The 144179-nt window shown below is 40.6% G+C and overlaps 2 protein-coding genes across 2 annotated transcripts; one reads left to right on the forward strand and one right to left on the reverse strand.

Moving 5' to 3' along the window:
* The first annotated feature begins 5738 nt into the window (after positions 1 to 5738).
* LOC117476312 (transcription factor IIIB 90 kDa subunit-like) lies at positions 5739 to 115359 on the forward strand. The gene is made up of 19 exons (XM_034122733.1): positions 5739 to 5994; positions 8866 to 9074; positions 11376 to 11459; positions 17451 to 17624; positions 21123 to 21154; positions 26749 to 26821; positions 35184 to 35333; positions 37560 to 37653; positions 37952 to 38078; positions 38793 to 38832; positions 39370 to 39462; positions 40585 to 40893; positions 64818 to 64879; positions 66242 to 66323; positions 66493 to 66548; positions 68878 to 69143; positions 98347 to 98398; positions 108938 to 109118; positions 113709 to 115359. Exons 2-19 carry the CDS (start codon positions 8891 to 8893, stop codon positions 113738 to 113740), a joined length of 2091 nt encoding a protein of 696 aa, XP_033978624.1. The 5' UTR covers positions 5739 to 5994; positions 8866 to 8890; the 3' UTR covers positions 113741 to 115359.
* LOC117476313 (BTB/POZ domain-containing protein 6-B-like) lies at positions 27454 to 32527 on the reverse strand. Its single transcript, XM_034122748.1, has 4 exons — positions 31550 to 32527; positions 30618 to 30708; positions 30303 to 30421; positions 27454 to 29773 (listed from the first exon to the last, which is right to left on the reverse strand). Exons 1-4 carry the CDS (start codon positions 31951 to 31953, stop codon positions 28741 to 28743), a joined length of 1647 nt encoding a protein of 548 aa, XP_033978639.1. The 5' UTR covers positions 31954 to 32527; the 3' UTR covers positions 27454 to 28740.
* Positions 115360 to 144179: the final 28820 nt, after the last annotated feature.

The following is a 144179-nucleotide window of genomic DNA, read 5'->3' on the forward strand; positions in this document are numbered from 1 at the left end:
CACCAAGCCCCCAGGAAGTGCGCCGGACTCTGATGAAAATATTCGTGCTGGCCAAACGGCGGTACTACACTTCCTTTTGGTTGCCAGGCCCGGAAACACTTTTTCCCATTGACTTACATGGGGAAAGAGTGGTCTGTAAATCGTTGGATAATTTTTTTTAAACTAAATTAACTACCCAGTATGAACACTTGTATAGCCCTTATTAAAAACATTCGTTCCTCAAGTTGTAAAAATGTGCTAATAACGTTATTCTGTGAGTTATTTCCCTCTGCATTATGAACGCGCATCTAACCCACGGGACCGCGCCGCCCGGCACGTTCATGTTACGATTTCAGCACTACATGCGTTTATCTTTACCCATGGATGCACAATAAGAACGGACCCATATCGCCTTACTGCCAGCCCACGGAGCTGTAATAATGGATATATTGCACATGTTTGCTGTAATTCATCATTTGTAAAATATTATACTACATGGGCTGTATGATTAAATCTTGTACCGTAAATGTTGTATTAAATAAAGTTAATATTACCGACGTAGATTAACGTCCCTGTAGCTTCTTATTGCACTAAGAAGCTTATTGCACTGTGTATATATATATATATATATATATATATACATACATACATATATATATATATATACAGTGCAATAATTATTTCATGCTAAATTAAGCTCTGTTGCTTGGATATCACTAGATCCTGTTACAGCGTAATATAAAAGTACATAACGATTGATGTGTAAATTAGCATAATTACTAGCTAACCGCTAGCTGCTAACTGCCGCCTCGTTAATATCAAATCTATCATAACAAACATTACCATGCTGTCATGAACGTGCGGTGCTGTTACGTGTACGCAAATTGACGTGCTTGATGTGAACAAGCATTTTGGGGGGCATGGTTAAAGTTGCGCATGCGCTATGAGCGCACATACGGGTACTTCTCAGGCATGCCGGGTAATCTGTGACGTTTCGCTCTCTCAAAAGTTGGGCCATTTTATCATCATGCGCGAATGAGCAACTCTCATAGGAATGAATGAGGCCCCGCCTCCCACGCTGTATCCAGTTCTTATTATACATCCATGCTCCACACTCGTTGGTTTGGAACAGCACTTAATGTGGCGGACCCTCCGCGCGAACGCGCAAACGGAGGGGTAGTGTGTAGGGGTAGGGTCATAGTAGTGTGTAGGGGTAGGGTCATAGTAGTGTGTAGGGGGCGGTTTGGGATTGGGCCGGAGTTTTGAGACAACCTTTCCGCCGGTCTCGGCTAAAATCTACTCGTGTCACTCGGTTATTTTCGGAAGCCACGTGATGGCCTGCTGAGGACGACATTTCCGCATGGTTTTCAAAGTAAGAGCATGATGGTTTGTTTAATGCGCTGTTTTTTGAATGAACAGCGGAATGCCATGGCCATGGGAAGTAGGGGTGCTGAGGGTGCTGCAGCACCCCCTGATGGAGGACAGGGAATCTGCACGTCCACAAGATTAAATGGAAATATAATACAAATATAATACAAAAAAAACTAATTTTCGGCATTGATGTAACAACATTCATAATTAAGTAAAGATAACACCCTTTTCACCCCGGTTACATTTTCCATTTCCCCTGAGAGGCTCAGTGAGGTAAAGGACTCTAAGATAGTTCACTTTAGTCTAAGTTATCTCAGTGGGTCTCAAACGGTTTGATCACAATTTATGTAAACAAATATTTCCAAGGCACACCTTTATAATTATTAGGATAAATAAAAACAGGTTTGAAATAATTCCAATGTATACTATAGACAGTAAACCAAAAATATCCTTTTAAAACTGGAGAGATTAAAAAATATGCATAAATAAATAAATGTTAACTAGGTAAAATAAGATATAAATGAACAACAAAAATAAAGTACGTTACATTTATTTGTTAATGGCTATGGTAGGTTATTGGTTATGTTCACATACTTATTTGATTATTAAAATGTAAACCGATCTTCTTCATATGGGTGTTTTAGAGTTGTACCCCCTAGATCCAGTCACCGGAACGAACGACACTATCATAAACAAATGCCCACACACACACACACACACACGCACACGCACACGCACACGCACACACACACACACTGTGGGCATTTGTTTATGAGTGTCGTTCGTTCCGGTGCACACACACACACGCCCTGGCGACCAGACATATTCTTCATAAAACTAATAATATGGCGTAATAATCGGGCAGTTCGATGTGTTTTACCATAAGAAAGTATCTCGTGCGAACGAGAAAGTATATCGTGCGCACAAATTAATAAAGCGTGGCCTCGTTTTATTTAAATTGAGGCCACGAATTACATCTCGTGCGCACAAGTTAATAAAGCGTGGCCTCGTTTTATTTATTTTTCTCTCTATGAACCCTCCAGGGCTCCGTAATTTAGAGACATTTTCACAAGTTTGTTATTTATAAAATTACTCGATAGTGAAATAAATCATTAGTTTGTTGCAGTCAGATAAATGTGCTTTACAAGTTTGAGTAGTCATTTTAGCTTTGATTTTAGAATATAACTGACCATTAAATCAATAAACCAGAGGGAATAAAAACAAATAACCACAACTTTTATTTATTATTTTTTACTTCAGAATAAAATGTTTAAATGTTGAAAATGCAAACTGCACTGTAAATGACGAAAGACATACAGGCATGTTTTTATCTCTACAATATTACTTGGTTAAATAAAGTTAAATAAACTTGTTCCTTCATCTGGATGTTGAGGACTTTAGTTGGACATTGATCACGACAGAGACAAAAGTACAGAAGACCCAAGAAAATGACCCAAAATGCTTAAACAGAGTTAGATAAAACAACCCAGCATTTGTTTAGGGTTAGGTCACTTTAATGTGACATATGCACAAACTGTGAGCATTGTTACGGCATCCCTATTTAAACTAACTTCCCTTTGTCATGCAGGTACAGGTAGAGGCTTGGGAGGATGAAGAGGTGGATTTTTTGGATCCTGACAGGCAATGGACGCTTCTTTGTGAGGTCAGAAAAACACTATCTTTGATTCAACCTCTGTTTTTGTTTTGTGAGCTCAAAGCTGCAGAAGAGCCAGAGTACCTGTAGACATTTTTTAAGCGTAAATGCAATCCCCATAAGTAAACAGCTAACCATAGCTATATACAAACTACTTAAACAGTAGGGAACACTGACTGAACTGCTCTGATGTCAATAGAGTCTCTGTTTAACCAGCACTTGCTGCAGCCCGATGGTTTAATGTTTTCTCTCTCTCTTGTCTACCTGAATAATTAGGCAAGGATCCTTTCGGCAGAAGAGACAGTCCGCCTCTATCCGCTGTGATTTCTGAGAAGCATCCTCTGACATGTAAGATTTTTAATGAAATTAGAATGTATTCCTGTCTCCCCTACTGACCTTTCTGATCTCCTCACAGGAATGAAAACTGCCACCTGCACCCTGGACCCCATCCCCTCCAGCTTTGTTAAGGCCTGCCTTCCTACTCTCTCTTCACTCATCACTACAGCAATCAACTCCTCCCTGTCTTCTGGCACCGTCCCACCATCTCTCAAAATAGCTGCTATCACCCCTATTCTGGACTCAACCCTGACAACCCTAATAACTTCAGACCAATCTCGAACCTACCCTTTCTGTCAAAAGTTCTGGAACGCGCTGTAGCGTCACAACTCAAGCATCATCTCTCTGCCAATAACCTCTATGAAACTTTTCAATCTGGATTCCGCTCAAACCACAGTACCGAAACCGCACTCCTCAAAATCACAAATGACCTTCTCCTCTCCTCCGACGCCGGTAACCTCAACATCCTCATCCTCCTTGACCTCAGCACTGCCTTCGACACCATCAATCACTCCATCCTCCTCACCCGTCTTGAAACCACCTTCAACATCACCGGCACTGCCCTCTCTTGGTTCACATCATACCTCTCGGACAGAAACCAGTTAATCTACATCAATAACTGCAAATCCCCCACCGCTCCCCTCCCCCAAGGTGTCCCCCAAGGTTCAGTTCTTGGCCCCCTCCTCTTCATCCTCTACCTGCTTCCCCTTGGTCACTTAATCCGCCGTCATGGACTTCAATTCCACTGCTTTGCCGACGACATCCAGCTTCTCATCTCCACCAAGTCCATCTCCACTGCTACCCACTCCATCCTGACAAACTGCATCACTGAAATCAAATCCTGGCTCCAACTCAACTTCCTGAAACTCAACTGCGATAAATCTGAGATAATAATCATTGGACCAAAAAAACTCACCACACCTATCCATAACATGAACTGAAAAATATTCGAAGGGCTGGGCCCCTCAGTAGAGGTGGGATATATTGCCTCATAAGTTAAGTTATAAAACTCAGATTGCTTATTATAAGGGGAAATAGGAAGGGTATATTTTAAGCTTGCTATGCAAATAAGTATTGGGCTTTTTTTTTATCAACTAAGATTTGTTAGAGAATGTTTTCAACTTTAATTGACGGAATTTATCTGAAAAGTGGGCTTACTAACACATGAATACTACTGTGTTTTATTTGTTTACACATATATTTATGTAGTACAATATAAGAAGAGTGCAAGTTTCAGGTGTGGGCCATATTCCAATATACTTTTTGTATTTGCTGAGGGCTTATTCAAAATGGACCGCAGTTGGCCCCCGGGCCGTAGTTTAGACACCCCTGGTTTACCTCCTTATTTACGACCAGTACAAGAATGACTGTGGGTAATTGCTGACTTGTGTTTTTTAAAAGTGCCTTATGGGTTGCAAAGCTATATTAATGGGATGAATTTGTTACCTACATTTTATTCCTGCCTCGACTAAAGAAATATGCTATAACACGAATATCTTTTTTGTAATCTGAAAAAAATAAAGGAAATGTAACTTTAAACTTTGTTCATGTTGGAGCAATTTCTTGTGTCCATTTCTATGTTTCTGTCTAAGTGGTATGTGTTGGATTGCAATTTGTGAGCAAGATTAGGTCCATAAACTATTTTGTGCTCTAGTCTAGTAAACAATTTTTTATAAAAAAAACAGCTTAATGATCACTTTCCTATGAAATAGAAGGTGGACTAAAATCCAATATAAAGAGGGGAGCCATACTTGTCCAGTGTAGTTATACAATGTTGCACTGGATTTGAGTCATTGGGTCTCATCACATGGAAGTTATTGAAAAAAATCCAAGAATTTGCTAATCTCTACAATGGAAATTTAAATTTTAAAAATACATTACATTTTTCAGAAATGTCAAATAAGACAAATTCATCAGATTTGTTTTAATTATTATTTTAACTAACATGAGACAGTTAGGGATGCTGTATCCTGTAACAAGCAGGGCCGTCCTTGGCCAACATGAGGCCCCACGCAAAGTTATATGATGAGGCCCTCTGTTTCGCGACAATAAACGTCACATACATGAAACTTGCTCCATTTATTGGTACTAGTCCTACAACTATACCCTCCAAAGCGCTTGAGGGTGGGATAAATAAGAAGCATATTTTTTTGGGGGGTGCTTTTTACGGCAGGCCAGGGGGTGCATTTCACGACGGTGGTGCATAATTTGACACAACACCGGTAATGATTCTTTAAATCAAGACACTTTTGTTGATTTTATATTTTCCCAACACCTGACATAACACTTTTTCTCAATTCTCCCTCACGTCTTCAAAAAATTACCCACTTTATTTTGATATGAATTAATCAACATATTGACAACCTGCCACCGCTCTGGCCCGAGTTGGTATCGCCCGTGTCTCCACAGCACCAGGCGCACATGTTGGGTGTGTTGTGTTGAGGATTGCAGCGATATTACAGCATTTAGCAAACCTCTGAGCACTGTCACGTTGCTGTTTGCTCTCTAACCACCACAGATACAATGCGATAAGCTTCACAGTCAATGAGAAGTCATTCAAAAATCGGTTTCATTGTAGAAAAACACTTGCGGCGAGGAGGCTGACACGTTTCCAAAAGCGTGGCTGGAAACATCTACTGTTCCCCGGACTGAAGGTATGCACACCTACACCCTCATTATGTGGCTCTTAAACCCCCTGTGAAGCTGCACCTTTTATTAAACGCGCTTTAAATCATGTACATGTTTGTTGAAGTCTGTGTTGCCGGCTAGCAGAGCCTCGTTAGCTTCCTCAGCTGTCAACATATGAGAGGTTCATATGGTAACTATCCACTCAATGACAAACTATACCAATTAAACGTGATGTAGCAAAGTGAAGTGACTCTATTCACGACTGGTTGTCAACTTTACCCCGTGAAATGACTCGTATTTCGGCTAGATGAGAAGAAAACGCTGAGCTAGCCTCCCAGTTGCCACGTAGCTAGCCGGCTAATGGGAGCAGAGCAGCGGCTGGAGCTCTGCAGAATCACTGCCTCTGTCTGGTTCATGCCATAAACAGAGTACTATGGTACTGTACTCAAGTTTAAATACAAGTACAACACTGTAAAGATACTCTGCTACAAGTGAAGTCATGCATTTTAAATTCTACAGAGGTATACAAGTATCAGCATCAACTTAAAAGTTTTAAAGGTACACGTACTCATTATTCAGAATGCACGTTTTTAGAATTATCAGTGAAGGAATAAGTAGTTAGACCTTTAATTGAGTAAAAGTAGTAATACAACATTCTAAAAGTACTTTATTACAAGTTCAAATCATGCATTTAAAACATTACTGAAGTTGTAAATTGCCAGTTAAAGTAATGCATTAACTCTTATAGACTACAAGTGAGTTCAAAATGATACAGTAAAAGTACAGAAGTATTATCAGCAACATACTCAAGTATCAAAAGTAAAGTACAGTATGCAGAATGGCCCATTTTAGAATAATCAGTGGTGTGAAAAGTACTTTTGCCTAAATAAAAGTAGTAATACCACAGTTTAATAGTTCTTACCTAAAGTAAAATACTTATTTTGTTTTTACAGAAGGGCTTATCGAAGTAATCAGATAATTAACTAAACTACATTTGTATTGTATTTGGCTTTTTCTTATTTAATGGTATTTTATTGCATATATTTGGCATCAGGTGGATTTAATTTAAAAGAAATGTTGTACTGTTTGGCAGTGGTGAAATGTAATCAGAATACTAAGAATTAAGAACTTTTACTCAAGTACTATAATAAAGTACAGTATTTTATTTGTTAATTAATGCACATATTGTACTTTTTACTCTATAATTTTGTGATCTGAAAAGAAAGCAGAAACTACAAACGCCCAATAAATATAGTCGATATGCAATATTTTCCTGTAAATGTACTGTAGGCATGGGCGTAATTTCCACTGGGGACAGGGGGGACATGTCCCCCCCACTTTTCAAAATCCCATTTGTGTCCCCCCCACTTTTTATTTATTTATTTATTTTTTACGCAAGCGGTCATCGTCACGGAGGAGCGTGTGTGTGTGTGGCACGAGCGCATCTTGTGAGAGAGAGATAGAAAGAGAGAGAGAGACAGAGAGAGAGAGACATAGAGAGTTACAGGGGTTGTTGTTAGCATTTGGTGCTAGCTCGGAGCTAATAGAGATTAGTAGCTGTTTCAACAATAAGGAGAGGGAGAGCTCTTTCCTGTCAGACTTTGAGAGACTGAGAGAGACAGAGAGAGAAATAGAGAGAGAGAGACAGACAGAGAGAGAGAGACAGAGAGAGAGAGACTGAGAGAGTTACGTGGGTTGTTGTTAGCATCTGGTGCTAGCTCGGAGCTAACGGAGATTAGAAGCTGTTTCAACAATAAGGAGAGGGAGAGTCCTCTCCTGTCGGACTGAGAGAGATAACGTCAGCTCAGGGAGGTAAAGGACTCTCTGAGTGATTAGGTTGTAAACTTTAGTCTAGTTATCTCAGTGGGTCTCAAACGGTTTGGTCATCTATGTAAACAAATATTTCCATCTATGTAATATATAGTTGTATATAAAATAAGTTAAGAAATCCTTCCAATGTGTACTATAGGTCAGTACAAAAATAAAAAACACAGTTTGAAAGGGGAGTGATTAGTCAAATATGCATAAATAAAAAGAAAAAATGCAGACTAGGTAAGATAAAGATAGGAGAGAGGAGTTTATCAATGATTTGTTATTGGTTGTGAGCATATTCTAATGGCTTTTTGATTATTGAAATATATACAGTTCTGTTTCATACGAGTGTTGAGAACTGTATCCATAAATCTCTTAATGTTGCCCTCAAAGTGCACCAGATTGATGCATTCAACTTCAATTTAAAGAAACAAATCTTCCCGGGGTGCATGCCCCCGGACCCCCCTAGAGGATGTCAGGTAATCACAAATAAAACAGGTTCACATGGATAGGATACTAGATAAGTGTGCACACTCATTATATACACTACACATTTTTCTTGGATTTGTTAACACTATAGTCCCTAATATATTTGTAGAAAGGCAGGAAATGGAATTAAATTGAGAAAATATTTCATTGCGGAGGACCCCCTGTTTTGTGTCCCCCCCACTTCTCAAACCAAAGTTACACCCTTGACTGTAGGAGTACTGTATGCAGGTCTTTAAAATAAAATACTCAAGTAAACAAGAAGTATGTCATTATAAGAGCATGTACTTGTGTTGATTGCAATCTCTGTAAACTGAAATGGTTTTATTGATGAAAAAGTGTCAAACATGTAGAAAAACTTGAATTTCGAGAGGACCTACGAACCTGAACACATTTCTGATTCTTGTCTTTCCTCTCTGCATTTTGAAGCTGAAGTTGAAACTTGCTTCAATAAAGAATTATAACAGAGAAAAACATTCGTCCAATGGAAATGATCGTACAACTCCATTAGAGACAAATATTTAAAAAAAATATGATTTTATTAATTTTGTTGCGGAGTCTTTGTTTTAAAATGTCTCTCTTTTGTCTTTTCCCATCAGGCTTTGCGGCTCGCTGTGCGCCACCATGAGTTCGAAGGTGTGCAGGAACTGCGGCAGCTCGGACATCGACGTGGACCAGGCCCGCGGAGATGCCGTCTGCATGACCTGCGGCTCCGTGCTGGAGGACAACATCATCGTCTCCGAGGTGGAGTTCGTGGAGACGGGGGGCGGAGGCTCGTCGGCCGTCGGACAGTTTGTCTCCTCTGAGGGTGAGAGTCACTGACTAGAGCTGTACAATTAATCCAAATGTTATTGCAATATAAACTAGTGCAGTATGAAATGAAGTATTGTGGAGCAGCAGACCTATCGCAGCCTGCAAATCTTGTTTAACAGTTTTAACAATACAAATGTGTTTGGTACAGAAACACAGACCATAATAATTGGATATATTTTTCAATAATAACGTGAATAATGTTTCAAAAATGATCATTCCCTCCAATATCGTGGAATTGCAATATCAGTCAAAAATAATCGCAATTACTTATTTTTCCAAATCGTGTCGAAGGGGATATCCAACATATTTAATGCAAGATTTTTATTGTTAAACTGGTATATTTACAGTGTTGCATTAGTGTTTTTAGGATAGGAAAATTATAAGGAATCTGTTTTTTTGTAAATGTAGTACTTTGCTAACTTATTTTATGCAGAGGATGGGAGAAATTGCTATCGGCTTATCATTTCATGTGATTTAATTCATTTATAATAAGAGAGAATGATGGCCAGCAAAGAAAAAATGTAAGAAACGAGTGACCTTCCAGTGTTACGTTTAAAAAAAAAAAAAAAAAAAATGGATTTATTGATTATTTCCTAAAGATATCTTTACTGGAATTCTTCTCTGTGGTGATTCTGTAAGATGGACCTTCTTCTTAAAGTAATTCGTTTTTTAGTTGATTTTTCTGGGTTGTTTGTTTTTATTTGTAAATTATATAATTGTTTATGTAGATAGTAAAAAATGCACAAAAACTAGTTTGCCCTCATAAAAAACCTTGAATTTTACTTTTTCCTTATACTTTTAATGTAAATTCAGATTTCTAATAGGAACTTAAAGGTGGGGTAGGTAAGTTTGAGAAACCGGCTCGAGATACACTTTTTGTTATATTCCATGGAATGCTCTTAACATCTCGATAGCAATGAATATCTTAAGTGCTTTGACAAAAAATCCATAAAAAAATGTCATCTGTGGAAGCCGTAGTACTGTAAAAAGCACGACCAATCATTTTAGCCGGCCCTGCTAAAATAACTGGATGGCCTACCTGCCTGTCAGCCTTCCATCTGTGCACAAACTTATCTCGTGCCCTCATTGGTCATGTGCGCGTTCGTGTGTGTTGGAGGAGGGGCTCTGTAAGGAAGCGGCAGATTTTCTACGGTTGTGTATTTTCAAATTCTAGTGATCTCGAGCCGGTTTCTCAAACTTACCTACCCTACCTTTTAAGGAATATAAACATGAATCATTCTTAAACTATCAGCACATATTTGTCCTCCTACTCGTCAGATGTGTGTGTATCTAACACACTCGCTCTGTGAGGTAATGTTAATGTGTGTGTTGTTCCACAGCTGCTTATCAGTGTGTGACATTTACCTCCAGATTATGTTTGACCTTCAGCCTGCAGGACGTCTCCCTCCTGCTGAGCCTGCACCAGACGCATGTTACATGTTCTGTAGTTCCTCTGAGTGACCACTAGAGTGCGCTGTCAGATTACAATGCAGTACTTCATGCTGATTTCGGCAGGGTGTTTCGTTTTTTGCATCATGCATCACTTGGGTTCAAAGCTGAAACAGTTAGTTAAGGTTATCACACAAATGTAATAATATCAAAGTATTTTTTATTCTCTTTGAATGTAAATTAAACATTTTTTGGTTATGGCAGATTAAACAAGACAATTTTGACCTAAGGGAACTTTTCTTTTAACACTTTCAAAACATTTTATCAACTGAACCAGGATTTCCAGTTCTTTTTATTCACAGGACCCCTTCTCTATCATTGTGCTTAGTGGCATATTTTATGGAAATGTCATGTTATATTTACTGCATAACAAGAATAGAGCAGAACAACTCACAAATTGTACAGTAATCCAAATAGTGAACACAATTACTGTAGGAGGTTGTGACGAAGGTAACTTTGTCACTGTGGACTGACGGCTTCGGGCCTGGTAACTCAGCACTTAAGTGAACAGTTTGCACTTTATTAGCTTGATTGCACAGTACAGTTTGGCATGACATATTTGCACATTTTACATAATTTATACTAATTATTGAGGTAGTATTTATTAACTGATTAAATCGTATTGATTGGAATGTCGTCTGGCAGGTGCTGGTCGGGTCCTCGGCTCCGCCTGAGAAGATAGGGGAGTTAGCGAGAGCGCCGATAGTATTTATGCTGGTGTAAAAATGACAGCGGTTGAGAATAATCAGGGTGCAAATAATATGTTGAGGGTGTTAAAATATCCAAGAAAAATAGTTGTTGTTGTTCTGATCCTTATCTGTCTGTCTGTATTTTTTTTTGTCTTCAGGAGGAAATGTCAACCCGAGTTTTGGAGAGAATAACCACTACCAGGGCATGGGGAGGGAGTCCAGAGCTCAGACGGTGCAGAGAGGTGAGTGACCTGCAGGGGGCGACACGTCACTTTATCATCACTGTCTGCACGAGGTTCAGCTGTGCATAAAACTGCTGTTTCATCAGTCATGTCTAAATCCTTCATAATGTAGCCCATGTTAGTCAATGATACTTTGGCGTCTTCCTATTTTCACGAATACAAGTTAGGGAGTTATATCTTTATATCCACATATGTCAAGATTATCGAAATATACAGTATTTGATTTTGCTTTCTATTTTACCTCATGTCTTCTTTACTTTACGTCTAGTTTACTTATTTCTGTGTTGCACCTCGCTTTAAGTATATTGTTTGTTGAATTGTTGGAGGTGCATAGAGGACATATTATGCACATTTTAAGGTTCATAAGTCATTATTCATACACATTGAATGCACTTGTATTTGTTTTTATGCACTTCAAACATCTACTTCAACATTTATTACAAAGGAGGATGACTTCAGAGGTTAAACATTTCGCAGAAGAGGCTGAGACTAAGTAGTGTCAGGAAAACATCCCTAACATGTTTTTCATTATCAGCTCTTTTCAGCCTTAGTTCATGTGCTTTAATATATATTTTATGATCTACACTTGTAGTGTTGCGTGCAAATGTTCTTCAGAAAGCAGCAGTGTTGCAACATGCTGGATTTTATAACCTCGTCTGACACAACTGCGAGTAATTAAAGGCTTTTTCGGAGGCGATTTACCTTAAATCTTTTTATCCTGCTTGTTCAAAGAGCTCTTACAGTGAGCGCACCTTTAAGTCACAGCACCTGTGTTTTTCCTCTTTACTGCATAGGAGTTTGATTTTGAAGAACTGTTATATCATTCAAGTGTTTCTGGGTTAAATTTCAGCTTTTTAAAAGGTGATCATAAAGCATTTTTTGGTTCAGATTAGTCCTCATGATTCTGATCTGATGCACGGTTGCCAGACAAACACTTATGTAATATATCGGCGGTTGTTAGGCTGAAGGTGGAAAAAGTTAAAGAGGCCGTAAATAGTGACAGTTGCAGGTTTCCCCCTTTTGTTATCTTTTTTGTGTCAGCTGATATCTTTGGCCTTGTTGATGTATATCTCTCAGGGTCTAAACTGACCCCTTCCTCGTTTCTCTGTGGCCCCTGAAGAGCCTTGTCTGTGTCGCTGGAGCTTTATCTCAACACCTTTTTATCTGTAAACACATCAACAACAACTTGTAGAAAGAGACAGAAAATAAAGCAAGATGGCTGGCTGGCTGCCGGCGGAGAGTCTGAGCAGCCGGCTACTGCAGCGTCTGATGTTCCAGCAACGCAGAGTCACAGAGCTGTCACTGCAGCAGACGCTGAGTAATGAGTGTGTGTCTGTGTGTGTCTGTGTGTGTGTGAGAGGGAGGATAGCGGATTAGTTGAGTCCCGGTGTGAGAGAAATATGAGGATGAAGATTGGGGAATACTTCAGTTTTATTGTTAGCGTGGTTCTTTGAATGCGGGCATGAAGAACGAGTTTTATACTTCTGTGTGTTTGGTTATTAGAGGCTTTCTTAAAGGATTCATAAAGACTTGAACGTTTGAAAAATGCTTATTTTTTACCAGGAATATGCTTGAAATGGAGTACATCATTTAACCCTTAGAGGACCACCACGATCATTTTCAGTTTTTTAAGTGGGAGACAGATGATCTTTAGGGGGAGGGTAGCAGGTCACCCATAAATGTCACATAGTAGTGGTCAACACCATCGGAAAGCTGCGACTCGGAGTAATCATTTGAGCAAATCTTCTATTTTACGATACGATAATACAAAATGTCATTGTCAAAACAAGTCAGAAATGTTTCTTGCATCACAGCAACATTTAACTGCTATGTCAAGTTCTTCTTGTCATAAATCTGTTATGAACATTGTGTTGTGGTCAGGCGTCTAGTCAAATTTAAAGAGTGCGTAAAGGGCTTAAAACATTATGATAGAAGGATATATAATGCCATCTCCATGCTCTATTATGTCGCATACGTTTTTGTAAGACATTTTTGTATATATAGCATTTGTTACGCAATTTTGGTAAAAAGTTTTAACCAACTTTGACCGTTCAAAAGCTGATAGAAATGGGCAAAAATCCCTTACTACTAATGCTGGGATTTGGTATGAAAACGTTTTGGCAAGCGATCACTTCTGCCCTGGTAAACGTCCGAAACCCTGTTATTGTCAATATACCTACACAAGCCATACATTATTTGAAAGCCCTCTGTCTGTTGTTGTACAGTTTCATGAGGCTAGGATCACCCTAGAAACAGTAATTTATGTTCCTGTGATTCCACGTTATTCACAGCTGTAAGAGCCTTCTGATCTCTTACAAGTCAAAATGTCTGCTGTGAAAAAGGTCTGTTATCACGTTGTATCTCCTTTCTTTAATATGAATTGGGACAAAACAGGGAGTGTTTAGAGGTGCTTGTAGGTGGATATTGGTTTCCTTTGCTAGCCGTTTCCCTTTGTTTCCAGTGTTTATGCTAAGCTAAGCTAACCGGCTGCTGGCTGGATCTTCATATTTACTGCTCAGGCATGAGTGTTATTGATTTTTCTCAAAGAATTCCCAAAGTGCATCACTTTTAAGTGTGTGTAAAAAGTGTGTTATACCTTCTGTCTTCGTGTGCAAGTGTGTTAGTAGATTTATGTCCGAGTCTGCAGGCATCTATAGGAGAGAACATCTCTTGTTGTTCTTTCTGTCTTCCCTAAACTTTCCCCAGTGGCCGTCTCCCCTTCCTCCCCCACCTCACCCTCCTAACTGATTCATATCTGGGAGCACACCCCCCCCCACCTCTTCCTGTGTTTATGTTGGACATTAATGTATCACCAGTCCCTCATGTACTGGTGCTCTGCTGTGTGTGGACGCTATGACTGGAATTTAAATGTAGCTTTAAAAGGGGAGATTTACAGTATGTGAGAAAACACACAAACTGGAGCTGCAGCAAAAAGTGAGTTGGCTGGAAGGCGTATGAATATATTGATAAGGGGCCACATATCTTCTGTGAGTGTAGTTATTTTAATCCTAACAATAGATCACTCTGAAAACAATAGCTTGTAGCAAAGAACACAGAAAATCGGTTACCTCTGCATCTTGGCTGAGCTTTTTGGCCTCTTTCAGCTCACAGTGTTGCTTCAGTAGCACATTTACGAGCTCTGATAAACCCACTGTACACTTTACCTGCTCAGCAGCAAACAGCAGACGGGCAGTAAGAGACTAGAAGGTGAAGGAAAAAATGAGTATTTAGCAGCAAAAGAGCCAGATATCACCCTCTAGAGTTGAAGTACAGACTCCTTTGACACCAAATGTATTAGCTAGAAAAAAATAAAGAAGCACATTTTGTTTTATTTCTGCAATTGTAAAAGCAGGATATGTTTTGCTTTGGTATTTTGAACCACCAACATGTCTAAATGGGAAGAGTGATTCCACTCAGCAAGTCAGGCTAGTTGTTTCAGACGTAGAGCAGCACGACTCATCAAAATGTTATCACAAATATAAATTATAGTAAGCGCAACATTTGTTGTATTTAAGCTGTAAACAGAAAAAGCAGCAGAACTGAGTACACTTTAATATTTGTACTATTTAGATTGTTGTATTCTTTTATTATTTATATTGGTGTTTGTATGAAAAGCTCACCAGATTTTCATCAGATCCTGTGTGCATGTTTCAGTACCGTTCTGCTTCAGGGTGTCCTAGTTTTTGTTCATGTAAATATTATGAGGTGTTGTTGTTTTCATATTCAAAAGGCCCTATTAAAGATTCAGTCGTTCTGAGATGACGAGTTGCATAAAGGGTAACGTTTTTATTATTTGTTTAAATGTCCATAAAGAAACAAAAGGCTTAGAGCACAGGATGAGGATAAACTTGTGTGAGAGTTCGCCTGTAACTCTGCATGTTTGTTGTTTCACCTTCTGGAAAACCGCCTATAATAAAGGGTGTGGAAACAGGATTCTTTGTGAACCTGTGTGCCAAAAACAACATCAACAAGCTTGACTACGCACATGCAAACACGTCATTTTCAGTGTCAGCTTTCATGTGTGTTTCATGATAATACGTAGTCATACTCATCACTGGGATTCCTCATGGTGAACGGTCATGTAGTCAGTCGAGTGCCGCTCAGTCATTTTGTGTAAAAAACCACAAGACTCTCCATTACAAAATAGCAAGTTGCGTAGTGTAAACTTGGCTTAAAATGCAGTTTTATCGTCTTTCATGTCTCAACTCCAGTGACGAGACACAGACTCAGAGCAGAGAACTGAGCTCCAGACGTGGTCAGGATGAGTGTGTGTGTGGTGTGTGGGTGTGTGTCATGCTGATGATGAAATCTGCTGGTTTAAGATCTAAAAGTTAAACTGAAACAACGTGGTGAGTTCAGAGCCCCTCACATTCCCAGACAAACACACACACATCATTCTGTATACGAGGATTTTCTTTTGCTCATCTGAGGGTCATGAAACACACACGCACACGCACACGCACACGCACACGCACACACACACACACACACACACACACACACACTGCTTGTTGACAGTAATTACAAACTGTTAAGGTTCCACTTGCTGCTACACCTGAACTGGTCTGAACAGTGTGTTGTTGTGTTTGGTGTGTGTAATGATGACACAGTTATGCAATCTTGTGCGTGCACATCTCAACTCGCACAATAGTGTGTGACATGATTTATGGCATACTTTCCATTCCAATCTTAAATTTAACTTAATGATTAACCGCCGTACGGAAAACCGGACTGTCTGGATTTGAAAATGTTTGCTTCAACCACCGAACAGGTCTTCACGACCTTCCTTCCACCTTCATCTAGCAACCTATCCACAAATGTATTATAAATGTGTGTGAGTTTGAACAAATGTGTGTAACGGCTTTGTGCTCGTCTGCAGGCGTGTGTGTCCCGATGTGTATGCAGAGCTTTGTTTGAAACCCGGTTATATGTTTACGTGCGTGTGTAATGACCTAGGTGTGTCTCTGCACCAATAACAGATTTATTTTTGGATCGGGCTAAAACACATTTGTGTCTTTAGTAAAATGGTTACCAACAATGTCAGATAAGATGATTATCATGCAATTATGACATCTTGTTCTGTACGTAAGAAATTGTAAATCAAAGTGGCCGAGCGTGGTCATACACCTAGAGCAGTGTTTCTCAAACTCTTTCATACCAAGGACCACTTAACCAATAAAAAAACACTCGCGGACCACCTAACTCTACAAATATCCAAAATCACATCGTTTTTCTAGAACAGATTACAAATCGCCTGAAAATGGTATAAACAAGTTGCAACATTTGTGATGAAGGTGTTGCGCTGGGCTATATCATGCAATCAAAAGTGAAACTTAAGCTCGCTCCATTGCGAAGATATTCCTGCGAGAGTGCAGGAAACTTTAATTTATTTATTTCAATGTGAAATTTTACCAATATACTCGCGGACCACTAGGGGGCGCTCACGGACCACCAGTGGTCCACAGACCACACTTTGAGAAGCACTGACCTAGAGGAAAAGCCTTTTACTAAATCAGTCATGTCTTCTGTATTATTCGTTGCTGGTATTTCTCCTACTTTTTCATTAAGCTCTGATTATTGCAGTCTCAAATGACATGTCAGTTTTTCCATTGCATACTGTATGTTTCCTCTACTATCTCTATCCATTGCTCTTGAGAAAGAAGTGCCACTTTAGTTCATTTCCTATTGATGATTTGTTTTGCCAGCTTTTAACAGTATTTTGAAAGATGCTAGCCCTCATTTGTACCTTTTTAGAAGATGATAATAAATTATTCTCATGTTTATTTACTGGATTATTCCTCTGTTGATGTATTACTCTTACAACTCAAAATGTCTGCTTTGAAACAATCTATAAAGACGTATCTCATATGTTAAATCTACATAAAAAACAAAGTTTAAAAGCTGCAGTTTTGGGGGTATTGTGTAATGTCTAAAATTGTTGTATTGTTTCTGTAAACTGACTTGCTTTTTGTTATACGTGTGTCCCTGCAGCGAGACACAGCATCAACACTCTGGGTCACCAGCTGCAGATGAACAAACACTGTCTGGACACGGCGCTCAACTTCTACAAGATGGCGCTCACCAAACACCTGACCCGCGGCCGCAAGTCGGCCCACGTCATCGCTGCGTGTCTCTACCTCGTCTGCCGCACAGAGGGAACGCCACGTATCCTTTGTATTACCTACAAAAATATGAAATGAACTAAAGTAAGCTTTTAGTACAGCTACCAAGTTAACCATCACCCATCACACAATCACAATCTTAAAGGAAACCCGATCAAAGGCTTTAACATATCAAGAGCTGCGTTTCCTGCATGCATCAGTTCTTCTAATAGCTGAGCAAAACTGTGGCGTCAGCTGAGACAAAGTTGCGTGTTAAAATTGCAAACCTCCGTCTAAAACACATCAAAGTCTGCAGGTTACTTTTGATGTGAGCCAACGGAGGCCTTTCTTAACGTCTCATAATCTGCTAACGGCAGTTTATTGAAGTTGGGAGCGATACGTCATCGTTGGGATAATGGGACTTTTAGATTCATGCTGTTTTAATCAGCAGGGCAGCTCGTTGTGTGTTGTCAGATTACTCCTGACTCATATCGCCTCCGAGGATGGACGTGTTACGTAAGATCAGTGCGGACGGGATGGGTTTACCTAATGAAAGCAGGGCGAGGAGGGTGTAATGCCTTCCTCCTGCTGCATTGTTTACTGGGCTTTTGTGTTTGTGTGTGTATGTGTCAGTGCAGGCCTGTCTGTTTGTGCATGTTTTGGTGCAGTGAGGACGGGGTAAAAATAGCTCCGCTCACTTCCTTTTCCACAGCTGGGTGAGTCTGTAATGTTGTCGCAGGGGAGAATCGGGACAAAGATGTAGGCAGAAGAAGAACAGAGTGCAAAATCAAAACATCCGACTGAACCTTGAGTTTTAGTTTAACGCGCATCCACTGCACGGAAAACCGGACTGTCTGGATTTGATATCTTTGCTTCCTTCCACTTTTTTTTAGTCTTGACGACCTTCTTCCCACCTTCATCATACCAACGTTTCCTTCCTTCCTTCCTCTCCCTCTGATTTCTATTCTTTAATCCCCCACTTCCTCTTTGCTTAAGGAAAGTCAAATATCCCCAATACTGACACAACCGTGCATGCAGCCATTCAAACTAATCAAAACAAATGTCATGTAATACTCGATCAGTTCCTGTCCAGCTGGAGCAAGCTTGATGAATGATAGTACATTTTTCATACTGCATTTGTTGATGCAGAAAAACCATTTCCTGCATTTCCATAAACCATAGCAGCTGTAATACCTTTATATTGTACTCGTGTATGCAGAGATCTGTGAACACAGCAACTTCACTGGAGGAAAGTCAGACAAGGAAAGAAAACCGGCTTAGTCAGACTTCACTAACATCAAAGTAAAAACGGCAAAATAAGATATAATATACAAGTTCAAAGAAAATGTCCCCTCCTACAGTCAGCTGTTAGGAGATGAGTTGAGGTTAAAACCGTTTTTTTTTCTATTCCTTTTTTAGTTTTGGACCAAAAGCAAAAAAATCAAGATTATTTGTGGTAGTGTGGATAATCCTCTTGATGTTGATTTATAGTTACAATAGATTTGTAGAACCTTATCAGTGGGAAGCATAAAGTTGACCTTGTGACCTGTGCGGTGGTCGAATCTAAAATGTCCACCAGGGAATAAACGAAAAGCCTTTCAAAGGACGCGGAAATTAATACAAAATAAATCAGAGAAGGAAGGTAGACCTTTCCATGGTTGTCTCAAATACAACTGTCTTTCAACCGTAACAAAGATTTAACTGATGTTTTAATAATGCCATGAGTCTCTTTGCGTGGTTAAAATGATGTTATTATAAATGAGAGACGCAGCATTTACTTTGGTACAGTTAGTATTTTGGAACAGTTTGTGACGGTGGTGAAAACACATAGGTTGTTCGACTAATTTATGAAAAACTGAGAAAGGCCTAATAATTGCCAGGCTGTCAAGAAGATGCTGTGATGTTTAGCATCTCCATAAGACGAGGAGTATGCAGTCTGAATCAGAAGATCTTCATTGTCAATATACTCGAGTACAACCAGATCTGTCAGGCGTCTCTTAGTGCAGTTAAAAATAGAAACAAATAAATAAAAGCAGTAATGAAAACGGTGAGTTCATAAACTGAAAACCAAACATTGACACAGATACCTTCTCAGCTCTAAGTGCAGGTGCTTCACTTTAATCATCCATTTCTCTGGATATTGAAATAGGCGAGTCGTAGCGATGGTGCTTTCCTTTGTATTTCCTTACCTGTTTATGAACATGCGTGACCTCTCTGAGTGGACCCAGATGTGTTGAAGGACCTGCTGCTGTTTGTTTTCCTGATTCAGGGAGTCGCCTGTAATCTCCAGACGGCTTGCGCTGGGATTATCTTTTCCATTTCATCTGAGCTGCTGCCGCTAATTCCATTGTGAGGCCTTTTTCATTCAGAGCAGCTAATCTGCCCTGCAGCCGGACAGGTGCAGCGTCGCCACGGAGACGGGTCCAAGTGGGGGCCGGTCATTGGGAGAGGGGGGGGGGGGGGCTGTCCAGAGGCTGACGGGGGTGTGTGTGTCTCCGAGTGTTTGTTCCAGTATGTGTGTGTATTCCTGTGTGAAACTGTGTGTGTGTTTTGGTTTCCATGTGTGTGGACTTAGTGTTTGTTTGTGTGTGTGTGTGTGTCTATATAATGTGTGTATTCATGTTTCTCCATGTATATGTCTCTGTTGGTGTGTCTCAGTGTGTGTGTTTCCGTATGCAAGTGGATCTCTGTGTGTGTGTGTGTCTCTTTTGGTGTGTCTCTCACTATCTGTGTTTGTGTGTGTCTCTCAGTGTGTCTACATTTGTTTTCATGTGTGCGACTGTATGTTTGTGTGTCTCCGTGTCCATGTGTGTTTCTCTGTTTGTGCGTGTGCATGAGTGCCCCTTGTGTGTCTCCATGTGTATCGCAGTTTGTGTGTCACTGTCTGTCCCAATGTGTTTATGTCTCTGTGTGTCCGTGTCCACGTCGGTATGTGCGACTGTATGTTTGTGTGTCTCCGTGTCCATGTGTGTTTCTCTGTTTGTGCGTGTGCATGAGTGCCCCTTGTGTGTCACTGTCTGTCCCAATGTGTTTATGTCTCTGTGTGTGTGTCCACGTCGGTATGTGTCCATGTATGTTTCTCTGCAAGTGTGTGTCCTTATGTGTGTGTGTCCGTCAGTATATTTAGCAGTGTGGTCTGGTCAAAGGTTGTGTTCAGTGTCTCGTTAGATTTACTGTCTCAGCTGCTCACTTCATCATCGTCACACCGGTGTCCACTGTGCAGGTGGAGAGTCAGAAAATACACTTTCGAAAGTAAAAATAAAGAAACACTATTTTATAGAGACAGACAGAAAGAGAAAGAGAGAGGATGTTGTGAGCAAAGGTCCGACGGTCAGATTTGAGACTTGTTATTTTGTCCATGTTTTAATGTGAGATTGCAGGCTTCAGATCAACTGTTACACTATTAGTCTGATTCAGGCTCGGTCACAGAACAAATAAATGGACTTGATATGTCATCTGATACTGTATATGTGATTGTTCCACTATCCTAACTTGGGAAAATGGCAAATAGTTTTTTACCTGTGATTTTTAATGTTTATTTGCCTTAACCTGTTTCTCTCAGACATGTTGCTGGACCTCAGTGATCTCCTGCAGGTACGTTCAAAAACTCCAGTCAAATTTAAGATTATATTCTTTTATTTGTTGATAAATCTGCAGATTATTTCCTTGATTAATTAGATAAAAAATGGGAAAACCACCCTCCATTTTTTCTAGAAGGTGATGCCTTTTACATGTCTTGTTTTTGTCCAATAGAAAGTCCAAAACCCCTATTCGATTTAAAAAATGTAAGACCAGAAGAAGCAAATAAACCATAAAATATGTGCTTGAAAACGGGCTTAAAGTTAGTGAAATAAATAGTTTAGTAGTTGCAGATTTATTTTAATTCTTAGATTCATCACCTGTCGTTGCAACTCTGAATTTAAACAGGGCTATTTTTGATTGATTGACCATTTATTTTCATTGATTCATTCCACAAAACTGTGAATATATGGTTATAAAGCCATTTAGAGTAAAGGAACTCCTAAACTTAAAATAACTTTTCCATACTTTGAACTCTTTAATGTCTACTGATGCCAACCCTGTTACAGCAGCCACTTAAATACACACTGCTACCACAACTCCCATCATGCATCTCTGCCCAACCACTCGGTCCTGCAGTCATCTTGCATTCAGACTGTCACCCATGTAATTAAACCTGAGTTGTATGTGTGTGTGTTTGTGTGTGTGTGTGTGTAAATTTAGAAAGCCCTCCATTTGTCTGCATATTTAATGGCAGCAGATTCACGGTGAGTCAGGGGTGTGGTGGAGCTGGTGGTGGGGGGGAACATTTCTCAGAGTCACAGCTGGTCAGGGGCTTTTATTTTTATGCACCCAGCTGTCCTGCAGGAGCTGCCCCCCCCCACACACACACACACACACACCTCCCCTCCCCCGCGGTCCACACCCCGGCATGAGGAGGCTGGGAGTGGATTAGGAGTGGATTTTGGGTGGGTGGGGTTATTAATGTGCAGCATTTAGCCGGCTGCGGGGTGGAAATACCACCAATCACTCCTTTTCTTTAACACATCCACACCCAGGGTCTGCTTTGCATTGTTTGGATGAATGAGGCGTTAAAGTGAAACACGTAGAATAACCATATGGGATCAATACAGGCGGTGAATATCAGCTGTTCTCTGGCGCTAATGTGATGAGCTCTGCAAGATCTTATTCATGCTCTGAATGTGTTTCACATAAGATGCATTTCTCCACTGCACACATGCAGGGTTTGGAGTAACAGATGCAACACACAGATGATCCTGCACACTGTTCATTGCACATGCTCTCTTAATAGGAAGCAATGCAACACGTTTTTTTCATGTTGAGATGTGGTTGTAAGGTTTATTTTATAGGAACAATGCTCATTTATGTACAATGTTCTGTCCGGCTAGATGCTAACATATCTTTAGGGTGTATTTTATCTGTTGGAGTGTGAAGCTCTTGCAAACTCTGTCTCATTCTTTATTGGAGATGCAGAGTTGAAATGGAGAGATTGAGGGGTGGCATGTCCGGCAAGCCAGCTCTAACCACTGAGCTATCCGGCGGCCCAGTTTTATTTATTGTTGAATACCTTTTTAAACATTATTCGCAGAGTGTTGCTTCTGAAAGGTGGAAGAAATGGTTTCAAAGAGGACACATGTTGAGCTTTTCTCCCATGTACTGGGTTGGAATTAGACTCTTCTTACTGGTTTGGGTTCAGTATGTCACTAAGGAAGACCCCTGGACCAATTAGCTTCAGTGTTTTCTTTTTAAACAATATATTTGCTCACACTTATGTGAGGCCTTTTCATCCTTAACCATCCAGAGTAGCTGAAATTGGAAGAAAGCCTCTATTTTGTTCTTTATAGTTAAGATTTAATTAGAGATTTGGAAAGATTCAACTTTGAAACTAGATTCTAGATTTAAACTCTACTAACGTTTTAAACCACTTAACACAAACAAACCCACATTAAATACGTCAATTTAAGTCTTTTTTGCTAGGCATGATTATTGTTTTCCAACTGAGTAATTTAGACTGAGCACTTGTTGCTATAATTACATTTGAATTTGAAGTGTATTGGCAGCATTTGCCACAGAAAGCTTGTTGTGTGAACATCCAGTCCTATATTTCTGCGAGGGGAAAAAAAGCACACTGATTTCAGCTCCCACACTTGAATATAATTAGGCAGGAAACAGCTTTTTATCTGGCAATAATCAGCTTTATCTTTTCTGGTTGATTTGACTTTTTTCCTCTGGTAACAGTCAGCTGAAGATGTGCAGACTTGTTTCCAGCAGCAGTGGTTTCTGTAGTTTGCGTCTTTAGGAGAAAGTTGTTGACGCTCCCAGATCGAACCGGAGCTTCTCGTCTAATTGAAAGTTTTCCCCCTCCACCTGTTGAGCCTCTGCTCTGAGGTATCGAGTGACCGCACGGTGTTTCTAATGGTCGAGCGCTTTTGAGTTTTGACCTCTCGACCCGGAAAGTTTCACTTAGCGCCGCATTGGAGACGAGGGATTATACTCTTCTCAGGTTCACCACAAGCAGCTCAAAGGGATGATTTTAAATTAAATGTAAACAATTGTCCTCCGTTTGCAGTCACACTGGAAACGTTTTGTCTTTGCCATTAGAGTCATAATCAAATGTAGCAATGTGTGCAGGATTAGCAACATTATTTTGCATGAATGCACTAAGATATTAGACTTGTGTTTGATACACACAATATCTAAAGTTATAGAAATGTAAGTACTAAATACAAATGCATGGAATATTGGCAAACTTTTAGGACAAGTAGGCTTCATATTTGAAAACAAAATGCATTAAATCACCTAGAACTTTAACAATCATTAAAAAGGTGAATGGGTTAAGCAGTTTAGTTCTTGTAGGTCTTATTTCACATTAGTTTCCGATCCAGTATTCCTTTCCTTTTTATAATGCATGCATTTTTGCACATTGGTTTTGCAATAATTCAAGACAGGGCAGTAAACTCTGTTTGTGGTTCTGTACATTTGGTTCAGTATCACTTTGGCTAAATCTGACTTTGTTCAGAGCTTTCTTTCAGCAGAGACTGGTACCATGTCTGTGCCCATAAGGAGTCCCGTACTGGAAGCATTTAGATTTTTGGTGTGTCATTTTCAGGCTTGTACACCAAAAAGAACATTGCTTTATATGGCCAGTTGAGCTGGAAGATGCTAAATCGATCCATACATTACACCCATCATTGAATCCCCAGTTAAAATGAAACTATGGATTTGTGCAGCTTGACTATGCTGTAAAGATGTTGATTTAGCTCCTGAGCTCCTTGAGAATAACCATCATGAGTGTTAATCAACATTTGTGTTTCAGCTGTAATCATGCCATCCTTTTATTGAAAGCGCCGGCACTTGTTCCACTTCCTTCTTCTCCACCACCGTTTCTGCCTTTGTGTATAAATTCCTTGCTGGAATCCACTTCCCAGAATAGCTGAGGAGCATCTGCGTCTCTGCGCGACTCCAGAGGGGGGCTGAGAGCGAGAGTCCGTCTGTCTGCTCCTCACCCCTTCCTCATAGGTCTGGAGGAATGAGGGAGATCTAACCCGAGTTCACGACCCGGTCCTGCAGCTTTCACCGCCCGTCTGCTGCAGCTCTCGGCACCAGAAACCTAATTCTGAGCTTATAATTTGTGAGGGAAATGATAGATGTGCAGCCCTGTGGCTTTGTTATTCATCATCAGATCCTTTCAGATAGTGTGTGGGGGTCGGGGGGGGGGGGGAGAGAGACAGAATTTACTGCCGAGCCTTCTGGAGGTGATGTGGGTTAAACACAATGAAACATCTGTGAGGGGAGGTGCTGGAGTGATAACCCTGGTGACACACTTGCCCTCATCCTCCACCAACATCCTGCTACAAACCAGGTTTCTAGTTTAACTGCACAAGGGACATACTCATCTGATCCTTTTCTAGATCCTTTGAAATGTTGTTTGAAGCTAACACACTTGCAAGATTCTTAGTTTGTGTCTTCATGGTTGATTACGCTCATTCCAAGTTTCTTTGGATAAAAGCGAAATGAAATGTAAACGTGTTTTATCTCCCAAATCTTTAAGTGTAATACTCGAGCCATGTGCAAGGTCTCCCTGTTTTTATATATTATGTGGCACTTAATATTGGTGGATGTGAACTGGAGCTTTGGGCTTATTTGGGTTTTGGATGGCATGGATAGAGGGGGGGTGAATAGGGAGGCGAAATGTCCAGTTTACCCCAATTTCTTCGCACTTTCCACCACAATATGCATCACAATCTCACTTCCTCGCTGGTAGGATTGGAGTGCTTTTGTTGGAGTGCGTCAAAACGTATTTTGTAAGAAAATGTGCTCTTATTTGAAGGAATATAGGCATGTTTTTCTCCCTCAACCTCTTATTGTTGATACAAATCGAATTTGCAACAGCAGTGGTGGAAGAATAAATTGTCTTTTTTCGAATGTCAATCTAACAATGTATCTTAACCTGCTTTAGAAGGTATAAAACATATGTTCTCTTGCTTGCTATAGTCGGTAATGCTAGTTTTAAAAGGTTTGTATCCGAATGCAGGTACGTGTTGGCTATCTGATGATTTTTATGATCAAATACTGCAATTTAAATATCGTGACTATATTGTTAGGTAGACTTTTGTTGCTTTTGAAAAATGGAATCAAAGATATTTTATATTAATAATATATATTATCCATATATTGCCCAGACCTAATTGCAGGCTGTCCAATGTTACACACTTCTTAACCAGAGGTGATTTCAGCAGTGGATTGTGCATCAGGTGGTTAAATACTCCTCTCTGTGGAGGTTGTCACCATAACACCTGCAGCTAACAGCAACTAGGAAACTTTAATGACCTTAATGAATAGATAAATGCTTGTTAGTTAATCCTACCATCCATGTCCTGCTGCTTCTCTGTGGCATACATGTAATAACGTGTATCATGAGGAACTATTGCTTATATAATGCTGGAAAGTACTGGAAAATGTGATTGAATAAGTAATTCTAGGCTGTAACGTCCCTACTGGTTTAACATCATACCCTGGCAGAAATGTGGCTTACATTGCTGAGTTAAAATTAAGCCCTTTTATGATCGTGACAGTTTAAAGAAGTATTGGTGCATAAGGCCACTACTGTCCAAACACTGATGTGGTCAGAAATGTGAGTTAGTTACAGGAAATCAATCTGAAGAAATATAATGCTGGAAGGGAGAGTGCAGAGGGGAATTGAGCGGAACATATTTTGATTAGAATTGAATAAAAAGAGCAACAAGGGAGGAAAATCCCTTCCAATGGCCCCCAGCTCAGGTTTTAATCACACATATTGAAATGAAACCATTATATAACCACAACCCTTAACCTGGCGATGACGCAGCAACCTTATTAAAAAATCGTAACAGTGTTTTTCTCTCTCAAACACACCAGTCCTGGTCAATCATACCCAGACATTGGTGAGGTCTTAATGTCAGACCGATGCTCGGGCTCTAATTGTATAAGTGGCTCTGAATGGATCTAATGGCTCTTGGAGTCACTTGCAGAATCACGTAAACATCCAAATCCAGTTAGAAAATCAGACTTAACTGGCAGCACAAGGTTTTGTTTTGACACTCTTTGCTTTTCAGTGTTTTTATCTTTGCTGTTTATCATTAAAAAAAAAAGATTTCTCTCCTTCACAGGTGAACGTCTTCATCTTGGGAAGAACGTTCCTCGCACTGTCAAGAGAGCTCTGCATCAACGCCCCGGCTATAGGTACACACTTTATTTATCTTCACAATGTGTTACTGGATTCACTCTTTAAAATCAGCTGTAGTCAAGCGCAATTTGGTAAATGCTTTTAGGTAGATGAGTAATTGTTATAAATATGGCTTTAACTAGGCCTACTGATTATTATTAATTAATCTGTCTTTTATTCTACCCATTTTTAAATAATCATTAAGTGTAAATATCACCAGAAAAAATATTGCCACAGTTTCCCAGATTTCAAAATGACGTCCTAAATTCCGATACCCAAGAATGCTGAAATTACAATGCCTTAACTCTTTAAAAACACAGTGAAAATCACTTTTACTAGCTGGAAATTGTGAATGTTTGGCATATTTGCTTGGTAAATAACTTGTAAGTACTCCAGGGATTTAATCTTTCAACTACATAATGTTGGCTGTAAGCACAGCTACTCTGCTGACTAGGACTCTCCCTGTCTGTTCAACTCGTACGATTTTGTCGACTTATCGATTAGGTGACTGAATCAGCAGACTTGTAAAACTGATTTTCTCCAGGAACCATTCAAAAGCACCACTTTAAATATTATGTTGACCAGATATGTGCCCATACGTTTGTTCTAAATGGTTCAATCGGTATGAAAAAAAGCACACAAAATGCTCTATCATCCAAAATCTTTATCCACCGAGATCATAAAAGTCAGTTTAAGTTAACTCTTTGACCAAGAGGAGGCAGTCCTACTGTGGTCAAACACATCTGAAATCCTTTACTAATATTAATGTTGGTTTTCTGTAGGTTAAGTCAGCAAGTTCTACTGTCTGTAAGCAGTTGCTAAACATATTCAAGTTACTTTACTTCAATAGTGTCAAAGTGAAAAGGAGCATAAGGCTATAATAAAACTTTGTTAAATTGCTTCATCCCCATCAAATATCAATAAGCATATATCAAGTGCTTATGTAGGTTTACTGTAGGTTAAGTATGTGCAGCTCTTGGGTTAAATTGGACAAAACGTTCACGAATAAATCTGAATTTGACCCACAGTTGCTCAATGTTAAAGGATCTGTGTAAAAACACCACAGGAGCATGTCTACTTTGACTGAGCCCTCGGACTTCCCAACTAGATGATTATAACAGTGACTTTAAAAAGATGCTCTTGCTGAGGGGCCCAAATGACTCCTCTGGCCCCTGTACTGTACCCTACTCCTGGTGACTAATCCATCCATTGCTGCAAGAACTTTATGTTCTCGTTAAAAACCCAAGTGTAGCTCCCACTGCAGTACCCAGGGGGCGCTGCAGTCCCTCGAATCCCCTCACCCTCACTCACAATGATGTGACATCTGAAGCCTCAATCACATTATAACCGTTATGTTTTATCATCAGGTGTATAAGCATTCTTATACAGAACACATCTGTCATCTCTAACAGCATCAAGCTGTTAACATTTAAATTGTATTTTACAAAAAGACACAATGTTTCTGAGGCCGTCCTCTGAAGTGCAAAACAACTCTGTTTTCGACAAGATTTCTACTTTTTTTTGCATTTAGAATCATAACACTACATAAAGTTGCTCCTGGTGAAACATTGCTGCTTAGACTATAGTAACAACATTGTGTAGACTTGCAATTTCACAATTTGAAGCAGTCCCAACTTGTTCCAGTCGTGGCGCTCAGCTTGATTACATAACAAATCACTGTTTTAATGTTGTTTCTACAGCAGCCGCAGCCTTTCAACACAGCCATCAGAGCACATAACGTTAACCCAGTATTTAAATTAAAAAATAAGATTAAATTAAATAAGATAAAACAACAGCTCCTTGACTCTTAAAATAGTCTCTCTGAGAACTAACCAGGCCATTTAGTGTGACATTAGTCAAGTGTCTTTTATGCTACATTACTTTAAAGGCTGGGAGGCAGGATAAACCTAATTTTCCATCTGCAGTCCAGAGCAGCTTACGCATAGAACACCAGCTCTGGGATCTGTCCTCCCTGTACTCCGGTCCCGTTGGTGCTGTCGGAGGAGCACTGGAATTGAAATGTCACCTTCCCGCACTGCACTTCCGTCATCCCCTCCTGGCCAAAATAGCTCAGTTCGTTCCCGTCCAGCACGGCGCTCACCGTGTAGAAGGCGTCCTGCTCCACCTGAACAGGATGCTCGAACCACACGGGGAACGTGCTGCTCGACCCATCCGACACAAACTTTGTCATGTTCTGCGCCAGGGTCACCCCTTGTCTCTTAAGTTCGATTTTGACGATGTATTCCGCTTTACCGCCGCTTGACCCGTACAGCCCCAGACCCGCGATAAACATCCTCTTGTCCACCGCAAACTGAATGCTGTCGCAGCGGCCGCGGTAGCGCCACTGGTTGCTCCGGTAGGCCGAGGACTGGAAGCGGTGGCACCTCTGAGGCGCCAAGCCCTCCCTCTCCGTCAGAGGGAATTCCAAATCGGGCTTTTTCGCTGCAGTGTACCACAGGAACACATTGTGCGTCTCTTCCAGTGTCAGGATATCACATTGCGCCGCCCCGTCAGCAAACTCCTCCAGGCTCATGGAGGGGATGTGCACTAAGAACAGCGCCTTGCCCAGGACTTCTCTTTTGTTGCGGGTTGTGGGCCCCAAACCTTGTCTCTTGCACTCTGCTGTGGCCCAGTTCATGACCGCCTCAAACACCACCACCTCCTTGGTGTTGAGCGTCTCCCTCCGCAGGATGATCTCAAGCGTCTGCAGGTCGATCTCGCAGAAGCCCTCGGAACAGAGCGCAAGTTCAGCCTGAGCGTCAATCACCTCCCAGCAGCGCTGCGTCAGCTCGGGCTCCTCGAACAGGCGGCTCTGGGAGAGCAGCACGCAGGCGTTCTTGGCCTCCAGGCTCGTTTCCAGGAAAGTGACGCAGGCCTTGGCCAGTGCAGGAACTATGTACTTCTTGGCAGCATACAGGGTGGCCAGCACCGTGTCTGCTTCCAGGTCGATCTCATCGCTGTACATGTACCTGGAGAAGCAAAATAACCTTTTAATCACATGTGCATGAAAAGAACTTCAACTTACTGGCATTGCTGGAGAGACAACTTTATTTTAATATCACTTCTAAGATGCATTATAGAACCAACTTTTTGAAAAAACTGTAAAAAACTAACATAATCGGGAATCTGTGATGACTAAACTCATCCTGGGTCTTTCACGAAAGCCCTGACATGCTACAATCTATGGTGCTGGATTAGCCAATGCTGCTGGAAGAGGAACAAAGGCAGGATATTTATAACTACCAGACCCTTCAATGAAAATTGCCAGGCTGTAGATGAGTAAAAAGAGGGGGAAATGTTCTAGTTGGACCTAGAGCATTGAGAAAAACCAGCAATTACAGAGCAGTGGGCTGCTGCCCCTGCTTTCAGGCGCTCCCAGCATTTTGGCACTCGCCTCTGCTTAGCTTTGGATGAGTAATAATATGCTTTGAAGTGACACTGACTGAGCTTGTCATCTCTCCTTCTGGTTGGCTGTGTGAGGGATGGTGAGTGGCTTACTTCAGCAGAATTAGAAAAGCAGCAGGTTCCACATCTGGGATATGGATCTCAGAATCCTCCTCTGCCAGATCGCCGTAAAACATGGCACAGAAGACGGAGCTTCCCACGGCCAGCACATACTGGGAGGGGGAAAGGGAGGAGCAGACCGATGCGTCAGAGACACGTAACCAGAATCACTCTCAAGTTCAATAAAGGAGCAGCAGTAGCTCCCTTTCAGTAGCACTGCTGTAAACACAACTTCTCTTATCATCACACATTAATATAAGATGAAAAACACACAATTTATGGTTTGATTAACATGTTAAATCTCCATACCTTGTGTGCTGGAACCTTCTCAGACCCCCCCAAGGGGCCAACAATGAAGTGGACATCAGCCATCAGCTCATTGTTAAACATCAAGGCATTCCTAAAAAGAATAAGCATTGCAGTTTTCAGGAATAAGCCTCAGTGAATTATCTCTTTCCGTAACAATTCGCTTTCTCAGTTTGCCAATGTTTTCTTCAACCATCAGTCCAAAACCAAAATAAACTACTTGCACAAAATACACCAAAACAGACTGTTTTTGGTCCTTAAATGGTTAATTGATTATCCAAATTGGATACATGTAAATCTGTAAATCGACCTTCTGATATAGCTCTGCACAGTATGTGGCTAGTACGGAATGCCAACTGTAATCAATGCTTTTAGGCAAATTTGGAAAAAATATATGTAAAAATAGATGCTGCAGGAATGGTTTTCAAAATAAAACCCCACTATCCAAGTGTGACTAGTGTGAGTATAGGTGGCGTGCTGTACTTTTACTATCGTATTAGCAAAGCGTTGTAAATGTGGCCTGTCGTTACTTCAACTTGGTTTTAATGAACTTTATGGTCTTTTTTAATCACCTTGACACATCCCTGCAGGAGAAGAGATATTCTGTGCTTACTTGTGAAAATGACAGTGGTGGAAAGTTACTATGTACATTTACTCAAGTATTGAGTGTGTATATAAGTATGAATCTTTTTTTACTCCTACTACTTTAAAGTATATTTTCCCAATCATACTTAAATACGTAGATGTAGTACTTTTACTTGAAATTGAGTATTTTCACAGTGTGGTTTTGGTACTTTTACTTGAAAGTTAGTATTTTTACAGGTGTGATATTATTACAGTATAGTAAAGAATACTTTTTCCACCACTGGAAATGTCCTCCAGCTTTCCTGGAGATTTTGACAAAAAGATGATGATTATTTTGTGTAGTATTTTACCTCTCTCGGAGTGTGGGGTGGCTGCACGGCCAGCTCGGGGGGTCTACGTTGTTGTTGTTGATGTTTTGATGGGTGGTCGGGGTGGTCGCCGCGCTGCTCCCCGCCTGGCTCACCGACACCTCCTTGGGTTTCTCGGTGTCCGCCACCGTGGTGCCTCTGGAGGACAGGTTGGTGTTGGCGGCGGGGTACAACTCCGCAGCCATCTTCTCCTGCTCCTCTTCCTGCTGCTGCTTCTTCTTCTTGCTGGTCAGGGACAGTGTCAGGATCTCATAACATAACGGCAGCCTGCCCGGGAGCTTGCTGACCTTCTTTGACTTCTTCAGTGTTTCTGGAAGTAGCAGTAGATAAGTCAAACACCTCATGATCCGGCCATGATGGAGCAACCTGCAGTCTACCGTTGGCATCGACACAACCAACCGATAGTGTTAAATGTCCCGTGAATTCGCTCGGAAATGAACTAACTGATGCGGGGTTTGCTCGGTGTAAAATGTAATTATGGGTGAAATTCGACTAATCCGAACGCCGATTTAAAACTGCATTGACGGCAAAGTTTCCACGACAACCATTGAAATATACGCGAAGAACCGTTGGTGTCCTTTACTTCGACCACTTTTCCTCCGTTTCCTGGCGGTCACCTCATCCCTGTTTTCCCTTTTTCAGCGAGTGGGTAATCCGGAGCTGGTATTCAAGTCCCTTTTTTTTTTTACGCCTCTGCGTTAATCCTCACCGTTATTTCTCCCCTCTTTATCTGCACCGACTGTCGAGCGAAACGAAGCCAGCTATGATGTTTCGTTGCGGCCGTTCGTATCGGAGGTAAATAGTCATTTGTAGGGAGTTTTTAAGGTCTGCTCTATTTTTTCAGCTTTTTTTCTCTCTCGTCGTGATCTACACGGACGCCCAGGGCTCGCTGAGAACCAATCAGATTCACGCACGGCGGTGACGTAAAAAGAGCCGGAGCACCTCCCCCGGCAGCTCCGCAGAGTGCGTCACCGGGATCAAACCGCTCCGCCTCTGTCCCGCTGATTAGACCCGGTGGAAAGATAAAAAATAAATGTTAAAAAAATGACCTTGCAGTACAGAACATTAATAAGGAGAAATAAGACAAGTACTTAAAGGAAATAAATGTATGTCAATGTTGTAGAAAGTGTACCACAAAATAAAAATAGTCCATTATGGTACAAGAATCATGCATTGAAATGTTAGATAAGTAAAATTATGTGAGAATAATCAGGAAAATGGGCTAAAGACGGAATAAATAGAACATCATAAACCTCTTAGTTATTTCTACTGACATAAATTACATATTACATAAGAATAAACAACTCAAACTACTATTGTTATTAATACACAGTAATAACAATACACTTTACCCAACCCTCAGAATGTGACAGACAAAGAAAATCTGAAAATAATTTATTAATGCTGTCTCTGAAAAACAATGCCCATATAAAGTTTACGTCATTTTGATAATATCATTAAAATCTAAAGACATCTACATTTTAAATGCGAAAGGGTGCAAAAATATCTTCTAAAATTACAGAAAAATAAAAACAATAGAAAGATGTATCATCACTGCAATCCACCCCTGTATATTGGTAAACACACATAAACCCACCCTTCATTCTGTGATCTCTACAAGAAAAATGTATGCAAACAATCAATAAATTTCTGCTTTTTACCATGTAAAAACTAAGGCAAGGCACATTTATTTTTAAAACACAACTGCAATTCAAAGTGCTTTACGTAAAGCATAAAAAAAGTATAAACAAACATAAATGGATACAAATAAAAGTAATTGAACAAAGTGCCCTTAGGAAAGGGTCAACTGTCAGCTATAGGAAGAAGTCCATCAGAGAAAAAGCAAACTCGGGGAACAATTTATTTCACCCACAGTACAATTCTTTTTTAAAAGACCAGAATGCATCGCAGCTCCAAGTCCATTTCGGGTTTTTTTTCAGGGTAGGGCGAAGCTTCCCCACAGCTGAATGATGACACTTTAATGGTATTCATGCATCCCTGCTCCCACATTTGATTGAATGGAGAGAGTTCACGGCCTTTCTCTGGGGGTGGTCGGAGTAATTTTGGGTAATGTGGAGAACGGAAGTAGAAGCAGGTTGAGGGGAAGTGGGGACACGGAAAAAAGTAAACTACAGCTCTCCATCACAGAATGACTCCTGGGCTGTTTCAGCATCACAGATTGATTATACTCAACAGTGAAAGTGGATTTGGGGTGAATTTCTCTCCCTAAACAGCCACTTCTCTCTTTATAAATGTAGATATTGCTTGGGCCAGCGTTTACAGACACTCAGTAAAAGTTGGAGCAGTGATGGCGAGCGCTGCAGACGTATCATTACATGGTGCGGAGGGGGGAGGAGGGATCGGCCTGGATCTTATTACCAGCCGGCTCTACCAGCTTTCCACTGGACCGCTCTTCAAACGCAGCTACTGACTTCAAAGATATTTGACTCCACTGTCATTGCCGGGGCACCAACCTCTATTTTTTTTGTCTCCCGGTTGCAGCAGAAAGATTATTCCTCCTAATTGAAACATTACATTTGATTCGCTTAGCATGGTAAAATCATTTTTTAGAGGTCAAACGGGCCACCTGCCAAGCCGGTTTCATGGCAAACGCAGGTTGTTCTCAACATTTTCTTCTTCATACGCTGTAGTATTTTCCATAAAGTTTATGATATGACACACTGTACAACTTTCTCAGAGACATTCGAGAAGGAAAAGGCTTGTGATTGGAAGATTGCCCGTTCAAATCCTTTCGCCAGCTGCAAAAATCTGGACAGAGACGCTGAATGAGAAACAGGCTGCTTCAGGGTGCACTTCAGCTAAATGCTAATCCTCAAGTTTCTCCAGTGGAGCTAATTAGCAGCCAGCAATGGGATACTGGTTATACTGGGAAGATCACAGGTGCCAGTTGGTTTAAATCGGTATGAATTCAAAGCAGACGCTAAGCATTTCCTTTGGGCTGAAGATTACTTTTTTTGATTACTTGATTAGTAAGGTTTCCATTTTTGCTTTTGGTTTGTTTACTTCTCAGATGCCAACTGGGGCTTGTAAACAGAAGTCACATGGACTCACACGCAGGTTCTTTATTGGATAGAGTTTCAGTTAAAGTGTCATCTTAAGAGAATTTGCCCACAGAGCCAACAAATCTGATTGATACTAACAACATGAACTGTGTCTAGTGCTGCAGATGCTACAATTACATTATAGATGTACTCATTGATCCTACACTGATAAATTGTTTTGTTACAGCAACATGTTAACAAGGCATTGCATATAAGTTCAAATAAAAAAACTGTACATTTATATATTTATATATATATTTATATTTATTGAATACACAATATGAAATACACAGAAAGACAATACTTGTATATACTCACAACTGCAATATTTCAGTATCTGTTGAAATGACCGTGACCTCTTCTCGTCCATTACCTATCTTTCTAGCTATACTATGAGATGCAGACAAACAGAAAAGGTCTTATCACAGTATCCACTTGGCAGCTGTACCTCAATCAAGTGCACCAGACTTTGAAGGAACGACTAAAAAGATCACACACCTGGCATGTCTTCTTTCTGCTTGTTTAAAACTGAAAGCCCTTCCTGTCTCCATCAGACCCGTGCCTGTACATCCCTCGCTTCGCACAGCTGCTGGAGTTTGGGGAGAAGAACCACGACGTGTCCATGACGGCGATGAGGCTGGTGCAGAGGATGAAGAGGGACTGGATGCACACGGGACGAAGGCCGTCGGGACTCTGTGGAGCAGGTAACCATTAGATGATGATCTAGACCAGCGTCTTCCAACCTTTTCAAGCCGAGGTACACTTTTTATGAAGTTTATACTGTTACCTACATTAAATAAATGTCCGGAATTGACTAATGCTGCCTTATTGTAATTTAGGACCCACTTGCAGTTTATTGTCATTACCTGCAAGAGCGGTTTGTGTTATTAATGCTAATTGCACACATTCCTGTGTTAGCTAGCCCGAGTTGACACATGTCTTTCAATGTAAGGGAGAAAAAAGCTAGTGTCGCGCACACACATTGACCTTTTAAATGTACTTAAGTGATTTCCAGCAAGTTTTTCCATTTGTAAATATAATTTTTTTTCCATATCTAAGATATTATAATGTTGTGACATATTTCTGTCCCTGACTGCGAAGGAATCCCTGATGGTTGGCACTTGTGAAATCTATTTAAGCTTTTCAAGGACACATTTTCTCAAGTCCTGAAATAGATCTGAAGAGAGAATTGTTGCTGTTTCATGTACTCTTCTTCTAGTGAGACACTGTTTTTGGACAGATCACATAAGCCTTGTTTCTACTCTAATTGCCTTTTTTTTTTTAATGTTGTGCAAGTTCATCAGTTAGTATATCCCATGATCGATAATATGTACTGTAGGTAACATTAAAACCGTTGTTTGCTGCAGTGTTCTCCCTCTATATCTGAAGCTGCCCTCTGACCTCTTCCTGTGGGAGGCAAGTGAAATGAGAATTTCCTCAAACAGATCAATAATGTAACACAGGTGCATTGACTCGAGGGCAAGCCTGCTCCGTAACACTGTGAGAGGCGCAAGTGAATGACAGGATTTATCTGCTCCTGTTCACGGTTTTTGCTGCCAACTGGGTTAACAAATGTATCTGGGCTTTTTCACTACCATGCCAAAAAGACGAGTGTTTGAGGCTACCCTGATAGAAACTTACGGCAGTTGTTGATTTTCCTTCCTGCTCATCATCGTCTTTGTTTGAGTTTATGTGAAATAGCTGAGCTCAAAGCTTCTCGTGTCCCGCCGGTGTCGACCTGACTTCCCTCGGCTTTGATGCATTAGCGGCTAAGACGTCCTGAAATCGAATCACAGGGCTTCGCGCATGTTTACGCTCACAATTTCAATATTCTCTGTTCTTCTGCTGCATTGCCTGAATAATTAATTCCCCATCATAAATCATTGAAAAGGGTCCAGTCAAATGGAAAAGGGAAACGTTTCTTCCTAAATATTGCTGTTGATGGAGTTGAAACATGCATCTGCAAGAAAAGATTGAACGACATGAGGTCATGGGTCAAACAAGTTAACTACAAATTGAGAAGAAGCAGCAACTTTGAAGTTCTGTGGTTTTAAGGTAAGGGCAGTCAAATGTTTGAGGGTTGTCAGCGGAGCGAAAAGCCATCGCTTCAGTCCTAAAGGCTGTTGGAAGTGTGCATGTAGAAGTGGAAGCATCTATCTTTTATCAGGCTCTTGAGCAAGGCAACTAATGACGGTTATGTAACTGTTCCCCTTCAAGGCTCGCACTGCAACTCATTGCATAATATTAATGTTCTCGTTACTCCTTTTAGAAAGTGTTTCTGTGTGTGGGGGGGAACCCTGTTGCCCTTTTCCTGCAGTCTTTAATGTGAACACGCAGAGAACCCACATAAGTCAATATACAGTCATAACATGTGTGTTAGTTAGTTGTTTTTGTCAACAAGTTTTCATCATATTTAGTCAACTTCATCCTGGTATATATTGGTCGAGCTGCAGTTACTAAAAGTCATCAAATTGTTCTCTTGTCTTAGTAAATAAAACTGGGACTACTTTCTCTTTGTCAATGAAAGTGGTTGACATTTTAGTATTTTTTCAAGTCATCAGATTTAACATTTCCGTCTAGTCTGTCAAAATATACCCTTTTTTTTCCTTTCACCAAAGCACAGTCTCTATTACATCTCTTTTTTAATTGAAGATAATAAAGACATTTTTAGTAAATTTTTCAGATTGCATGTTGATATAGTCACGGTGTTTGATAAAGTCGTTGCCATCTCGCCGTTGTCTCGTCTTATCCTTAGAAAAATGTGGATGACGACATATGTAAGTTCAATAAAAGACAGACACCTCTACTTTCTGGGTTTTTGTGTAAGGATGACACGTGTTGATTTATAAGTGATGTGTTAAGACGGAGCTTATATACTAACCAATAAGTTGCATTTAATCAATTTGCATTTGTATTTTTTCTGTTTTCAGCTCTTCTTGTAGCCGCTCGTATGCACGACTTTCGCCGCACCATCAAAGAAATCGTCGGCGTTGTAAAAGTGTGTGAATCCACGCTAAGAAAACGGTGGGTGGTTCAAGTTCTTGATGTTATTCACTTTGACTTTTCTCATTTAAAAGTTCACTTTTTTGGTAATGGATAACGTTTGATAGTTGTACAATTTACAAATAACCTTTTGCCTGTAAACGTATTGAAGATGATGGTTTTTCTCACATCTGTTGTTTCACAAGATTAATTATGTTTAGCTTGTTCATGCTGATGTACCAAACTATCCTACAGTGAACACATTAGTGGATTCATCTTAATTTGTTCGTTCTTTTCATTGGCACATTTTAACCTAACATTTACTGTTTTCCGGCATCAGACTGATAGAGTTTGAGGACACGCCCACCAGTCAGCTGACCATCGAGGAGTTCATGAAGATGGATCTGGAGCAGGAGTGTGACCCGCCCTGCTTCACAGAGGGTCTGATCAAGAAGAAAGTCAAAATTGTATGAATGAACAGATCCACACTTTTTCATCTATGTTTTTATAGATTTTCATAATTGCTTATGAGATTTCGCCCTTAGGGAATATTCACATTTCATTTTATGATTACCTACAGCCTGCAGCCTTTTTTCAATAATTAAAGGAGGATATTAACCTCAAAAGTAAAACTGTCAAGGATCAATGTTCTTGACATCCCCACACTTAACAGAGAGTTAGCAAAGAAGTGGGCAGGCTAGCGGTTACCTTCCCTTTTTAACTTCATATTTACAGCACAGACACTTTTATGCAATAAATGTAATCACTATAAAGTGTTAATACGACCTACAAATATTATTGAATGCTTTAGAAACAAGCACGTTTGATGATTTGCTTTCTTTTAAAAAATATGTCATGCTCACTCATTGCTAAAAACCTTTTTTGTAACAAGGGAAAGAACAAAATAATCTTCAGCAAGAGACGTTATTATTACTTTAAGCAGTGCAGAGAAAAAATATGCTATCGTCTCATGCCAACAGCAGCAAATCAAACTCATACCTGGTGTTCTGTACGTTATTGAAGCAAAAGTACTTCTGGAAATTGCCGTCAACCATGCACAGTCCTTGTGTTATGATGCTGTTCTTTTCTGAGATGTTTTACCGGTAATTCCCTCACCCTGAAGTCACTAATAAACATGTTTGTTTTTTCTCAATGTCTATTCTTTGTGTGCCTCCCTGCAGCTGGAGATCGAGCTGAGAAAGAAGATGGATGAAGTGGAAGGTATGAATGCGATATCCTTGTCTGTTTGCCATCACATCAAAGGCAACTAGACTCACAGACTACTTGCTTTTTATCCTTTTATAAAAATGAATTATGTTCAGGGCAGCCAGACTTATTCAATCCTCTGACAAAGACAGGTTTGGTAACACTTTCTCAGTGTGTCTGCCACTTGGCTGACCTCGACTAAATGCACATCAGTGTTGGATGTGGTAAAAGCGAGAGAAGAAACTGAAACGCTCTGCACATAGAGAGGAAACAGCTCCCTGTTTCTTTTATAAGATTTCATTTCAGCCCGACGTGTAATTAACCCTACATTATGTAGCATTGCTCACATATTATATCCTTATTATAGGAGATGTAATTTAAACGGTTGGCACACAAGAGAAGTATCATTTCCTTTCCTTGCGTGTTTCATGCACAATAATTTCAGGGAAATGGGGAGATTTACTGCACTGGACTTTCTTCTTTTTAGTGTTGCATGTAAAGTTTTTGATTCAGGAATAATTCTAGGTTTAACTTTCTTATCGTCTTCAACAGATGAGATCAGTAGCTACCAGGATGAAATAGATGCAGAGCTCGAGTGCGCACGACCCAAACTGAGAGGAGTGTACGCTGCCTACGCTAAAGAAGGTACGGAGAAGAAAACGTGTTAAAGTTCATGTTTTGTGAATTGTTTTGTCTCCATTGCCATGAGTGAAACCATAAAACAAAACAAAAAACATGATTCCAATTATAAGGAGGGTAAGCAAACAAATCTAATAATAAAAAGAACAACGAATTTGAGGTCATGCAATAATAAGTATCAAGGACACACACACACACACACACACACACACACACACACACACACACACACACACACAGAGAGACCGAGCCCATCCATGAAAAACAACACATCAGAGTGCTCTCCTCGTCACTCTTTCTTTGTATCTGTTTTTACCTTTGACTCTTTATCTCTGGCCCTCTGTCTGTTTCTTTGTCACACACACACACACTCACACACACACCCTTGTTTCCACACAGTAGGGGGGGTCGCAGGCTGTCAGTGATTTCAGGCATGTTGCTCCTCCAGCTGCTGCAGTGCTTTCAGATCCGCCAGCATCTCGTTTCTTCTCCAGCTGATTATCCAGTTGCTTTTCTGTGACTTGTGGGCTGAAGTCTGTGTGAGGACATTTTAATTGAGGCTGATTAAAGGACACATTTTAATTAGACACCAGGGCCGCGAGAGGATGGCCAGAATTATGATCCCAATTATTTTGTCTGCATGTGATTTATTTATCAGCATTTGGATTCTCAGAGATTTGGGAAACAAACTTATCTCACTGCTCTTGAGGCATTTTAATCAATATCTTTTTAACAACAGTGGTTCTAAGTGTAATAAAACTGTTTTTTATTTAGTTTTTAATTGGGAAACTGAAATGTATACCTATAATTATACCTAGCTAATTACACAACATTACAACATACTCTGCTTTTTTAATCCTAAGGGACTAGTGAAGAGAAAATGAGTGTATAATAAGAGACTGCATTGTAAAGATGAAATACATTATTGTAATTTTTAGAAAACATGCAGTTTTGTACAATGACACATTTCTCATCAAACATATGACTATGTTTCTGAAAATGTTGGTTGTTCATATTTCTCACTATACCAACCTTTTTATAAACAAAACAACAAAAAATAATTGATTTAGTGAAACCTGTAGCACACATCACACTTTGATTCCATAACGATCTCTGTCCTTCTCCCAGTCGTTGTAAATGAGGAACCCAACTCCACTCCTAAAACTGAAGAGTGTGAGGACCCAGAAGAAGAGGACGTTCTCAAGGCTGTGGCCAAGCACTTTGGCAAAGACATGGAAGAGCTCACACTGGAGGCTCTGCTGAAACTGGAGCAGAGGAAGCCGGGGCAGGAAGAGCAGAACGACCAGGAGCTGGAGGGGGACATCCCGAAGAGAAAAGCCCCGTCGCTAGAGTCCATCCTGGGCCCGATGCCCACGGCCGCCACGCTCGGCCTCCCCGAGTCCATCAGCAGCTGCATCAAAGACGGGAAGGAGAACGGTGAGTGCAGCTTAGTTTTTTTTTTTATCTTGTTTCATCCATCCACAGGTGGGAGAAGTACTCGGATCTTACTCAGAAAAGTATCAGCATCTTAATATACTTTAAGTACAAAAAGTACTCATTTTGGAATAATGCGTAATATGTTTGATTAAAATATGGAAGGAATAAAATGTTATCCAGGCCTGAAAGGTGCAGCTAGTTTGAATGACTTTGTATACTGCATGGTAGCTTGTGGGTTTACTCCAGGTGTAACTAAAGTCTGATTTAAGAGATGATTATATTTCACATCTTAAAACAGAATCTGCGAACAAACTAAAAGTATTAAATAAATGAAGTGGAGTAGAAGTACTGTATTGACCTCTGAATTGTAGTGGTGTAGATGTACAAAGTAGCATACAATGTAAAGTACAAGTCTCTCAAAATTGTACTCAAGTAAAGTACTTGAGTAATCTACTTCACCACTGTATCTTTCATACGAAATACCCCCCTTTTCAGGCAGAACAATCACATTTGGTATCACTTCACTAGAAATTAGATTTACGAGATCAGAGTTTTTCTCCCTTTTGTCACAGATGGCTGATTTCTGGGGCATAACAATCTCATTTGTTGGGGAAAAAATAGCTCGAGTTTCTCTCTGTGCTCTGTTTTTAGATGAGTTTTTCTGAGACGTCATCTGTTCATGCTTTGTTATACTTTTCCCTTTTGCATTTTTGATGTGTCATGAATATGATCCAAGCAGAAGGGGATGAAAGATGGCGGGTTTATTTATTAAATCTCTACTGAACACACAGTACCAAGAGAATCTGGTGTTTGTTTTAGGAAACATATTTTTTTTTTGGTTGAACAAACCTCTTTCTGAAAGCAGCAGAAGCCTCTGAGGATGATCTGATTATGAATGCTGCTGAGATACCGTTCATCCTTGACTGTGTCTGGTACCTACTGTAACACCATAATAACCCATAATCAAGTTAAAGAATGCTCTCCCAGGTTTAATTGTCGTAATTAACTCTGCTCCAGGATGAAATTGGCTGAGCGGTGTGTGAAATTTGTCATCCCTTATTATGTTTCACCCTTTTTTAGAACACCGCAGACGAGCAGGGAATGTGTCGGCAAAGGTAGTCAAATGTCTTAACCCTTGAGGTGGTTAGCGTGTGGATTGGTGCCAAAATACTGCGAGTTGGGTTTTTCTTGTTGGCACAATCGTGTATCTCTGGAGGGTTGTTTGTCAGTGTTTAGTGCAGGAGCAAAAGAAGGCATGGTACACTTGATTTAGACTCAGATCATGAATCGTAAGACTATTAGAATTTGAGAAAAGGTTTGCCAAAGTTTGGAACAAGTAGCACTATATTTTCCTTAATAAATAAATGTACTTTTAATTTGTCGTTTTGGCAAGGCAAGTTTATTTATATAGCACCTTTCAAGGCAATTCAAAGTGCTTTACAAAAATGAAAGACATTAAGAGCATTAAGAAACATATTATAAAATGGCATTTAAAAACAGGTACATGAATTAAAGGTACAGTGTGAGATACACACATCTGAAATGTTTAGGTCTGACTCTCAATCCTTGCTAACTTTTTTAGCAGAAATAGATTTCTCTGACCTCACTTTCTTTTTTAACTTATCCTTTAGTTATTTCAAGTGTTTCATGCTAAACGAACCCCCCTTTGGAGAAATCCTGCCCGACTATGAGGTATAGGTATGTTTAAGATTTGAAATACAAATGACATATTCTAACCCTTAACTATGGCTTTAATCTCATAGCAAAGAATAATCACAGCTACTGCCGTTAACAGCTGGTCAGTGTAGTTAAACTGTAACAAACAGGAGGGAAAAGCATATTTGTTGGGGACTATTTTCAGTGGCGGATTAATCCACATTTGATTCTTTAGCGAGTGTTAGGGCTACAGGACCGTGTTTATGTTTTCGAGTAAAAAATACACTAGCTTGTGTCTTAATGATACTGGAGGAACAAGCCAACCATTGCAACAGCGTGGCTCATTGATGTGTTTTAATAGTTATTGGACAACAGTGGAGCTCTGTCATGGAGCAAGAAGATGTCAGGCTTTGATACCCAAGCTTTAAAGTGCTTTTCAATAAATATAATTGAGCAAAGACATGAATAATTAAATTCCTGCATAAAAGCACAATAAACAATCCATCATACGTAGAAAACAAACAATGTCAAAAATCATTGCAATGGTGTCAAAACGTTTTAGCTCTTATATTTTCAGAGAGACTTTTTCAAAATCCTGGTGCAGCCTAATTAGAGAACCCCCCCGTCTCCAGAAAGTTTTGGGGGTGAGATCGTGGGATGGTTACCAGCCCTTGATCAGCAGATCTGAGAGGCGCGGCTGTACTGTATGAGGGCAGCAGTTCTGTAGTGTCGCTAGGGGCCAGAACATACAGGGCTTTAAACACAAACAGAAGACTCTTGTAGGGAATTTGATACCGAACAAGAGCCAGCGCACAGAGGCGTGCAGGAAGAATATGTTTTATGTTTGCATTACCATACCAGCTGCAAGTGGTGAAGAGAGGCCTGGAGATTACACAAGTATAAGGAGTTACAATATTTGAGTCTTGAAGACTTTTTCTGAATCTTTAAGCAATGACAAGTTCCTGATCTTGGATGTAAACACACAATAGTTGTAGGTAGGATGCTTTCGTTGTTGATTTTCATTGATGTGTTGGGACTTGTAGACGGTAAAATACAAACAAATTGACAGCTTTATCTTTTAAAGGGGTCCTATTATGCTTTTTGGGGCTTTCCCTTTCCAGTTTTCCCCCTTTTTAAGTCAGTGTGAATGTTGTTCACATGCAGCCAGGTACCTAAAGGATTCAGACTGAGCTTTTCCGCTCTGGTTAGAATGGTAAATCAAAACAAAAAAATCAAGCGTAGGAGTGATCACAGCCTCTGTCAATGTGACTTATTAACATTTGCAAAAATATAACAACTACAGGGATCCATCATGCGTTTCCTATAATTACTTAATTATAGGATGTTCGGCGCCCCCCCAGCCCCTGCCTTTATCTGGGTGTGCAGAGGCGGTGATGGATGTGAGGTAATGGTGCCGTGCAGCTACATCAGGGCTGATGAGGAAACCTGTGTTTTTATGGTGGTTGGGGGGGATAAGGGGGGGTGAAGTGTGTTTTGATGGATGGATGTTGTGAGTGAAGAGGCGGTGAGGTGATCTAATGTTTGGACAACATCCTGAAACTTAAAGGTCACAGGATTGAAGCCTCTCTGTGTCCATAAATATTGATCTGGGACTCATTACAGATTACATCACATGTTACTGTACACACATGGCTATATTCAACCCTAACTAATGGGGTATCTCTCGTGGTTGACAGATCAGAAGAGACTGGGCTCTGGTTTCAGACAGAGGGGGAAAAGAGGTGCTGCAGCACAGGCAGTAGGAGAAAAATAAAGCGCTTTTTGAACATTAAAGCATGGAGACATGTCACAGTAGAGACACAACTTACATGAACCCGAAGATGAGCAGAATAGGGTATGAATAGATATGGAAATGAAAGACGTTTTTCTTTACTTTACTATACTGCTTTAAAGTGGACCTATCATGCTATATTAGAAACATATATTGTAGGGCCATACCTATACAAAACATGTCTGTGAAGTTTTTTTTTTCAAAATACCAAACAGTTCACCCATTGTAGCCATCCTCATACTGCTCATACCCCTCTTTTGAAGCCCTGTTAGAGAAACGCAACACATGTGCTCTACACAGTACAGGTTAGCTCTGAGTGTTAGCGAGGCTTGCTAATGTAAACAAAGACGAGATTACGTCCAAAACACGTGGGTCTGCTGCCGATTTGACGTCAGTTCGGATGGAATCTGTATCCGCTCGTTGTACACCCGTTTTTAAAAGATTTGGGTACGGAGGAAAAGAGAGAGGGTTTTATTTTCTGACGCTGCGTGAGTTCCCCGATGCACCGGGGACACATGTATGTATAAAAGACATCACAAAGTGCATTTTGCATGATAGGTCCCCTTTAAGGTTTACCTTCTTATTACCTTGACTTTAAGCCAGAAAAGGAAGACAAAGATTATGATGATAAAACAATTATTTTATTATATCATTTTACATTACATTTTTACTGAGCGTATCAGTGCACATGATGATATATATTGACTTAAAAATAACCCAAACAATAACGACTTGTAAATCTATGATCATTTCTAAGAGATGACATCAGAAAACGCATCCCTAGCTTGGAAACGTTCATATAAATGGATTTTATGACAATCCGAAATGATTAACAATAAAGATGTTTTTGAAAACAAGTCCTCTCTCCGTGTTCCTTTTTAGAAAGACCCTGAACCCTTTCAAATGCTAACGACACTTTCCTTTTTCATAAAGGATGGCCTCTGTTAAAATCCTGCCACCGTAAAACATCCATCACTCAGGTCAGAGCACCCATTAACCCGATGAAAATGTCCCCCAATAATGCCCCTGACCTCATCTCATCAGGGGAATACACAACGGGGACGAGAGGTTAAGAGGGAGAGGAGAATGGATCACAACTCTCTGAATCACACGCTCTTAACTTGATTGTAAATGTGTCTCTTTTTCAAAAATAGTCCTGTTTATGGAGTGATGTGAGCTGGAGTCATCCTCTTCAAGTCCGAGCTTCATGAGGGTCATTGTACTGCATGTGGCCATGAATGACAGAACGGGCATTTAAAGATGAGGCATGGCTGTTATTAAAGGGTTTAATTGTTGGACAGTGGGACTCGAGGCTGATCTCACCGAGGATATTTGCGATCAGAGGGGAGATACTCGTTTTTTTTTAATTTACAGTATGTGACTGGTTCACCATAAAAAAACCCTCTCTGAATGATTACTGGCAAAACAGTGTGAATATCTAGGATTCTATTCATTTTGTTCCCTATTGCAGAAGGTGTAAATGACAATTTGACATAATTTCTAGATCTGCAGCTGAAGAAACATAACTATCAACTATTTCGATAAACGATTAACCATTTTTGAATGTAAAAATGTCAAAGTGCTGTTTTCTGCCCCTCAAATACAGAGAAGTCCTACTTTTCTCTCTTTCATATTAGTACACTGATATTTAACGCATATCTTGTATGTTTTTTTACTGACAAGACAATTAAAGATATTACCTTGGCCTTTACCAAAGTTAAATGGAGATTTTTCGCAATTTTTTTTAGATTTGATGGACAAAACACAGATTAATATATAATCAAGTTAGCTGTTGTCATATCATTTGCTGAGAATAATCGGTACCACTGCAGTGCACCGAGACACTTTATCATCTACTCATCTACTATGGGTCTGCACAACAGGACGATTTAGAAAAGCTAATTGCAACACTCAGGCCGTGTTGCTTCATTTCACTAATCTCTGCCCCACCCATGAGCCCACATTAGCCATTTTGAAACGGGCAGCTAATTGTAACAAAGCAGCAGCAGGGAAAAACAACATGGTTACATCACCCTTAATCTCTGACATTAAAGCTGTTTGTGCTCCTTGACTATGAAACATTTCAACAAACATAAGTGAGTGTCATTTCCTGAAGTTCCTGCATCTTATGGGTATCTGTGAAATCTGTTTTTCCTCCCACTTTGTAGCTCTCTGTGCAGAGATACAAACATTTGAGGCACAAACATATTCCAATATACCAGCTGCTATCTTACATTAAAATCTGCCTCCTAGCTGTGGCTTATTTGTTTACATTTGCAAGCTTGGAAATCTTAATTTCTAGAAGCATATTTCTGTTTGAATTCATTTGTAACCAGAATTTGCCTTTGAGATGTTTTCAGTCACCTCCCTTTTCTAACATGGATTCAACTATTTAAAGACGTCCTTTTATGCTTTTTGGGGTTTTCCCTTTCTTCTAGTATGTTATATAGGTTTTCATGCATGTTAATGGTCCGTAAAGTCCCTGTGTTCCCTCCCATACACCCCCCCCCCCCCCCCCCCCCCCCCCCCCCCATATGTCTCCATTGGACTACTTTGTGTACTTCCTGATATAGTGACATCGCTATGCAACTCATTGTTCGTGATAGGCTAAGGGCGGGACATCACTAAGAGGTTGTCCATTCACAACGAAGCCGGCCAGCTAACCAATCAGAGCAGACTGGGCTCTGGTCTCAGACAGAGGGTGAAAAGAGGTGCTGCAGCACAGGCAGTATGAGACAAATAAAGAGTTTTTGGAACATTAAAGCATGGAAACATGTCACATTAGAGACACTACATACTAGTATGAACATTTGGAAAGTCTGGAAACAACCTGTTGTTTTTCTGGTCTGTTTGAAACAGTGAAAAGGCAAACCAAATGTCCTTAAATAACTCCATGAGTCACTTTGGTTTAATTCCAGGACTGTTTAGTTGAACAATTGATGTTAATTAGTGTGTGTTTACCATGTGTGCTACTCTGTTTATGTGTCTGTCATTTCATCATGTGTGTTTGGAAATGAGCACATGTGTCTGATTACACTAGATTTATTGTGTGTGTGTGTGTGTGTCTCTGCAGTGAGTGTTTTCCTGCCTCTGTGTTTCTGTTTGGAGATGCAGACGGAGGCTCCGTGGACTCAGGCTGCTCCTGGTCTGCTTCAGTTATTTCGGCTAATTGTGGTGGGTGAGGGAAGGGCACGAGGGGGGGTTATCATGGCCCCCCTCCGAGCTCAATCTTTGAAGTATTAAGTGGACAGGGTACCTTGTCATTAGGGCAGAGTCTTTCATCTGCACGCTTCAGAGAGTGTGTGTGTGTGTGTTTGTGTGTAGTTTTTGCGGACATTGTTAGTAGAGGGCAGGGCACTGGAGGAAGAGAGAGGGTGTAATTTTGGACCAAGAAAGGAAATCAAGTATAAAGAAAACATAATAGTTAGGAAAAAGTCAGTGGTAGTTTTGATGATGATGGAATTACAGACGACCCCATGGGAGCTGTTTGATTATGATTGAGTATTTATTAGCATAGATAAGTCAATAATTTTCACTGATTTTCAACAAAAAAATACCCAGATTTGTTTAAGGTAGTCGAGATTTTGTCCCCATCACCTAACCAGAGATTCACAAGAAAATCACAGTTGTTAAATAAAAAAACAAGGAACTTTGATAATGTAGTCATGATTGTTTTGATCAAATGTGTTTTTTAATTCATTGTTCGGTCTATAAAATGTCAGAAAATATAGAAAAATAGAAATCCCCAGTACAATCTAATGTCTTTAAATCTCTTATTTTGCCTGTCGGAAACCCCAAATAATCAGTTTAATGTGATATAAATCATAAAACAGGACCTCTCTATATGTAAGAGGCTGAAATCAGAATTTTATGCCATTTTTGCATGAAAAACAATTTTGTTTTATGATTAATCAATTATATAAGCATTTAGTGATTATTTTTCTGTCCATCGACTCACCGCTGTAACTCTGATGTTGACATTCAAAAAATGACATTGGTATCTTTGATCTGCTTCTCGTGACATTTAAGGGAATGACGTTTATTTGCGTCACTGTAAATATTCTTTTAATAAAAGAGAAACACAGACTGAGCCTGTACAATTAAACTGTAGTCGCTTCAAATGTCATCTGAATTCACAGGAGAAAGTAAACATCCATAAAAATGATCCTCAATTTTTACCCACTCAGCAAGAGTTATAAATAATATTAGCACTTAGCAGACTGCTTAAGCTGTCAGCCTTCGTTTCTTAATTATCAATTAATGAATTAATAATGTTGTTTCTAATCAGTAAAAGTAATTAACGATGTTAGCAGTGAGTCCCAGCGGACGATTAAATAGATGAACTTTAAGAGAGATTATGAGCTGTTGTCATCAAACAGCTGTTCCTCCGCAGTTAAACTCTTTCTCTCCGTCACCCCGTTTCCCTCATCGATGGCCTGTCTGTGAGTAATGGCATTTTCATTAACTTGTGCCATGAGACGAGGGCGCAGAGCTGGCAAAAAAGACGTGACTCCAACACCTCCAGATGACTTTGTCACATCGGACTAAAGCCCGGGTCTTGGGGGAGCCGTGCCCCGCACCATTAGAGTCGGCATTGATTGAGGTCCACAGTTGTCAGCGCAGCACTTAGTTCAATCAATGGCGTTCGCCCTGACCTTAACTACCTCAGTGAGCACTGTTCCCCAGCTCTTGTCAAACCACTCTGCCAGCTTTTTATTGCCCCAAAACGTCTGGGGTAAAGTGCCAATTGAAGTGTGTGGGTCTTTAGATTCCAGCCAGGCCTTTTTTTTTTGTTGCACTTTGAAGAATCATTTTTAAAGATCTAACTTGATCTCACACCCCATTTTTGTAGCTCTTTTATAGTTTAGTTTAAGGAAACAGTCATTGCTCCCCAGACAGGATTGTGTTGACTTAAAAACATTTATATACCATCCATCCTCCTCGCTTACGGCAATTACCCGGCAGTGAATCGTAGCTCTCAGCATTTCCGGGCGTGGTACAAAGCTTTCTGACAGATCTGCGTCCTGACAGCAGCTCTGCTGAGTCAATTATAGTCTTTTAAATGAGCAGCATCTGTCTCATCTCTCTGTCCACACAGGAGTCGTTCAGGGATGAAAGAAATGCAAAGTCTCATCCTGTGCTTCAGTGGCAGCACACTTTACCTCCTCAGCAGTCACATCTGTAGAAAAAACACTTCCTTTGTCTTCTTTTTTGGCATGCTAATGAGGAGAGATGCAACCTGGAAAACCATGAGGTCACTGGTTTGATACGAACAGCGTGTCAAACTCTGACTGTGTTTTTCTTGATACAAGTGCATCAATCTGCTTTGTTCCATCTCTTTTACTTAAACTATGAGATTGATTTCAATGAATTCCTAAAACAAAGGAACTAACACTTGAGAATTATCTCGCCAAATGTTATGATTTTGTATTTCTTGTTCTGGTTGAAAGTAAGTGTTAAAGTCTGTAACAAAATGACGTGTGAAGGACAGCCATAGTGAGCTGTGAGGAAGTGAAGCAGTGAGGTGTTGAGTTACTACACATCCATTTTTCCTACTTTAGTTTAAGATTAAATAATCCGCGACCCCCTTAAACCAAGTAAGAGCTTTCACTGTATGCCACCAAATTGTAGTTTTTATTGCTTTGTCGATATGCAATGACATTCATTTTGGCCAATAAATAGTCTGACACCTAACATCCCTGCTAAGCCACAACATGTCCTTTTTACACCTTCAGTTTTGTACCGATTGATCCATCTATATATATATTTGTTTTTAGGTTAACATGTTAATCTGTGAGATTTAGAGGTGCCAGCCAGGCTAGCTGTTTCCCCCTGTTTCTAGTCTTTATGCTAAGCCAGTGGTTCTCAAACTTTTTCTGTCAGGCCCCCCCCTTTGGAGAAAAAAAAAAGTCGGACCCCCCCCCAACACAAATAGTCACGTAATGGGCCAAGTTAACATTTATTAAAATACATCAATATGAACATGAGCATTCCTTTAAAAGAAATAGAAGAAAACACTTGTGATAATAAAACAATGCTCCATAAGTCTGTGGTCAAAATAATAAATACATAATACAATTGTGCAATCCCTTTGCTAGAACAATAAGTTATAATACTTTGCCACTTTGCAATCTGTGCAAAAAAATGAAAAGAAAGAAAATGCGGATATTTGGCAAAAAAGTGTGTCTTATCGCAGGTGGCTGCAATGAGCCTGTTTTGCACTGCACATTTCTTCAAAACGGGGTTGCAGGCTCAGTGGCGGCGCCAGAGATTTCTTTTGGGGGTGCTGTGGGGTAGCTTGACGTTTCATAGAGGGTGCTCAAACATTTAGGGTTTCCCATTAATGTACCGGTCGCTACAGTGGAATCTTCTACTGCAACAATCCCCACGCAAATACACAGTGTACCCGCGACTGTTACAATGAAGGCTCGATAATCAGCTCACGGCATATAGGTGTAAGCAGGGGTAAAGTGCTATTTTTATAAGTGGGGAGTGGACCTCACATAGGGGGGTCCAAGGGCATGCTCCCACCGGAAGATTTTTTTTTAAAATATTGAAGTTAAATGCATCAATCTGGTGCACTTTGAGACCAAAATGAAGAGATCTATGGATACATCTCTCAACACCCATTTGAAAACTGTAAACAGATTTACTTTTTCTTTATGGATATTTTACAAATCACTCCCCTTTATTCTTTTTTTACTGTCATATAGTATTTCATACCTGTTTTTCATTTATTCTCTTGTTTTTTTATAACTATAATGATCATATAAACATGTGCCTCGGAAATTGTTTACAATAATCGTGACCAAAACGTTTGAGACCCGGCCACTGAGATAACTTAGACTAAAGTTAACTATCTAAACACTGAGAGAGTCCTTTAGCTCACTGAGTCTCTCAGTCTGACAGGAGAGGACTCTCCTCCACCTTGTTGTTGAAAAAGCTCCTTATATCAGTTAGCGTAGCTCGCTAGCACCTGAAGCTAACAACAATGATCTCCGGTACCGGTGCGCTCTCTCTCTCTCTCTCGCTCGCGCACGCACACAAAATGGCTCGCGCACGCACACAAATTGGCTCGTTCCACACACACACAGAGCCGAGCTTGAATGAAACAGAGACCCAGACGTACTTGTACTGTACTGTATCATATTATTTTCGAATCAATAATCTTTCAAATTATGTTTTTTCTCCCTGTCATGCCTTTGCGCCCCCCAGAGAAACTTTGAGAAACACTGTGCTAAGCTAACGGGCTGCTGGCTGTAGCTTCGAACTTCTTAATCTTTTTATTTCCCCCCAAAATGTCTACCTTTTTTCTTTAACATGAGTTAAGAGGTGAGTTGTGATGTTAAAGGGTTAGTGGTTGTTCTCATTAAGATAGTACAAAGTGTGTGTGTTGTGGGGGAGGGGTGTTCAAAGACATGAATCTCAGCACCTGTCAGATAAATAATTGATCTAGTGGTATTGTAAATCAACAGTTTCAAACCTGTGGCCTATATTCTGTAAAAAATCAAGTGTATTGCCCCTTTAATTAATAATGACTTATTACATATTTATGCAGCAAATGCATTGACAAATGTATTAATTTCCTCTTTGGTGCTGGGACAGCTGGGCAGGCCTGAAAGAGAGTGTGTGTGTGTGTGTGTGTGAGGAGAGGGGGTGTTTTACATGGCCCGGGGCGGTACAGTAGAGCTTGATGGACATATGGCCGGATGGACACTTCCTCCCAGAGGAGGGGAGTGTCAGTATGGCAGGCAGACAGACACACAGATTGACAGCCAGACAGAATTACAATAAGTAGGCTGCGATATGTGCAGTATGTGCACATTGTACATGCTTATAGAGAGGGAGAACCTGAACAAACTATGAAGCAGCAGAAAACACCAGAAGAAGAACAAAAGTCTGATGTTTATGTCAAGCTCAGGCAGCCCTCTGTGGACGTCCAATCATACGCTCTCAGTTAGTCAGTACCAGCTAAGCTGCCTCCTCAGAAGCAGCGTGGTGTGGAATATGAAATCAGCGTGTGTATGTGTGAGAGCAGCAGTTGGCAGTCAGTCTCTCTGGTGAGATGGCTGCAGCGGCCCGTCACTGTGATTGGAGATGATGTGCGTCGTCTGGCCCGCGGAGGGAGAACGAAGCTGTCTGCCGCCGCCAGCCTGACGGGAGATGACAGCGAGCGTTTAGCAGGCAGGCAGAGGCAGGAAACGCTCGCCCCTGGCTGTTACGTCACAGCACATTTCACTGTCTCACAACCGCCCTCTCCCCTCTTACGCAGCAGACTGGGGATTTTACCAGGGGTCCCAATCAGGTCAGGGATTGGCGGCAAATGTACAGGAAAGGATTTTTGTGGTAAAAGGAATTTGTTAATCCATGTCTGAATATCAGAACAGCTAAAGATGAATATCCTCCTACAGACATATAATGCTTGGTTTATTATTTTGAGTTAAAGTCACTAAGAAAAACTACCATTAATGTAATTTTTCTAGTGAAATCCATCAGTCTGAAATCGTCTAGGTTTATGCCTGACTGATATTCCTATACCACTGAAAAAGGTGTTCGGCAGGAGGTTGAAACAAACTTAAAGAGGTCATATTCTGCAGATTTTCAGGTTCATATTGTATTTTCTGCCTCTACTGCGACATGTCTCCATGCTTCAATGTTCAATAATATATTTATTTTTCTCATACTGCCTGTGCTGCAGCACCTCTTTTCACCCTCTGTCTGAAACCAGAGCCCAGTCTGCACTGATTGGTTAGCTGGCCGGCTTTACTGTGATTGGTCAATCGCTTAGAGATGTCCCGCCCCTTTCTATCACGTACAGTGTGTTGGAGAGCTAGCCAATAGAAGCATGAGTGTTACATAGTGATGTCATTTTTATTACTTATTTTTTTATGTTATTATAGTTTTCTTAAAATAGTTTTCTATCCGTTTTTAATTTTTGTTTTACCTTTATGAATGCACCACAACACCAAGTCAAATTCTTCGTACGTGTCAACCTACCTGGTAATAAACCTGTTTCTGATTCAGAAGTCCAAGTCCAATGGAAGACGAATTGAGAATGAAGTACTATAAACTAAAATGAGTAACGATTAGTCTAAGCCATAGTGACCAAATGATAAATATCTCTAAGCCAGGGAGGATGAGTTCATTTAGCAGGCTGCAGGAAGGATGCTCACAAGAGATTTACAGATAGAGACTCTGAGTCCGAGACCTGGAATCTCCATATCAAGATTTGAAATTAATATATATTTACAGCGAGTCTTAAAAGCAACAGACTTCCGCACAGTTGCATAAATTCAAATCACATTTAAGTCTTTAGACAAAGTGGACTCTGGCTCGGAGCTGAAATAAGAGCGCAGCTACATCAAAGTTAATGTGATGAGACAAAGTGTTTTTGCTTCCTCTTTAGGAGGCAGTGGCAGGGAGACTGAGGCAGACTCAGTTTGATGTTGCACACACTGCTTCTTCAGGGTGTCAACAAAACCATTGTTTCAAATAGGCAACAATTGGTAGAATTTTGTTTTTGACCTTGGGAATAGCCGCTCTCCACATTTAGTAGCGTTTCAACTTCACGATTTTTTCAGCATTTCAAGGGCTTCTTGTTCATCTTGGCTCTAAGGTTGAAATTGGGTGATACGATTTGAAAGCTCCTGACCCTCTAATAAATCTTGTTATGAGATTGTTTTTCCAGCTGTTAAAGTTTGAAAGATTTAAATCATCAACAATAAGTCACTTAGAAAAAATCCATCTTGCATGCACCCACGTCCCTCCATCGAACAGACAGACAGAAATCCATTAATGAAGAGGCGTAGAGCCTGATTTCTACACCCACAGTTGCTTAGGATATATACCAGAATGCCTTGCAGATACAAGACATGTTCTGCTTTGAGGCAGAGATGTGACTCCTGCTGATTCTTTACTGAAAAACAAATATAGAAAATCAATATTGAAAGCAGAAACACATGTAGAAGCTGGTTAGAAAAGTGGGTCTGCCAGACTAAGCACAAAATCATTGCTGGAGCTCTTTGAACATCAGACGCATGATGCGGAACAGCAGAAGGAGATCTGAGGGCGGATTTACATCCATAAGACAGTTAGTAAATATTTTCATGCAGATGAGTGAGTGGTTTTGGTGCGTGTGAGACACAAAGCGCCGATTCATTGCAGCAAAATAAACATTTGGCAAAAAATGCCTGTGGTGGTTGTCTGGCATTTTCCAATGATTGATTCCCCTGCAAAACAAAGCACACATTAAATAGCTTTTATTTTCATGACGGCATTCACAAATTCTTCCTCTGGACTGCTGACAGACTAGACGTGTCCTCCTTATACATCAAACAGTCATGCAGTCCCTCTTGTGACGGGAAAATAAATATTGTTTTGGAAGTAAGCCCGAATATTGACGCAGGGCAAATTGACCTCTCATTTATCAAAGACATTTATGAAAAAAAGGAAACTTTATCACACACTGTAATAAAGATCTGTCATCTATAATACAAACATTTGACTAAGATGACGCACGGTTCTGGTGAAAGTGTGTGACAGAAAACTGAAAAACAATATGGCTGCTCATAACAATGGAAACAAAAGGGATGTAATGTTGAGTAGTCCGGTCTTAAGTCTAGTTTGTGTGCTTCTGTTTGGGACAGTTTCCATTTTACTTGGAAGTGTGTGTGCACGTGCAACATCAGGGTTACATTTAGACACACACACATCTGATGCTTCTTCCTTTAATGCTCCATATGGACTGCGAGTTATCGGCCATTAACCAAAAGGTGTGTTCAGAATGATCCCTATTAAAGACAACTTCTGTCCCTTTGTTATTCATGGGAATCTGACCCCCTTACACTGCATGTCAGGCCGTTGTCATGGCCTGGCTCTTGGCCATAACAAAAAGCGTGGGAAGGACAAGAACATATATGAAAAATATATTTATTAACAAAAGTTTAACAAAAAACTAGCACAAAGGAAAAGCAAAAAGGCTAAGCAACGTGGCTGCTCCGCGGTCAGGTCCTCTGCGGGAGAGAGAGATCGAGAGTCTGGCCCAGCCCTCTTAATCCTCCGCCAGCCGTCAGGTGTCCTCAATCAGGGCGTCAGGTGTCCTCAATCAGACGGACACAAGCAGAGGAGGAACATTAAAGGGCCCTACACACACACACACCACAGGAGACCTTAAAGCAGGGGTCGTCACACCGTCAACTCATCAAAAATAGAAAATGTATTGTGTACAACCATCTTACTTCTAGATCACTCTCCTCTTTAACAGTCTCCGTATGAATTCTAGTCAAAATGTACCTTAATATGCGTGGATGGAAAAGTTGGTGTAGTGATGAAGGTAGATGGAATATGATTGTGCTGCTATATATTATCCAATAACTTTTTTTCCTCCACAAAGATCAAAAAGTAAATGAAAAAACTAGATGTGTGTCCAGGTGACCCTGTGGCCGGTGACATTTGTTGCATGTGCGCACAAATTAATTGCTTCAAAAATCCTAAATGCCATCTTATATAAAACGATAATTAAATGTCATGATGTACCACAGTCATTGATGCTCGTTTAATAATCTAACATTGTCACATCCTCCTGACTACGCTCACATAGTATAAGCTAATGAAAACAACACATCCAGTTTGCATTTTAATTGACCAAGTCTTTAGATTTTCACTTGAAACTTTTCTCATTTAAATGGAAACACAAAAGTTAACTCGTCTCAAAAGGTTAGCACCTCTGCCCTGAGGTTATGTTTACTGTTCTCTGTGTTAAGAAGATATTTATTTTTCGGAAAAGATGGTGTACATTTATTTTTGCAGCTCTTTATCATGCGCAGTAGTTGTTTTATTCTTTACTCAAACAAACGGAAGGAAATAATGTATTTGTCTGGGACTATTTTCATTGGCGGATTAATCCCAAATGTGGTTCTCGTGTGAGTATTTGGGGCAGTAGGACAGTGCATGAGGATTGTGTGTTTATGGTAATGAAGCAACAGGTCATTCAGTGCAACTGTGTGCTTCATTTAAGTGTTTTTAATTGTTGTACAACAGAAGAGGATTTGATACACAGACAACACTTGTTTTAGGCTTTTCTTATGATTTCCCGACAAGATAAATCCTGTAAATCAAGGAATAAAAACATGCATATTTTCTCAAATGCACCCCAGTTTGCCTCCTGGACTCTTATCGTCCAGCATATGCACAAATCTCACCGCTCCCCATTCTGCTACTAGGGGGGGAGGAGGAGGAGGGGCAGGTGGTGGAGTGGGCGTACTCTCGGTCTTCTTCAAGGTCGGGGAGGTCGCGTTTTAATGGGCTGGCCCGGCCCGCCCGTGTCAGCGAGAATCTAGCACTCTATTTATTGCCTCGCCTGGCTGGTTATTTCTCCGGGCCGAGCTGGCACCGAGCCCTGTGACCTCACAGGACTGCAGGGAGGACTTCCACACCGAGAGCTGGAGGCTTTCTGTGCATTTTGAGGAACTTTACTGATAATCTGATCCGTAGATGTCTAAGCATGAGTGCAACAATAGAACGGGAGGAAACGTGAGCGCTGCAATATCCTGCCGCCAGATAAAATATGGCTTCTCTGTGAAGGTCTTTTTTTCTTGAATCTGTAAAATAAAGAGTTGAAGGAACTTGGGGGTTTTGCTGTATGCAGGCTTATATCGGGTAATTAAAAGACTCAAATTTGTAGATATAACGGTACTACTTTTTGATAATCAACAGGTCAAAAAAAATGACAGTTGTGATCTTATTTATTTGATATAGTAATGCAACAATTTGCATATTTTTTGATAAGGTTTCTAGATTTGCCACATTCTGATTTGTTACTAAATAGTTCCAACACGTAACTCCCTCTAAGTCCACACTTTGTTGTTTAGTGTGCAGATTAAACAGACGAGATTAGTGTTCGTTACTCAGCTTGAAAGATCTTTAGAAGTGCCAGGCTAGCTGATTCCCTTTGTTTCCACTCTTAATGCTAAGCCAAGCTAAACACCACCACTCTCAGCTCCTCACTTAGATGTGACACTGATTATAATCTTATCATCTAACAATCGTAACAAAAGCAAATTGTCATGTTTTCTGAAATGTTGACTACACCTTAAACTCGGATAACCTGAGACAAACATTTGTTGTGTTTTCTACTTGTTATAGACAGATTCATCCTAAATGAGGCATGATTAAAATAATAATTTCTCAGCTCTGCTTTCATGTCACTTTCATAGCCATGTTTGTAGAACACCAGTGAGTTTTACAGAGGACATATGCTCATTTTCAGGTTCATATTTGTATTTTGTGCCTCTACTGCAAACCTGTCTAAGGGAAAACCCCAGAAAGCATAATAGGGCCTTTTTTTTTTTTAGACATTTGTCATCTAGACTCCTTTCCCAAAAGTGTGTGTTGGAAAGCCAGCATTTTGTAGAGTGCCAGCCAGGCAACACCTCTACACACTATCCATCATTATATCTCCTCGCTGCAGTTGATTTCACTTCACCTTCAGCCGCCACCGTCCCATCTGAAAGCCTGAATCCTGACAAATTGAAATGTCTCCCTTCATATCTCCCTCTCCTCCCTGTGGCAGAGCTCCCTGCCGGTGGAGGGGAGAGAGGGGAGAGTGGGGGGTGGGGATGGTTTCAGGTTTGTAGGAGAGGATCAGGATTGTTGCTGACATCAAGAGCTGTGAGTCTGGATAATGTGGGCTCCCTTTTGAAGTGTGGATGACGGGTGATCCTGCTACACAGCCTCATTCATCCTGCAGATCTCTCACACACACACACACACACACACACACACACACACACTCTTTGTTTTTCTGGAAAGGGGATTGAGTTGTGAGCTGTGGAGGAGTCAGCAGACTGATGCTTCCTTTTAATTTAGCCAGCATGACTTTTCTCCATTTTTTGTCTTCCTCCTCTCTCGTTTTCCCCGTTCTGTCTGTCTTCTCGTTAGATCCCCAAATGAAACACAGGATTAGAAGGAGATCAGAGAGCCTCCTCTTTTCTCCCTCTTCCATCTTTTTGTCTTCCCATTATTAGCTTCTTTCTCTCAAAGTCTTACCTCTCCTTTGTCTCTCAGCTGCTCTCCGCTCATTCCTCCATGTCTCACCTCCTGCTGGGTTTCTCCATCAATCTCTTTGTCTCTCAATCTCCTACCTACATCATTCTTTCTCCGTTAATCTTTCCCCGCTCAGGCTCTCTTTGTCTTCCTCTGCCTACTTTTCTCATTCTTTCACCCCTACTCTGCTGCTGTTTCTGGCGCGTTCTCTTTGGCCTTTTTATTTGTGCAGTTTCTCCATTTTTCTTCCTGTCTCTTAAAGGACACACTGGCAATATTGTGTTTTTGTCATCGTCAACAAGTCTCATGAAAAGAGCAAAAGCTGTCGTCTTGTTAGCCTGACAAAGTGATTTTAGACTTACAACCTTCAAACTTCTCCCAAAAGTCACCTTCATCAAAAAAAGAGTGCGACATTATTGAGAGAAATGAAGCAGTGTCCAGAAGCCACTTTTCAGATGTCCCACAAAAAGACCAAAACCAACTATTAATGTATCTACTGAGCAAACTGTATGTTTCCCAAGTCTGATACAGTATATGTTATTCCTACATGCCATATAGCTCAATTGCTGTCAGAAAACTATTTAAAAAAACACACCCATTAGCCGCACAAAGCTCCAACAAAAGCTGGCAAATCTCTTATCTAACCTTTTTATCTTAAGCTTTCAGTCTTTCTACGAAGAAGTGACAGTTATCTTCTAACAATCGTAAAGGAAGCAAATGATCTGAAGTGTTTACTATACCTTAAACTCTGATAACTTGAGATGAACATTAGTGGTTTTTTTGTACTTGTTATAGACGGATTTATCAACAAATGTGACATTATTTAAATACAAATGTACAGCTCCACTTTCATATCACTTGTCGCTGACGTTGGATAACAAAACCACAGTCATATGCTGTTTAAGCTTTTTTTTTAAGAAATAAAACTATATATTTGTGGGATTTACATCTTCATTAGGAACCATCGAGCTTAGAAACAAAAGACTACAGACAGAAAGTCAGGAAGTATTGAGAGTTGAACACATTGTTAGTTTTGGTCTTTACCTTGGATTTCCCAACACCAAGGAAAATAAAAAGCACCAGCGGCCTTATCCTTTAATATATCTGTATCTCTTACTTTCTCTGTTGGGCTCAATCTCTCACCTGTCAGCTCTCCCTCCCTCCCTCCCCTCCCCCTTATATATCTTGTTCTCCCCCCCCTCCTCGCCCCCTTCAAAAAGCCGTCTCCTTCACCTGTTAGCCACTATTCCTGCGGGGCACATTTTCTCTTTTTCTTTGTGTTTTCTTCTTTGGTATCAGAGAGCCTCTGCAGTGAAGCATCTGATTCTCCTGACCACATCAGACAGGCCTGCGATGTGTGGGAGCCGGGGGAGAAGGGAGGGGATTTTTAAGGGTATTTCTGCAGCGGTAGGGGAGGGGTAGGGAGGTAAATCTGGGGTCAGGTTACTTGTCTCTGAAGAGCAGGAGAGAACAGGGTGATAGAGTTAACACCTTCAGGGTACGCCAGCTATGCTTTCCTTACAGATGGATCAAAACGCTGCTACGCTGTCCATGGGTTTCTTCCTGGATTTATCTACTCGCCAAAAGAAATTGAACTTTGCATGTTTTTAGACTGCGGGGGCTGAATCGGCCAATGTGAGCAAATGACAGGATTCTCGCTGTGATGGCAGATGCTAAAACTGTAGTAAATTGCAGTAAATTATAAACTGTTTTACATTGGCGAATGTATTACTTCCTATACTCTTTATATGTATTGCTCTGTTGTGTGTTTTATTCTTAAAAAGTTGCAATTTTTTAGAATAATACTGTTTCTATCTCTTCAATATTTATCTTTCTTATCTTAAGATGTTGATTAAATGCTGGCAGAGGTGGACTGACAAACAGGGATGAGTAAACACGGCGGAGATTTGTTTTTAGGACAGAACATGTTCATCTTATTGGTCAGTTCACCCCGTTGTGAAGGTTTTTAAAGGGGCCCTATTATGCTTATTTTTTTAAAGTTTCATATTTGCATTTAGTGTCTCTACTGTGACATGTCTCCATGCTTTAATGTTCAAAAAGCTCTTTATTTTTCTCATACTTCCTGTGCTGCAGCACCTCTTTTCACCCTCTGTCTGAAACCAGAGTCCATCTTCTCCTTTTGCTAAATGTTGCTAGGTGCAGCTTACATATATTAGCTGGCATTAATAGTGTGATGAACTTAATGACAGGCTAGAATAATACTCAATATTTTAACTGTGGTCCTAAATGAACAAAAACTAAAGTGCATTAAAAGACACCGCTACAGATCACTGATTCTTTTGTAATTTTGAAGAACTGGCCCTTTAAGTGCTAAGTGAGAATGACTCATTTCAGATGTTCAAATTCAGTACGATGGATGAATATTCATGATTTATTTGTCCTCCATCTTTCCTCTCTCCTTCTTTTGAAATATTTAACTCCCTCAGTGCATTTTTTCCCATCACTCTTCTCTTCCCTCGGTCATGGAGTTGGAGGTTTGTCCCAGAGAGAGTTGTTGTTGGAAAGCAGAAGCACCTCAGACAAGAAAGAAAACTGATTTTCTGTATTGATATGCAGTCAGAGCTGGAGTTGTGAGTTCCTGACTTGCACCCGAAAGACCTCGCGCTGCTGTCAGTGTGGACAGAAAGAGGAAAAGTAGTTTCTCTGCAAACACAAGGTCATCAGGGAGCTTCGGTTTGGGATTCCCAGGTTTTTTTGCACTTTATATCCTGCTAATGAGATGTTGTAATCCACTTCTTCTTATTCAGAGTGATGCAAAGTGTGATAAGCCTGTAGCTGTTTCTATTGATTAATTTACAAAGAAATCTCTCGACAGGCCTTCAGATGGAATTGAAATATATTTCATTTTCCTTCTCGTCTCTTCAAATATTGTTTCATTAGGGAGAGAAATTGCTCATGAACAAGAACAATGAATGGCAAGAAAACGGCAAGTTTAGTTATTTCATCAAAACATTGAGGATTAAATCATACAACATTTGAAAGTCCTTCATTATTATTAGTTTAAAGTGGCCCTTTTATACTTTTTGGGGATTTTACCTTTCCTATAGTGTCTTTAAATAGTTTTTTATGTAAATGGTCTGCAGAGGCTAATGGCGCATTTCCACTACACGGCCTCGCTCGGCCTCGCTCGGTATGGCTAGGCTTCGTTAGGACTGGCTCACTTTATGGCGCATTTCCATTACAGTTTAGGAACTGGGGTAGTATCTATAGTAACGCAGTGTAGGCGGAGCCGTGACGTCATCTTCAATGAGAACCCCAGAAAAAGAACACAGCCGTTAGCTGTTAGCACTCAGAGCTCACAGCTCCTCATATATGTTCAGAAACTAGACAAAAGTTAAACAAGTACAAACCACAGACTGCCTGTGTCATGGCGAGTACAGTCGCTGGTTTATTTATGTCTGTATAGGCCGTTGTTGTGAGTGTGGACGGTCGGAGCATATACTGCGTTAGCTTAGCCAATCTCCATTTAGAAAACACGCATTTTAAAAGGTTTTTCGCCTGCCGTCTGTCTGCAGACTTGTCAAAGCATTAATTCATGGTTTTTACTAACCGGTATCAGTATGTTGTTACTTCGGCATCATTTTGAAACGTGTATTACAATTAAATCACGGTCAAATATGTCCATCTTGTTGTAGTTGTAGCCCCCTTGCCAGCGATTCTCTCTCTAGTTTAGCATACTCAGCCCGACTCAGCCTCGTTGTCTCTGGCCCTAGACCCACGATTTTATGAGGCCAGAAAAACTGAATTAGGACCCGCCGGCCGGTACTAGGCCAAGTGGAAACGCAACCAAAGACGGGCCGCTGACGTCACAGCCCTCTTAAACCGTGCTCCGCGCTGTAGTGGAAACGCGCCATAACATCCCTGAGTTTCTCTCCAAAATTAGCATAATAGGGCCCCTTTTTAAGTGTTCAGTTTAGAGCAGGCGTGTCCAAACCTTTTTCACCGAGGGCCACATACAGAAAAATATTCGAAGGGCTGGGCCACTCACTAGAGGTTAGGTTTATGTTCTCATAAGTGAAGTTATAAGTTAGCAAAATCAATCAAATGTAAGTAAATAATGCTTGATGCAACAGTCTACATCACAGCTTTCCATAGGGTTTAATTTATTTTGTTAGCAGCTCATTCCTTAGAACAGAAGCCTTAGATTGCTTATCATGAGAGGAAATAGGAATGGTATATTTCAAGGTTGTTATTTAAATAAGTTATTGGGATTTTTTCTTGTCATTATATTTTTTGAATTTGCTGAGGGCCGATTCAAAATGGCCCCCGGGCCGTAGTTTGGACACCCCTGGTTTCGAGACATTTAGTTGAACAAGTGGAACAGTATGATTGAAATGATGGCTTGCTAACACCAGTTGAAAACATACTTGCACAGATTCCAAACGTTTTTCTGCATGTTTTTTGCTCCTCTCTGTCCTCAATAAGCCAACTTGCATCTTACAAGAAATGGAGCTTTTCCAAATCTATTTTATACGCTCCAAAGTGCAGAATGCAAAAAACACCAAAAAAGAATTAGATAACTCCTCCAATCTCATAACTCAACTCTACCTTCCTGTCTACCCCCACCTTTGACTGCCAATATAAGACTCTGATCCTCAGGTCTGCACATTCTTCTGCACGCTCACCAAGAACCATTTTTATGCATTTGATCAAATTAGCCCGAGTAGATATATCAAAGCCGGGCTGAATAATAACTCGGTAATTGCTCCCTCCCTCCTCCCCTCTCTGGGGTTGGACGGGTGTTATCAGCTCTTAGTCTCGCTGCCTCTCTGCCTCCCGCAGCTGCCAATCTCTCCCCGGGCTTGTCTCCATCTTATCTCCCCCCCACACTTCACGCAGAGGAAGCTCTTAGAGGGCTGCGCCCGACAGATAGCGGCTGACCTGTCTCTTCCCTCTGCGGCGGCTTCTTCTTTAAGGAAGCTGCAATCTGCTAACTTAACTCTGACTAGATTATCCCCCCCCCCCCACCTCCTTCCTCACCTTCTCCTCTTTCTCTGCTGTAGAAACACACCCTTTACTGTCTGCAGAGGTGGGAGAAGAACGCAGATCTTGTACTTAAGAAAAAGTAGAAGTACTAAAGTGTAGGAATACTCTCTTATAAGTAAAAGTCCTGCATTCAAAATGTTACTCAGGTACAAGTACAAAAGAATTGGCAACATCAAAGTACCAAAAGTAAAAGTACTATTACGCAGGTTGGCCCATTTCAGAATAATATATCATATGTTCTGATAATTATGAATGCATTAATGTGTTCAAAGATGGTAAAGGTGCAGCTAGTTTGAATGACTTTGTATACCGCAGGTGAATTTACTACAGGTGTAACTAAAGTCTTATTTAAGTATTGATTATGTTTCACATTATTAATCCAAATCTGTAAAGTAACTAAAGGTAGTCAATAAATGTAGAGGAGTAAAAGTACACGATTCACCTCTGAATTTTAGTTGGGTAGCAAAACATTTAAATACTCAAGTAAAGTACAAGTACAGCACTTGGTTACTTCACACCCTTTACTGTCTGAGGTGTTTTCCTCCTCCTCGTCTCCTCCCCCCCCCCCCCCGGTGCACCTGTATCTTAATGAAACGGGGAAAGCTGCTCTCAGGACGCCGCGTCTTTGAAGCTTTTGGGAGTTTGAACTCGAGGAAGGAGGGCCCCTGTGAACGAGTCAAAGGCAGAACGCTGACAGAAGTTAAACGAGTCCTGTAAACCTGCGACTCTTTAAAACATTTCTCTCCATCTGATGTCTGCAGGCAGCCGGGAAAGAGTTGCACTTTGTTCCAAAACTGCTAATCAAAGTGTAGGATCTTTTGGAGTGAAAGCTGATAAATGTCTACTGATGGCTTTTCTTCTACAGTCAAAGCTCCCGTCATTTTTCTTTCCTTTATCAAAGTCAATCACATTTTCTTTGAACATTTCTCTTCCAAAATTGAGCTGTGTGCACACATGGGGATTTCAAATAGCTCTTTCTTTTATCAACACATTAGAAAAGCTGTTGTTCCTCTCTTACAATCAGCGCCATCGCAAAAGAGGCGCAGGTAGAAGCGGCAGTCGGGGCGTCGCAGCGTGACAAATGCAAATTGCCATTTCAGCATCCCCCTGTTTCCAAATAAAGCGCGCTGCAATCTAGGGAGCGTATCGTAATTGAAAAGAAAGTGTGTTGAAGGTAGATCGGCTTTAACGCGAGTTAAGCCTATTAACGTCTTATCAGAAGTCACAGTGCGTTTTTATTTGCTGATTAACCCTCGATGGAAGATGCTCCACGAGGAAGAGATGCAGCAGGATGTTGGAGTTGCATGTTTTTCTCTAACCAGCTGCTGTTTCCTGTTTCTCCCCCTCTGGGACGGGGAAGCTGCCGTGAAAATGTGCATTACAGCAAATTTCCTAAGTGTGTCCGTTCTGATTTTGTCTGTGACAGATGGTGATGCTGAAAGCGGGGAACTGGACCTGAGTGGGATAGATGACACGGAGATAGAGCTGGTGAGAAGCTGCTGCTTAATGAGAGAGCAACACTGAAGGAAACACAAGTTCCTCAAATGCAACATCCAGGAATCCCCCTTCTACTGTTGAACTAAACTCCCTTTCATTAAGATGCTTTAAAAGTATTAATAACAATCCCATTTGTCAGTGTGTGGAACTCTTAGTGTGCAGAATTCATGATGTTAGTCTGTTTGTTAGCAGGTTATTACAAAAATATAACAGATTTGTTGTGAGGTATGGTTATAAACGTGATCACAGTGCAAAGACGAATCTTTTGGAGTACCTTGAGAAGAATGTATTATTTATTACTTTTAGAAGGGACATTTCCAAAATGTTTGCTCATTTATTCCAAAATCTGATAGTTATTTTAAAAGAAAGATTCCTCTTGTTAAAACACACATTTCCAAAGCCAAGTGAGGAAGTGATTCACAAAATGAAGCAAAGTGAAATCAGTTAATGATAAAAATCGAAACTGAAATCTAATCTAATCAAATGTAGCGAGACAAACCTACACAAAGGAAAAATAAATATCAACCTGTGTGTTACTGTGCATTTTTTTGTAGATAAAAAAATCTGTAGATATCTAACCTAGCTGATGTTACAGCTCAGTCGAGTACGCCGTTCATGTTCATCTCCAGCTGTGAGAAGCCTCTCCTCCATGAGTACATGCACAGGGGTGCACACAGCTTTCTCAGTGAGGTACTCAGATGAGTACCTGGAGTCAGTGTTTGGTACTCCAACTTCTGGCTCCCCTCAAAGTTCCCATGAAGCCCTCTGTATCGCGAATGTCAACTTGGGGGGGGGGGGGTGGTGGAGTACAGAGCTTTGCGAATGTCAACGGGGGGGGGGTAGTGGATTACAGAGCTTCGCGAATGTCAACGGGGGGGGGGGGGGGTAGTGGAGTACAGAGCTTCGTGACCACAGAGCGTGTGAACGTTGTGATCAGCTGTTTTAGCGCAGCCCTGTCTGTGCACACGGAGACCGACTCTGTCGTCCGGTGATCTAACCGCCTTCTGGAAAAGCTTCACAAGTACGTCGGTACGCAAATGCACTTTGTGACACAAGTGACGGTACGCATTTCAGATTGTTGCCGTGCATGCGTACCTGCGTACCAGTTATGTGCACCCCTGTACATGCATCCTAATCCTAATGCATGGAGTTTGATAGAAGCTGCCTGAAACTCCTTGCAACAACATGAGTATATTAGTCTTGATTTCTGGACATTGCTGTTGAGCTGCCTTTGAGCCCTATGTCCCTCAGGCTGATATCTCCAACTTAGATTAGGAGATAAAGCATTTGACCTAATACACAACAACAAATGTCCCACTTTAACTCTCCTGACGCTCCCTCTCCTCTCTGCAGTACCTGCTCAGTGACACTGAAATTAAAGTGAAGACGGCGCTGTGGATGGCGGACAACTCGGACTACCTCAAAGAGCAGAAAGGTATTTTTTTATTATTGTCCAAAGCACCACACTCGTCCCAAAATGTCCCGTCCTCTCAGTATTTCATTCTAAATCTGCAGCTGAACTCACGGCGTTTCCCTCTTGTGTCGTGTTGATGTTGTTATCTCTGAGTTTGTGTATTCAGACTGTTTCTTACTTCTGCTTTCAGAGAAGGAGGCAAAGATAGCGAAGGAGAAGGCACTGGGGATCTACAAAGAAAGGAAGGTAACAGCATTCAGACTTTTAAAAACTTTGAGATAAGGAAGGAAGTTTGTCGGAGTGCGACACAGACAGGAAGCTGATTCGAGGCAGAGCGATGGTGTGTCGTGATGAACAGTCAAATGTTTTAGTGTCCAGTATGTAGTGGCTGAGCCTGTCCACCTTCAGGTGTCGATCCCCGACTATTTCAGACTACAGTTTGTGAGATGTTAGTCATTATATGGAAAACTCATGGACACCACAGAGGATTTGTGTAGTGTTTATTGCTTGGAGCTTTGAGACCCCCCATTGCTGCTGTATAAACGTGTAGGTACCATAAATGTGTGCTTGCCACAGATATTATTTTCCGCAATATTCCAAAATCCAATGGAAAATTGCATCTGCTTTTTGTGGCAGGAACCAGTGCAATGCTAATAACAAAAATAATTCATCCCTTATTTAAACAATGAAAAACTGTCAATAAACTTTTGAAAAACTTAAACAGAAAATGACTTTAAAAACAAGAAAAAAGGGTAAAGAAAAGTCAAACTAATCAACAGAAAATACCTGAAAACAGAGATGTAAACAAACTAAAAAAAGCTGGAAACACAAATACATGTTAATCATGAAACTGCACCGCTCTAAAATCTGATGTTAGGAGGTGGTCTCTCCAGAAGTTCAAATGGACACCTGTACAGTCAGGTAAACAGATACACAGCGGGACAGATGCAGAGTGAGACAGACGGAGGATCAGACAGACTAAACACAGACAGACTGGCAGTCCGTCTCATCAAACTGGCTCCCTCTCATAGCCCATTACTGGTTTTTTGGCACAGGCCCTTTGTTAGACCCAACATCTGTTCGCTGGTTTTAACTAGCAGAGGAGCAGAGATCTAATGAGACATGCAGCCTCCTGACAGCGCCGATCCAACCAGCAGCACGCTGTCATTTCTCTGACAAATGAGTGAATAAATGAATAAAATGAAGTACATTCTCGTTATGTTCACGCGTGACAAAGTGAGCTTCCTTTCGTGGGTTCCAACACTTAACAACCATGAGCTGATTAACTGCTGTTGTGGGGGTCGAATGCCTGAAGGAAGACACCGTGTCATTGTTGCGTGAAATGTGTTTAAAAGTTTATGTTTCCAGTAAAGAGAGCTGATCTGTAGCCAGAGTTTGCAGCGAGGTGAAGGTGGATGAGGAATAACTGAAGCAGGGTGATAACCCCAATCTGCGGCCCTAATTGAGATAAATGGCTGATTACTGAAATGTGTTCGGCTGCCTGCAGATGATGCTCCTCTGTTGAGCCTTTTCCCATCTGCGACCTAATTGGTCTAATAAAAAGACAATATATTTCGAGATAACCTTTGACCCGGGTCTGCAGAGTGGAATTGGAGTGAATAAGTTGAAGTTGGATCAACTGCAAGGCCTTTCTCTTGACTTTACAATGTGTTTCAATGAGTAAATGGACTGTACTTATATAGCGCTTTATCCATACTTTAAGACCCCTCAAAGCGCTTGACATACTACATGTCATTCACCCATTCACACAGAGCAGTGTACCTTACTCTAGGACCTAAGATTCACACACATTCGCACACCGTTGGCCATGCCATCGGGAGCAACTCGGGGTTAAGTATCTTGCCCAAGGATACATCGACATGTTGACTGCATGGGCTGGGATCGAACCCACAACCTTCTGGTTGAAAGACGACCGCACTCCCTCGCAGCCACAGTCGCCACAATGAGTTGTCGTGAAAACAATATAGAGCGAGGCAGAATTTAGCTGAATGGTGGATGTTTCTGTTCAATTATTAGCATAGTAAAGGGGTTAACTGTGGATAGAGTGGGAGATTGTTTAGAAGTAGTATCCATCTTTTAGCTGGGGAGGAAAAGGACTTTTTAAACAGATAGAGTTAAATTATATAAGATTTTTATTCTGCTTGAAAAATATTTTGTCTTAATATATCAAATATCTTTTTTTCTCCATCCAATGTATTTTATATATCCAGATGCCTTGAAATCAGAATGAGAATACGTGATATGTCCCGGAGGAAAATCAAATTTTATGTCAGTTGCTCGTTATTGGAATTAAATAAAAATATTAAATAATAAATAAATATGTATATAAACATTTAAAGTCAAAGTAAACATTTAAAATAATAATAAATATATTTATATAAAATGCAGTACAGCACACCTCCCTTCCAAGTTTGTCCAGAAGACTGTTACTCAATAAAAATGAAATTTGGCTTCTAATCTCCAATTAAATCTCCGATGTTTTGCTCATTATGATAACGGTTCTTCTTTCACAGCAGCTGATGTGTTTTTTGTTTTTTTCTTCAAATCCCGACAGCCCAAAGGACCAAAGAGAAAGCACCCTCCGATCTCAGCCAGCACCGCAGACGAGGCCATCGGGAAGATGCTGGAGCAGAAGAAGATCTCCACCAAGATCAACTACGACGTCCTGAAGGACCTGAACATCAAGCCCTGTCCCAGCCCCGCCCGCGTGCCCCTGACCCCGAAGAAGGAACCGTCCGCCACCAAACTCACAGGGCGAAACCGCAATCCTGTGAGAGCTCCACTCAGCCTCAGCACGCCGCTCAGCACCCTGGGAAAAAGGTAGGTGGACGCCATGTTTTTGTACTAAAGTGGATGCATCAGTCAGGTTTGATCCAGTGTTTTTACTAGGCAATCTAAACTTTTAATCGCATTGCATACAAATATAATATGAGCAATAAAACAAATACAGGGGTGGTGTTGAAATAAAGAAATGCATAACAAACTGGTGACAGAAATCAGAGGGTTTTTTACTTTCTAATACGATCTCATCTTAGTTTTGATGATTTCTTAATTATTGGTATGAAGTCTGACAGTTTTCTGACATTCATGGTAAAAATCCACAGTGCAATTATTGAAGGAAGTTGTGGTCAAACTTCGAAATGTGATTCATTTGCGTTTTTAAGATTTACTGATTAATGTCGAGCATTAACGTTGACCCTAGTTTTTACATGTGTATTTAGATGAATCCACCAAGTATTTTCACGTATCATCACAACCGTTTATTCAGGTGTGTGTTAGCAAAACATCCTGGCCTCAAATGACCAAGAGATGCATCTACAGCTTTCAACGGTCTCACTTTTCCTCGACTGGAAAAGCTCTTCAATCCGTATTTGATGATATAATCACTGTCTATGTACAAGAAAAAAGCTGCACGCTGTTTCTTAGAGGTGCTGAAGTCACTCTTGGAAACATCAAGACTCGGGTCAAAGAGGAGAAGTTTGTGAAAGTGGTGAGGCTGAAAGGAAATCACAGCACTTAGTGTTATTGACTGGTGACCTTTAACAGTGTGCTCGTGTGTGAATGTGTGTGTGTGGTTTTAATGTTGAAGGCAATATCAGCCTCTTTTTGGTGCACAATAATTTATTATGTAACATAATTTAATGCTGAAAAGATTTGTGCAATAGTTGATTAGGTGATGACGGAAAGTTTACAGGGGTTTAGATTATGAATAACAAATGTCATAAATTCTGTGGTTCCGGTTTCTCCAATTTGAAGTTTTTATGTCGTTGTAAATTGAAAATCGTTGGCTATCTGACTATTTTGGCTCGGAAGTCTTGTTTTGGCCTGTTCTTGAAATAGTTTTTGACATTTATAGACCAAATGATGGATTAAACGAATGCAGTTGCACCATAATCTGCTGCTGCAATAGAAAAGAAAGATTGTCCGCTCGTTGTTTTTGACTTTGACTTAAAACCGTCTAATCAATCTATAATAGGAAGTCCTTATTAAAGGAGCCCTATTATGACACCTCTCCGTGCTTTAATGTTCAAAAAGCTCTTTATTGTTCTCATACTGCCTCTGGGTGTTTCTCAATGTCGAGTAAAGCTGCTCCAGAGCCACTATTTCAAGCATACTACGTCATCGAGTGCCGCCGAAGGACTGTTCCAATCTCCAGCATACTTGGAATTCCACCGAGCCCGGCGTACTTCATAGCGAGAAATGTCGAGGCTGCACATATGTAGACTCCGCGGTCTTAAAATCCCCACAATGCTTTGCGCACGGACGGACCAATTTCCCCAAATCTGTGGCGGAAAATGTAAGGCGGGGCCTCTCATATGACGCACACCTACACACTTGCTCGCCTGTTCCACTCTTCGTTTTCCGAGGCTAGGAGGTATTCTTGCCTCGCTTCTGAAGCAAGTGACTCGGAAGACGGATGTGCTACCAAGCAAGCGTCCTCGACATTGAGAAACACCCTCAGTCTGAAACCAGAGCCCAGTCTGCTCTGATTGGTTAGCTGTCCGGCTCTGTTGTGATTGGTCAACCGCTTAGAGATGTCCCGCCCCTTAATCAAGTACAATTTGTCAGAGCGCTAGCCAATAGTAGCACCAATGTTACATAGTGATGTCACTACATCTCAAACTTGTATAAAAACAGACAGTAAAACAAGAAGCATTAAAACAACCATCACATAAATGTATCCTATAAAATAATCTTGTATATTAAACATTGTAGACACAAATCTGATAAACACTTTGTGTCACTTTATTACACTTGTACAATCTAATGCACTTGTAAACAGTCTTTAATGTGTTTTATTAAGAGTTCCCTTTGATGAACAAATCCCCTTTTTAAATACTTATTTTCTCATTACATCTTATTGTGTTTTTCCCTTTAGCATCAGATCTGATATCAAGCATATTAAACAGCTCTGATGTTTGTTGAGTAAACAGAACCTCGTAGAGATTACAGCTGTTGGCATTAAGAGGTATTGTCCTGCCTATCAACTCTTCTGAATTTCATCAGATATTTACTATGTACTCTTGTTAATACTCTTACCTGTAATGTCAACCACCGGCGCTCCCCTGATAAACAACCCCTAAAGTACATAAATCCATATTTAATTGAGTTTGCTCAGCCCCTCAAACCGGTGAATAATCCTGAATGTAAACAGCAGATGCTCGATTGAACGAAAGCGAGATGGATGCAGAGTGTTTGCTCGTGTCTGATGCAACACCAACCGTTCTCCTCCGCCACCCGGGTCAAATGCACCCGGTTTTTTTGTCTTGTTTTTCTGGCACGTGGCGGTGGATTCACTCCATAATGATGAGGCGGCACTTCTCCTGTCGCCCAGAATAATCACCTGCGACAGGAGGACAGATGCTCAGTTTTGTGGGGTTTTTTCTCAACTCTAGTGGGATTTTCCTCCACTTTCTCTGCCAGGATTTGTGTCTCTATCCCCCCTTTCTCTCATGACATGCATTCACACCAAGTCTTTCAGATGGATTTAATGGGTTTTCTGCAGAGAGGAAGAAAAGCTTGGTGTTTTTTTTCATTGGTGTAGTTGGGAATTGGTTTCCTATGGTTTTAAAGTCCTTTCAGTTATTTTTTTAGGTACCATCTTAAAGCTTAGTTTAAGTCCTATAGAGCCGCTAGTGCAGGAATGAGTCGTAAAACCCATACGAATCAGCTTTTTACCCTACATGGTTCCTTCATTTGGAAGTAAACTGTTTTGGTAAGATGCCTGAAAAAAGGTCTGTGTCAAACTTGTATTGTCTGTGTCTTAAAAACAGCAGTTGCTAACAAGTGACTAAATTGGACTTCTGAACGCCATCACACCAAACAATAGCCGCCTTTAGCTTAGCGGTGGTGACGTGAAGTCAGATGAACGTGCTGTCGTTTTTTTAGCAGCATAATTCTGTGCAGATTGGTGTTACTATATAGAAATGATCCTGCTAAATAAAACATGTAAGTATCATAAACGTGTTTGCCACAAAGATTATTTTCTGCAAACCATTGCTTTTTGTCGAGGGAGCCCTTGCAACGCTCACTTCTGGGCCGACAACATAGCGTCCCGACTGCACCACTCATGCATCTGTTCAGTCTTTAGGAGACCCTGACCCCAGTTCCTCCCTTGTTTTGGTTACATTTCTTGCTGCAGTTTGCCAGGTCTTCCTAAACCCCTGCCCAGAAATCTGCGATAACTCACTTCGTTTGATTTTATCAGAATTTCTCATTGAGTTTATTCGGTAGTCTCTTCAGTGCCAGTTTTTATTCATTTCACATCAAATGTATTATTAAATGTTTTTTAATTGCATGAGTTTGTCACTTGGCTCGCCACAGAGTGATGGGAATAAAAACATGAGAACAAACACATGGCATATTTAAGGAATTGAGGCCAAAGCCTGTTTGTGTACAAAAGAGTGGAAAACAGGTCATGGAAACAAATATGCAACATGGAATTCACTTTGTTGGAAACCCTTCAAGCATTTTATCTGACAAAGAATTTGAAAAATATGTTCTGAGGTTGTATTTGGAGCGCTGTGACTCAATATTGCGTCAGTATTTAATCAAAGGATTGATTGTATGATCATCAGCTCCTACAAACAAACCGAGACGCCATGGGTTTGTTTTGCATTTTTTTACCTCTCAAGCGGCCAACTAACTATTCAATGGAACATTTTATTATAGACTGGCAAACAGAAAGAAAAACAGAAGAAATTTGAAGAAGAAACAAATAAATAAAGTCTAAATCAATAAATGAAGAAATACAAATAATAAAATAGACTATAATACATTAAATAAAAAAATACTAAAATTATCCTTAAACAGAATACAAAAAGAGCTGAGAGAGAGAGATTAAGAAATACCCCAAAACTAAGAAACTTAAATTGAAAATAAAATAAAGTACAATAACAGAGAAAAATAACCCTGAAAACTCAGATTCAGGGTCTCGCGGGATAATAAAAAGCGCACACTCTTCCTCCAACAGAATGATTGATGACACAAATTCTGACACATTACAGCACTTCCCATTTAGAGGGTGGTAATGGGATGCTTTATTGATCGTCGTGGGGAAATTGTCTTTTGTGCTCACGCCCTTCCACAGGGAGGTCAGAGGTCGCGTCAGCACGGTGAGGCTGGCAGTCTGATACAGTGTCGGGCTCGAGGACTCTCCATCACAGAGTGTTCGAGATGAGGCTTTAATCTGCATCCTGCCGCTCAAGTGTCCATTCATTCCTCCATACAATGCTCAAGGACGGAAAATAACTTGAGAGCTTTTATGACAATAGGAAACCCCTTTTTACGAGTGGATCCTCAACGTCTCAAATACAATGGGTCGTTATGGAGATGCGCTAGTAATCATCTGAAGATTGCAATCCAAACTTAAGTGATGATTTGTCCCTTTTGTTTAAGTGAAGAGATCCATTTTTATCAAACTAACAGTTTTTTCCAAGTTCCCCCATCTGTAGAGCGTTGGTCACAACTCGTACTGTTGGTCACCCTATACCTCATTTTTAAGGACATTTTGTAGATTAAACAATTTACCAATCGAAACCTAGATGTAATCAGCTGTTATATTGTTGGTCTTCCCCTTCATTAATGGTTATTCAAAAAGATGTACATAAATGAGTACTTTTGGATTTTAAACTTGTAATTGTTTTGGTCCAGAAAAGTGTCAGTGACCCTGGATCATTAAGTGAACCACAATGGTGCGATTTGGCTCCAAAACATTGAGGTTGTTCGGTTGTGTTTTGTTTTTCCAGCATGTGCTAACCCTAAACTAACCTTCTATAGCTACATTATTGTGGGGTCAGCCATCCCTGAGCCACAGGGTTTAGGAGGTAGGGGGTCGTCCAACAATCAGAAGGTCAGAGGTTTGAACCTCGGCCCCTGCAGTCAACATGTTGAGGTTTCTTTGGGAAAGATATGAAACCCCTAATTACTTGCTGTGGCGAAGCAAACGCATTTTTAGTGTGTCTACCATTATTGTCTATTTGAAATTACAATATTTTCTATTTTAATCTGCACACATTTTGGTGCTAAGCTTTCGGTTCCTTTACCAACGACTGATTTCTTCTATTCATCTTGAACTCTTGCTTTAGGTATCGTTGGCTAACCCATTGTGGTGTTTTGGTGTTAAACCCCTTCAAAACATAGCATCTATTTGTAAAGGCAACTTTTTATAACCTAAGAGCATTGAAGACCACTCAGAAATATAGAATATTCCTCCTAGATATCAGAAAGTACACAATTAAGCCTTGTTTGAAGAAGATTCCAAACTTTTGATCATTGTTATATCTTGATGCATACTTTGATCCCGGTATTTATCAAAGTTTGCAAGCGGAAGCCAGGATTACACCAGATCAACAACAACAACAAGAACAACAACAAGAACAGCAGACTACGACATGGCTAAGAGGCTGCTGGATTTGAGCCGCTCCAGTTGGCTAATGGCTGCTGCCAGAATATCAAATCTCTTCCTTGGAAAGCCGACATGCTCCATGAATGAAGGAACATCTCCAGTTTCATGTTTTGGCTTTGATCGGTCTGAAGAGCTGCTTCACACAAGACCTGTCTGGTTGTTTCTTAAGAATGGACTCTCTCTTCTGACCTGTTTTTGAAATGTTAAAGCGCATTCCTGCCTCGTCAATGAATCATTCATTGCCATCACCGTTGTGAATCATTCATTCTTTTCCTGAATGGAAATGCGCTCCATCCATTTATCCGGAAATCGCTGAACTCTGCACTTTGTCGCGTTGAATGCACAACAATGTTTTCAACCCCTGCGGTTTTTCAGTTTTCAGAAGCTCTACCCACAAGCCATTAGTAGTAGCAAAATGCCCCGCGGCCTTGCGTGCAACAAGATGGTGATAATCCCCCATTCTCTCGTAGCATGTCAGCGTAGCACTGCAATGAAAAAGAAATCTGACAAAACACCATCTGAAACAGCGACGGTTGAGCGCAGAATGGTCTCTTTCAGGCCGCAGTGGAGGAGCAGACCGTTGCTCCGGCCTCTGAAAAGGTTGTTGTGCTGGTTATTGAAAAAGAGGAGAGGCCTGGTGTCAGGGAGACCTATGAAAGTGCGGGAGAAGGCCTGCTGACAGTGCAGCCATTGTGCCTTGTTTGGAGGCTCGCTGAGGGGCTACACTGAGGCATTGTGCAGCGCCGGCCTCCCCTCTCTCTCTGGTTCCTCCTCCGGGCTCTGGCTGCTCCCAGTGCTCCACTCGAGGGTTTCTCTCTTGTAGATGCTCAGCGTTGAGCTCTGAAGATCAGCCTGGATTTAGTCTTCTTCTTCTCTTCCAATTTTCCCTTTGTCTGTTGCTCTTAACACTTTTGTCTGCTTCTGTCTCACCATTCAAGGCCCTCAGTCGGACACTCCTTGACTGATCTTGTTCAGCACTTGAACTACTCAAAGTTTAGTACAAGTGGATCTTGAAAGAGGATTATAATATTCAAATCAAAAGATAGGTGTGGTCTCGATTGTTTGAAGCTACTTTGTAAGATTTGCTGTCGCTTGAGCCAACATAAATAGCCCAGTCATCATAATGAGAAAATGTAGGTATCTTTTGAATAACAGATATAATAGCTTCATATGCAGAGATCAAAATATTCTAGTAACATTTTTAGATCAAATACAACACATATCTCAACTTCAAGGCATTACAATTAAGTGTCCATCTCATTTTGAGTTTGAAGAAAGCCTCAATCTTTGAAATGTTTAGATGGTCTTGACCTAACTACAGGCCCTCAAATTAGCCAGCCAGTGTTGCTTTATTAGCACATTCAACTATTTTAAATCTTACTTTTTTTATTTTACTGTTTTTTGTATTGCACCTCTAAAGGATCTGACCTTTTGAAAGAATAAAACCTTTATGAGAAATGTTTATTTCAACTTTCTCCTAATGAACTCAATTAATACATTGTCAATGATTAAGTGTACATGACCTGCTGAACAGCACTTTCAAGAACAGAAGTCTGTCAGACTTTGAGTTATATTTCTTTCTTTGAGGGGTCTTGACTTTCCCAATTCCTGAATGACGGATGCAATCATGCAAGACGGTAAGCTGTTGGATGCAGCCATGTTCTTCTTTAAAACAGCCCCCTTTAATTTAAAAGTTTTAAAAGGATGTCAGCTTCTGATTTGGTAATTATATACACAAGAAGTCGTGATGGAGCGTTGCAACGTTCCCATAGCTTTCATAGTCTAAACCCGTCAAAACAACAAATCTGTGCACATGTTGACGTCTTCAAGCATTGGGCATCTCGTCTGCATTCAGTGAACATGTTCCCAGCTTCAGATGATCACGGTTTGTCTTCTGTGCTTAATATACAATCCACTTTCCTTGTTCCTGCTCCCATCTTGGCCTATACTCTAAAGAAGTGCCCCCACTCTCTATCTCTACCTTTTCCACCCATTTACCTCTGACTATCTTTCCTCACTTTCCTCTTTCAGTCTCGTTATTGCTTTCTTGTACTTTCCCCTCCATTTCCTCTCACTTTATCTCCCATCTTCTTTCTCTCCCCAAGTTTGTCTCATCCCACTTTCATCTGTTTTCTTTGCTTCCCGACCTCCTTCTCTCTCCTCAGCCTGGCTCGATCATCGCACCTACTCTTCTTATCCTCCCTTTCGCCTCTCAGTTAAAAGCCTTCAGCAGCAGCTCCAGGCCTCTTGTATCACTCTGCACCATCAGGGCTTTTCTTGCTTTGGGCTGTTGCAACCCGCTAACGAGTTCTTCGCTTTTCTTTTCTTCTTCTGTTGTTTTATCTCCTCCTCCCAGTCTTGTCTCTTTCATCTCTTCTCTTGATCTCTCTACTGAAGTGTTTGCACAAAAACAAGGGGCAGATTTGTCTCACTTCACTTGGACAAGTTTGATCGCAGGACTTCAAAAATGAGCCGGAGAATTGATGTGACGACCGACTGGCGAGTTTGATGAGGGCGCGTCGAGTAAACACAAAGGGTGAAATTGTTTGCCGTTACAGCTTGGTGGTTTTGGCTAATATCTTACTTTGCTTGCTGTTGTTTGAAAAGGTCAGAGGGAATTTATTTTTCCATTCATTTAGTAGCTAACAAGAACCCTAAGCTAAACTGTCTTCTTTAGAGATACAGAGTTGTCAAATATTCTCTTAGGGGATTTATAAGCACTGCTCAGTAGGTTGGAATCTGTTAAGTGAGATTTCTGGATGTAACACTCAGCTGGAAGAAGCAGCTGCTTTTTCAACAGTAATAACGTAACATTAGCGTTTAAAGTCGCTTTCCTTTTAAGTTTTGATTGGGCTCTTTTAACCCTAAGGGAGATATTCGTCTCTTTAGCTGCTAAACGCTCCACTTTTCTCACCACTACTGGGTTTATTAGAGCTTGAGAATAAGAACAGTGAGAGTGAATCAAAACAATAAGCTCATAGAAGCTAAAACGCTCCATTGAGTTGAAGGGTAATGATTCTCTGTTAATTCAACACAATGAGAAATGCCTTTATCAGAGGTCATTTGGTTAAAATGCATACTCTATATGAAGTTTTAAAGGTTTAAGATGTCCTACATGGACTTAGTCATTACATGACCTTGTGCTTTAGAGGTCCAGTTAAGAATTTTCACAGTAAATCTTGAAAATTCCTTTTTTTTTTTAATAATAGTTTCTCCACTTTATCAGATGTATATTTCGACCTGTTGAAGGTCAGGTTATCTCCTTTTCTGTTTGTCTTCTTTTTCACGTATTTCCTCTCAGTCGGGGATTATGGATCACCTTTATCCTATTGTAAACTAATATATAAAGACCTTTTTGATTACCCTCTGTTTCTCTGCATCAACCCTTTATTAGTTTTCCCAACAGTCTTGAAAACAAAACTTGACTTGCTGATGAACACACTTCAATAGAGGCAGGCCTGCAGCACTTTTCTCTTGGCGTCTGTCCCACTGTTATCTGGTCTTTGTCTATTTACGTCACTCCATTTCACCTCCGCCCATCCATCCCTTCCTCCCACTGCTTGTGTTTTATATTTCACTCTGTTCTCCTACTAACCCTAACCCTTCAGAGCCCTGCTGTACTCACTGTACTGGACAGTTTTTTTCAGACGTCCCGTTGCACTCATTCACTTCTCCCTCTTTCTTTTTCTACCCCCCTCTCTTTCTGTCTTCACCCTCCACCTCCTCCAGCCAGCTGCCAAACAGACCCTCCCTGTTCCCTCCATCCCTACTGGAGGATGGAAAACAGTCTTCCAGAAATAGCCCAGATAATTGCCCTCCAGTGATATTTTTTCCTCCTCTGCTCCTTTCCCCCCCCCCCCCCCCCCAATTCAAAGCTTTCTATTTTAGTGAACTTGTTCTTTTAGGACAAAGAAAAGCAAATTCCTGACTGCATTTTTTTCCTCAGAAAGAGGGGGAGTCAAGGCAACCACTTTGGTCTGTGTTGGTTTTTCCAGGAATGTAAATCGGGTCTCCGAGGACAAACTGGTGTACTCAGCAGTTTTTCTGTCCAGATGTTGCCGCTGCCACCACTTTTCTGCCAGAGCAAAAAAAAAAAGGGAAAATACTTCCCTTTTTGGTTTTTCAGCCTGTCAGAGCAGGTGTCATGAGAAAGTCATAATAAAAAAAACTTTACAGGAACAGGAAAATCTGAGAGCAGTTAAATCTCCACCTGCAGTGAAGGGGGAAAAGGAGGGTTGGACTTTGTATCACATTTTCCTGCCTGGCACACTCGATGGAGGAGGATGTTTTCCCTTGTTATGCCACCAGCTGTGCGAGGGGAGGGTTCATGATTTGTCTGTGGTTTGCAGCTCCTCCCTATCAGCCTCTGTTCTCCCATCCTCCCTCCCTGCAAACAGTGACCAATGAGCCGTTGGATGCTGGTGGAGGTTATCAGACAGACAAACAGACACACGGGGGTTCATGGGGATGCCTGGCCCAACCCACCACACACACACACACACAATCCGCACACACACACAGGAAATCTCCACCAGCCATGTGACGTGCAACAGAGATTAAAAGCTATGAAACTTAAGCTTTTTAGGAATCAAGGGTTCAACAGTTGTTCATTTTAAAAGCTGATAGTTGTAGCAAAAGGAAATAAATGTTACTGGGGTTTTTAATTTAATTCCCAAAAAGTTTCCTGGAACGAATAATGGAGAATTTTTATATTTTCTGAGACCGTTTGAGTTACAGATAGTTGTTTTGAGTTTATTTTGGTAGAACTGCCTAAACACTGTCCTCAAGATAATTTTTTTTACATATTTGCATGTTCTGCTAACCTTGTCCTTACTGTTACACAAACAAGGATGTTAAAATCAAACAACTTAAAGACTTGCAAATGAAATCACATCCATTTTCCTCATTAGTACCAAATGACATCACTATCATTTAGGAAATGTGTTAAGATGTCCATGTACCTTTTGTTCGTTGGAGGAAACAACTTGACCCTTAAATCAAACAGTAATAGAGCATTTTGGTATCCTGTACATAGAGGATAATCCACATTTTAAATTCAAGGAAGAAAGCCACCTACATGAGGAATTATAAATCTGTTCCTTACTGTAGCGGCAGTCATGCATGATGTTATGGCTTGATGAGATAACATTTTAACATGAGCTCCCAAACAGAGATTTTGAGTGTCTTGCCTCCCAATTTTTCCAAATTACACACATGACGGTACATGCCAGAGGCTAACACGCCTGTGGAGTTATCTCACTGCTGGTTGCATTTTAAATGATGTACATTTCACATACATTTAGCTTTAGCCAAATCCAAAGAGATGATATTTAAATCTCACCCCCACCCCCCCTCAGAACGAGCCCATTCCTCGTGAAGCTCTGAGAAATGAGAGCATCTCTTTGATTCTGGCCATCCGGCTCTGCAGCTTTCTCCCTTTTTCCATCCAAACAGCTTTCAACGGCCAAACCTTTGTTCTGCAGCGCGCCTCGCACTGTAACTAATGGGACAGCCAGGGATGGAATTTCGAGGGGGAAACTCTAAAACTGGGCCATTTGGAAAACATCCCGGTTTTATCCACGGCTTAGCCACGGAGAGAAAGGAAAAAACAGCCCAGCCAGCAACCGAAAATGTTGACACTAAAAGAGTTGATACTAGTGTGGTAGTTCATGGCCTCTCGGAGCCGCGCCGTAGCTTAACAGCTCAAGACTCCCCCCCCCCCCCCCCCCCCCCCCCAGAGCCACAGGAAGGGACGCTTTAACACTCCACTTTTGTCCCTCTTTATCTTCACTTTTAAGTCTCCACTCTCTTAAAAACCCAAGATGATATATAAGTTTAATTTTTATATTTTATTCCTCTTCCCAGCTAAGTTTTATTGACACCATCCCCCAGCTATTGCCAGTTGTCAGCCAGTGGCTAAACTGCCTTCCTCAATCGCCTTTTCAGCTCAGGCTTAGTCTCATTGGCAGTAAGCTGATTAGCAACGAGTCGCTAAGCTCGGCAGAGACTGATAGCCTAACAGAGAGAGTCGTGGATGAGTGAGAGACTGAGGGTGAGGCAGACGAGGGGGAGAAAGGATAGAAAGTGAGGCAGACAGACAGACAGAAAGGGGGAGGCTGTGATTAATAGATGGGAGAGGGTCAAGAAGTTTGCTGGTTTGACGTCTCTGTGAGGTGGAAATACTCGGGAGGAAAGTGGAGGTTATGCTTAGGATAAGCGGCGGAGAGGGTGTCCTCGTTTGACCCCCGCGCCGAAGAGGAGGAGAAGTCTGGACCGGCCAACAGAGAGTCGTGAAGCGTTACTGAGGCGATAGTGGCCGAAGGGCAGCAGAGGCGAAGAGATAGTGAATGCATGTTCTTTAGTTGTCATAAAGTACGTCGACAGAAAGAAAAACATGAAAGATAATGAGTAAATGGTATGCTCTAAAATGTCAATCAATCAATCAATCAATCAATGTTTATTTATATAGCCCAATATCACAAATGTTACGTTTGTCTCAGTGGACTTCACAGTTTGTACAGAATATCAGTATGACAATACGATGCCCTCTGTCCTTAGACCCTCACATCGTACAAGGAAACACTTCCAGAGAAAAACCCCACAGTTTAAAGGGGAACATGGGAGAAACCTCAGGGAGAGCAACAGAGGAGGGACGGACAGACGTGCAATAGATGCCGTGTGTAAATAAAATGTTGAAGGTAAAAGAGGCTGAATAGAAAGTAGTAAAAATGTACCAGGAATACAAAAGAAGAAGCACCTTTTAGTAGTGAGGTGGCAGGAATAAAGGCCCTACTGACACTTTTCTGACTACTATTCATGCAATTCAATTCACTTCCATGCACTTAAAAGGATCATTTCGATGGTTTGAAGTGGAATTGTATGAGGTACTCCATGGTCAGTGTATTTCTTGCAGTAGATGGCGGTCTGCACGCCCCCACGTAGGCAATATTTAGAATAATTTCACTGCTTTATCTTGCTCTGACAGCCTTTTCCAACAGGAACTGAAGACCATGTTCTCACAAAAAAACGAATTTAACCTCACAAGAAAAGGAAGTTGCTTGTTCACGGCTGCATCAATTAGTTGTTTGAGTTATTGTGAGACTTTAATACAAGTTAGATTTACTGTTTATTAACAGGATATTGGTTGTTTTGGCAAGAGCATAGACAGATATGAACTGCTTCATCTCCCCTTTGGAAAGGGCTCTTTAAATCCTACATTAGGCGCGTTCACACCGCAGTACTTTTCCCACTTTAGTTCAGATATAGTTCCGAAATGTCGCGTTCACACCAAAAAGAGCCAGAACTAAAATTAGTTCATGAGAACCTTTTACCCCCTTTTCCGTCCCTGCTAGAGAGCAGGGACTTTCGTGGGAGAAAAAGGTTCCTATGTCTGATTGGCTGGCGGAATGCAAACCACGCCCCGTAAAAACTCCCAAAAAGTTTTGTGATGCCGCCATTTTATTATCCTCGCATTAGCATTATTAGCATTAGCATTAGCCCAGCGCAGAAACGCAGAGAGACTAACTTATGGCAACACAAAAGAAAACATGGGAGCGGTGGAGATGAGGAGGTGTCGGCGTTCTGGCGATTTACTCGGAAGGCTTGAGTAGAAGCTGCTGGGACTCCCAGCAGCTTCTACTGAAGCCAGTCCCCAACTCCGGGGACTTCCGGCCGGGGACTTCGGTTGGCAGTATACGCCGTGAAGTTGTTTGTGGCCTGCCAGTAAACCCAAAGCAGAAGAAGAAGTGACGTCAGCGGCTTAATTTGCCTAATCCTTCCCCAGGGACTTATTCCGGTGTGAACGCGATCTGTACTTAGTTCATGAGAACTAAAGAGTTCTCATGAACTAAGTTCTGATGAACCTTTGTGGGAAAAGTACTGCGGTGTGAAAGCGCCTATTGAAACATCCAAACCGTCCTGTTAAGTGGGATTGGTCCGTTTGAGCTGCTCCTCTATTTCTACATGTTTCTGATGTTGGTAAAGGTTATTGATAGTGAGGTATTCAAGGAAAATAGAAATATGTGCTCAAAGAATAAGTGTTTGTCAATTCCTAAGCACATGAATCATCAGTAAACAGACATTTCTATCCACAGTGGACTTTGAAGGAGAAAGAGGAGTGGGTGACCTTGTTGTGTTTTTCGAACATATTGAAGGTCCAGTGCTATTACCAATGGGTTTATTTCATTTACTACAAATAACTTAAACTACATCACAGGTAACCATTGATTGTCTTGTTTTTTTTTTATCATCCTAGACAGCCAATTATTTATATTTACTCAACATGATTTCATAATAATGAGCAGAACTTTTGATACTTCATTATGGGATACTACAGGTTGAAAGTGGAAAGAATAACATTCTATAACTAATCGTAACTACAATAAAACCTCCAGAGTAGATGGCCTGCACTAAGCCAATATTTGTTCTTATTATACTTTATTCTAAAATATGCAGATGAGGCATTCTGTTAATGAGTATGTGCTTAAGTGTTTACATTTCCAGCACAGCAACGCATCAGCAACATCTTCAGAGCTACAGGTCAAAAGGTCTTTATTAAAGCTGATTAAACACTTAAATACTTTGAGGAGGTGAAGGAGGTAAAAGCGAAAACTGTGGAGCTTTTTATAGAAAGTTAAGAGGGCACAGAATGAACACTCAAAGAGAAGATGTGACCTCCTCGTAGAGGTGAGGGAGGCAGGAAGAGAAGGTGCAGTCTAACAGGAACACTGCGACCTTTGAAGAGGTTGAGAAGTGAGGAGGGCAAACGGAGAGAGGGCTTTCAGAGAAATCACACGTAAATACCACCGGAAACACTTGAAAACTTGTTATGGATATCTTGGCTCGTACTACTCCATTTGTAGACTGTGGATGACTGGCCTGACCTCAGCAACAGAGACATTACAACATTTAAAAGAAAATAGATAGACAGGTAAATATATACACTATAATGTGTATTATCAACAAGTCACTTCTTTGATGTATACAGTCAAAGAAGAGCCACGTAGTCTAATATCTACAGCCACCTACATTATTTAGCCTTTGTTTAACCAGGTTAGTCCCATTGAAATCAAAAATCTCTTTATAACGAGGGCCTGAAAATAGACCGCAATTCAGTGCAGCCACAGTACATGTCGACATGACATTCAGACTGTTAGCAGGTGTAATTTGGATGAAAGAAAACAGTTTCTACATGGACCTTGCAACAAGGTTTGTGAATGCTAGTGACTACCTGAGTCGTGATTCCTGGAAAAGGACATTGCTGTTGAGTTTTCTCATGTTTATTTGGCACTTTGACTAACGTTTCTACAACCAATACATCGATAACATGGCAACTCTCATAGAACCAATCTAAATTGATAAATAGTACCATTTGCATATTTGATTTAGTGGCGAACCTTACCTTTAAACTGAATCCAAGAAGACTTAGTGAATGTCCTCTTGTCCTCTTATCTGCATGATTTCAGGTTAAAGGAGTGTGTTGTTCCACTTTCTGCTCATGCTTCATTGTTTTCCAGCAATATTTGAGAATGCAGTGTTTGTCTGAACACTGTTGGTGTCCCTGCAGGATAGAAACATGCATACAGATCAGCTGATTGATCTCTGACACAGGTTGTAGTTTCAGGGTAATATCTGAATGATGGATTGAGGGACAAAGACAAAGTTTCCCTTGTTTCAGGAGCTGAGCAGAACATCTGTAAAGTGTTGCTCTTAATGCTTCAACACACTGATAATGCAAAGGTCAGAGCTGCAGCATGTCATCACTATAGAGTAGAATAATGATGGATTTCAGGAGGAAGTAGGAGCAGAGGAGGCTGGAGGGATTTCTCCTGTGTGACTTTAGAGCAGATTAGGAGGAGGAAGAGATGTGATTCAGCAGAAAGAGGAGGATGTTCAGTACACAAAGTTCCTTTCTGAAGAGACGAGCTTCACGCCTACAGTGAAACAAACTCCCTTCTTATCAAGTCGCTGTTATTGAGTCTGTGAAAGTCTGAAAGTAAAAATCAATCAGTCCCTGAGAGTATTATTATGTTTTTCAGAGCAACTTGTTTTGAGCTTTTTCTCAAATTTGAAGTTTAACATTTTTCCTGCCACTGTTGGTCTTGTATGTATATGGCAATGTTCAGGGTTCTTACGGTCATTACAAACCTGGAAAAGTCATGGAAATTCAAAATGCAAATTCCAGGCCCTGGAAAAGTTATGGAAAACAATATTTTTCCCAAAGTTTTGGAAAAGTCATGGAACTGTAACTAAAGTTGCATCAAATATAATTTATATTTTAGCTAATCGCCGAAATAGTAATACTATAATGATAATACATACTGTATCGTATAGTAATGAAACGTAAAATGGCATTTAACTGTCGAGGTGTTTTGCTGGTGAGAGATTTTAGTTGCTTTAGCGTGTAGAAGCTAGTAAGCCGATTTCATTTGTTTTAGATAGGCACAACATGTTTCATATGCAGACCTTATTTTCCTGTTCCATGTTCAAATAAACCATTTTCAGTGGTACCGCTGAGAAAGAGTCATTTTTTTTGATCATGGAAAATTAGGTAAAGGTCATGGAGAAGTCATGGAAAATCATTGGTGAAAAAGTGTATGAACCCTGAATGTTTTTGTTGCCTTTGTAATGTTTGTGTTGTGCACACGTGAGCTATTCACTTCACAGGCTTTTCCAAGTGGGGGTAGAACATCTAAGACTGACATTTTTTTAAAGGATAGCGATGCATTCAACTTTGTTGTCATGCATCAAGGAATCTTACAAAACAATACATTTTGTTGAGAAACTCAGATTTATCACAGAGAATCTCCACAGAGCCTTTTGGTTTGTTAAATCCTGCCATGAGTGTGTTGGAGGATGTGATTCTACCAAATGGTTTTATTGAGTCATCCATGGCCTGAAACATGCATTTGGTTTTGTACCTTTTTAAAGGTGTTTGTTTTCTGCGTTAATTCAACAGTCAGCTGTGCCGAAATAATTGTAAACATGGCTGTAAGAGAGAGGTACCACGTGCAACAACTGTAACTGGCAGATAGTTGCAGTTATATGTATGCATCTTATCGAAAATGTCTTATGGGCATTTTGTGTCATAGCACAAGGTACAAATTCTGTAAGATAAAAATGAGTTGTCCCATAAAACTCAAACAAAGATGATTTATTTGTTTTCCTACTGAGGCTGCAGGAGAAGGACACAGTGAGAAGATCAGCCTCTCTCCACGTGTTGCAAGAGGTGGCTTTGCAGCAAAGTGTGTGTGTGTGTCGTCCTTTATTAGAGTGCTACGTATGGCCCCATTGTTGTCCTCGGGGAGTGATTTATTTGCGGCCGCTGTGTCGCTCGGGGAGCCCTCACTGGGCGCTGGGAGCCACTCCCTGCTGCTGTAAATGGTCGCCATGGAGACGGGGGTCTGCCGAGAAGTCTGCCGCCGCGGGCCACCGGCGGCGCTGTTGACGGCCGTTTGACCTCTGACCTCCACAAGTGACTCGGAGTCTCTCAGTGGGCTCAGATTAATCGCTGCTGTCAGGGAGAAAGCTGGTTCCTGCAGCGTGTAAACCGAGCAGCTCCTGAACGCCAGGCGCTGCGATCACTTGAATCCCACCGGAGCCACATGGGGTACAATAAACGCTGCCGTAATCATTTACTAAAATATTTGTTCTGTGTAAGGAAAACCAAACAAGTCGTATTATTGATTTATAGGTTTTTATTTTATCCTGAAATGCTTGAGGTGACCTGAGGAAAGTTGCTTATCTCATGAAACATTATTATTACAAAAAGATATTGTGCAAGGGGACGGGTGACAATATATCAGAATCATATTAAGTAAATGTATTTAATATAACCAAAGCACCTCGTGAAGATGACAATGTCCTTTAAATAGTAAGAAACGTATATATTTAGAAAGATATAATGGATGAATACAAATAATAATAACATTTGCAAATATTCCTTCTACATTTTTGCGGATCTTCTAAATCTACTGTGATTATTTTTGGAATATTTGGGGGTTTTAACCAACATTTAAAGACACCCTCTTGACCTCTTGGACCCCTAATGGCCTTTTTTCAAAGCTAACAATCAAAAGACGAATCAAGAAAATAACTGGCAGATGAATTAGTCATGAGAATTATCACTATTTGCAGTCCTAAAAACAGTTTCAGAGACTTCATGTGATGACTGGCCATGTTTTCAGACACTTTTGACCTTTTTTTATTCCAGTTACTACTTAGAGTATAAGTTAATTTGAACAAAAACATCTGACATTTGGCAAAGACTTAAACATTTGCCGCTTTTGGATGAACTTTTTATGGTTTACATAAAACCATGTAGTTATATCACAAGGTTACACGAATAAAACAACTTATCACAGCGTGTGCCTGAGATAAAGAGGGAGTCATTAACTTCTTTAAATGCAACAAAACCCTCCACTGAGTTAAAAAGCAAAGTACTTCTTTGTTTCTGTACTTCTGGTACAGGCAGTGAAAGTCAAATCAAACTGTATTTAGAGTTAAAATCAAAGAGGTGACCTGAATGACGGTGAATAGGAGACCATTTGCTTCCCCCCCCGAAAATCATTAACACATTCAGCATGTTAACAAAAGCCTCTAAAGAAACACAGTGACGTGTTTCACAGAGGACACACACGTGATCAGGCAGTAACCTGGGTCACTCGGCAACACTGCAGGAATAAAAGACTGCAAGGAAGTGAAAGAAGGAGAAAATGTGACGAAGTGGGAGAGGACTGAGCTGAGTAAAGTCTGCAGCGTGGGCTTGAATACTAAGATGATGTGATTTCCTGCTGAAGGTGGGCAGCTCGTCCCACAGGGAGGGATTACTACTTGAAATGCTCTCTTTCTTTTTGATAAAGTTCTCAGAATTTCTGCATACTAATTAAGGAAAGTTTCCTTCACTGAAATGTCAATAAATCCCCAAACTACGCAAGAGAGAGACGTGTTCCGTGAAGGACTTTTGCCGCTGTTATTTCCCCCATTTCTCTAATGATATTAAAAAAGGTTAAACTCTAATTATATAATAAATGAAATGGAAAAGGGAAAACAGTGTGAAAGGGGTCGCTCTCAGTGATGAATCTACAGGGAACTATAAGCTGCAAGTGAAACTTCTCTCTGCTTTTTGTAGATTTTTCCTTTTTATCTTTCTATGGCTTCACTTTGACCGTTTTTGTTCCCTTTTACCACTCTAATAGAGATACATTTGGCTGCTTCAGGCCACTGTTTTACAAAAGAAAAAGCTCTTAATAACTGTGAAATGACTTTGTAACGTTAACGCAGTATTTCTACTATTCACGTGTCAATTTTCTCGACGAAATATGGCGGTGTTTAGCTTGTGTTAGCTTTATAGAGTTCTCTCTCATAGCATTATAAATCTTTTTGCAGTATCTTTTCACGTCTACTTTCACACTCAATTACAAAAAAATAGACCCCCAATCATTTATTGTCTTATTGTACATGAAAAAAGCACGACCTCAGCTGCTTTTTTTGTGTTTTCTGTGGACGTCTCACCAATTTGAAGATGCCCTATTATGCCTTTTTGGTGTTTCCCCTTTCCTGCATTGTGTTATATAGGATTTGTGCTTGTACATGGTCCTGAAGTCAATTATTTGTTGACTTCTGTACCATGGTGACATCACTATGTAACACCCACTCTTCTATTGGCTAGTGTTCCAACACATTATACATGATAGGCTAAGGGGTGGGACATCTCAAAGCTGTTGACCAATCCGAACAGAGCCAGCTAACCACTCAGAGCAGACTGGGCTCTGGTTTCAGACAGAGGGTGAAAAGAGGTGCTGCACCACAGGCAGTATGAGAAAAAGAAAGAGCTTTTTAAACATTAAAGCGTGGAGACATGTCACAGTATAGACACAAAATACAAATATGAACCTGAAAATTAGCACAATATGTCCTCTTTAAATGCTGTCTAGAGGTGAGGTTGTCCAACAATTGAATGTATGCATTTGCTACCTCAAATGTGAAGTGTGTGAATCTCCTTTAACGCTTTACTAATGACCTATGACCTCTTAATGATGGATATAAATAGGGACATTTAAAACAGAACTGTTTTATAATGTAGCCCCATTGTCACCTCATGCACAGCCTGCAGTGTGGATACTCTCGAGCAGAGGATTGTTGTTGAGCAGAATTCAGAGTTCTTCCTCAGTTGGGACCAATGAACAATAAGGATGAAGCAGATTATATAACAACTGTAGAAGAGCTTTTATGGCTCTTGCTTCCTCGATGGACCATTTTGTTTCCATGGTACCTGGAAAGATGGAGGTGTTTAGTGTGTTTCCCACTCGGTACCCACCAGGACCCTCATTCATAACGGCAGCACTTAACAGATGCTTGTGGGAAGTCGCTGGTCATGGTAACGGCTGTTGCTATGCCACCATGGAGCGCCAGTTTGAAGCTAGTTCGAGAAAAAATGAGTTCCTCAGTACTCTCTGGATACACACTGTGTGTACTTTGACACACAAGAGCATTAGTATGTTTCAATATTATTTTTATGGACCCACTTTTATTCATAATATTGTGAAAGGCAAGTTCGTTTATATAGCTCATTTCAACAAGGCACTTAAAAGCCAAGACCCTACAAAATAACAAGCTAACATTGAATAATACAGGTATTAAATACAAGAAAGGCATGGACAAACTGTTTGCACAGTCGGAACAAGAGTGTTTAATTATGCTTTGTAGAATTTTCCTTAATTGGAATAAATGGTTTCAACCAACCCAAAAGCCATAACCCATAAAACACAGGAGGTTCAATGTATACTTTTGACAAAAAATAAAACGTGTATTTGAGAAAACTCAAAACAATATAAATGATAAAAAAAAATATGTTAATGGAGGTACAACTGTCAAAAGGTTTTCATAATTTAACTATAAATAAAAATGGTTTGATTTTCTTTTTTCTTGCCTTTATTCAAATTTATTTATTTTTATTTATTTAATTGTTTCAAATCATATATATTTTTTAAGGTATTTGTTGGGCTATAGAATGTCGGTTTTCTGAGCTATCCGCCGTCCCAAATCATATCATTATTATATAATTTGTTGTTCATATTTTAGTGTATTTTCCCGAATGTGGTCCTTTCATGTCCTTTTGTTCCTAGTTCCCCTCCTGTGAAGAAACCTAATTTCTTATTAAGTTTTGTGACGGTCATTGTAGTATGAATGCAGAACAGAGATATCATGTAGCATATTGGAACTTCAAAGAAGAGAACAGAAAAGGGTCCAGGAAACGTTCTCCTAATTTACGGCTCATGAAGTTGGAAACATCAAAGCTGCAATTAGTTCTATTACACGCTTCTTGTTTTTACTTTAAAACCCTTCTTTTTGAGACCTTAGTTCACTTCAAGGTCCACTCAATGAAACATGTTCAGTGTTCTTTGTTTCATTTTCCTTTATGCTAAATGAAAGTAGAGATTAACGCAGTTTTTTTTTAGGTTTAAAGGGTGATTTCACGTCAGAGTCAGAGCGGTGGCGGTTACATTTAAGGCAAAGCGTGTATGTCTGTAATTTAAGCATCATGTCAAATCATGTCATTTAAGAACTGAAGTGCATCCCAGATCAATTTTTTCAACGAGTTTATTTTGGAAAATCAAGTGTGACTTTGTCGCCACGAGGTCTGGCTTTGTAGTGACGTGTGTGTGTGTGTGTGTTTGTGTGTGTGTAAGATCATACCCCTGTTAACCCTTTGATCTCTCTGACTCAGAGTGTGTGTGTAGATCTGTGTTAATAGCGCGTGATCCTCCCTATTTGTGTGATTAGTGGTGTGTAACACTGTGATCCTCCCCTCTGGTCACGCCACCGGCCTTTGATGACACAGACACACAAACACCGCTTTATGACACATTACGATACTTTCTAAAAAAACACATTTTTTTCTATATTAAGCATTCGTTCATCAGAAAGCTGCTTCACATGCCTTATTTGTCATACTATCTCTGATTAATTACTGTGTGTGTGAGAGTGTTTAGCCCACAGCCGTTAAGAGCCACCCATCTCAATAAATGCCTAATCTCTGTTCACAAGACCAGTCACGGTCCCCAAAATATCTGTGGAGGATGAACCCAGAGCGCAGCCGGGCGCTAAATGACCCAGAAACCCCTCCATGTGGAGAACTGTCAGCGCTCCCATCAAACAGACACGCATGGGTTAGCGGGTTATTAAATATGGCCCTGTGTGTGTGTGTGTAATTTAGAGAGTCATGCATAAAGAAAGTGATGGAAATCCCCTCAGAATTAGGGTGACATTGTAAGGGCGTGGAGTTCAAATGAAAGTCCCTGATTTCCTTAATCAGCCTCTTTGGCACTAAAAATAAAACCACACTGGTTATTGAGCAGATCTGTGACTGAGAACATGTGATTACACTTGGCTGTTTTTTAAAATACGCTCATTTGCTGAGTTGAGAAGATTGTAAAAATGTATTCCACTTTCAAGTCCGTGCTTTGGTTATAAACTAGGAGCATGGAGGCGCGTAGCTAAGCATAAAGACACACGATTGTATAACAGTTGTTGGATTAAGCTTTTCGACTTTCACATGTTTAAGGTCTTTGGCGGGAACCGATTTATATATCTGGCTTTCTGTAAACTTGGTTTTTGCACCTTTTTATTGATAATATATAAAAACAACATAATTTTCACACTATATGTGTTTGAACTCTTTCTCTCTTTATACTGAACTGGATAAATTAAGTTCTTGCTAATCTTTTTTCTTGAGGAAAAGCTTCTGTGCAGCATCTACAGCTGTAGTGCAGGGTGCCAGATATGTTTGTTCAGAACAGATTTGGTTTTGGTCTGTGGAATACCAAATGAATCACTTTTTGCAAATTGAGGATTTTGTTCACCTGACAAAACATGATGCATGAAATATTTAAAATCTACTGGAAAAAGAAATTCCTAGCAGGTTTGGCTTTGTATTGAACATACTTCAACGACTAATAGAAAGTCACACCCTGTTTTATTCTATATAAGCGCACACACACCAATGATGGAAAGCAGACGTCACCGGTGGTCCGGCAGTAATCACAGGGTTGGTGGTACTCCCACTACTACTTCTTCTTCCTGTAATGATCAATGACGCAACACGGTGTGTTCTGTCCTTTTAAAGGTGATTAGGTCAGTAGAGGTTAATGAAAGGGTCGATAGAGAGTCGATAGTATATACATTTTAAGTAGCAGAAAGCATGGCATGGCACTGTGTGTGTTACGTTTTTCATACATTGTCATCTATATAATCCTGTCCTTTGTAAATCTGCAGTACCAGGTACTGTGTGTGTGTGTTTCTGGGGTTTGTGTGGTGAATGGGGTCAGTGCTGGATGGACTGGCCAGAGGAGAAGAAAAACACAATCAGTCCTTTTGGCTGAATCTGCGTCCCCTCCTGCCAAGCTGCACACCGGCCCACAATGCACTGCAGCCTGAATGGACACAACTCTTTTAATTGTGAGAGAGTTCTGTGTGTGAGTGTGCATTGTGTGTGTGTGTGTGTGTATCTCTGTATACTTGTGTGCATTGTGTGTGTCAGGTCTGGGAAAGTATGAGTGGGCACCACAGTTGTGTGTGTGTGTGGGTTTTTGTGATTATGCATGATTTAATTATGCTAAAGAACTGTGTGTGTGTGCGTGCATGCGTGTGTGTGTGTGTGTGTGTCAGAGGATCCAGTCCCCAGCTGGAAAATCGAGTTGGAAGCTGAGATTATTATCATCATTTATTTACATCCGAGCTCATCGCAGAACTAATTTCATTCAACCCCCAGTTTGCAGATTATTCCTCCTCTCCATCCCATCTTTCCGGTTCCTCATGTTATTGATTGGATTATTCTATGCATAATGCAATTATTCACTTACATCAGTTTATCCATGCACAGCTGAAAACACAAACAGTGATGGAAAGAAGAAGTGGATTCAAAAGACAAACACATAAAGTCACGAGGAGCAAAAACAATGAGAGGCTTGTAGAGTGTCTTACCTCGACGCTAACGAGCTAATCTACAACAAATGTAAAGAAAATACAAACACAGCAATGTAAACAAGATGTTTATAAGATCTATAATATGATGTGTGGTTATATGAATATGAAAAGGGCTCTAATGCAGGAAATGAGATCATGGGGGAAGTGAATGTGGTAGAGAGGGAGAGTGTCTTGACTTAATACACAGCAGCAGCAGCTACTGGTTTTATAATGAAATCTCTGAGACTCAGAATTTGAAATATTAATTAATATTTGTAATACTAATAAAAAAGGGTTGTTTTATTTGAAGCTCACACAGTTTGGTTCAGCTTTTTTGTGATTGCTGATTTAGATAATAATAATTTGTAATGAGATTATAGTGTTTATTTATTCCTGATAAAGATGATTCCCATCAAAAAGTGTTAATGTAAAGATGTGGATTTTCCTGAGTAACCAGCACAGTGTTTTTCGAGAATAATGTTGCTGATAAGTTTTTCGAGGTAACATTTTGATAATAGCTAAGACGAAAAAATACGGAAGAAAGGAAAAGTCAGACTGGAGTTGTCATTATTTAATGTTAAGGTAAACTGAATGAATGACAAATGTCTCATCAAAACGCCAGACTGGTAGAATAGATTTAATTTAACCAGATATCAAACACACTAGGTGATGAACAATCATAACTGGTCGCAAAAATACGAAACTAACTCCAGAGAGTTGGTTAACTGGAAGCTAAATGCTAACGTCAGCATGCTAACATGATCACATTAACAATGCTATAGCATAATGAGGATGTTATTGAACTCCAAATCAAATACAAGTGGAGAAATTACAATATCCCCCAAATTAGAGGGCGTCACCCTCTAGGAAACATGAACATTTGTCCCAAAATGCAAGTCAACCTTTCCAAAATTAAACAAGATAAATCAGCCTGAACCAGCATAGTAAAAAATATTCTTATCTAACCCATTTAAACCTAATTTTTCTTCTTAATGATGATTAAAACCCCACTTATGTTCACCCTGACCTTTGACCCCTCCTCACTATTGACCGCTGGTTATTCTGATGACCAAAAATGTATTCTTGTAGTGCAGTTAATGAAGTAGCATTATCTAAGCCTGAACCCCATTTAACAATACTTTCAAAAATCCATTCCAACCATATAACAGAGGGAAAAGCATTTAACTTGATGAATGACTATAATGATGAAATACATTTAAATTTGCCGGTTGATGGACGGATCGATCAATTGACATTCATAATTTTCCCCTCTGTAAATATTAAATATTTGGGGGTTTAGCTTGTGATAACATCACCTGGGTCCCTCCTGCTCTGAGTAGTTTATCTGACAATGAATGAAGGTGAATTATTGTGTTGTCTTGATTACATTACATTACATTACATGTTACTTGTTAGACGCTTTTATCCAAAGGGACATACTCAATACTGTGGGCAATCCCCACAGGAGCAATTTGGGGTGAAGTGTCTTGCCCAGGGACACAACGACATGCTGACTGCAGTGGGGTTTGAACCTGAGCTCCCCTGATCCGAACACCAACGCACTAGTCCACTGCGCCACACGCCTCCCAGTGATTATTGATCGATGTGTCATTGGAGTCACATGTAGGTCAACTCTTATAAATGGGCGGTTGGATTTACCTTCTTTTTCTACCTCCATTTTTTCTTCCATGACACTTCCTTTCTCCTCTAACATTTTCTACGACATAAACTAAGTCAGTAAATACGCCATATGTCTGGAGCCTCTATGTGTCGTTAAAACGGTTCGCTAATGAGTAACTAAATGAGACTAAACTTCATCACTCCGGACATTAGCCTTTATCTTAGCGGTGGTGACGTGAAGTCATGTGACTGTGTTGTAGTTCCTTTACAGGTTAACGTTACCATTTCCCTTGAGTTTATCCTTATATTTGGGTATAATAGGGGTGTGTTTGCCTCCAATCTTATTTTGTGCAGTGTTTTAAAATCCAATAGAAAAATGATATTGCTTTCGTGGGATGATAACTTCTGGGTCAGTCAAAAGCGTCATCAATGCTTCTCAGTATATAAAACATTTAAAAGTGGTAGGGCTTTTAAAAGTGGTGTCATAGTGCAGAAACCTGCAAAATATACTCCTCATAACCTCCCTCCTTACCTCCTTCTGTGCTGCTCTTTATGATTAAACCCTCCACCTCTCTTTTCTGGTGCCATGTTTCTCTCCCTGTGCCCCGAGTCCATCTTATTATTCCCTCACTTGCTCTTTTGTACCCTGAATCCCTGAGCTCTCCTTCTCCTCTTCACCCTTTCCTCCACCTCTCTGCCTGTTTGCTCACCTCCCTCCCTCCTTCCTCCCCCTTTCTTTCTCACCAGTGTCCGGGTCAGGACCCAGGGGAGCTCGGTCGGATAGTCTCTCACATGAACGTGGACCCTGAATAGTTTTTTCTCAGCGGGGAGCGATTCGCCCTCCTGGCTTGGATTTTTTTTCTAATGAGCTCTGAGGAAGGAGGGGCTAGTGTTGGGGTCGGAAAGATGCCACATTCTCTGTTACCCATCCCCCCTGGTTAAAGCAGATTAATTAAAAGCTCACTCGCGGTTTCTCTCTTATCAGTGCGAGTTGAGCGTTTACTGTAAGCCTCGGGGGAGGGCTCAGCGCGGGGCCGGGTGGGCAGGGGGGGGAGGGGGGAGCCTCCGGGAACGAGGCTAATTCCAGCCGGTGGGACGCAGGGAAGACTGCTTAGGAATTACCGCCGGTGGATCGTTCATCGCTGATTATCTCTGCGACTGTCTAGAAAGAGATGGTGCTCACAGACAGTCTCTCGGCCTGTCAGTCACAGTTTTGGGTGTAATTTAACATTCACAGTGTTCATTTTATCCTCCAGCGGGTCGCCTGAAGCCAAAAGGACTCCAAGAGCAGCCGTAGTAATCGAAATGAAATCCTCAACCTTTATTGTGTCAACAGTAAATCCTGTAATAAAGAGTGTAATGAATATATATATGAATGTAATGTAATACAGGTTACAAAGAGCCCTCCTGAATGTTAATTACATCCAGCTAAGCCTTCCATGCAGATGGCTAGTCAGCAATAACTGTTGTACTCAATGACCATTAATAGTACAAGGATTATAAATTATTATTATTATTAAGTTTTCAAATGTTCTTGCCCTGAAGCCTGCTGTGATACCCACTTTGCTGTTCATTTTTGGAACTATGTCATTCATAACCAGCCTATAACCCTGATTACTTTTTTTGATATTCTGAATTTTCATGTGGTGCCAACAGAAAGTCGACATGTTTTTAGACCATCAGCAGAGTTGGGTGTAACGCGTTACAAAGTTACAAAGTAACGCGTTACTGTAATAATATTACTTTTGTCGGTAACGGAGTAGTGTAACGCGTTACTTTTATAATTCAGTAATCACACTACAGTTACTAACATTGCCCCGACACGCGTTACTTCGTTACTTTTATAAAATCAGTCATCACACTGACAGACAAGAGGGGTTTCCGCCGCAGGTTTATATGTATGTAATCTGCGCTACTTGCGCGTCCACATCTCCACGTGCAGTGCTGCATAAACATGGCTGAGTCAGCGATAACTTTCGAGGGGTGGAGGTATGCCCATTATTTTGAGTTCGTCCGAAGAATAGACAGGAATGTGACGGTGAGGTGCAAACTGTGTCCAGGCCAGAAGCTGTTATCCACTGCTGCAAACACCACGTCAAACCTCAACAAACACCTGCAAAGAACACATGCTAAGGTGAAGCTAATAGCTAAGGACCCCCGAACCCAGAGTGAGGATGTTGTGAGTGCGCCGCCGCCGACTCCGAAGCAGCAAAAATTACCGGTAACCAAAGCAGAGATGGACAGGCTTGTAGCATCCTTCATAGTAGAGAAAATGTTGCCCATTTGCACAGTGGAATCACCATCGCATCGTTCAGAGATATACTGCGCAAAATACAGATAGCAGGAGACAGAGGACAGCCATAGTCAGAGCTATCTGGATCAGTCTTATGCGACAATGGAAACTGAACTAAAGCGAACATTTGAAACTTTAGCAGTCTGCGTGATCTGCCTGTAGGGAGGGGCGGGCCGGCCCTGCGAGTAAAGTAACGAGTTACTTTATGTAGAGAGTAACGAAGTAGTGTAATATATTACTTTTTTTTTAAAGTAATATGTAATATGTAATATATTACTTTTTTTTAGTAACGACCCCATCTCTGACCATCAGTAACTCATTTGTCGTTCATTTATTGTTAAATAACTGCAAAACAAAAAGCCTTCCCTTCATCTTCAGCTGTAGTTTCATGTTTAATGAGCGCCTATTGTTATATTAAAATGCTAGACTAACATGGTAAACAGGGTAAACATTAAACCTGCAACATGTTAGCATTGTCATGTTGAGCGTGTTAAATGTAGCCTTTGGCGTAAAGCACTTCTGTGCCTGAGTGATGCCTCACAGAGCTGTTAGCATGACAACACTGCTAGTCGGGTTATTATCTAGAGAAATGAGTGAATCAGTGAGGACACATCTTCGGTTGCAGACTGATTCTGTTATGACAGCGCTTTGTCCACTTAAATCTATGAAAAATAAAATGTCCCATTTCTCTGTGTGGTATTTGAAGCTAATGTAATGTCGCAGGATTCTTGCTGTTATGATTTGTATAGTCATCATCGAATGAACTTATTATGAATAGCTTTTGTTTTAAGTGTCAGATTTCTCGTGCTGCAGCACCTCTTTTCACCCTCTGTCTGAAACCAGAGCCTAGTCTGCTCTGATTGGTTAGCTGACCACCTCTGTTATAATTGGTCATGCACAAAAACCTATATAACAAACTACAGGAAAGGCAAAACCCCTAAAAGCACTCTGTTGTTAATGATATATTTAACAATAAAGTGAAATCTGAACTGTCTGCACATTAAAATCGTCTCCTAATGTCTGTAAAAGATTATGTGTGGAAATGTATACACTCTGAGAGGTTCATAAAACCTACACATTTATTGAGTTGTTGACTAGTATTTCAGACTGATCTTCAATGTTATTAATGGTCTTCATTTTCTACAGCAACATGACTCCAAGGTCATGAAGCCCGGCCGTTAGTTTTAGTGTGCGGTGTTTCTATCACTGCTTAAACATCCACACCTCCCTCTGTTCACAGTAGAGTTGGAGGGATTAACACCTTAAGTACATGCCTCTCTGCTGCTGCTCCGTGCAGGCATCACAGTGATGGTTAATTCAGAATAATTACCCTTAAAACTGTCCTGTGTTTTACCACATGTGTGATTTACTCATTAACAGTGAATAGTAAGAAGAGAAGCAAAAGTAGAGCCAACTCATAGTTCTCTCCTACATGCTAGTACATTTGCAACATGTTCAAACTATCAGTGTTGATATGGTAATTTTAGCACTAGAATGACTTAGTATCTGATGGCGACTGCATCAGCTAGTGTTACCCACACCTAGTTGATGGCAAGAAGTGTTGCTAAAAGCATGAAACACATTTGTATCCCTTGTGGCATTTATACATAAATAACGCATGAATGTTTTTGAAAGAATGTGAAGATTTAATGGAGATTGAGTAAGCTTTTGGAGAAACTTTGTAATTTAAATGTGTAGTTTGGGACTGTGTTGATGTTGTGTTGTCGTTTGTGTTGCAGGTTGCAGCCTTTTATCACCGGACAGCCCAACAAGAAGATCGCTCTGGAGCAGGTGAGCCGCCGTCCGTCTGCACCACATCTGCTTCATGTCTCCGACACTTGCTCACACTCTGCTTCGCCACAAATACACACACACGCACACACACACTCACCCAGTCTATCACTTGAACAGATAAGTTCCCCCTTTGCTATTTCCTCTCTGAAACACTTATTCACTCGCTGTGTTATCATCTTCTCTGCTTCACTCTCTCACTGTCTTCTTAAAATTCTTCCGAAAATAGGTACTATTTCTTATATAATCAGAAAATAGGCACACTTTTTTTACTAAATAATGTAAAATACACTTATTTACTTTATTTTTAGGCCAATGACGACCCATATTATCAAAGAAATGTGTCATTAGTCTTTGTTATAAATACCTTTTTGTTAGCCATACAAGGATGCTTATCTACTAATAATGGGTCAAGGGGTGTCAATTTTAGCAAGAACTTCATTCAAATTAAATAAATTAAAACTATTATTTACCTGGTTAAGCTATTTAACTATTTTCTGTTTATCTTCGTCCAAGTCACATTCATTGATACATGATAATACTAAGATTTTACATTATATGATGCTAGAATAAAATGCAATACAAATTCATGTAGTGTCTATAAAGTATTTTAGGCTTTATTGTCTCTACTAGCTTCTATTCTAAGTATGAGAAAATAGCCTTTTTTTGTGCTATTAAAATCTTCTTAATTTGTATTAAAAACTGCAGAAAACATGGAGGTCTATGGCACAAAGGAATAAGAGATCTATTCAACTTTGGATACACACTCTAGATAAAGATATTGTTGTTTTTAGTCTTGGTTGACAATAAAAAATCAGTCTTTAAACTACAGTATTTTAAAGGTCACCTATTGTGCAAAATCCACTTTTTCATGTCTTTTATACATCAACATGTGTCCCCTCTGTGTAAAAGATTCTGTAAGTTTCAGGAAAAAAGATTCTCTCACTTTTTCTCCTGATCCATTTATATAAAAAACCTGTCTGAAAATGAGCTGATCAGATTTTGGCCACTTTATGATGTCATAACAATGTTCTGGCTTGTGTAACCATTAGCCAATCACCAACCAAGGTAACCCCCCCCCCCCACCTTATCACCTGAATCTCCTCCTAGAGCACCAATGTGTTCTTTTTAACCAAATATCTCTCACAGGGGCGTGGGGAGGGGCTCCTTATTTTCATCTAAAGTAACAGACAGAGAATCAGCACTTTTGAAACAGGGCTGAAACAGAGGGGTTTATGGGATGCTGCAATGATCTGTTTGGTGTTTGGAGCCAAACACTTCAGAGACATGTTTTGTATATATCTGAGACCTATAATATATTGATGAAAAACAGTATAATAGGGGACTTTCAAAGGAGAATTGAACCCAGAGGCTTCCTGTCTCCTCATAATGAAGCAGTGCGTGTTACAGGCTGTAACTCCCCGTCAGCCGCCCATTAAATTCTAATTGCTGATTGCTTAGACCCCCCGCAGAGCAGACGGGGGATAAATCTCGCCCGGGCTGTGTGAGAGGTGAACCTCACTTCGTTTTGTTTGCCCTTCCATTATTACTCCTCGCCTTCTCTGCTCTTGTACCCACTCCAGGGCGTTCACTGCTCCTAAAAATCTCTGACAGGGTCTTAAAATAACTACAGCTCTAAACTTGGATGTAAAAATGTCTTTAACAGCACTTTTGGAGGACTTTTTTCTACCGCCCTGCAGTGATGGGCCCCGCCCTCAGCTGTTAAAATGAACACAGAGAAAATACAATATTCAAGATATTTATTTATTGTCATATGCACAGTAAACAGACAGTTACACCGTACAATGAACATCTTACTTTGCTAGTCCACCCTACGCAAGTAAAATACAGGAATATAAAAATAAATAAATACTTTTTGGCACACGGCAACAGCAGCATTAAAGGGCACATAAGTAGCAGCAGTTTAAAAGATATTTAAATAGTATATAAATAGTTGTATTGCACATGGTTCACAATATGTTCGCTATCTGCTTTACTTTTAAACGTCATATCTTTGAACAGCACGTCCTCATTCTGCTCGTTTATTGCTTCTACAGGCAAGTCCCTCCAACTTTGTCTCCTAATGTGATTTTAAATTGGGCCCGGATTCAATCACAGGTAGCTTTACATCATCTTCAAAGTCTAAAATTGTGGCTTTCTGGACTTTCTATACTCACTACTGTTCTTTTTTATTCCCCCATATCTCATTTTACACATTTCTCACTGTCCTTTCTTCCCAACCTGCTTCACACTCCTGCTGATCCGTCTCTTTTCTTATGATTTACTTCTCCCTTCACTGCCATGCTCCTCTTCATCACTCCCTAAAGAAGCAAAATGGCAGGAGTTTTTTCCGGAGGCCGATGTTTGGGAATTCAAAGTCCTGTTCAGTTTTAGCACAGGCAGCAATAGGTGACTGACAGTTGTACTTAAGTGCTCGGATTCACATAAAACTCTTTATAAAGATACCCTGTTCTTTGGGGATAAAGCCAACGTTACAAGCTACGATGCTGAGCTGGAGCTTATTATTACTTTGTAAATGCCTGATAAAACATCCAGCAAGTTAAAATCAGTTCACATTAGGGTTTTCCATAATAACAGCCACTGAAGCTCATGGGTAATGTAGTTATGGGGCCATTGGTTCTTTGTTAGCATGCCACTAAGGATGCTAGTACTATTTTTGACAGTATCCAAAGATTTTATAGAGCTTGAGATAAGATTTTGGATTAAGACTCGAGCAAATCTTTTCAGAAAGTTCACGTTTTTATAATTTAGAACTTGGATATCAATGGTGTTTTAGTTACAATATGTTTAATAGGAAATGTAGGATATCATGGATATTTCAGTGTTCAATTTGTTTCTCCTTTGCATGCCTTACACCAGGGGGGTCAAACTCAAATACACAGTGGGCCAAAATAAAAAAATCGGTACTAGTCAAAGGCCAGACTGGTTCAATGTTTGTTGCAGAACTTATTGAAATGAACTTATTGCACATATTAAACCTGGAACTAACAAAGCTTAAATTATTGCCTATAAAAACAACATTAAACATTAAATAATCAGTTGCATTAATTTCTTATGGCTCTATTTTTCCACAGGCCAATAACAGCTTCAAAAAAACAATTCCCCTCAAAGAAAAAATCAAACATGCCCTGTTGTCGCAAGAACAAAAGTGAATGGAAACATCCATTAAACTCAGGTTGCTGCTCGGTGATGCTAGTTCAAGCCAGATACTTGGCATCTCATCTTGGGTGCAAGTTCATCAATGTGTGGGGTCAGGCTCTGAGCTGAGGAAACTCAAGATTGAGTGAAGGTGTGCGTGCAATATACCGGCGGGCCAGATCTTATAGTAATTAGAAATTATCCTGCGGGCCGAAATTAAATCCACCACGGGCCGGATTTGGCCCCCGGGCCATGAGTTTGACACATGTGCCTTACACTGATATCGTCTTGGTTTACAAGTCAGGTCCCAGAGCAGTTATGCTGACTCCTTCTGTAATGTTTTCTTAACTCTAAATCACTTACTTAAAACAGAAATCCTGGAGTAGAAGTATAAAGATATAACATTGTTGAGCAACAGTATAAGATATAGTGTACAACATTGGTCTAAATAATTGTTTTCTCCCAAGTTAAACACTCACTTGACAGCGCGGCGCTGTACATATGTCGGTTACATTTCATCCTTATGTAAGTAACCCTGAACTAGTTACATAAGATTTAACAGGCTCTCAACAGAAAATGTACTTTCAACAAAGAAATCTGCCAGTCACGGTACAAAGGTTGTTCCATATGAACTAATGATCAACCTCAACAGTGAAGCATGCTTTGGACAGGTTATTACATTATCCAGAATACTCAAGTTTGTCTTTATGGAAGAAATTAGGGATCACAAAATAAAAACGTGAAAGTGGGGCACATTTCTTTTACTACCAATTCTGTTCATCTCCTTCTCCCACGTTGCTCCATCTACTTCCTGCTGTTTCTCTCTCTATTTTCCCTTCCTTCCTCATCAGTTTACTTTATGCTTTATTCCCTTGTGTCTCTTCCCGTTAATGCTTCACTCTGCTGCTGTCCTCTCTTTCTCGTCATTCTCAATCAATCAAACGGACACATTTTATTGAGATAGCCCAATATCACAAATTGCAATTTGTCTCAGGGGATGTACAGACTGTACAGCATCCAACATCACTTTGTCCTTGGCAGACCAGGGAAAACTCCCCAAAAGTAACCCTACAATCAACAGGGGAAAACATTTTAGAAACCTTAGAAGGAGCAGGAATGAGACCTAAAGTCAGGAAATAAGTTAGCATTTATTTCGAGTTAATGGTTTAGCTCAATATGTATTAGGTTAGATGACTTATATAATGTCCGGCAGTGGCTCAGTCAGTAGGGGCTTGGACTGGGAGCTGTAGGGTCGCCGGTTCAAGTCCCCGACCAGACTTAACAAATATGGAGTGTGGACTGCTACTTGGAGAGGTCCCAATTCACCTCCTGCCCTGCCGTGGTGCCGTTGAGCAAGGCACCGGACGAAGCTTCTTTGTGTCTTATAAAGTGTCTAAATGAGAATACTGAATGTCATTGCGCCAAAAGTTAGCAGCCTTTAGCTTAGCGGTGGTGACGTGAAGTCATGTTGCCTTGATGCAGTTCCTTTATAGCGTAACGTTAGCTTTTTGCTTCTGGAGATTGCATTGACGCTACAAAAATCATAAAAGTGGAGTTAATATGTGGAGACTATGCTGCTGACGAAAATGTAAAACAATCATAAAAGTGTGTTTGCCACATATCTTTTTTCAAATATATTCCACAATATTAGGACAATCCGATTGGCTTTTGTTCAAAGAAAAGATTGCAATGCTAACTTACTGGTCGACCTTCAAGAAATACGTCATCGCTGCACCTCTCTATACAATCCTGCTTTATACATTTCCTCCTCTTCTCCACATTCCTCCCTATCTCCCCCCTCCTCCTCTCTCACCCTTTGTCCGGCCCTCCATCATGTGCTGCTGGCAGCTCTGAATGGAGGGGCTCAGGGTGGGGTGGGAGACTCAGGCTCTGTCAACCAGGAAGAAAACATTACCACGAGGGGCCGGGTCAAAAAGGCTTGTTACTTAGCAACCCCCTCAACCCCCTCCCCCTGGGAACTGCAAGCAAACGGCCGTCGCTATTGGCTGAGGCTGCTCCTCGCTCGCGGCTCCTCTTATGTAACGCTGCAGCGACGGTGCACAGATTTTAAAAGGAGATTGCCAAACTTTTTCAAAAAAGCGGATTCCCCTCAGCCTCTCCAGTGACCCAGCAATTAGTCTGTACATTTTACAAACAAGCAATGGGAGGAAACAATCACTTTACAAGACGGAGAAAGAGGAACAAGTAGATTTCTGCCAATTGAAAGTGGCCCAGCTGTTCTGCGCTGCCCTCTCTCTTCTCCTTCTCCTTCTCCACTCTGGCACCACATCAAGACTAAAAACTAAGCACAGTGTGAGACGTAGGGACTAAGAAATACGAGCAGTCAGAAGATAAGACAGTTTGCGAAACTCGGTATGATATCAGTATTGTGATATGAGATCAGAAAGCGCGTTTCATTTTTGATATCGTAATATCACATTATCTGCATGGAACAGGAAATAGATGTCATCTAATTAACATGCTGGACTGTTCTTATCTTTACCCACTTAGCCATTATCTCCACATCACTGATGATCATTTATCAGCATGAATCATTTTGAAAGGCCCCATCGTCAAACCCTACAGTATTGATATTGAGGTATTGGATCAGAAATAACGAGAATGAGGAACAAGTTGATTTCTGCCAATTGAAAGTGACCCCAGCTGTTCTGTCCTGCCCTCTCCCTTTTTTTTCTTCTTCTACTCCCTCGGTCTGCATTTAGACAAAAAAACTCAGCACAGTGTGAGACGTGGGGATTTTCAGAGAGGCTTAAAAAAATGTGAAAGGGTTGATGAGGTCACGGGAGAGGGGCTTTGAACTGCAGACAGTCGCTCTGGCGTTGCAGCTGTAGTCTGCTTATGCAAGCAATAGTCTTGGCAATTGACGGCTGAGTCTATTTGAAGTCGGGTTCTCAGAAAAGCTGTCAAGCCGGGGCCGGCGGTAAAACCACACGATGTGCAGCGTCTTCAGCTCGTCCTGCAGGAACGCACTGACCCCCTCGTTCACCCTTAAAACCGAAGACGCCGAGGGCCAAAGAGATGTGATTGTTCAGCGCTTTCTCTCTTGAAACGGACGACATGTGAATACATTAAGTGAGAGTTACTTGGTTCACAACAGGGTGAGAAATTAACGAGCAGAATTTGAGATGTTGAAGTATCAGAGGTCTGGCTTTTACACAGGATGACGAGGAGTCGAGATTAATTTAATGAATATCTTCTTTTAACAACAGGGCAAGAGTGTTTTTCATAATACAATAAAGGCATTAAGACAAGATATACAAGGATCCACAAATGATGCACATAAGCTTACATAGAATAGGATTGCTGATGTTCTATAGCGGGTCACATCTTGCTTTTGTTGATTGCAGGTTGAGGCAGTAAGTGATTTTTTTATTGCCACTCTGCTGCATCATAGACATAGTTTTAATAATGATTGTTCCATCTTGAACGGCACAATTATTTATACATCAGGGTGTCCGCGGGGTCTTAAAATGAAGGCTATTAAAAAGTATTAAACGGCATTTTCCAAGGTATTACATTTCCTAGCTTGTTTTCAATAAGTATATGAATTGTCCAAAGAGGTTGTATTCTACAGTCTGCCTGAATGTAATCATTGCGTAGGTGTGTAGTGTGATTCTGTGTAGTTTATTTATGGCATCCCGTTGGATTTGACGTCATCTGAACAGGACATCGCACGCTCACTGCTTGATAGCGCGCGAAGGTCCGTTTACGCCGGTTGTTAAACAACATCGTTATGGGGAAATGCAAGTTTGCGTCCAAATGGTTGGAAGATAAGGAGGAAGGACAATCAATACTGTATATAGTCAATGTGAGGTAAAGTGTGTCGCCAATGTAACCGGTTGAAACTCTAAGTGGCGATGAGGTCTTAAAATGTATGGAAAGGGTCTTTAAAAAGGTCTTAAAAGGTATTACATTTGACTTCAGGATTCCTGCATATACCCTGATATAGCATCTTCTTACATTAATGCAATTCAAAGTGCTTTACATAAAAAACAGGACAAAGACGGGATGTAAAAGAAACAAATGACATACATGAGCTAAAATAGAATTCAACCGTAGATTAAAATGTTGATAATAAATGAGTATGAATGACTAGTCCCATATCCAACTTAAAGACCCCTCAAGCTTTTAACCACCTTAACATTTTCACATTGTGTTTTGATATGCTACAAGACATATTAATTAAATAAGTAGTCAAAGCTATATCACACTGTTTAAGCAGTGTGACAAAGACCATCTAAGAAACAAATTCCATCATATTGCTGAAAGGGGCTTCCCATATCGTTTGCGTCAAGCTACAGCCAAACAAGGCGTATCAGAGGAGAAGAAAATAACATAATATCCCAGCCAAACTTCCAGAGAAAACTATGGTTTTCCGTAGCTATTTTCCAGAGCACTGTCTTGGAAATTATACCCAAGAACTGTGGTTTTGCCACAGAAACGATGAATCTACGGAAGAGGATTAGGGCCACAGGATTTATTTTTTTGTTCTGAGAAAAAAGTCAGAATTCTGGCTCTTTTTTTTTTAAAGTCAGAATTCTGAGATTAAACTCAGAACAAAAAAAAAACATTTTTATTTTTCAAATCCTCAAAAACAAAAATCATGTGGGCCTAATCCTCTTCCGTATGAATCCAAGACAAATGTATCAGACATTTTTTTCAATATTAATTAAAAAAATATGGGTCTTAATTGTTTTAATCATGCCAGGGGCGGTGCTTATGTACTGCTATTGTAGCGTGCTCCCATCATCCCTTGTTGGTTTTGTATTAAGGAAGTAAATGCTTTATTATTACTACTCTGCTCTGCATAGTAGAAATAATTATAATGCTGATTAATCCAATGTGGCCAATGATGATGCTAATTATGCCCAGAACCTCTCAACTGCTGGACAAATGTGCTGCTTCTGATTTATATTCGGAAAATTCCTCATTATGTTCAACAGGGATGTGATTAACAAAGCTTAACTTACCGTTTTCTGTTATTCATACTTCCTGTTTGTCATGCCATGCTTTAATGCAGCCTGCGGTTTGCTCTCAGATAAGGTTTCTCTGCCAGTTGTTGCATGCATGAGTGACTACAGGCGATCCGATGTCAACATCCTCACACCGTAAAACCCTGGGTTTCCTCATGTTTCCTGTTGTTGGTTGGGGTTTTTCTTCTCACTCCTAACGAGCAGTTTCCTCATTAAAGCACCGAGACCCTTAGTCTATAACACTTCAGTTTAACTCATTGCTTTACAGGCAACTCAATGTTTGAAGTGTTACATTATCTCTGTGTAAATGGAATAATGTCTAACAGCAACACAAAAACATCTTTATCTCCTCTCACAGACCGTTCCTCCTGACCCATTTAACAGCTCTCACCTCCTAATTAGTCTGGAGCAGCGTGTTTATGCTGTTATGATTTCTTTTTTAATTATTTTTCTTAATGTTCTTGCATTGTTGCCTGTGTTTACTTGTAGTTAATGAGGCGTCCAGCTCCTCAGATGAGGAAACTGGTGAGGTTAAAGTCAGCAGGGATCTACTTTGGGTAAAGGAAAGGAAATCACTAGGATATTTTATGGTTGTGTTGTGGGAGAAAAAAACTCCCTCTGGAGGGAACACAGGGATTTTAGCCTTTGCAGACCATTTACATGCACACATATAATATAGATAACACACAACAGGGAAGAGAAAACCCCAAGAAGCATAATAGAGCCTCTTTAAAATCAAAATCAAAAAGCATAAGAATAGTAGAAAAATGGAAAGGGACAAGGGAGAGTTTGAGCCAAAACGAAAATCAATGTGCAGAGGAACAAAGGAAGGAGAGAAGGACAAAGAGAGGAGAGATGTGGTTAGAATAAGAGAGCAGACCTGACATAAAGGAAAGGAAGGAGGCATATTGGAAGGAGAGATGGCAGAGAGGAAGATCCCCAGCAGGGATTTCAACAGGCTGTTCCTGAGGAGAACAGAAATATCTGTGCATCACGCTGTGGACCCTCCACCTGCTGCTCCTCCAGCTTTATAATTAGCCCCGGTTGGAGGGAAAGCGATAACATGCAGGTTTCCTTTTAGGCCACAGGAAAAACTGAAGATGATGGGTGTCCTCTGCAAAAATGTAGATTTGTTTCATTTCAAAGTCGAATAAAAGTCTGGTTTTTCGATATATTTGATTAGTTTCTCTAGCTTAAGGCAGGTATAAATGAAATCCTCCGTCCTCCCTGGTTTCGCGGTGTGTCAGCCTTCTGCTATCTGAACAGTTTATCACTAAGCAACATAAACACAGCTCAGATTGAAGTGGTTCTTCAGGTGAGTCGTTCCGAGGGGAAATCTTCTTCGCTGAAGCAGTTCTCAAAACAGATTGTACTGAATCAGACGGCATAAAGAACAATGAGTGGGAATAGATATTATTGCTATAAAGGAAGGTCACAGAGAAACTGGGGCCATATTTTGCAAAAAAGTGTGTTATATTGCTAAAACAGCTGCAACGTGAGGACAAATGCAATCAATGCCTCCCTTAAAATAATGTTTTTGCATTAATTTGGTTTAAATTCTGTACTTTTTAGGTGGAAAATGTGCTAGAAATATGAAATGGAACATCCAGACTCTCAGTTTAACTCTGACATTTGTGTTATCGTTTCCACGGCTGGAAAATGTCCCCTCTCTCTCCTCTCCTGACTTTTTATCATACCAGCTGTTTATTTTCTCTGCTAGCATTTCATCCTGTTCCAAAAATGGCCACATTTGTGCCTCCCAGCATGCAACTGGAAACGCTCCTCCTGATCATACACTCTTTGAATCACCTGCATTTTTTCCCCAAAGGGGGCAAAGTCGTAATATTCATGCATGAACATTTGACAGCTCCACTAACACAATGTGAACGGGGTGAAATGCAAAAAAGGGCACTCTAATTACATTTCCGCCCCCACGCTCACACTCAACCCCTTCATTTTTAATTTCCTATCTTCTTTATGACCTCTGAAGGCTACTTTCCCCCTGAGGCTGCTTCATTCTGACCCTTTTGTAGCATATCATTACTGTTGACTATGCACATTTTTAAAGAAGATAATAATGAAATGTAAGATTGGAAAGGTTGTGGTCACGCTCTGATGCTGTTGTTAGTCACATGTGGAGGATGCTGCAGGAGATGAAATGTTTCCTCACTCTGCTGCGTGCCCTCCACCTGCCCTGCAGCTCTCACCCTCACCACTACACCGCTGTTTATTATTTTTCATCATTTTAAAGGAAGTGGGGCATACAGTATGAGATCAGATCCAGCCTAGATTTCCCCGGAGGAAAGTCGTGTATCACGCAGAGGAAAATATTAAAAATACTCAACGCCCGCCCGCTCACAAAAAACAATATTTCCTGTTTGTGCAGATCGGCAGCTCCAACCCCCTGCCGGTGCCCGTGGGAAACCCCGCCGGCGGAAGAGCAGTGTTGGTGGAGAGCGGGCCGGTGGTGTACGATGATGCTGTCGCCGCTGCTGCTGCTGCTGAGGAGGAGGAGGAGGATGAAGAGGAGGCGTGTGTCAGCGCCTTCGATCTGCTGGGCAGCAACGGTCAGTTTACACACACACACACAGAAAAATACACACACACACACACACACACACACACACACACACACACACACACACACACACACACACACACAGAAAAACACACACACAAACATGCCCAAATCTCAGTTAGTCTATCACTTGCACGGAAAACTTGCCCCCTTTCTTTTTCCTCCTTCTAAATACACTTGCTTATCTTCTCCTCCTTACTCTCTTGAAACATTCTTTTAAGAAATTGACATTGTTACAGCAAAAGTGAAGATGGAGACCCAAAATAAAACACGATTAGATAAAGAGCAGGCACAAAATATACACTATTACAAAGGAATTCCAATTTACAAGTTACATTCTTATAGATAATTGCAGATGGTTTGCAATCATTACGTATTAATGATCTATTCATGGGCTTTTGATTCATTTCTACTTCTGTCAATTCACAAATCTATTTAATGTTTAGTTTCTTTGCCTTGAAACTAGACCGAATAAGGTTCCCAACATTACTAAGGAGTAATATGAATTTTGACTTTAGAGTCTTTTATTCAAATAAATTCTTCACCTACTGAGATTGTTTCATTATTTTCACATTTGAATCTCGTTGACACGCGCAGTGGCAGACTGCTCTGTCACCTCTCAGTCCGACTCAGTGTCTGGACTGTGAAATAGTTTGAATGACTTTTGTTTAATGAATCTTCCTCTGAGGGTCACGGCTCTGTTTGGCTCAGGCTCCTGGCAGGTTTTAATGAGACCTCGGTAAGATAGAATTTCTTCTACTTTACGTTTCTGGCTGTTAAAATGTAAGGTCCCTGACTCCGCCGCAATAAAAAAGTCCTGAGCTGCTTAATTGATTCCCGTAGGGAAGCTCTTTGTTTGTACTCCTGCCCACCTCCACGGGGGGGTCAGAGGTCAGGGTCGGGCTCAGAGCTGCACCTCTGGAGCCAGCAGAGACTGAGGACAGTTAAACCACATGATGGATTACTCCTCCTGCAGAGACCCAGGCTACACCTCTCACAGTGTGCTAGTAGAAGTCACACAACACGTGCAGAACGTCTTTGTGGACTTTACTTAAAGTGGTCCTATTATGCATTATTCTCCCACAAACCCCCTGCATGAATCCCCTCCTTTGGACTCCTTTGTTTACTTCTGGAACATGGTGATATCACTATATTACACTCGCGCTTATATTAGCCGCTTTCACACCAGTACTTTGCCGTACTTAGTGCCGGCACTTAGTGCCCAGCACTTAGTACTCCCATGATCGCGTTCACACCGGAATAAGTCCCTGAGGGAAGATTACGCAAATGAAGCCGCTGACGTCACTTCTTCTTCTTCTGCTTTGGGTTTACTGGCAGGCCGCAAACAACTTCACGGCGTATACTGCCACCCAAAGTCCCCGGAGTTGGGGACTGGCTTCAGTAGAAGCTGCTGGGACTCCCAGCAGCTTCTACTGAAGCCTTCCGAGTAAATCGCCAGAACGCCGACACCTCCTAATCTCCACCGCTCCCATGTTTTTTTTTGTGTTGCCATAAGTTAGTCTCTCTCCGTTGGTGCGCGGGGCTAATGCTAATGCTAATAATGCTAATGCCAGCAAATACAATGGCGGCTTCACAAAACTTTTCAGAGTTTTACGGGGCGTGGTTTGCAATTCGCCCAGCCAATCGAAATTGGTACTTTTTTCTCCCCAGGAAAGTACCACCTCTCTAGCAGGCACTGAAAATGGGGGTAAAAGTTCTCGGAACTAAGTACACTTTTTGGTGTGAACGCAAAATCCCAGGCACTAACGTAACTAAAGGAACTAAACGGGGAAAGTACGGGGAAAAGTACTCCGGTGTGAACGCGCCTAATGGATAGTGCTCCAACACATTGTACTTGATAGGCTAAGGGGCGGGACATCTCTAAGCGGTTGACCAATCACAACAGAGAGAGCCAGCTGAGCAATCAGAGCAGACTGGGCTCTGGTTTCAGACAGAGTAAGCCCGTTTTGAACATTAAAGCATGTAAACATGCCACAGTAGAGGCACAAAATACCAATTAGAAAAAATAAGTACAGTCAAATATAACAAAATACTAAAAAATAAAATAAATTATTGGGATATAAAGTTGAGAGCTGTGAAGATATTAAAAGAGGTAGCTTGGGACACAAATGTGCAAAAGACAGAGGTGGGACCAAGTCATTGTTTTGCAAGTCCGAGTCAAGTCTTAAGTCTTTGCGCTCAAGTCCGAGTCAAGTCTTAAGTCTTTGCGCTCAAGTCCGAGTCAAGTCTCAAGTCTTTGCGCTCAAGTCCAAGTCAAGTCTCAAGTCAGGATGGGCAAGTTCAAGTCAAGTCCAAGTCCTAAACTTTGACAAAACGAGTCTTAACCTGTTTCACACCTTCCCCCCGGTACCGGGCGGATAAACGCGTCATTTGCAGGAAACAACGTCTAAGGAATCTTAATATTGAATAAAACTATGAATGTGTTATATCCATGTAACGGGAAGAAACTCAGCTAACTGATCTTTTTAATTTTTTTTTCAAAAAAAACCCACAATGCTAGCACTCAGCCTCTGAATTAGCCTCGATCGAAAAAACGGGACCGACAAAGGCACTTAAACTCACTCATAACTCCCTTATTACTTATCCTAGATGCACAACCAAACACTCTTTTTTGGTGTCCTGGAGACACTGAATCTAACGGTGCCCACCTCAACACTCAGTGATAAACATTCGCGACGCTATCAACGAAAGCGTACATCATCACATGTGGAGCTAAGAAGCTAAACATGTAAATATGGCTTACCTTGGTCAAAAGTGGTCTTCAATGGCATTAAAACGATAAAAAAACGATGCTGCAGTTAATCCATAGGTTCATCCTATGTGTCTGTGCCTTCTTTGAAATTATTTCTGATAATCCATAAGCAATACAACTGCGTTTTAGTTTCCAAACTCCAGAAGGAGACATTCCTCCAGTTTAGTTTCGCTTTCCACACGCGAAGCGGCCACATTTTTTCTTTACAACCTGTCTGGGTGGGAGCCTCCTCCTTCGATTCTATTGGCTCTAACGGTCACAAGGGTATGTCAACCAACCAGATCGAGCAAGGGGGGCCAGAGATAGGTCAAATCCACCCAAATGACCCCAGATGGCCCAGTTTTTGGCTAAATCTCTCTAAAAAGGTCAAATTTCACTTGTTTTGCATCAATCTTGATACAGGGTACTTATTATATGTTGTACTTTGGATTCCTAAAGCTTTTAGTCTACTAACCCATCATCCAAGGGTAGTTTTCACTATCTGTAAAAAATCATTTTTGGACGGACACTATAATTTACAGTTTTTTACTATGTAAAATCTGAATTTTCTTTAAAATAAAAAACATTTATATTGATTCTGACACTTCTACATCCAACTCACAGGTTTATCATTACTTTGAGAAAAAAGATTATTAATTTAACCCTTTTAGAAGGGAAGATATGGTCATTTGTTCTGGGAATGTCATTTTCGAGCCTGAGACCTGAAAAACAGGCTCAGAGTGGAACAGGTTAAACAAGTCCTTAGGTGCTTTTCAACAAATGTAATGACATCGATCAACAGAATAATACTTAATAATCAAACTGCTCTTTATTAGTCACATTAATAATTTAATAATCAATTTTCTCTCTGCACACCTGAATCTAGATCCCTCTGCAGGTGGTACTTTAAGTATATTTTGATGATAATACTTTTGTACTTTTACTTGTAACATTTTGAATGCAGGACTTTTTATTGTAACCGAGTATTCCTACACTCTGGTACTGTTACTCAAGAACAAGATCTGAACTTCTCCTACCTCTGACAATAAATCCTGAGTGGTTACCAAAATAAAAACCCTGCTCTGAAGGTTATTTTCATTTGACAAATCCTGCACTCAGCTTTGCTTTCTCCAATATCATTGAAATGCAGCCAGATGCTGCTTCTTTTTTCGGTTTTTCGCAAATTTCTTGACTTTTTCCTGCACGTTTGCATTTAAATCCGTCTCCCCGTCGCTCTGTGTAGCTGGCCTGTACCACTACACCTGCTGTCTTTGGAGCGTCTGCCCCCCACCCTTCTTTCACATAATGGTATGATCCTAGTGTGTCCTCGCATATGATTGGCCGCATGGTGGCTCAGCAAAATAAAGTCCCGCCCCTGCCTGCATGGATTCACAGCAAGAGTTGCAGCGGCTGAAGATTCTGCTCTCCCCGACGGGAGTCTGCTCTTCTAGCGGCATCTCGCGATTGGCGTGTTTGAGACCCCTGAATTAAATTATCAAGTCACCTCAAGTCAGAAGGCTCAAGTCAGAAGGCTCAAGTCCCGAGTCATTGGTGTTCAAGTCCAAGTCGAGTCGCAAGTGTTTTGTGATTTTGTCAAGTCGAGTCCAAAGTCATCAAATTAGTGACTCGAGTCTGACTCGAGTCCAAGTCATGTGACTCGAGTCCACACCTCTGGCAAAAGATACAGTTATGTTCGTGCTTCACATTTTTAAAATGATTTCTTCAGATAATGAACATTAAAGTAATGCATAATGTTAATGAAGGGGGTGGGGAGAGTCAGTGTCATCATATATAATAGTTAACCATGTTTTCTCTCTCACTTTACAGAATACGGCAGTGATGGAGATTACGATGATTGATGCTGGCGGAGGTCTTCCCTGGGTTTTACTCCACTAAACGTACAGACAATTTAGGTGTATCAAATGTTTACTACAGGGACACAAAGTGGCTACATCTACAGAGAGGAGCTGTGTGGCCGGGAGGAATGAGAATCAGGAGTAAATGGTACGTGTGCACCTGAAATCAAAAGCTGGGGGAAATCCCACTGCACAGTGCATGGATGCTGACTAAGATGGTAAAGTGGAAATTGAGGCATACAAGTTTATTCATTATTCTGGGTCGCAGGCTGCCTGTTATGGTAGTTCTGCTAAATCAAATGGTGGAAATATTCCACGTTTGTTGAGTCACAGGTCTGAAGACATTCAGGGTAAAACTTGGATACTGGATTCCATGAAATTGTTGTTTCAACAGCATTTAAATGGCTATAATTAAATGTAGTGAAGACATACTTGACACTGAATTATAGTCATTTAAACAATAGTTATGTATTGAAGACGACATCACTATAAACTGAATTAAGCCTGGTATTAAACTCGATGTCTTTTGTCCTGCTAAATATCAGAACAGTGTGTATGACGCACTCATTCAGGATGATTTCTGTATCTGAACAACGGTGTGTCCTCGGGTTTAAAACGTTTCCACTTTGGTTGGTTGAGGTAACATGTAGCAAAAACAAAATGTGGAAATGATAAAAACATGTTATCCTCAAACTCGCACTTTGCATTCATAACACTTGAATACTTCCTTATTAACTTATTCCGTCTCAACGCTAATAACCTATATTGTCTCTCAGCAATGACTTAAAAACATTTGATCAGGTAGCATGAGATCAATATTAATGCCTTAGCTAGTATTACAAAGATGTTGCCTTGAAACAATTTAAGCAATCCCAGGTTATGTGCCAATCTTTGCTGAGTGTTATCAAATCCCAAAATAATGATATTTAAATTTCAGATCAAGTTAGTTTTAGGAATTTCATGGTTTGGTTATTTTTAAGTTGGAAGTAATTTCCTTTTGGGCTTTCCTTAATTGTTTTTTGAATATATTGAATTCTCTATGATAAATTACGAGATTGTGTCAATTAATTTATGTTAAATATTGTTCACAATTTCCTGCCATAGAAGCGTTTAGAGCCAGGATGTTAATGCTTTCTCTGCTATATTCTATTTTCCAAATAAGTGAAGGATCCCAATAAGAGAATAGATCTATTTTTATTTTAGATTTGATGATTTTTGTGTTGGAAAATGATAGTTGATAGGTGATATAGACTGTGGCCTTTTCACTGTGTCCACACAACAGTATTTAATGAGGTGTCTCCGTTACCTCGACTGCCTCTGTGTTGCTGCTACAAATCCTTGCGTTACATCTGCTGCTACAGTAAAGAATTCACTACATTGAGATAAATGGTTTGTTGTTCATTTTTTGTCAAGAAAACATTTGTAATCTTCTTTATATGACATGATGTATGAGTGGCAATTGACATGTCCAATTCTAACGTTTCCTTTGCTGTTTTCATGACGGTGAAGTGGTAGCCTAGCTAGGTAGCGCTCTTCGCCTCACTCTCTAACGCTAAAATGTTCCGTTTTCCAAAAATACCCCGTCTATAAACATGTCTTCAATTAAAAAACATAAATCCTCACTTTCAAAAGCTGTTGAGGCTTTTTAAAAATGTCCTGACTTTTTCTCTTTGATTTATAGAGGTGCGAACTATTCAAAATGGCCTCAGTCATACCCCATCGCTAGGAGACCAGTTTGCTAGCCAGCTAATTAGCCTCTATATGAATTATTTAACAACTACTATCACATTGTAGGAAATGACATTGTCCTGAAACTAGTCCCCTAACACTCTGAACATTCAAATATAACAAAATAGGAATACAGACACAAGGTTTATTGAAGTTAAAGTGTGATATTGTTGTTAAACACTAAAAGAGACTGAATACAAGTGTCTAAAGAATGAGAGAATCTTAGAGCTTTTATACTTTCTTTCAGAATATAAACATTCTCTCTTTGAATCTTATGTCACAAGCTTACATCCTTCACTTAGTTTTCCACATTTTTAAACTGTAACGTTCTTTGGCCGGAAACACTGTGCTACTGTAGCAGAAAGAGATAATCATAATACCAAGGTTAACCTCTAGAAAAACCAAATGATAAAATCCTAGTTAACACTTACAAGTATTGATTATATCATCAGCAACAATTACTTCCACAGAAGTGTCGAGCCAACTATTGAGTCATCCAAGGAGCAAACTGTGGGACAAATAATTGAACATTTCCACAACATGACATACAATGTAGGAACTGTTTGAGGTTAACCTTTGTCAACCCAATATTTTAATATTTAAACAATGTATCATCCTTGCATTGTTTTGATTTTGGAAACAGACCTTTAGGTGTGAACCCGTCTAATAAGACTTTAATACAGAGGGAAACGTATGTCAAGGCATCTAGTTTAACAATTTTGTTTCTCTTTTTTGTTGATTTGATCACGTAAATACTATATTTTGCTCACTCTTTGCGTTCATCTCAGTCCTTTTGTCCTGTTGGGGTGTGGTGTTTTCCAAAATCCCTTTTTTGTCTTATTCACACTGTTTGAAATCGTTTTTTGTCTTATTTTCTTCATGTCAGTGTAGAATGAACTTGGCATGAACTGTATTTATGATAGACAACAGCATCAGGTCTATTCATGACTTCACACCATCATCAGGGCTGCTTTTGATCGGACGAGAGGCTTCACTGGTGATGCGGGATCATTTATCGCCTGCTGAGTATTAGCACAGTACAGTTTTCTGCAGGTATTGTTGTTTCCAGACATTGTGTGTGTGTGTGTGTGTGTGTGTGTGTGTGTGTGTGTGTGTGTGTGTGTGTGTGTGTGTGTGTGTGTGTGTGTGTGTGTGTGTGTGTGTGTGTGTGTGTGTGTGTGTGTGTGTGTGTGTGTGTGTGTGTGTGTGTGTGGGTGTGTGTGGTGTGTGTGTGTGTGTGTGTGTGTGTGTGTGTGTGTGTGTGTGTGTGTGTGTGTGGTGTGTGTGTGTGTGTGTGTGTGTGTGTGTGTGTGTGTGTGTGTGTGTGTGTGTGTGTGTGTGTGTGTGTGTGTGTGTGTGTGTGTGTGTGTGTGTGTGTGTGTGTGTGTGTGTGTGTGTGTGTGTGTGTGTGTGTGTGTGTGTGTGTGTGTGGAGATTCTTTAGAAATATGACTCCCTGCTCGAAGTGGGAGGAAATCTAAGGAGGTGCTTACGTCTGATGATGTATGCCGAGCCTTTACACGCCATGATTTCTCTTGTTGGGGCGAAATTGTGTTTCCAAAAGGGGATCGTGTTTCAGATAAAAGATGCAATCTGACGTTTATTTGGAAATGCTTTGGGACTTTCAGAGCTGAAAGCCAAACGTATGGGATATTTATGGGACTATAGTATTTCTCTAAATAATGAGACAACCTGACAAAAAGCTGTTGTAGTCTAAGTGTCGTTTTCATCCTCTAAGATATGATATTATGTTCTATTATCAATAGGTGTGTTTTCACAAAATGAGTAATGATAGAAATGTGAACCTCATCGGACTTTGTAAGCCTTATGGGAATAAGTTTGACAATATTTAATGATTAACTTCAGCATAGATATTTAGTTTTCTAGATTTAAACTTTATGAAAATGAACAGGCACTAAATACTGTATCAGGATGTCTTTGGGCTGGACTATGTTATATTTAGTGAGAGCAGTAATACACTTTTATGGAGAGATTGTCAGTCATTTCGGAGGCTGCATCTTCCTCAAGTTGAATTAAACGCATTAAAGCTGCAATACTTTTAAAACTAAGAATACATTTACTTCATAGCTGACGATGTTCTAAATTCTGCAGTGTATATCGGTTTTGGAGAACAGATTAGACATCTGATTAAAGTTAAATGACGCAAGTCGATAAAATGGGTAAAATCTTTAAAGACAACCTGCTCCTTCATTTGTTTTAATCTCATCCAACTCCTTTCAGCTGTGACGCTGAACTAAATGAGTAAACATAACTGAGGCTCATCTTTGAATATTTCCTAACCTTTAACTGTCCCTTTCATTCTCACACAGCGAAGGACCTTGTTTTAAAAAAGAAATCCCAAGATTCAGTAAGCATGACCGGTTCATTTGAAGTGCGGCTAAATCAGTCCTATTAACAGATTATTGTGGCGTGAAAATGTCAAGAGCTGTCTCAGGGAATTATCGTCCGTTCATACAGACCAACATCTGAACCTATTGAAACACGTTGTCGCTTCTGGCCTTTTGGGAAATAAAGATTTGGGAAAACTATTAAATTACACTTCCTATGACCCTCCGTCGTGTCCTTTTTCAGGACGACTTTTCTCCTAACACGACCCGGGAAACAATTTCATGCTTTATGATGCTCTGTAATTGTGCCGTCAGGTCATCCTCTCATGCCTCATGCAGTTTTACACCCACCCCCTTCTCCTCGCTCCCCCCCCCCCCGAGGCTCGACTGTACCTACGCAGCTTTTCTTTCCGGTGCTAACTCCCGCCCTACACTTAGAAGTTCAACACAGCTCAATCTTCCTCCGACACCAAACTTTTACAGTAACCCTTACATTGAGCAGTTGGAAAGTAACTGTTATTTACTCAAGTAGTGCTATTAAAGAACCCTACTGTGCTAATTTCCAGGTTCATATAAGTATTGTGTGCCTCTACTGTGACATGTCTCCATGCTTTAAGGTTCAAAAAGCTCTTTATTTTTCTCATACTGCCTGTGCTGCAGCACCTCTTTTCACCCTCCGTCTGAAACCAGAACCCAGTCTGCTCTGATTGGTTAGCTGGCCGGCTCTGTTGTGATTGGTCAACCGCTTAGATATGTCCCGGCCCTTAGCCTATCACTTACAATGTGTTGGAGCGCTAGCCAAAAGAAAAGCGAGTGTTACACAGGGTGCGTTTCACTTCTCTTCACTTCATTTCCTCGCTCCTCGGGCTCGGTATCACCGGAAGTTGATTTGTCTGCGCCATCTTGAGTAGCGTCCCAGTGGCCTTATTCGTGCCGGAGGACCGAGGAGCGAAAACGGAGGAGCGATAATCGAGGAACTACCAGACCATCCTCCGGTGAAATCCTCATACATTCGCCCCGCCCCCTTACTGTGTATCGCTCACTGATTGGACGATGCAGCGCATGCACTGATCTGGCTGCTGTCAGACGATCAGCTGTGCGGCGTCATCACAAACGGACGTCACTTCACGTGACGCTCCGGAGGAAACGACGTCCCATTGCTCTTAAAACTAATTTCCCTGCTTCTCGTGGTTTCCTTGCGTCTCTCCATGCTTCCCTGGTGGGAGGGACTAGTCGCAGGGAAACGACGCAAGTGAGGGACGCAAGGAATCCATTTAACCGAAGTCAAACGCACCCATAGGGTGTTTCTCAATGTAGAGTACGCTTGCTTAGTAGCACATGTCTTCCGAGCGTCTTGCTTCAGAAGCGAGGCAAGAATACTTCCTGGCATTCGGAAAACAAAGAGTGGAACAGGCGAGCAAGTGTGCAGGTGTGCGTCATATGAGAGGCCCCGCCTTACATTTTCTGCCACAGATTTGGGGAAATTGGTCCGTGCGCAAAGCATTGTGGGGATTTTAAGACCGTGGAGTCTACTCATGTGCAGCCTCGAAATTTCTCGCTACGAAGTACGCCGGGCTCGGTAGAATTCCAAGTATGCTGGACATTGGAACAGTCCTTCGGCGGCACTCGATGACATAGTATGCTTGAAATAGTGGCTTTGGAGCAGCTATACTCGACATTGAGAAACACCAATAGTGTTCCAGAGTCCAATGGAGGCGTTTCAGTCAGGGGGGGGGAGTTTATTAAAATGATAAAGATATAAATGGATTTCAGATTATATTATTTTCCTTTAATATATAAATATTATCCTGAAATGAAATCCTTATCAATGAGTTATTTTAGTTTTGGAACTTTAAGTATAGAATGATGCTACTTTTTTTTATTTTACTTCAGTAAAATAATGAATGCAGGAATCTTACTTACACCAAAGTATTTCTACACTGTGGTATACTTTGACTTCCTAAGTGAGTGCTTCCTCCACCTCTCACAGTGAGGGAGGAGGAATAATGAACTGAAGTTGTCTGTTTTAGTCTTCAGTGTTTGTGACCTCGCTGCCCTTCCTCAGCGAGAGAGCCACCGGCCAAAAGGGTTCCCTGCGCCTGTGAACAATGTCCTCTATGCAAGTTGATGAAATGGGAAGTCACAGGGTGTTGAGCTGAGCCACATTTTCTTCTTTTTTCCCCTTTTTGCTCCAAGCGTGACTCCAAGGAGAAATTAAAAAGAGAAGTGAGTCCTTCTCCTCTTCCTCCTTCCCTTTAGCTTCCCCTCCTCGCCTCCTCTTGCCTGTTTCCGTCACTACAAAGACACCTTTTTCCTGAGGTGTTTTTTCCTGTCTCTCTCTCTTTTTCCCTTCTTCCTCCTCTCCTCTATAACTTTCACCTTCGTCACGCTTTGGCGCCCTCTTCCCACCCAACTGTCCTCCCTCTTTTCTCTTTTCCCCCCCTCCATTTTCAGTCCCTTCCTCCCATGAGCTTCTTTCTTTTCACCCTCCAATAAATTAACTTCTTTCACTCTTTCCTTCCTTGTCCTTCATTCAAACTACTTTGGTCACTCTCTTTATTTCCGCACATCCCTCCATCTTTGTTCACCCTCCAATAATCTTCTTCTTTCTCCCCTGAACGTGTGTCCTTCATCATCTTCCCTTTTTACGTGTCTTTCTTCATTTATTTTGTCATGTGTTCCTCGTCTGCCATCTTCACCCTCTTTACGCTCATGTACCTCTTGTCAATTATCTCATGAAATCATTTCATTCTCCCAACTTTCCCTATCGAATGCTTCCTCTCTCTTTTCTCCCCCACCAATGTTTTATTTCCTCTCCCTCCGACAGCTGCAGTTTAGCCACTTTGCTAACTTCTCCCCGGAGGCTGTGTGTGTGTGTGTGTGTGTTGCTGTTTGTATTTGTATTTGACTCAAAGGCACCTTTGCTGTGTAAACCTCCCTCACACACACTTGTACTTCTATACTTGTGGGGACCCATCATTTACATAGTGCTGTCCCCGAACCTTTAACCCTTAATTATCCTAACAACACTTCTGACCTCCAAACCAAAATCCTTAATGGAGTGAGGACTGACTGTGGGTGTTTCTCAATGTCGAGTAAAGCTGCTCCAGAGCCACTATTTCAAGCATACTACGTCATCGAGTGCCGCCGAAGGACTGTTCCAATCTCCAGCATACTTGGAAATCTACCGAGCCCGGCGTACTTCGTTAGGAGAAATTTCGAGGCTGCACATGTGTAGACTCCGCGGTCTTAAAATCCCCACAATGCTTTGCGCACGGACCAATTTCCCCAAATCTGTGGCGGAAAATGTAAGGCGGGGCCTCTCATATGACGCACACCTGCACACTTGCTAGCGTGTTCCACTCTTCGTTTTCCGAATGCCAAGTATTCTTGCCTCGCTGCTGAAGCAAGATGCTCGGCAGACATGTGCTACCAAGCAAGCGTACTCGACATTGAGAAACACCCAGATTGTCCTCACCTTCTAAAACTGCCCTTGTATTTACAAACATGGTCAACTTCCAAGCATGTCACCTGTCTTCAAACATGTCTTAAGACAAATGTCCTAACTTCCGAATTTTCAGTTTTTAACTAATTGGCCTCACTTTTATTAAAGCAATGTAACGTCCACATTCTCCCAAATTGTGCCCACATTTCAAAATGTCCTCAACAATTATCCTGTTTCTAAAACTATCCTTGGTTATAAAAAATAAAAAAATATCCTCATATCCATATCTTTACCAATTGATCACGTTTCTGCTTGTCATAGATGTTCCGGTTTGGGTTTACCTTCTATAAAGTGTAATAACTTTCTAAAAATATCCTTATGTGCTCAATTTCCATATTAGTCCTCACTTTTATAAATGTCTTTGCTTTTTAAAATTGTCCTCATTCTCAAGGTCTAAAACAGAAAGTGGTCCTCACAGACAGGACACGCACACGCACACACACACACACACACGCACGCACGCACACACGCACACACACGCACACACACCTTTCTTTTCCCAGGCCTGCCTCGCTTCTTGCCAGTCATTTTTACTAATAATCCCACCCCGCCTGTCCTCAACAACCCCCCCCCCCTTCCTTCTCCGCACTGCGTTTTCCTGCATCAGCATATCAAAAAAACCCCCCCCCCCCCCCCCCCCCCATATCCCGATCTGCATCCCTTCCCCAAACACCACAGCCTCCCTCCCTGGTTGCCTTCCTCACCCCAATTATTTCTCGGGACCTTAGCTTAAAGGGATCCCCCCCCCCCACCACCACCACCCCCACCCTCTGTTTTGTAGTCGCACTGCTTGCTAACCTTCCTCCTCTGCAGGCATGGGCGGCCATTGTGTAAAAGATACCCGCAGGTGTTCATGTTCCCTCATTGTGTGTTTTCTGTGCCGTCAGCAGGGTGAATGCTCCCCACAGGTAGATAAGGGCGGTTGAGGTGTTCCCACACAGTAACAAGGGACACTGGGAGCTTCTGAAGGACAGAACAGCATCAGGGTTAAAGTGTTTTGGAGCCAATCTTTTCCATCATACTGAAGTATTTGTGTCTTTCTCAGCCCTGCGTCCTTACCATTCCAGTGTTTTTATCTTCTGAAAATTGACCTTTTAAAAATTGCCTCCAGAGTGAGTACATTTGGAAATGAAAGCAGGCATTTAGTGTGAACAAGAAAACGTTTTTGTGGAATCCCATATTCTCTGGTTGTCTTGATTAAAATGTCTCATAGTGAAGCTTTTATTAAAAAAAAGTTTATTTGGGCAGTTCAGTTCAAAATCCTAATGGGAACTTTATAGATGTTTAGTGCAGCAGCACTGTTTGATAGACATAACCTCATGGTTTGTGGTAAAACAAGTTAAGTTAGTAAGTTCAACATTTTATGTATGGGACATAAGTTAAGTAGGCCTAGCGATCGACCCCGACCATCTTCATACTTTGACAGACTGTTGCCTAAGTTATTTTGCATCAGGGTTAGAGTTTAAAGCCTGGTGTTTATCATACAGCTGGCTTGTGATTTATATCAGACACCGAGGGTGATGCAAAGCGTTGCTATTTGACAACCTGGGAATTAGAATGGTTTTGGACTTTGCAACTCTTGAAAGTTATTACGCCGTTAACCGTTTTATTTTAGGTCACTCACTGTGGTCATTAATTAACAGAAGTATTGAACATTACAAAACCATGAACAGATTTTGCTGATAAAGCAGTTTTAAATGTGTTGCTGAGGTCAAACAGGCCAATTATGGTTTCTTGGCTTTGATGGTGCTTTAGAAAATAAACAAGGATCTGTTGAAATCGAGGATCTGGCTTGATTCCAAGTCTGAGGCAGGGTTGGATTTGCTTCTTCTATCCAGTTTTCCTCTCATCTGTATTAAAGTGCAATCACACAGCCCAGATGTTTCCGTCTTCACTGAGGGCAACGGTGAGTTACTGCTGCTCAGAGAAGCTGTTTGCAAAGTTACAGTTTGGTCATTTGGTGTGACAATAAGTCCGATTGGTATTAGTACTTCGGCGAGAAGAGTCCACTAACACATAATGTGGAACCAGCCCTGGCCACTGCAGACAATGCTTGGCCACCGTGTGACACTGAAAAACCCTCTTCTGCCACCAAATCACTCTGAACGGCGTACAAAATGTAGAAATTAGCCCTGGCTGTGGAGCCGAAATGAGTCCTGGCTGTGGAGCCGTCCGGATTCTTGGAGCTCAATCCGCCACCACGGAGCTCCTGTCGTCCCCCGGCTGTAAAACATAAATCCTGGACGTTATTTGGCTCGGTGCGTGACTCCGTAAACAGGAAGAGGAGGAGGCTTCAAATTGTTTCTCTGCGGCCACAGACAGTTTGGTGCTCTGCTCGGAGCTCTGTCTTGATGTATGGTCCCATCTCTGTAATTGAATTTATTAAGGAATAACTGATCCCCCATCTGTGGAGACAACTCCCATGACAGCCATCACACACACACACACACACACACACACACACACACACACACACACACACACACACACACACACACACACACACACACACACACACACACACACACACACACACACAGAGACACGCACGCACACACACACACACACACACACAGAGACACAGAGACACAGAGACACACACACACACACACACACACACACACACACACACACACACACACACACACACACACACGACACGTGAACACATTTGCATATACAGACACTTAAGTGATAATCTTACAGCCTGGCTCACACACACATGGAGTAACTCGTGTATTTGCATGACTCAAACACAATGTACACTCAGAGTCATGTTAACCAGTACAAAATAAATAGCATGAACGAGCCGAAATGAAAACAGCATGCAGTAAATTCGGTGTTACTCTAATTTGTGTATAACCAGTCCACATGGATTTTGCAAGCAAAAAGACGTCTACAAATCTTGTTGAACTGGAGTAATTGGGGTTTTAAAGTAAAAACAGAAATAAGAAAGTATACACAGCAGGGAAAATGTACGGCATTACAGCAGCAAAGATACAGTACAGTGAAGATAAAAGGCAAACCTGACTAAATGCAGTGGTAAACTGTTAACGTCTTTTACATCTGTAACTCAATAGAATACAGTTCCTTTGTATCCCAATTATGTTCCACCTTTCCAAATATTGCATGATTGCAGATGTCATAAATAATGATGGACAGCCAAAAATTGAGAGAATAGAGACATCTTATATATGGTGCGTATTTTCAGAAAGGTTCTTCTTTAGAAGCCAAAATCCACTTTTAATCCAACTTTTCAAGAAGTCTCAAAATAGAAACTGTATTCCACAGGTTTTAATCAGCAGCTTTTACACAAGCTAGATCAACTAGACTAAATGTACCTGCTTTCATTTGAAAATATCTGGTGTAAAAGCACAGAGACATTTTGGGAAGTTAGGGTTAGAGTCCTTCTCTCTGTATTTTGTACTTTAAAACTCAAGCTCAGTTACAGTGCATGTAGTGTGTTGAAGTAGTGACTCTGTGGTGAACCTTATTGTTGTTCGTCCCAAAGTTAGGATCAGTTGTCGGTTGCTACGTAGCTGCACTTACGCACAACTTGAATCAGTAAAGTGTGGCTCCGATTGTTCCTTCATATCTCTTATTTTCATTTCAATACTTCTCTCTTTCCTAGTCTTTCTTATCATTTTGTTGTTTTTGGAACAAGTTCTCCACAGATCTGAATCAGGCAGGGAAACCAAATTACAAGCAATCAGGCTTTTGATTGGGTTAATTGTAGATGAAGATAAGATATGTGGTGCACAAATAAAAGCGTTTAAATTGAATCTGGATTTAATTTAGAAATGATAAACGGAGTATTAAGGCATTCAGAATGTGATTCAGGAATAACAGGAGCTCACATGGAAAGAGCAGCGGGACGTTGAAAAATATGACGGGCAGCAGATTTACAGTGAAACCCTGATGGGAAACAGAGCAGTGTGACGCAAATCCCCCAGTGTGTGTGTGTCTGTGTGTGTGTGTGTGTGTGTGGCCCAGTGGTGTTGCTTTGTAGTAGGTGTGTGCCTGAGTCTGTACTGCGGTTGCAATTGTGTGTGTGTGTGTGTGTGTGTGTGTGTGGTGTGTGGTGTGTGTGGTGTGTGTGTGTGTGTGTGTGTGTGGTGTGTGTGTGTGTGTGTGTGTGTGTGTGTGTGTGTGTGTGTGTGTGTGTGTGTGTGTGTGTGTTGTGTGTGTGTGTTGTGTGTGTGTGTGTGTGTGTGTGTGTGTGTGTGTGTGTGTGTGTGTGTGTGTGTGTGTCCCCTCTGTTGTTTTGTTCCATTGCAGCCCTGTAATTACCTGGAGTCAGATCTGTTTCTGTAACACAGGTGGGACACAGAATTTAATTACAGGGTTGGAGCTGAGCTGCAGCCCACCTGAATGTGTGCACGTGCTTCTGTTTTACAAACTGTATGATTAAGTTGTATTTTTAGTGTGTGTGTGGGTGTGTGAGAGATATGGTGGGGGCGAACGAGCCGGAGTGAGATTTAAGGCGACAGAAGAAGAGAGAGAGAGAGAGAGGGTCTGACGGCAGCAGGTTGAACACCTGGCACATGATCTGACATGATGGAGATTAAAAACACTTCTTTCTCTTTTCTTCTTCTCCTTTCTTTTTATTTCTTTTTCTCCTATTGCTGTAAATGTTTTATCTCTTATACTTTTCCTTTCTGTTTAACTTCAAGAAGTGTGATGCCTGTTAAACAGGGAACGCTTAATATACAGGAGCAGGAAAACCAAAATAGAGAAGGGACAGGGCAGGACAAATGTTGGATTGGTTTTAGAGTTTTGAAAGAAATGGGAAGCTTGGACACAGCTTGTGATGTTTTGAGGATGCATTGTGCTCTTTAGCAGAATGTATTTGATGTGTATTTGTGTACAGACAAACGGTTCTAAGGCTGTTTTGATGTCATCTGGATTTGACCAAATTACAGGTTGTGTAATTGACAATGTTTTTGGTTTGTAAGTTATTTTAAATAAAGTTGTTTTTTAAATCACACGTTCCTCTCCTTTCCCGTTTTCTCTTCTTCTCTTCTCTCCTCCTCTCTTTGTTCTTCTTCTCCAGCACAAGTTGAGCCGCTCAAGGTGTGCTTCTTCCTCCTTGTTGCTAGGCAACCCAAAGTTTGACGTGTGAAGTTGTAATCTTGGGAGCTTTCTAATTAGCTTTCATGGGGCTCAGAGATTTGCTCTGCAGAGATGTTGGACAGGTCTGTGTGCAGCAGGATCCAACCAGCAGCTGCTTCAGGTGTCTGACTCTGCACCGCTGACCTGACGCCAGATGCTGAGAGTGATGTAACGTGATACAACAGAAGTGAAGCTCTCTGTGCATTGTTGACTGTGTTGCTATGAGACAACCCTCCGGCGTTACAAAAAAACGGTTTAATTGGCTCACAAATGGAAGTGATTCAGTAGCTTGTGTCGGTGTGAAAGCTGTAATTTGTGAATTCACCTGAAGTTAATGTTACTTATTAGCAAAGACTCCTGCTACAAGTGAAGACAGCCACTGAATGTGAAACAAGGCTTTGCCTTCGCCGCAAAATGCCTTTTTTATTCTATTTTATGATATCTTATTGTATCAAATCTCATCTTATTGTATCTTAACGACTTCCCTTCTTATTTTATTGTATCGTATCTCATCTTATCGTATCTTATGATATATTATTGTATGTATCTTATGGTAAATTATTGCATCATATCATCGTATCTTATCTTAGTATTGTATCCCATCTTATCGCGTCTTTGTATCGTATCATATCTTACTGTATCGTATTGTATTGTATGTTATCGTATCATGTATCTTATTTTATCTTATGGTATTGTTTCGTATCATCTTATCTTATCTGATCTTATCTTATCGTATTGTATCTTGTCATATTGTCATATTGTCTCGTATTGGTCTTATTATTGATGCCTTTTTTAAGCTACAAAACCTGGTATCTGTTCATGTAAATTTATTTTATGTTAAACCAACTTTCCTTCACTTAGTGCCCATTTATTTCCTATTGACAAAACATCAGCTTTTCTACCTATTCCTCAGAGACTAAAGCACTTCTGAGCTATAACTAACACATATGAGCTACTGAAATGTAAATGGACCATTTTACAAACTTAGAGGCAAACGTTCCACTTGAGAAAAGAAGATTATTTTAACTTAAATATTCATTCTGGGGAAGCTTTTGATTTCCTCAACGAAGAATTCACTCAGAAAGAATTACCTTTATCGTCCGTGTCTAAATTTGTACTATAAATCATTTTGGAACACACTGTTAATTCTTTCATCATAGCTTACTTTGTTTTACCTCTCAAAGTCCACTCTGTTAGCCAAACTCACTGTGAGCTTCAGTCAGCAGCCTGCTGCATGACTGCCAACCTCATGGCCCGGAAACTCTGCCAGTACACCGCGGCCCATTATCTCTCCACCGGTCAGAGTGTGTCCAATTCAGGGAGGATTCAGTGGGATATGAACAGCCACCCTCCGCACTAAGCACTGGAGCTGAATACAGAATATAACATTTTTATATTTTACAGATACAAGCGGCACAGGATAGTTTTACCTCATTTATTCTCCTCACCTGGTGTTTGAACCCGTCACCTTTACTGCAGGAGAGGAAGATAAACTCGCTGCTGAAGGGTTTCCAAATGGACACATTTTCAATACAGAAACAAATAAACAGATTGACTGCAGGAAAAACAAACTGACTTCCATGTTTTTGGAGATGCTGGCAGTGCGAACAGTGTAGTCGTATTTATGGGATTAGTTGTCTCAGACGACAGATCACTGTTATCAGCACTCTTAATACCACTGAAGCTTCTCCAACTTATCAGATCTGTAAACATGTAACACAGGCGCTGTAATGTACCCAGTGATGACAATAAACTTAAACTGATTTATCACCTCTGCCAAGAAGGTTATTTTTTCTCGTGTTATGTTTTTATTGGCGTTTCTGTCCGTCTGTCGGCAGGATTATGGAATAACTACCGGTCAGACATTCATGCAATTGGTCAAATGGGGTAGGATGAACCGAGGAAGAACCCGTTAAATGTTTGAGCGTATCTGAATCACAGGGCAGGTCTATGCATCATTTGTCCCTTGTGCACACGGCCTTGGTGGAGGTCTGCGCTCTCCAAGTGCCCTTTACTTTACATAGCAAACACAGCATTTGGTAAACACTGGTTCTATTTTCAGTTCAATTTAACCTTGTAATAGCCAGAAAGCCCTATTGATAATAAAAAGCTCTAATTCAAGAGGGATTTATTGTTGATATGTAGGCTACAGGAAAAAGACTCTTTCAGCATTTAAGGAACAAACCGGTGAAGAGTGTATTTTTTTATGTAAAGAATTCCTTCTAATCCTTATTTAAGAAGTTTAAATATTTATACAACCCTCAATACTGTTCAGTTAAGTTCTCATTTGATGTATGTGTGCACTAAGGACAGACGCATGTACTCATTTCCCCTTTTTAATTGTCAACAACTCAATATTGTCCTCATACTCATTCTGCACGTATTGCATGCTGTATGCAAATCTGTTTCATCCTGCAGTTGAGTGTATGATCCTGGGTGACAGAGTGGAGAGCAGATGGAAGTTCATCCAAGAATCTCTGGCTCATCGAGCCTCAGTGTGACGGCCCCGAGTCGGGCGGGGCGGCCTGGCTGCCTCCCTCCATCCATCCTCCCTTCATCCATCCTCCCTCCCTCCATCTTCCCTCCTCCCTCCATCCCTCCTCCCTCCTTCATCTCCCTGCTGCCCTGTTCTCTCCTCCATCACTCCTGGCCAACACTGTCAGTGGCGCCCTTGAGAACAAAGGTTAGAAAACCTCAGCACCGCACAGCTCTGGTTATCCACAAGCTTGTATTGTTTTGTTATTTGATGAACAGCGTTGTTGCTAAGTGCTAATGGCTGTTTCTGCTCTGCGTTTCCATGACTTCACAGTCAGTCAAACAGTGTGGTTTAAACATGTGCTATGTGTTTTTGCTTGCATATATCTGTTGCTTCTAACATTAACTACCCAGTTCTTTGTTTTGTCTCAAAAATAAGCCCAAAAGCTCCTGCTGTAGAGACCCAGATGATTCATAAGATGAAGGTGATGTGATCGACAAAAGCCGCTAAATATGACAAGCAAATCAAACCCTGCACCGTTTTTGGGAAGTTAAGGAATCGCATGATGTTTGAAAGTCTAGTAGCTAGCTCCCTACAAATCAATTGAATAGACAGCAGTAGGAATAAGTTCTACAACCAAAGATACGAGTTAGCATCTTAACTCTATAGTTACTCTTTATCATACAATGGTTTTGCTAAGATCCATAAGGGTCCGTTGTGCAATACACAAGTGTATTGTGTCCAGTGTAGGTGGGTTTGGCAGTGGATACACACACACACACACACACACACACACACACACACCAAAACTAACATGTCAGCTGTCTGTCTGGTCTGTTTGCCACACAAAAAAGGAAGAAGAAGTGAGAGTCTTCTGTTTCAGCTTCCTGTCTCTCTCTCTCTCCGTCTGTCTTTCCTTCCTCCCTCCTCTCTCCTCCCCTCCTCTCTCCACTGCAGCTGTACATCCAGCTCCATTAGCTGCCTGTATGGCTCCCTCTCAGCAGATAAATCATTCATCCCCGGGCGGCCGAGCGCTCTGCAGCTCCGCACGCTGCTGCACACTCCTCTGTTTGCGTGGGAACTCTGCGTTATGAGCTACATCCACATGACCTTGTTTTGACACTGCGGTGAGCGGCTGGGTGTTTGGACTCTGCGGCGAGCCTCATCACTCCTCATCCTCCTCCTTCTCCTTTTTCTTTTTGCATGAATTGTTTTTCCAGACAATGACCACAGACACAAACAGGATGCAGGGCCGCTGTGTCATCAATTAATGATCACAGCTGTCCTACCTGAGCGCCTGGAGCAGATGTTATCAGGGGGGTCAGAACAAGGGGCTTTTCAGCGCTCAGGCAAATCAAATTGTGAATGAGACAACGGTGAAAGTGTCAGCTGCTTATTGGAGAGTTATGGTGGTAATTTATCTCTGACAGAAGCATAGGAGTAGCAGAAATGTGTTGAAGTGGATGTTTTACCTTTGTACAGAGAAAGGTTGCATGCTGTCTTTTTACTAGTCCGTGTTACAGTCAAACCCTTTGATGGTAGACCTTTGGCTGTTGTTGCTGGTTCAAAACCCCAGGTGGTTGGGAAAGTCTTGCTGAGGGAAGTCAAGATGGAAACAACTGTGACCGGACGTCTCCATCAAGATGTATTGGCTTTGCTCAAAATCCATGTCCTATAAGTGGAAACAGATAACTTTTTCCCACCTATTTTTCCCAAGTGGTAATATTTTTGGAATTGTGTCGAAAAGACAAATGGACCGTTTTCCATTTTCTGTTATGGTTACAAATGTGTTGACACACTTTTGTGCCATAAATCAAGCCTCTGTTTTTCGGGACAACATTACATAGTTAATACTATATGTGTCTAAGACATTGTTGTATCTTTCAAAATTCAGCACACATTTTTAGCCAATACGTGATCCAACTGCTGAAAGTCCCGACTACAGAGTTAATTACTTAAATTATTGATATGCTAATTATGATCTTCTGATAATGCACAAATGTTCTCTATGATCAAATGTAATCTTAATAAATAGTAGTAAATAAACCCACTTACTCATACACATTTTTTTATTAATTATTATTTTATATCAGATTGTTACCTTTCCAAATAAAAGATATAAACACGCAATCTGAGATTTAAAATATGCTGGTACAGCAGTTTATACAGTAGAAAGTGCCCCGATCCTTCAGATTTACTCTTAACTAGAAATACCTTGTGTTGACTATTCCCACGCCCTTGGTATTAACAGCCCTGCAGCGTGGCTCCTCCTCCCCCCCCCCACCCCTCCTCCTGCTGAGGGGTGCTGTTCATCCTGTGATCCTGTGATCCTGTGGGAGACCCAGCGCCGGCTCAGAGGCAGAGAGATGACACCTGACATCAGGGAGCGATGGAGCCTTAGGGCCCGATCCTGTCTGCATGGCAGTTCTGACGGGTCCATTAGAGCAGCTGAACGACTGTGTAAAAGTGCTGCCACTGGAGCTGCTTCAGCCTCCACTCAGGGCTTCGTATTATCAACAGTGAAGGTCATGATACTAAAACCTGCATGAATCATTATGTTTTAAATTGACATTAAACATATTTCATAGAGTAATGTTACAGATTACTTATACTGCCAAAATCTAACAGAAATATTACCACTTCTGCAGCTTTATTGAGCTTTTTAACATTTTTAGATCCTGGTTTTAGTTTTTTTGGCACATTTATTGTATGTTTCAGTCTTAATGCATTCATATATTTTCATTAGACATCTGACAATCATGTCTTAAACTGTACCATGGATCGGTTTGTGTAGAATCACAAGTTCCTTAAGTATGTCATCGATGGTACATCAATGTAATATTGCAGAACATACAAATAGTCCTGATATAATGACACAAAACAGATATAAGCAGCACATCCTCAAATTGGAGAAGCTCAAGCCAGGGAATGTTGGATGTTTTTTTTCTTGAAAAGTAATCAAGATAGTTTAAATAGATTTTTTTGTTTAAAGACTAATCAATTATCTACTTTTTTTATGTGGCTGTTTTCTCAATTTCCAGCAAACAAGCTCTGAATAATCCTGATGAATAAAGTGGAGCATTTGGCAGCTAGAGAGACATATTTTGGAGTTGGTAAAGATCAAAAGAACGTATTATAGAATGAATATGAGTTTTATATTCACCAGGTGGACAGAACTCCAAATGAATGATAAAGCTGCTCCATGATTGGGATTCTACGGTGTTTTCTCCTAAAGCCACATTATGCAATCATTTCAAAGAACATATTGAAAGACGAAACCTCATTTCTGCAGTATTAACTTCCAACTACACAGAAATCTGGAGGTAAACAATGTAAATTACTTTTGCATCGATTTGACTGTAAGCAATAAAGGTGTGAAAAAACAAAGTCCACTGATATGAAAACAACACATCTTCTATTGACAGAGGAGCTTTGCAAAATGGAGTCGGAACCAAAATAACACAACGAGATGAGATGAAATCTGCCCCCCCCACCCTGCAAGTACCCAGCAGGCCTCGCTGCAGGGAGCAACATATTTCCCCTATGCACTATTTCAAACCTTCCATATCCTACCCCCCACCATAAAAAAAGAAGCGATTCATGGAGCTCGGGAGGCGTGCTGGATTTATTGTGTTTGTGCAGTTTGCTCTGTGAAGGGATCAAGGTTTATTATGCTGCCTCCCTGCAGAGATCAGCAGATGAAGATGCTCAAAGATCCTGCACGTGAGAGGAGGAGGAAGAGGTGATGAGGAGGAGAGGAGGATTTACAGGTGGTGAAGGAGGAAGTGTGAGCTTGATTGAGATGTTTATAATATATATATCCTGCTTACTTGAAGTAAACGGTTATTTTGTGTTTTTTTTGTAATCATTGAGTGTTCTTGTATTTGAAATATGTGTTTATTTTATACCTCGGGACTGTGGGAAACAGTATTTCGATCTTTCTGTGAGTACAAACATATTTTGAGATTGACAATAAAGTTGACTTTGACTGACTTTGATGTAAGTGCCCAAAGAAATTGAGTATAAATGAAAAAAAAGGCTGCTAAAATCTATAGATCAAGCAATTACGTTAGACTTATTGTGAGATTGGTTTTTCAACTACGATCAAAAAGTATTTGGACAGTCCAGTTAATTTTTGACATAGGAAATAATCTGCCAAAAATAAATCTTAACTTAACGTCCACCTTGTAGCGTCTTCCTAGGATTTCAACTGCATCTAACAGCCTTCATCAACAATTGAAGGTGTTTTCTGTATATTCTGAATAGCTTGCTTTTAAGCCACCATCCATGGACAAGAAGTTATTAAAATGCTCAGAGTAATGGAACGTTGAACATATTTAATTCCACAATGACATGTGCTGATATATACTGTCAAAAGCCCAAGGAAATGGGAGTGAGTGAACTTTGTGTGGGGATTTATTTCGAACACGTGCTATTCAAAAGCAAAAATTAACCGTAACACTCAAAGTCCTTTTTTTGTTGTATTTTATGACTTTTCCTTTGCAGAAGGGACAGTAGCATCTCTCTTCTTGTGTGACTTGGTAGTTGTTTGCCTTCAGAATAGTCTTCAGCTGGTGAAACGCATCCTTGGTCTAAGGTCATGTGACTGACTTGGCCAGTGAAGAGAATTTCTGTTTGTTCATTAAAATACCTTGGAAATGTGTTCTGTATGCTCAGGATCATTGGCCCACTGATTGCCCTATAAAATAGAGACACAGTATGTATACAAAAAGGCGTTGCTTCTACACTATTTACCCATCAGGGAGGTAAAGATTTGTATTGTAAATAGACAAAACAAAACAGTGCAACAATACCATCTAAACTGTGTATCTATGTATTTGTTCTGTATGATGGGAGGTTGAGAGCTGAGCTGCATGAGTTCTAGGTCACTTCTTTTCTTCTGTTTGTGATGTGGAGCTTTAAACCTTTAACAAGCTGTAGGGGAAACAGTATCGCTATCAAAGGGTCATATGGGACCTGCAGAACCCAGAACAGGCCATAAGCTGACAAAACAAAAGTTCATAGTGTTTTTGATGACACAGCTTGGATAGACTTCAGTTGTGACCGCATGCAGTAAGCCAGTGTTAGGAAATAAAAATATTTTTTATCAAGAAGTAGTTTTTTTCATTGTATCTAAAACATTGTGGCCCAAATGAAGCCTGGTGCCTGGTGTGGATATATTTAGCTGAATGGTAAGGCTCAATAATAGTCTGAAACTGTCCTGTTTCTCTTGCACTTACTTTTATGATATTTTATAACATTCACAATGTATATAATCTAAAGAAAATGCATACTTGATAGCCTAATTTATAGCATTTCGGGAATTCAAAGAAACAAATAACAGCAGTGACTTATCTTTACACTTTTGTAATACTGCTACTATATGTAACACTTTTGATAAACATAATATCTAAAATGACATGAGCGTTTTTTTTACATTCATTTAAATTACAGCCAAAAACGTCTTCTGCTATGATTGTGTGTTTCCTATTCATGCCTTAGAAACATAGGCATTTTTTCTTGTCTCTGATTTGTCTTTGCATATTGTGAGAAGTTCATTTTTAGAAGGAAAAACAAGTATTCCTATTGTAAGAGCATATATGAATAACATTAAACAGTGGGGTTTTAGGCGATACATACCCAGGAGCAATGAAAGACTCCATGTATAAATGTCTAAACTTTCAGCGTAGGTAAGAAAACAAACGGGGAAAAAGACAACGGTTGTGAATGTTTTTGCTTATTTGCAGGGATATGTTACTCTGCAGCTCCCCCCCACACACACACACACACGCGTACACACTGCTTCCCTGGGGGAGATCCAGTAGGTTCAGTGCACATTTCCATGATAAGAGTTGAGATGACAGCCGTGGGCACGTAAACATCAATCACACACAATACCGGCCTCCCAGGTGGCAGTGACCTCTGGTGACCTCTCAGCTCTTTCACACTTCCTGCTGGATACTTCCTGTGTGTGAGTTTGTACATGCAGTATTTACAGCGAAAAGCATAAGCCTGCTCTCAGACACGCTCAGGTCCTGTTTGTTTTTATAGTTTTTGTCTGCATAGCCAGATTTACTCCTGGCATTAAAATACAGACACTAACGAAACATACGTCTAGATAGAAATCCTAGAGCAGAAAATTACTTCCAGCCACAAGCCAAACGCTGTTAAATCCTCTCAGCGACTTTGGCAGGTAATCAAGTAGTCTCTATTTTATTTGTTGAAGCTTTTTATTATGGAGCCATGCTTGTTGATGGCCCCAAATTGCAGCAAGAGCATCTGTGAAAATAAAAGTTATTTTCTAACTGTAGACACTCTGAGGCTCGGTAAAGAAGGTAATTTGAGGTAAAGCAGTTAATGTTAGAAGCATAAACAATAAAAGACAGTAAACTCTAAATGAGGGGCTTATATTTCGCCTTATAGCTACTACAGGAACTTTTCAGGGGGACAATGAAGTCTTTACTCTGCTTATGACTTCCCTGTAAACACAGGTCCCATAAACTAAGGTGTAAAAATACAGCAATTCAAACAACAGTGAGGTATTCAAGTGGCAGATGTGGGTGTTTAAAGGGAGAGTAGGCTTCATGCATACTCTTAAAATTCATTGGTATTATTGGTATTAGTTGGTGAAAAAAGCCATTTAAAACCGACAGCTTGTGTTGCGGAAGAAGTTGGCATATCCAGATGCATACTGTGAAAGAATTCCATTACAGTGAAGGTAAGATCCATCATTCAAAGTAACTTGGAAATATCAAACACATGGAGAGGTGTAACGTACCTAAAAATATGCAGCAAATGTTTAGTAGGCTACTTGACTAAAAATAAACCTAAATCACATTTCATCACTGACATCATTTAGGATTAGTATTTAACGTTTATATGTATGAGAATAAAGAGCTATGATTGGTTTATAATCAGTATGGGGCGTCGGCTAAAACCAACAACAGGTGCCTCTTTTTTCAGACAGATCCGAAACAATAGGCTAATTTGATTTAGAAAGCTACCAACAAGGTGATACTTTGCTACACAGGCGGACCATAACAGAAGAAAACCTTGAGAAAAAATAACAGGAGAATATGTTTTTAAGTGGGCTGAAGAAGTATATTGTGTACATTTATGTAACTGCAGTTGGAAAAGTGAAAACAGCGAGCTAGCAAGCTACAGCTAATGTTAGCCCAAAGTTAGTGCAACGTTTACATAGCTAACGTTATCCTAACGTTAATGTAGCTAATGCTATCAAAGTTAAACAACAATACAACGATTACAGAGCTGGATTTTGAGGAGTTGATGACCACGTTTGCCATAAAGCAGGAAGACAGGACTTCTAAAGGTAAGAGTCATCATTATTTATCTGGTGCAGCTGATGGTGTTTTATGGATTTTAAGATATAAAGGCGAGCTAATTAATACCAGGTGTTTGGATACAGGTGCAATTGAGAAACCAACATTCACTCAATACGAGTAAAATTCAAAGGTAGGCCTATTTGTTTTTAACATCAACAGTTGTTGAAGTTCCTTCTCCACTGTTAAGATGTAAAGATCACTATTTCTTGTGAATTTCTTGGATGTCCCCTAAGCAGATTCATACAGTCTGCTGGATTGTAAAATGATTGTAATGCAATTTCTTTAGTTTTGTAATAATGTGCTGCAGTGGTGTTGATGGTGTTTGTGTTTTTTTTTTTTCTTCACCTGAGTTTGAGCTGTGCAGATGTGCTGGTCACCACACAGCAAAGCTGCAGTTTACTTCAAATTCAAATAGCTTTATTTACTTCTCTCTCTGTTTTTCTCTCAACATTGTGTTAACTGCAACTATTACATGTCTGGTGTGTGTGTGTGGTGGTGTTGTTGACATCATGTGTGTTTTCTCATAGTTTGTGGTGTACTGTAGTATAATATAGGTGGGTGGTGGGGGTCATTGTGCCCCTAATCACCCATTAGTGTTCAGGTTTTAGTCCAGACATGGGTTCATGAAAGCCAAAGTTACTTTCCGATAACACGGGTAACATCTGAGTGCTTTTTCCACTACCTCTTTCTTGCAGACCAATGAATGTAATTCATAAAACTACAGTAGGTTATGTGAGAATAATAACAAAAACAGTCCTATAATATATTATACAATATAATACTGAAAAGGCTGTAAAAGATCTTTTGTTACTTGTCAAGTCTCAAAAGTGTCGTCTTTTTAAAAAGAAAGTGCAATTTGTTTAGCTAAATACAATTTCACTAGTCACATGTTTACACCCTGCAGGACACAGTCATGCTCGGGGGTAAATCTGTGAGTTTGTAGCTTTGTCATTTCACTTGTCAGTTTGTGAGCATCTGCTGTCAAAACATTTGATCACCATCGACTTTGCATCACAGTTGGCCAGAACAATCTGGAAGGTTTGCCAGTCAGCGCTGTTAACGTGTCTTCACTCTTAAGTGCTGTCTATTCCTCCCACATCCTGTGTTACAGTAATGAACAGTCTTAAAAAGTAGGAAACGGAACATCAACTACGATCAGGTGTACATCTGCAGCAGCTAGGAAATAATCCAATACCTTTTAAATACAAAAAGGTCAATATGGATTTTAGTTTTTCTCTCAGTTGAGAATTTGAGCAAATAGATGTGCATCATATGGGATTGTAATGCCGTCTTCACAAGGATCTTATCTTGTTGTTATTGTCTAAACTATAAAAGGAAACCTGCAGGAATTGGATTTTCCCCATCATGCCATCGTCAGGTAAAATACCAGCTCTGTTGCTGCAGGAGTAAAGGAAGCTGGATGAGGACGTTAGATGAGAAAAGGTGTTAAAACATCCAGAGATTAGCACAGACTCAGACAGGGCTTCATCTCTTAATCCCCGTCTTCCCCTGGAACTCTGCGAGACAATGTCAGGGCTTTGGGAAGTAGCTTTACCTGCTGTGTTGTACGGAGAGCCTGACAGGGTGCAGATAATCATCACTTCCCCTGCTGACAGGAAGTCATTCCCGTCCTTAGGAAGTTCCCGCATTAGATTGTCTTTTTTTAGGCCGTTTTAACTGCTGATGTTCGCAGGAATTGTGACATCCTCAGGAAAAGTCTTGAGAAACACTCAGTCCTCGGCTTCCCGTCATCATGACTGTAGAGGAGATAGGGGAGCAATTAATGAGTGGATGATACACATTACAAAACTGAAAGGAAGTGAACGTTTCACCTCTTCTTTATTCCTCACATGTTCTGGGTGTGAACTTCACGGTTGTTGATCAGGCAGCAGAGAAATCGTTCACTGGTGTCGTTTCCAACCCTCTGGGGATCTCCACACAGGAACCAATCAGATGTGCAAACACAACCGCAACAAATACAATTATCATGGAGATTTCAGATAGAATCTCCAGAAATTCTCATGTAACAAGAAAAAAGATATGGGAGCAGACTTAATTTATTAAACTACCTAATTGATTTTTGGGGAGAAATGTAGTGTTAGAGCAGCAAAAGAAACATACTTAAGGTTATTGAAATATAAAAAAGAGAGAGATTTATAAAGTAATGGAAGTGTAATCCAATCAATTAAATGCTTGACACCTCAAGGCTTGATCACATTTGTAAATACAAATTAAAATCCAATAAAGATTTCAGGCTAAAAAGATTATAAAGGGACAGCTGCCATAAATGTATGTAAACTGTTTTACAAAAGCTGATGCCTCTTGAGATATATTCTTCATTTTATAAAAATAAAATTAGACTTGATTTATTCATTATCACCAAAGAAACAGTCAATAAAAAGTGTAAAGCTATATAAAGTAGTAAATTCTGTTTACAAAAATGTAATGTATAAGCTTTAGTTAAAATATGTTATGAATATATTGAAAAGAGCAATTTAATAATACAAAAACATATTCATTATACTTTATTGCTTTGAAAAGGTTTCAAATATAATAGATGTCCTTAAGTAACAGCAGGTAAAACAACGATGTAACCTCCAATGTCCACAGATCCGTGAAATGGAAGAAATATATCATAGTACAAGAACTAAATATATAAATATTTCTCTGAGTATAACCTGAAACTCAAATACAGTGAAATGAGCTTGATGAATTTGGACAGAAAATCAAATCTGGTGTTTAAGCTTGCCATTTTTTGCAGTACACACACTAACACACACACACACACTAATTCAACAGGACAGACTGACGAGTGAGAAATCTTCCTGTGAGGCGTGTGAGCCGGCAGGGTTAGTGACAAATGAATCTGTCATCTCTAGCAATGCTGAGGTGTGGAGAAAGAAAATCCCTAAAGATTGTTTTTCTGCCACCTGTATTAAAAAAAGGCAGCGCGTATAGAGTCCAACTCCATCACGGTATTCATGCAGGCAACACACGAGGGACAGAGTCAGGGTTTAAGGAGATGCAACGTGAACCCTTAATGTCGTGTTTGACAAAAAATCAGCAGGAGACAAACGCTGAATAAAGTCTGGGGTTTATCTGTGACCAGAGGGGGTCCGATGAGCTTTGTTTTTTCTGCCTGTAATGAAGGAGGATCTACAACAGAGCCTTTCAAAGCTTTCCTTCCAAAATATGCATGAGATGAATATTTCATGTTTCACCAGGAGGGCATGCGAGGGAGACGGCAGGCTTTATGTAGCTGCAAATGGCCTAATGAGCTTTTTTCTTCTTCTTCTTCTTCCTGTGCGATCATCTTAAACACATCCACACCTCCACACTCCTGCTGCGGGACACAAGTTGTCCGAGTAGATAGGAGCTGTCACTTCACCAACACCTCCTGTCAAATCAGCCTGTCATCCTGTACTTACTGTCACAGTCAGCTGGAAAGAGGGAGGGGGAGGTCAAAGGCCATCGCAGTCATTTCTGTCCTACATTCATTGAAAGGAGACATGAAACAGGAGGGAGAACATAAATGGAATAAGTGTCACAGTAAGCTGAAATGTTCTGGGCCAAAGTCTAAGGTCATCAGCCGTTTAATTTGAAGAAGAATAGGTTGTCTTGTCAGCTTTTTTTGCAGATATAGAAGGACAAAAAGAGACATTTTAGTGTTGCTGACAGTTGTTAACATCATTTGAAGTTGCAAGATGAGGTCGAAGGTCATTTGGATGAGTGCAGTGCAGTATTTTCTTTTATCTCCAGCGAGGACAGAGACATCTGTGAAAGCTCAGGGAACGACGAGGCGTTTCAGTGGATTGAACCAAAGGTTGTTTTCTGTAAAGGAACTAAAGGTGACCGTTTGAAGAAAAGTTATTTTGTTGTAGATTGTGGAAGTGTGAAAGACTGGCTGAGAGAGATGTAGCAGCAGACCCAGAGTGGACTGTGTTTATGATGTAATATGAAGTTGTGTCCAATAAATAAATTCTTCTGTGTCCAACACAAATGTTCCGAGTCACTTCAAGTAGATCGAAACATTCCTAATTCTCTTGATACTGATGCATTACTTTGTCTTACTTTGACCTTTATCTACATACATCAAATTAGGGACTGAAATACTTATCACCTGAATATATATTCCCGGGTTTAAAAGATTTATATACAGTCCGAATACTGTATGAGACTTTTTTTTTTTTTACTTAAGTAAACAGGATGTCTCATTTGCACTTTTACCAGAATAATGAGTCTCGCACCTTTTTCTTCCTCACTCGTTCTGCAAGAGACATTTCCCAGCAAAATGATCAACTGTAAGGAAACTAGAATACCCATAATGCCACAGTACCAGGCTGGTGGCTGTGTGCAGAGGAGGCAGGCTTGACCCAGATGTCCCAAAGTGCCATTTACCAGCCGATCGCGCTGACAGACGGCCCGCATGCTACAGCTAACTCTCCGCCATTAGTCACCCACACGTCCACACAGGCCGGAGCGCTCGATTTGGCACAGAGGGCTGTTTTATTTACGGAGCATTGTAACCAGTAATGGCTTCCAAGCATCGCTTAATCCTCTGAGCCGCCATCTGGACAATCATCTTTTACTATGGAAAATATTCACCTTAACTGTCATCTCGCTTGGCATACGGTCTGCTTGCTTCCTGTGAGTTTCTGAATTCAAGTGAAAGACATGATGCAAGAATATTTATGCAAAGTAAAACAAAGTTTGTCCTTTTTTCTTAAGTATTAATGGACGGATTACTGGATACTCCCATGGCTTCCTAAAAATCCTTGAAATTACACAATTGGTTTTGGAAAATGTACTTTTTGGTTGACCTGCTCATAATTTATGTCCACACTAAGGCTGTAATTTAGATAAGAGCCTCACTGTGTCCTTTAAAGTGATCACAGGCCACGAAGGTTGGGAACCACGGTTCTATTGGCCCCACTTAACTAAACAAATTCCATGTGCTGATGAAAGCCAGGATGTGTGAATGAAAGCTCTGGAAAATGTCCATTCAGTCTGCCTTTTGCCAAGAGATTTTGGTGAAACTGTTTTTCCAAGGTCATTAACTTAACTTCAGGTTCAGCCTTTTCATTATCTTTGAGCTTTTCAGGCGTAAGAAATGTATAAACTACATTATGTATGTGAAGAATCCTGCCTGTACACTTATGTACACTTTAGTCTATGGCTTTTATTTCTGATTTGTCTTTGATAAAGTGATATCTTTATGGTAAAGGTCATGATTAAGGATGAAACCAATTTTGGTCTATTCTGAATTGAAATTGCATATTCATTCATTTTTTATAGCTTGCTCTTTCATTCTGTTGGAAGGACTGAGTAGAGGCTGTTATAACTGCAGATTTATACTCATGGTTATGGAAGGATTACATATGGGTGTTATATTTGATTGTCCCTATTGTTAGGTAGTCATTCCTTTGGCTATATAATGTAATTCTCTTTACATTTCCTGACTTATGTGAAATCGCTCCGGCGTTTTCGCGAGCTGAAAGTCTTGCTTTTAAATTGCTGTTTTATTCTGCTAAGGATTTGAGGGCCACAGTTATTTTGCTCCTATGAATCTCCTACAAGTCATGATACATGATTCAAACCTCTCTAAATAGAGAAACACATTTTCTGGGGAAACTCTGTCGCAGTGAAGCAGGTTTTCCTCACTTCTCTCTCACCCAGGAGGTTATCTCATTGGAGCGGCTTAAAATAGAGCAAAGTTAAACTTGGCACCGTGACGCTTCAGGGAGCCAGGCGCTGTTTCCAAATGCTGAATTTACACCGCCGGCTCAAGTCTGCCTTTTTACTGCATCCGTGACACAGTTTGGATCTTTGAAATGTTGTCCAAACAAATTGAAAAATCCGACTCCATGTGGGTTTTCAAATTTAGACGGCATATTTGACAAGTACAGGGATACACTTAGACTTTAGTGGTTGCTGACTGATAAGGTAACCACAAACTTTATCAGGTCGTTGGAGCAGCACGACTTATTCTATAAAACTCTTCTGATTATTTGTATTAATTCTTAAAGCTTGTTTTGGTTAGACAAGTACATAGTTAAGTGTAAAGAATTTGTTTTTACCAATCTGTTATTACCTAATTTGTATACCGTGCACGATATGTTGTTACATTGGTTTAAAATCAAATGAAAGCAAAGATTGAAAGCTTTCGATTATTTTATTTTTTTATCGTCTTCTCTGTCGAGTCAACAACTCCTCGTCGCATGATGTACACAATTTGACCCCATGGTTTAAAAAGCAGCCAAAGTGTGATTTGTGGATTTGATCCTGTGGGTTAAATCTGTCTGCAGGGGCTCTCAGCCCGTTGAGCCGCCACGCTGTCAAAAATCACCCCTAATTACCGGCAAGGTAAATCCCCCCGTAGAAACGGCTTAAATCAATTAGCCCACACTCTGGACGGATGGGCTCAATCCTCGCCGCCTTTCTCACGATCCTGCAGAACTGTGGGAAGCCGGCCTGATCGGCTCACCCTCCTGAGGCCTCTTTCCCCCCCCTTCCCTCCCTTCCTCCTTCTTCTCATCCTTCTGTCCTCGCCGCCACTGGCAGATCGAACGCTAAACAAACAGTCGAGCTTCTGTTGAAGTCTTAGCACAGTTTCCTCTTTATTGAAATTATAAAAAGATAATTTCACCGCTCACACAAATCAGGAGGAAATATGTCTTTTCATTAACATCACCTCTTCTTTAACTGCTGCCGTCTTGGCAACTTTACCTCAGGATTTAATGACTTTTCACACTCCACCAACTTCATTTCTCTAAAAGGGAACAATGACAAATAGGGGCCGAGCATAATATTAGTTTGCTAATATATCAGGCAGATATTATCTTGATGGCAAACACTGGACTCTGGCCAAGTCCCGCACGGCTGCTAATGATGGACTATGTTCCCCGACAACAGCTACATATAACGGAGTTTGTAAAACCTTTAATGAGAATTAATCTTCATTATGCATTTCTCTCTCTGAATTTATGTGTCTAATTATTTCTCTTGCCAAGTGATTAAAGTTGAAACTAAGGTGAAGTCACTCTATCTTGCGGAGCTGGGTGCCTTTTGCAGAGATCTGTATTCCGATAGTTTTGATGCTATTTTTGTATGCTTCTATTCTTACTTATTAGCAAACTCTGGCACTATTGCATTGAAATGGGAAATAAAGTATTTATCAATGTGCACTGTGTGGAAAATGGGTTATCAAGAAAACAAACATAACAATTTGTTTAACACTGATTTTGTGTTTATGAATATTAGAATCAATGTTTTGCTGCCACTGCTCATTTAGGACGGAACAGTGATTAAATGTAAATACTTAGCATTTTCTAATATTGTCATATTTAATCTTTTAGTTATATCATGAGGATTTGTTGGCCCTTGATTTACATTTACAGAACTGCTGTTCAATTGAATGACTCCACACCTTTCTTTGGGCCAGTTAAGGTTTTATTAAAACGTTTGATAGATTTGAAAAGTTTTGAAGAGTTTTGCCTGTTGAAATAATAAACAGTGTATCATCAAGGCCTGGGAAGCTTACCACCTTGGCTAAACTATTTCCTGGGAAACCCGAATATTTGGGGAAATATACTTCCTTCTGTGATACTGAAGGCAATCCCCTTACAGTGCGTCAACTGGACCATGTGACAGCCTCAACACCTAATGGAGGTTATATAAGTCTGCTTATGCTAAAGTGGGGTCATTTAACAGAATAAAGCCCCCACTGGTGTAACTACTGTACTGTATCCCATGTTGACTGCTCATTTGTGCTGCTTCTTATTCCAAGCCCGAGAGGTCTTATCACACTTTTCCCATGCGGAGCGTTGAGAAGTAATTACAGTGCAGTGTGTAAGTAGCCTATTTGGACAGTGACGTGCAGTATTATGTATTGTATTGGCTCTCTGCTTTGGCTAAGTGGAATCTGAATGAAA

Source organism: Trematomus bernacchii, unplaced genomic scaffold (assembly GCF_902827165.1).
Source record: "Trematomus bernacchii unplaced genomic scaffold, fTreBer1.1, whole genome shotgun sequence".
NCBI lineage: Eukaryota > Metazoa > Chordata > Actinopteri > Perciformes > Nototheniidae > Trematomus > Trematomus bernacchii.

What these genes read in the sequence shown, in the direction of transcription:
- LOC117476312 (XM_034122733.1), top strand. Translation starts at nt 8,891, where the DNA reads ATGAGTTCGAAGGTGTGCAGGAACTGCGGCAGCTCGGACATCGACGTG. An exon ending in ACAGTTTGTCTCCTCTGAGG is followed by an intron (nt 9,075 to 11,375) that starts GTGAGAGTCACT and finishes TTTTGTCTTCAG; the next exon opens with GAGGAAATGTCAACCCGAGT. An exon ending in ACCTCAGTGATCTCCTGCAG is followed by an intron (nt 21,155 to 26,748) that starts GTACGTTCAAAA and finishes TCTCCTTCACAG; the next exon opens with GTGAACGTCTTCATCTTGGG.
- LOC117476313 (XM_034122748.1), bottom strand. Translation starts at nt 31,953, where the DNA reads ATGCCAACGGTAGACTGCAGGTTGCTCCATCATGGCCGGATCATGAGG. An exon ending in CACCCCACACTCCGAGAGAG is followed by an intron (nt 30,709 to 31,549) that starts GTAAAATACTAC and finishes TATTCTTTTTAG; the next exon opens with GAATGCCTTGATGTTTAACA. An exon ending in AGAAGGTTCCAGCACACAAG is followed by an intron (nt 30,422 to 30,617) that starts GTATGGAGATTT and finishes TCCCCCTCCCAG; the next exon opens with TATGTGCTGGCCGTGGGAAG.